The sequence below is a fragment of the Primulina huaijiensis genome, chromosome 1 (assembly GCF_012295235.1).
Source record: "Primulina huaijiensis isolate GDHJ02 chromosome 1, ASM1229523v2, whole genome shotgun sequence".
Classification (NCBI taxonomy): Eukaryota; Viridiplantae; Streptophyta; class Magnoliopsida; order Lamiales; family Gesneriaceae; genus Primulina; species Primulina huaijiensis.
Genome location: NC_133306.1, coordinates 24,046,850 through 24,188,778, shown reverse-complemented (window position 1 = coordinate 24,188,778; position 141,929 = coordinate 24,046,850). Strand labels below are relative to the sequence as shown.

The following is a 141,929-nucleotide window of genomic DNA, read 5'->3' as shown; positions in this document are numbered from 1 at the left end:
GTGCAAGGTAAATATTTCTTCTGATTACTGACCCAGCATCTTTCTTAGTCACCTCCCTGATTTTCTCATCCTCTTCCTTTGCTTTTGCTTTGTCAACCTGTGTTTTCCCACTAAAGCTCTTAAAGAACATCCCTTCATTCCTGTCTTCCACGATTTTCCCTTCAAAATCCGTGACCTTTTTCTCATTCTCTTCGATCTCTATCTTGTTCAACTCCATAGATTCCTCGAAGGCTTGCATCCTGCTCTCTATATTCCCCATTATCTGTTCAAGAAAATGAACAAAACCCGATTACTCAAGTAACCACATTTCGTATTAGTTTGACAGGAGTTATTAAAAACAAACACACCCGTGCACCGGCTTCATCCAATTCTCTGAGGGCATTCTCTCCAATTTGATCAATTTCAGCATTGGCTTCCTCAGCAAACTGCTTTAGATATGCGGATCTTTCGTCTAAGTAATCGGTGAGACGAACTTTTTGAGTTTGTAGCATGGCAATTCTGGCTAGAAGTTCCTGCTTGCTTTTATCTCCTTCAGGCGGTGTAGAATCTTGTTCTGTATCATTATCTGAATTGTTATTAGACTTACAAAAGGAGAGCATAATCTTCCTTTTCTTGAAGAATTCTCTGTCATGAAAAAGGCCATGGTTGGGGTTGAAGGAGGCTTGAATTGCTTTAAGAGAAATCATGTTTCTTTTTTAATTTGTTTGGGAACTTTTGAGATGGAAATGGAGAAAACTCTTACTGGAATATGCACAGCACGCGACTGTTTTGGGCCTCTCGTTATATATTTGCATTATCTGGTTCCAATACTTTTACCCAGATATCCATTCTTTTGGCCCCACACAGAACATTTACTTCAATCTTATCCTAGGCAATCTTTACCGGGAGAACTCCAGCCCAGCTCATTGTCGAGATCGAATGATGTTATACTTGAACTCAATCTTATCCTAGGCAACATTTACTTCAATTGATTTTGGCTTCGGGCTTATCGAAACAATCTTTTCTTACAGTTTCTGTTTTGCAAAATTTCCACCAGAATTTTTAAAATTTCTTGATTTTCAAGGATATCTCGAAATTTCTCAAAAATCATTGAATCTCTATCGAAATTTTACAAAATCTTATGTGCTATTGCTGCAAAGTTATTTTCATATATCAAATGTTTATATAAGTATGCAACTCAGTTTTCACCAAAATCTAATGCCCTTAAAGCATTATCGCGACAGACTCTTACGATTTTGTTTTTACTTATTTTGTCTTCTTTTTTTACAGATGTATAATTCCATTTCGTCGTAGTAATTTTGATGGAATAAATTGATTAATTGGAATTTGAAACGAACTAGTTCCTTTTTTTAGCAAACGAACTACTTTATTAATTCCCACGAGATATACACTCAAGTTTTTTTGACTAGGAACACTGAAATTCTTCAATATCCGTCAAGCATTCTTCAATAAATGAATAAAAGAATTATAATATTGTATGAGGCATTTTATATTTGCAATTAAAGACATGACATTTTTAAAACACAATAATGAAAAAATTGTAAATTGGTTATTTGTGTTTGTATTTGTGATTTTAATCTTATATGTAGTCAAATTTTAATCTTAGTCAAAATAACTTTTTTTCCCACACGGCGCTATGTCCATTGCCGTGGGAGTACTCCCATGGCGAAAGGATCACAATTGCAAACCAGTGAGTCAAAAAATGAAAGTAGGATTTTTAAGGTTCTTTTTCTTAGGAATTGTCCAAACAAATTCAAGAATAAAAGTTATCATTTGTTGCAACCACAGTGAAAAAACCAACACATGTCCACCAACCACAAGTTCCCTACTAATCTAAATAATAATAATATTTAAATCACTTAGTCAAAACTTAATGGTAAAACTGGAAAAAAAAAATTAAATAATAATAATAATAATAATAAACATTTAAGAATATAAAGTCGAAAGTTACAATCTCATGATGATAATAAAGACTGTTCCCCTATTCGTTAACTTCGTATGAGAAGTTAGTTAATAACAAAAGGTTGTTTAAATAGTATAATATCTTAGCTTTTAAACAATTTTTGTGTTGTCTTGTAGTTGTCACTTACATATGTTTGTCTGAAAGGGCTCTTGCAACTATCCCAATTGAATTCGAATTTCTCTAGAAGCTGGAACCATCAAAATATATATTGATAATAATATATTATTATTAATTACAACATATAATTTACCCAAAAAATGTAAAAGAAAAAAAAATGGAATGTGTATATTTATCTAGTAATAATAGGAGTGGTGGATTTATAATGTTTTGAAAAGCAATTACAAGCTTAAGCTATGAAAGAAGCTAGTTGGTATGCCAAAAAATACCAACATACATAAAGAATTAGAACGAGGGAAACAATTTATTTATTTATAAACCGAATAATTTATTACGATCATGAATCTTCCAAAAAATAATTTAAAATACTTTCGAGCATTTAATTTTAAAAATTGTAGGTGTAATTGATGCTGTATAATGGGCGTATCAGCACTCCTTAGCTTCCCGAATATAATATCATAGTGGAGCTAACTGAATAAACTAATGATCCAATTCAAGTCATTATAAAATCTTTGACGACTCGTAGATTACAACTACGTACGTATATGAATCAGACACAAATTCAGAGTATACATTTTAATGAATTTAATTCATCGAATTTCCCAATCTAATAAAATTCATGCAAAAACAGAAAATAATGCTTTATGTAACAGGTAAGAAAAAGAGACAAGAAACCTAGTTTTTGCCAAAGGAGTCTTATGTTTGAAGCATCCATGGCTTCACCTAACGTAGGAAAAACGACGTCATGACAGATACACACATGCAATTATATATCACTCGTCTGTATAATATTGTTCATTGAGTTTAGAACTCATAAGGTTGAAAGACAGAACAGAAAAATTAACCAAAATCTAAGTTTTTCTTTTCTTTTCTTTTCTTTTTTTTTTTTCGAAAACATAAAATCAGTACTGGCTGTGAATTATGGATTCTTGGATTCGAGCTGTGATACTCATATCGTGTTTTTTTCCTGTGTTTTTCGTCGAATGTCGGGTTCGTCATTACAAATTTAATGTAAGTGTTTAATGCCTTTAAATTTTCTTCTGTGTTATAAGTTTATAATTTACTCATTTACTCGTTTTATTTATTTGCATGGGCATAGTTTTTCCTTGGTTAATCTGCGTTTTGTTTGAGCATTTTAATTTTTAAATTTGATTGTGAAGTTAGGGGACTAGCAATGGAGTATTGCATTATTTAAATTTGCTATTTTTTAAGCTCATAGTGATTTATATATAGTTTAATTTTAGCATAAATGTATATATACAAATCCTAAAGAATATATAAGTAATTTTTATTTGCTAAAATATGAAATTTTTTTTAAAAAAATGAAACATATATATGCATCCAATTTGGCGTTTTATATTGAGTTGATTTAAGTGGTGAAAATATCTTCTTTTCAAAAATAATAAATTATACTAGTAAAGAATCTCTTGAAACCGATTCATTTGATCGATTAAACAAATTAATTTACTAATAATTCAATAATTTAACTACCAATTACTTTAAAAAAAAGTTTATTTTTCAACCATTTTCAATTAATAAATTTTAAATATAGTCCAATATACAAGATATTCTGTGAATTGGTTGGCAAATGCTAAGTCTGATGGTGTTTATGTATATTAATTTATAGAATTTGGTGAGTTTGCTGGCCTAAAAACAAGCAAATTAGCAAGTCAAAAAATCATAAAGACACGGAAAGTGTAATAATATATTTCAACGACAAATTATTTTCAAGATATGACTAATTAATTCCCTTAACTTGTAATAATTTAATATCAAGAAGACAATACTAGCTTTATACATTTTGGCAATGTAATATATCCATAAAAAAAACTGTGAAATTTTCGATAATTTTTGTTAATTGGTATGCAGGTGGTGATGAAGAACATTACGCGTCTGTGTTCGACGAAACCGATTGTCACCGTCAACGGAAAATTTCCAGGTCCGACAATTCGTGCTAGGGAAGATGATACATTGCTCATCAAGGTCGTCAACTATGTCAATTACAATGTCACCATTCATTGGTAATCAAGAATCTATATTATTTTTCAAATTTGGATCAGTGTAAATGATTTTTTTTCGTTTTGTTTTAAGCGAAATATTTTAAAATACGATCTTTTGAACCTCTATTAAATTTTCTTTCGATTCTCGAGGAAAATAACTTAATTTGATCAGTGTAAATGATTTTAGTTTACGAGATAATTTCCCAATATAATTTTTTTTAAAAAAATTGACCTCAAAAAATTATTGGAGCCCGGTAATAAAATGATTTCAGGCATGGAGTGAAGCAACTCCGCACAGGCTGGGCGGATGGGCCAGCATATATCACGCAATGCCCCATCCAGCCGGGCCAAAGCTATGTGTACAACTACACCATCACAGGCCAAAGGGGCACACTTCTATGGCACGCACACATCCTATGGCTCAGAGCCACCGTTCACGGCGCCTTGGTCATCTTGCCTAAGCGCGGCATCCCATATCCTTTCCCTAAACCGGACCACCAAGCAATCGTCGTCCTGGCCGAATGGTGGAAATCGGACACGGAGGACGTGATCAACGAGGCTCTGAACTCTGGATTGGCTCCAAATGTATCTGATGCTCACACCATCAATGGTCATCCCGGACCGGTCCCGAATTGTCCTTCCACGGGTAGAATTTGTACTATGATTGTCCCAATTGGAAAGCTCTCGTCATTTATTATTACACATTTAATTTGCTTGCATTTTTTAGGTGGCTTCACATTGCCCGTTGAGCATGGGAAAAGCTACCTATTGCGCCTGATCAATGCTGCGCTGAATGAAGAACTATTCTTCAAGATTGCAGGACACAAACTGACAGTGGTAGAAGTTGATGCAACATATGTGAAGCCCTTCAAAACAGACACGGTCTTGATTGCCCCCGGGCAAACCACCAACGTCATCGTGTCGGCTGACAAGGGCGTCGGAAAGTACATGATGGCAGCCTCCACCTTCATGGACACTCCCGTGGTGGCGGTTGACAATTTGACAGCCACCGCCACATTGCACTATTCCGGCACGCTTGATACCTCTCCCACAACTCTCACCATACCACCCGCCCGAAATGCCACCCAAGTGGCAAACAATTTCACCGACTCTCTCCGCAGTTTGAACTCGAAAAAATACCCGGCAACCGTGCCTGTTAAAGTCGATCGTTCCCTCCTGTTCACGGTTGGACTCGGGGTCAATCCATGCCCGACTTGCATACCCGGCAAGGGTAGCCGTGTCGTTGCCGATATAAACAATGTCACCTTTGTGATGCCGAGCATTGCTCTTTTACAGGCTCATGTTTTCAAGATCAAGGGAGTGTTCACCACTGATTTCCCTGGGAACCCGCCGTTTCCGTTCAATTATTCAGGGAGCGGACCGGCAAATATAGAGACTAGTAATGGGACAAAGGTGTATAGATTGCCACACAATGCAACAGTTCAAGCGGTTCTGCAAGATACTGGGATTATAGCCCCTGAGAATCACCCTATTCATCTTCATGGATTCAACTTTTTTGCAGTAGGCAGGGGATTAGGAAATTATAATCCAAAAACTGATCCCAAAAATTTTAATCTCGTTGATCCTGTGGAGAGGAACACTATTGAAGTGCCTTCTGGCGGATGGGTTGCCATTAGATTCAAAGCTGATAATCCAGGTAAAATAATATTTGGTACTCAGTTGGCTCCTCTGATTTCTTTTGTTACACTTTTTTCCCCTTTTTATGATAATAAAATAGAATTAGTTTAAATATTTGGAAATATAAGTTGAAAATTTGTTAAAAATTTTAAAGAGAAATTGAAATAGAATCCCCACGAACCATTTATTTTGGCTTTGTGATAATTTTTGGGATTTAAAGCACTTTTTTAAAAAAAGAACTTCATCCAAACATCACTGATTCTAAGAATTTAGTCCAAGATTCAGAGTTATTTTTGGAGGGTGGTTTTGATCAGATCTGAATATGCAGGAGTTTGGTTTATGCATTGTCATTTGGAAGTACACACAACATGGGGACTGAAAATGGCATTCTTGGTGGACAATGGAAAGGGCCCTAATGAATCAGTGCTGCCACCACCAAAAGATCTTCCAAAATGTTAAAAAGAGTGTCAAGAAAAACATCCTTAGTTTAATTATATAATGATTCAGAGTAAATTTCAGGCCAAGAAAAGGAGAGTCGAAGGCATAAAACAGAGCCCTGAAGAAACAAACAAGAACAAAAAATAAATAAAGGTGATAGGAAGAAATTGACGTTTGTGCAAGCCTTGGAGCCAAGCCCTGTTTGTTGGGAAACTAAATTTACTACAAATTTAGATTTATATAGAAGGGGAAGAAAGGAAAGATGTAGCTCTGTTTATTTCTTGAGTGAATAAAATTTTGCTCAAGTAGGAGACAAAAATTATACATTTTATGTGTGTATTTTGTATTTTTTGCGTGGGGGCAATAATTCTCGAAGATTTGATCAAGGGAGAATTTTTCCAGTGTTGAATTCTTGTTCTGGCTATGCTTGAATGTTTTCTTTCTTTCTTCCTTTTTTTTCTGGTTGTGTATTTTTTAAAAATTATTTCTCCCACCATAAATTGAATATGACTGAAAGTGATGTATGCTTTGTTTTCTCTCGTAAATATCATTCATGTCATATTTGAATATGCTGCCCTTTTTTTGCTCCAACAAAGACAGTAATGTGCAATAATCTCTAAGTATTTTAGAGAACATTTGCAACATCGATTCTTCGTTAATCGTTTTAAAAAATAATTTTGTGTGTTTTTTAACTTAGATTTTGTTTTAGTTTCTGCTTAATTTAATTAAACTCCGAAAGCTGGACACATTGTGATTTTGATTCTTCAAAAGTGACTAAGCAAAAATTTGTATGAGACGATCTCACGGGTCGTATTTTGTGAGCCGGATCTCTTATTTTGATCATCTATGAAAAATTATTACTTTTTATGCTAAGAGTATTACTTTTTATTGTGAATATCAGTAGGGTTGACTCGTCTCACAGATAGAGATTCGTGAAACCGTCTCACAAGAGACTTTATCTAATAGCTATTAGGGTCAACTAATATATGTGTAAAAGCAAGTGAGAGTAAGAGTGTATTGTTCTCATTTTTTCCTCTGCATTGTGCCGGAAACTCTTACTCTTTATAGTGAAAATAAAACTATGTTGTTGGCTGTCGTAGAAGGAGGTTTAATTGAGTCGAACCAAGTAAACTCTTTTGTCGATTACTTTTCTTGTTTTTCATATTTTTTGCAACACTTCAAACGATATTCATTGGTTGTGTGATTAAATTTTTTGCGATAATTCTTAAGTGGTCGTGTAAAAAGATGATCAGGTAATCACAGAATCGTATTATAAGTGATATCAAGAGACATGCTCCGATCATGAGATCAACGAAGTTCTTATCAATTTGATTTACACATCTTTCATTTATCTAATCTCCCGAACCAAATGATACATATATAAGTGTTAGCATATAGAATTTAGGAATGTCAAATGACCAGCAAGATGAGCTAGCTTACAAGCCACAATTTATTACACAAATTTTTGTGAGACGGTTTCACGAGTCACTTTTGTGAGACATATCTTCTATTTGGGTCATCCATGAAAAATTATTACTTTTATGCCAAAAGTATTACTTATTGTTATAAATATGAGCATAGTTGACTCGTCTCACGGATAAATATCGATGACACCACCTCACAAGAAACCTACTAAAGTTATTATTAGGCGGGCCGGAAATAATCAATCCAAATCACTTAGTTTAGGTGACGGGGTAAGTAGACCAAACATACTTAACTAATTTTATGTGTAATTTGACGAGTTGAAGCCTGTCGGTCTCGATGAGCTTAATCTTTTTTATAACTCTATATAAAATAAAAAAAATTAGCGTTATAATATGTCTTTTCATATGATTAAAACAGTAATTAAAAAAACATATATAGTAAATTCACTCATATAAAAACTGTATCATTCTTTTACAAATAAAGTTGCAAGATTTATTTCAATCTAATATAAGTATAAATAATCATATAACTCCCCAATACAGAAATTACCATAAAAATCTTAAATTATAAGTTAGCTAAAAAAAATAATCATATAACTCCCCAATACAGAAATTACCATAAAAATCTTAAATTATAATTTAACTAAAATTATTATATCAAAATATTTAAATATATGTGCAACGTACCAAGTGGTAATATTTATGAATCAAGGCCCATGCATGTTTATTAAGGATATATCATGCAGTAAATTAAAATTGAACAGGTTATTCTACTTTTAAAAAAAATTGAAGAATCTAGATGAACAACTATCACGTGCTAATTTAAATTCAAATTTATTGACGACCACATAGATATCTAGCACGAGATATTTTTTAAGAAAAAAATATTGTTTTTTTTAATTTATAAATATCTAAAATTGACGTTACGAAATTGCATCCTCCATAGGGATCCGTGAAATTGAAATATATTCATTAATATTAAAAATATCATCGCCATTGAAGAACCAGACAACTGTCTCCAAACGTAACAGCCCAAAAATAATAAAATATTCAATTATTGTATGTGTTTATATATATTTATTTATTATGTTGTCAATTAATCATATTCATCTTTATATTATGTATATCAACGAGTCGGTATAGAGATGACAATTTTTCTCATAGGTTCAGTGTCCCACGAGAAAACTTGAAACAGTACGAGGATCTCTGATTTTTTTGAGTTTAAGTTCGGATTCGGGTTCAGGGATTCTTTTAAATTCTTGAAATAGTTAAAGACGGGTATAAAGATATTATTATTATCTTTGAACATGTCCTGAAAATAATATTAATAATGAGATTATTATTATTATTAGAAAGTCGATATTTACATTAATCCATTTTTTGCTATCCACATTTCACTTCATGCATAATATATATGTCAAATTTATTCAGAAATAAAATACAAATAACAAAAATTAGATTATAAATATCAATTTCATTATTATTATTAAAATATCAATATAATAATATTATTAAATACTATTGATATTGATATTATCATTAATAATAATAATGATATAATAATAATAGGTTGGATTTGGGAATTCTCGAACTCACCTCTGCTCCACCCCGTCTTATTTATATTTTTGAAACGTGAACGTAGATTAGGATGAGGATTTGATTTTTTCTCAAACCCGAAAAAACAAAGATCGAGAAAAATATAAAAACAAAGATAAAATTTGAGGATGACAAACTCATCGTCAGTTGCCATATTATAAACAATCAATAATTGAAGCGAAATCTTCTCTCCATGCATTTTAGCTAATCGGAAAATAAAAATTTTATAATGTAACCAAGTACAATGTGTCCTACCATAATGTTCACTTATTATTTATTATTCATATTTCCTATTCCTCGATTTAATTTATTTTAAATATTTACGTGCTTTTCGCTTAGATGAGCTTATAAACTCCGACAAACTTTATAAACACCGACAAAAAGTTTGATATAAAATTTTAAGAATAGCTAATAAGATATCAAGATAAACTATTTAAAATTTTATAATTAACATATTTTATTATATTTTAGGTATATTCTCCCAAAAGTAAAACCTAACATATTAATACTTTTCCATTATATGATATTTAAAANAAATTTTTCTATATTTATAATATAAACTATACATAACCATGCATGGAATCACAATCAAGAGTTTAATGACACGCTGATTTTAATGCAACTTGTATTTCGGACCATGCTCGAATAATTTTTGAAAGCGAAATCTCATACAATAATTGAACCGTATGATATAATTACGTGGAACAAATATATTGGACAAAAAAATATATATTTTCTTACAATTAATATGATCAATTACTACAAAAGAAGACATTAAATGAATTAATTGATCTCGTTTTATATTAAACAACCTCTTTTGTCCTACTAAACTAAAGTTTTCTTTATTTTCCATATTAATTTGTATTCATTAAAAAAACATTTATGGATACGATTTTGTAGTCATGTATATAAATGATAGAAATCGAATGAAGTTATTCTTAATTACGAAATCACGCTTTAATGATGCAAAATGATAATTTTTGTTGTTTATGTTATTTATTTATTTATTATTATTTTTATTTTTATTTTTTTGGTTGTTATTGTTGTTTTATTATTTCATTATCATTAGTATTGTTTTTATTCCTATATTATAAATATCACAAGAATAATTTTGTCAAAACAAAGACATAAATTATATCAATAATATGTTTATAAAGAGTTGGAGAATGTACATCCTATTTTAGAGCATATGTTTTGTGAGATAGTCTCGCATGTATATATTTATGAGACGAGTCGACTTTATCTATAATTGCTGTGAAAACTAATATTTTTGACATAAAAAATAATATTTCTCCATAAGTCGATTCAATCCGATATCTGTCGCACAAATTTGAACTCATAAAACTGGTTCATAAGAGTTTTTTTCCTTATTTTATAGAATAATGTTACATGCACAACACTATTTGTACATAAAATTCTACATAACAAAAAATCAATAAAAAATTCAATTTGTCAAAATCTCATTATATAAATATAAAATATAACGATATAATTGATGTAAATATTGATATCCGATATATTGAATGAAACTTTAACATTATCTTATTTTATACGTACTAATTATGTCATTTTTTTTTTAAAAAAAAAATTGAGTGTTCTAACTTCTAACCTTTCATCAGTCAAATAGATCAACAAACTAATATTGAGATTAGAAGCATAACATTATTGAAGAACCATAATTTATAAATGTACATATCTATATATTTTTATAAAATGAAATTTGTAGGTTCATCGGAAAAAAGCATATCACGCACAATAATTGAAACTTCGACCCATATATGCAAACCACATCAATCGCATATTTTGTCTTCTTCTCCAGTTGATCGCCATCCTCTCTTTTCTCCATCACCCCCACCCAATCATTCAAATACACCTCTAATCTGTGTATCTGATCTCTATTTCTTCATCTTCCTTGGTTTTGATTCAATCCCTGCATATTCAACTCTGTCACCTTTCTTGATTTCCCATCGTTGATTCACTGTAACTTACCCGTATCTTTCGTTTGCCAGGAGAGATCTAATCTCTGCGGCTGTTTCGTTGAAACTAAAGAATCCCTTTTGGTTAGTGAAGTTAGGGAGTCTTTCCTGGACTCCTGACCGCTTTCTTGTTAAGAGGGTATTCGGATTGAAGCCCATGGACGGAGTGATGGGACCTCTGAATTCTGCGGCATCATATTTCGGGAACTCAAATTGGTTGTTGGAGGATAATATGGGGGCTAAGTGGACTCCAGCAGAGAACAAAATGTTCGAAAATGCGCTCGCATTGTTCGATAAGGATACCCCAGATCGGTGGCGCAATGTGGCGGCCATGATTCCGGGGAAAACAGTAGAAGATGTGATGAAACAGTACAGGGACTTGGTTGAAGATGTTTCTGATATAGAAGCAGGGCTGGTACCAGTTCCAGGTTACAGAAATGATTCATTGACGTCGGATTGGGAGAGTAAATATTGTCAGATTGGTAAACGGAGCTCTTCGATCCGGACCTCTGAGCAAGAGAGGAAGAGAGGGGTGCCCTGGACCGAGGAAGAACACAGGTAAATCTTTTTTCCGCGCACCCTTTGTTTTTGTGTATTCCTGAAAGAATGGACTTTTGAATTTTATCAATGTTGTGTTGTTGATTCTGAAATCCCAGGCTGTTTCTGTTGGGGCTCAAGAAATATGGCAAAGGAGATTGGAGAAGTATTTCACGAAATTTTGTGACTTCAAGAACTCCAACTCAGGTCGCGAGTCACGCGCAGAAGTATTTTATCAGGCAGCTTTCCGGTGGGAAAGATAAGAGAAGGTCAAGTATACACGATATTACCACTGCAAATGTTACAGAAAGTAAACCGGAGAAGAGTTCTTTTTCACCAGATGAATCCATCTTGATCAAGCAGGCGCAGCGGAATTCAGATGTGAAAAGTGTTTTCCGAGGAATATGTGATTCTGGCCTGACATATCCAGGAGAAATTATTGGATTTAGCGCACCAAATCTTGCTCTAAACCTGCAGCAATATTATCTGCAGAGCATTAATCCACTCGGGTTCGGATGCGGTTTCGGACATCTGATGCAACCTACGAGGAATTGTTAGATGGGGTTCGTGGAAATGATAATAATGGGTGATCTTGATTTGGTGTATTTGGATGGGAATGTTTTGTGCTAAAATCTTGGATAATTGGAATTTATTTGCTATACCAGTGATTCATTCAAGATTGATTGGGAAGAAGGTTCTTGGAAAATTTACTTAAAATCCATCTAACTTGGAAGATTCAGGCTAAGGCTTGTAGATTCTATTTTTCATGATAAATTTGAAATAATTATGCTCCCATTTGTCATCAAATATGTTGTAATCAAACCAGCTAAATTGCAAAATATGGCCATTTACCTTTTTTGTTTCTGAAGAAAAAAAAATAAAAATTATTTCTTCATCTCCCAACAAGATCGATAAAGACTCAAAGAAAAAATCACTCTTTTAAAATAAAAAAAATGCCGCTAGCCAAAGAAAATAAATTCAACAAGATCAGCAACACCATTTCCACAGGTTTTTTGTGGTAAACAACAAAGAATCCCAACTCTCATTATTTGCCCTTAACTTTGTTTGCAAGTTGCACCACTAAAAGAATGCTTCCTACTTTACTCTTATTTCCCTACATTTATTTAGTCCTTTTATTTCCATATCTTTTAACTTATTACTATATTTCTGTGTGTGGCCAACTTTAAATTAATACAATTTCTGCACCACATACAAAATTATCTTCCACCATTTACTTTAAACTAAACTCTAAAATAATATACTTGAATATTCAATCCTATTCTATCTACAACAATTAACTTATTTAACAAATTACTTAAATTTATTAAAATACACATATATTAAATAATCTATATAATTAATCTAAATAAAAATGTAAATAATTTTATATAAAAAAATATTTTAATAAAATATAACGATACCCAATAGTTTTAATTTAGGTGATATACTATATTACATATTAATAAGAGAACATAGGGAATTAATGGGATCCTATTCAAATTACAAGATAGCAGCAACTAAAATCTCACAGGTGGGGAGTGCAATTATTTTACGCAAATACAGGGAAATTTACCCCATCTTCTGTTGCATTGAAACCACATACGAGCACACCACATTCCTGAAACATCGCATAGATTCGAGAATGGAGGTCAACTGGCAGCATGGCTCTACATTCCAATGGCGGGGGTCTTAGACCAGTGCCCAAACAACCATTGGAACCGTCTCCAGAACTGTGCTCTCTTCTTCCTCCAGAACCAAATGGCTGCATTATACTGTTCGTTTCGTATCTTACGAGTGGCTGCCCTCCAATCATACTTTTCCATCTCCACACGTGCAGCTTTACCGATGGTTTTCCTTAGCTCTTGATCATCGAGAAGAGGCTTCAACTTGCTCAAGCAGTCCTCAAGATCTCCAGGATTGAAAAGATAACCGGTTTTACCCTCCTGTTCTTGAGGAACAATATCTGGGATTCCTCCAGCACGAGCAGCGATCACAGGAAGTCCAGATGACATAGCCTCCAGAACGACGAGCCCTAACGTCTCAGATTCTGAAGGCATGATGAAAACATCCCCACTGGCATATGCTTGTGAGAGCTCTTCGCCTTGTAGCATACCTGTAAATACTGCATGCGAGCCTGAGAATATCTGCTCCAGCTCCTCCCTGCAGAAGGAAACCACGGTAACGAAACAAGCTTGAAAAACTTTTGTGTTGGCAACATTAATCGGCACCACTATCCTTTGTGGATATTTCGTGGCACTAATGTGTAACTATTATGTGACATAATGATCGAATTGTAGTATTTGAAGTGCAAATGGTTGAAACTTTTTGAATTGCACCCTTACTATCGGTGATAAAATTTAATACAGGAACAAGCCAACACAATTATTTAAAAACTGTGGACATGTAAATGTCATTCCATCTCACCTATATGGTCCGTCCCCGATAAAAGCTATACAAGCTTCTGGAAGCCTGTCCATAACCCTGTTTCAAATACAACATCAAGTATTAATGCTTCCAAAAGACGTATAGAAGATAACAGATGAACAAGGAAAAGACCTTTTGATGAAATCCAAACTCTTTTCAACCCCAATCCGTCCCACATGAACTATTAGCGGTTTATCGGGCTCTCCATTGCTGAATTGGGAATAAATTTTTGTTAAAATCATGTCAAGGTAAACACAAAACACAGTGGAATTTGGAGTTACCTACGTTAAACGTACTCTCATAGCATGGGAGCGAAACCGGGGATGGAAACTTTCAGAATCGACACCCTTATTCCAGAGGCGTATCTTGTTGGCTGAAGGTTGGAAAAAAAAATTGACCATCAGTTTTAGCATTGTTCCACGCAACACAACTCTCAAGAAAAATGGACTAAGCTGAAATGATAAATTTCACCTGCTGTCACCCTAGCAGCTTCTAGATCCTTTGCAATGGCAACAGAAGGCACCAGCGTAAGATCTGCAGCTCTATGCAGAAATTCTGGCAAAAGATGGGTGAATATATCATACATTCCACAAAATGAAAAATAAAATCCGAATTACAATTGCAAATGTATCTCACACACTCAATATTAACCACATTGGTTTGACTAGCCAACTGAAGGTATATCTTGGAATATATCTGCAAAATAACAATTCATAATTAGCACTCTCAATTTGGTTCAGTTATAGGAAAAATGGATTGGATCAATAACTACTGGAAGCTCACTAGGACACTCACTAACCAAAAGATGAATATTAGTTTTTTTAATTGTTTTCTGAACAAAATGGGAAAAGACAGGAACATACACAGGAACATGAGTGTGATATGACATTACTATTGGTACCGATAGTAATTTGGCAATGATAAGAGCACCAAACACCTGCAAAGCATTGTCAAAACAACCAGTTTATAAGTAAAAACAATTATATGCTCCCTAAACTTTTGTATACCAAATAGAACTATTAGCATAAGGCCAAAACATACCATAATCCCGGGAGATGAAGCATGAATAATATCAGGCTTGAATTGAGCAACTGCTGAAATTATTCTTGGGCTGAGTGCAAGTGAAAGAGGTACCTTTTGGTACCAGGGACAAGGGAAGCTGCAACGAGAGTTTAAAACTATAATTGCACCCAATAAAAAATCGAGTAACCAAATAATTTAACATAATAGAGAATGCATGAACTTAAGTCGGCATTTATCAGGCAAGAAGTTGGTAACAACCTACGTGAGCCAATCAATTTAGCTCCGTAAAATTCCTGTGGAACTCCTTCATGTGTGGTCACAACCATGACCTGCAGCAAATACCAGTATAAATCGATCAATTGAATCATCTAGGGAAACTACACAAAATTAAGCCATTTGCAATCGATCCTAGCAGTCACTCCAGCAGAGTTAAACTTGTTTCATTCCACATAGGCATTGGCAGAACCAATTCTACGTGGACGACTCATGCAATGGATACTGTTTTCAACTTTTCAGAGTCTCACAAAAAAAGGACGACGACGGGCCATGACACTGTGGTTTTTCCCACAATGCTATTCAAAATATGTATGCATAATTATTGTATCAGAATTACATTACGAGTGAGTCTCATGTGAGACCGTCTCACGGATCCTAATATGTGAGACGGATCAACCCTACAAATATTCACAATAAAAAGTAATACTCTTAGTATAAAAAGTAATACTTTTTCATGGATAACCCAAATAAAGATCCGTCTCACAAAATACGACCCGTGAGACCGTCTCACACAAGTTTTTGTCATTACATAATTGTATCAGAATTGCATAATTGTATCAGAATTTTCAAAAGAATAAAATAAATTCCTCTATGCAGATGTTTTTCTCTCTTCAGTTTGTTGGAAAATCGCAGTTCTTCATTTATTTTTGTTTTATTTTCAATTTTCTCCTTTTTCACAAAGACATCTTGAATTTTCCAGTAGCAAGAACAGAAAGGAATGCAAACAATAATGGCATACCTCATCCCCCATCTCGCGTAGATATTTTATGAAATTCTGGAATCTATTTTTATATCCAGAGATATAGCTGGACATGATTCAGAAAAATGGACTGTCACGAAAAACTCAAACCAGAGTACCAGACTAACAAAAAGAAACACAGTATGATAACAAAAATAAAGTACTGATGACATCTATAAACACTATAATGCCAAGACACGAATTAAGAATAGCTAGGTATAATTCTCCTCCATTACAGACCAACATATTGAATGATAGTGAACACTGATTTCCAAAAAGCATGGAATTGGGAAAAAGAAGTTCTTAGTCATCAAAGCACAATATCTATCAAAGTCCACTAATATATAGTATATACACAGTTAAACAGCTAACACTGACAAATTCATACCATCAAGCAGAATGATCAAAAGAAACTAAAAATTGGATCAGGTAATGTTGCTCACAATCACGGCATTAAATTTTCCTCCGGCTTGCGGGCGTCACAAAATTTCTGCTGTCAAAGCATCCCACTTAATTTTTTTTCCCAGTTTCCAGCGAAAAGTCCGAAATATAGCAAAAAATATTAATTTGCATAATCTTACAATTGTCAAACAGATAACTTCAGTGATTGCATCAATCTTAAAGAAAATTAACATGTCAAATAATTATATTGTATGCTCAACTACGTCTTTGAATCCGGATTAATTCCCTTGATAATTAATGTCAAAACAGACATCTTCTAAATTCCCCTCAAGAACAAAATAAAATTGCATCAAACAAGAAATGGTATGCATAAAATTCAACACAAGGTCAAAATCAAAGACTCACGAAAAGGGAGATGGCTCAACGAAGAGAGCAATACGTCTAGGCTTAGAAATCATCTCAGACTCAACGGAGAGCGGAGGATCCTCCTTTTCATCGTCCCATTCACCGTACTCAGCATTATCCATACTGCTGCAACTGCTCGCTGCAAGAAAGAGCCTCTCCCTACGGGACCTAACTTTGAAGATTTGAAACTCTTCACTCCATTTTAACCTCCTACAGCTCAAAGATTTATTCCTTACACAAACCAGGCAAATGGGTTTTATAATTCTTGATTTACAACAGCAGGAAATCTTAGAACTGTCACCGCATGAAGAAGAAGTCGAGGCAGGGAACGAAGGAGGGGAGAGCGCAGCAGTTGTAGAAACAGAATAAGTGGCCATATCTTTTTGACGGTGTTAAATACTATTAATACTGTATTAAAAAATATTATTGAAGGATCGAAATAAATTTTTTTTTGGTGGGTTTGGATTCATTGCATGATTTTCTGTCTTTTTTTAATCACAAGGGATTCGGGGAAATGAAGATGAGAGGGGCCAAGGTACTCTCCAATGGATATTCCGTTTTCCGGAATCGACGATTGGGGATAATCGGCAGTGATACAGTATATGCTTCTCATCCAATCAGAGAAGAAGATTGATTTTTTTCCCCTTGTGGGGTCAAATCGTAATACAGGTAATTGGATTTTCTCGGACAAGCTGGCACTATCTTGCTCATTGATCCATAAAAAAAACACGTGCCGGAGCTCGAGTAGAATGACTCGACCTTGATTAGTAGGCCTGTGCATCACATCGCAAAAAGATTATTTTGCAAAAGTGACTTGATAACATAGAGGATAAATCATATCATAGAAAGATAAATATACGAGATTGATATTGTAATTTTTCTTAATTTATAAAGATCTTTAAATTTAAAAAATTGAAAATTAAAATAAACCATTTATGTTATACAAAAATAAATCCTAATTTTTAACTAATGATTAGAAAAATAGAAAAAGATAAATTCCTCAAACTCATAATCGATTAATAATAACTTTGGGTTATACAGAAACTGAGGTTAAGTCGAGCTTCAACCAATCTAAAACACGGTTTTAAGGTCTCACATAGTATACCTTGTTAAAAGTTATGTTGTCAATCCAAAGGTTCTTAGAATTACAAGTTTACAATCACTATTCCAACTAAAAATAAAAATTTACATCAAGGAGGAGTTCTCAACACAAGTAACTACAACTGGTGTTGTTTTGGTTTTATCCAAGCTGATTTGGAAAAAAAAAATAAACACAAAGAGCACAGTTCTGCCACTAGTTTGTGGGTTACTTGAAGTTTTGAAACTTGAAATTTCAAAGAAGAAATTGACTAAATTCTACTAATCAGGGAATAGTGAACTCGAGTAAATGGAACAGTTAATTCTTTAATATGGAACATTTTACTCCAAGAATGGCTAATTTTGTTAATTGAATGCTCTCTGAGATTTACGGCCCATTAATGAAAATTCAGACTAGAACATGGTCCAACTTCTGTTCTGCGTATGAGTAAATAAATTTTCCATTTCACACCATACATTAATCTTAAAGGCTCTACTTTCGTTTATTTTAAAGGTAAAAGAGTAATTAATATGCTAAGCATACGTCCCAGTCAAAGATTCAAAATACGAAGATTGACAGAAGCCTAAGCAGCAGCAAAAATGATGCCAAATTATGTGCATGGCTAGTAGCATAAAATTTAATTCGAGGGAAAATATATCAGTAATAGGTAATAAGAAACCTTTTCCGTAGTTGGAAATACATTTGAAGCTTTTACTTCTAAGTTTTCCATTTTTTTAATTTACTGTATATAGTTTTAAATTATAAATTTTTTGTTTGGTTTTCAGGAATATATTATTTCTATTTTATTTTTGCTTAGCTTATGCTATATCGAAAGATACAAGTTATGATATATATTTATAGAATAGATTTGCATATAACGTTAACATAGACCATATCCCATTTTACTTTATGTTTTCTCTTTAATTTTTTCCCCACACTAACATATATACATACCCTATGCAATATCACCTTTGCTTCTTACTTTTATTCATCTCCTTTTTCTCCCACTCGAAAACGCATACACAATTTGAAACATTAGAAGAAGAAAAAATGAGTAAAAGAGTGAACTCGAGTCTTGAACTTACAACCCTTTACACCAAACACTCTGCTACAACAATTGGAGGAAACAAGAAGAGATTGATCCTGAAAACATGGGCATTTAGACTCCCAAAAGTCTCAAGATTTCCACTATCCAGGTTCTTAAGGGACATTAAAGCAAATGTGGCAAAAGCTAAGCGTTTCGCATCATGTCGAACCCGGTGTTCTTGTAAAGTTTCCTCATCTTGTTTGACAAGGTTACGTTCATATGTTGAAACAGTGGATTTACATCGAGCTGAAGCGGTAGAGGATTGCATCGAGTTCATGAATTCTTCTTGTACTTCTCTGAAAAGATGAAATTTGTTTATGAGTTATTGCTGGAACACAAAACATGTATTGAGATTCAGAATATGTAAAATGAAAATATCGAGAGATATATTGATTATACTGTTTAGGCTGAGTGGAATGGGAGTTTTAATATCAATTGTTAGTCCAAGGGATTTCACTGATTGAAAATGTTTAGACTTGAAGGGATAAAATGAAGGGGAATTTTATTTTCGTCTTCTTGTTTTCTTGCAGATGTGTCATTTTGTGACTTCCAAGTTAATTAGCGATTAAGTTTTGTCTCAATGATTAAGATTGTCTTGTTGTTAATGTTTTTCGGTGATTGTCATTTTTTGTGGCTTAGAGTCGTCTATAAATCATAAACTAATGTTTCATGGGAACATCATAGAAATTCTTGAGCGGAGGCAGGTAGAATAAAACTTGTAACTCTCATTGGTTCAATACAACAAAGGTCAACGAAATGAATGCGTTCACAAAACACCAAAATGGGATTCCAAAAAAATGGTTTCACACATTCAAGTCTCGGACAAAGAAGTTTAACAAGTCTAACCACAGCAGTAGCAACATTCAGAACCAGCATTAGGGCCAGAATATTTAGCTAGGGCCGATGCTTAAGCATCAGTCCTTGCACCATTATTTGGTTCCAGATTCTTGTATCTATAAATAAAAGCTACCAAAATATACACAACAAGATTCACACCACTTAGGCCTGCCAAAACCCAATAGTACCGATCCAATCGGCTCCTGTTCAATGTATGTTGAAACCAGTTTGGTTTGCCACCCTTTTCACTTATGTTACCCACAACATGAACCGAAAGCACATTACAAATGAATCCCAAACCAGATACCCCCTTACTGAAAAATTCCAGGTAGTTTTTCATGGATCCGGGAGCCTGATCTTTGAAGAACTCAGAAACGCTCTTCTCAAAGAACGAATCCAGACCCGCAAGTAAAAAGAACTGGAAAAGTAGCCAATATACACTCATAGGAATGTTCTCATCAGGCTTGTCGAGTAAATTGTGTCTTGTAATTACATCAAGTCTTCGCATCTCTATTCTTGCTGCGGTTATGCAACACAGAATCGAAAATATCATAGCCATTACAATGCCTGCGGAGGGTGCATATTTCTTGGATCCTGGAAAAAACCTATCAGCCATTTTATTGTAGCAAGAGGCGAAAAATCTTTTAGCCCAGTCAAATAGCATTAGAATTATCTGAAGAGGGACTTTCCATTTTCCAATTTTTCGATTCATCTTCTTCGCTTGCTCGACAAAGTAGGTGTTTCCAAAGGAGGATACAATCCCACATACTATGAAGGTCATCCACATTGGGACCACTCGAACGGTGATTTTGGCTTCTTCTACTTCTGCAACTGAGCAAAGCCTCCATCGGTTCTTCTCTTGTTGTTCTTTGCTTTTGCCAGGAATTACGATGGCAGCCTTCTCCAGGAACCTGCGGAGAAGGATGACTAGTTCATTTTAAAGCTGTGATACAAGCAATTCAATGAATATCACAAGGATGGTTATCCACTGGTTTTAGAATCACCATGATATCGATTCAAATCTTCTGCCACACTTGTTGATGCTATATCATCTGTGGGCGGCGTTGATTCGATGTTTATCGTGTATCTTATTTCAAAATACATGGTGAATATTAAATTTTTTTACATGTAGCACATGTGTGTTATGCAGTAAGCACAGACCAAAAATATAAATCTATAACTTGGGAGAGGCTGTCAAATTAGTCCATCACTTGACATTCGACACTTGGTTATGGAGTCGATGGGCGACGTATATTAGTGTTGGACCACTGCCCCTTGAGAAGTTGATTTAAGTGTCTTTTACGATAATTTTTCTCGTAAATACTTAGCACATGCACCTTAATCCAGTTTACAGTGTGAAGACATGCCCATCTATCGACACCAGCATAATGGTGGCTGATCTTGTTATCACCTTAATCCATCCTACAATCCAGTTTAATATATCGCATAATTCCATTTGCGACCTCGATATGTTTTCAGACACAAACATTCACCCTCTCGCAAACTACAAGGAACTAAAACTAGGCTACAATTTACAAACCTGAGAACACGAGTGCTAGAAAATCTCTGAAGTTCTTGGCCATCTTTCTTATACAACTCGTTGGCGTCAAGTGGAAATGGTTCACATATCTTGAAAGCAGCGGCCACAAAAACTCTGCACACGTTGGTCAATGGACTCCCCTGAGGTTCAGCCTTCTTGTATGTACATGAACCGCTGAGAAAAAGAAGCGTGGCCACGACAGTACAAATTGCAGGGTTCCCAAACCTGATTGACCAAGGTTTTATATATGGAAGTGCAAAAGCTCCAATTAAAGGAACAAGAACCACAAACTGAAAGCCTGCAATTTGACATATAGATCCACTTCCCTGTTTTTCATCGGATTTATCCTCCTGTTCCTTGAGGAAAGGTCTAACTGAGACAAGGTGACCAGCAACGCCCACGGCAAGCAATGACAAACCTGTATAGAACAAAACCTTTTTTGTGTGACCGATGCATTGTGGCTCATATAATTTGCACGAATTAGCAAGAACCGGCGGTGTCGACATAGAAATGAAGCTAATTCCCTGCAAAAGGCCATAATTTGAGTACTTATAAGAACACAGGATTAACCAAGCTACTGAGAATACTGGCATATTTTCTCACAAAGCTATTTACACTCCTTTTACAATTCGATAGGTATAAAGTAATAACTCAATAAACACTTCAACTACTCTCAGACAGAGCTGGACTCACCAGGCTGTAGGCTACGCTAGAAAACACAAGCATCTGAAAATGGCCCACGAATGCATCGACGAGGAAGAGAAAGAAAACAGGCAATATGAAAGAAATTCCACCCCAAATGTTTAGAATTCCAGCAGCGTGAGTAAAGCTCAGTTTCCAAACATCCGTTAAATAATTTTGCAACACAAACACAGCATACACGACCAATATGTCTGCCCATAGCAGAGCTGAAATGGGTACAGAGAACTTAAACTATAATCGCTATATATATCTATTATTCAATTATATATATAAATATGTGACTTTATACGTGAATTTCCATTTATCTCCTTATTAATTATTTGTTTTATTAATTATTTGTTTTTAATGTTGTCTAACTTATTAATTGCATGCTTTTAATGTTGTCTACCCACATTATCAATTTAGATTTATTTGTTTATTTTTTATTATGTAAATTAGTATTTGATATCTTTTATGTCTACTCACATTATAATATTTTATTTTTAATCAAATGATTTAGATTTTTTTATTTATCTTTTTTTACTTCAATTAAATTAATTAAAATTTAAAAATAATTCATTGTTGAATTATGAATTTTCTTTGGTGTCTTATTAATTTTTTAATCATGTTTATTAATTTTTTTTATCATGTCCTCATTATTTATTTTGGTGACTTTGACTATAACTTATTAGTTTTAAAAAATATTTTTTGCAAAAGAAATTTTCTTTAATAAAATATGGTTAAAAACTTTATTGTGATATACCATTTTTATAAAAAAAAATTCTAATTTTTAAATCTCTTTAATTGTTACAGTTTGCTAGAATTTATGTGTTTAAATAAAAAAAATTTGAACCAACATTTTTTGTGGTTTATATTTATAAATTATTTGAATAAAACACGGTAAAAGATCGGTGTGATTAGACCCGTCAATTTGGGTTGAGTTCGTCTCTTTGGCCCACATCGCCAAATAATTTAAGTGTGTTGGGTTGAAATTTTGTCAACCTATTTAAAGGTGAGACTAAATGAGTTCGAGCGAGTTTGTATTAAATATCAATATATCTACTATTATCGCTTTTCAATCATGAATTCCTCATAATTAGGGGAGATTATCATCTTGATTTTAAAATTATGATTTTACTATTAATTGCTTGCTTTTATTGTTGTCTACCCACATTACAATATATTATTTTTATTGCAATGATTTAGTTTTTTTATTTATCTTTTCATTATGCCAATTCAATTAATTAAAGTTTAGAAATAGTTCATTGTTGAATTGTGAATTTTTTTGATGCCTTATTAAAATTTTTTTTTCATGTCTTCATTATTTTATTTTATTTTTTTGTGACGTTGGCTATAACTTATGAGTTAAAAAAATATTTTTTTACAAAGTTTTATATTTAAAATTACTTTAATAAAAAATGGTTAAAAAATTTATTATAATATACCATATTTATAAAAAAAAAATTCTAATTTTTAAATCTCTTTACTTATAACCATTAGCTAGAATTTATGTGTTTAAATTAAACAAATTCAACCAACATTTTTTGGCGGTTTATATTTATAAATTATTTGAATAAAACAAGGTAAATGATCGTTGTGATTAGGCCCATCAATTTGAGTTGGGTCCATCTATTGGCCCACACCACCAAACAATTTAAATGGGTTGGGTTGAAATTTTGTCAACCTATTTAAAGGTGGGCCTAAATGAACTCACATGGGTTTATATTAAATATCTATATATCTAATATTGTCGATTTTCAATTACGAATTCCTCATGTAAAAAAGAGAATATCATCTTGATTTTAAAATTAAGATGTTAGTATCTTGTCCATAAATTGTTGGTTGTTCAAATATTTTGGTAGTCACTGAAAATCAAGTGTCAAAGTTGACATTTGAAATGTGTTTTTGGATTCCTGACAATATGTTCATCAACATATTATTTTTAAGTTATTTTTATCAATATCGTGAATAACAAACACATTTATTAAAATAAATAAGTATTATCATATCTTTAAATTAATATCTACTTTCATGTTTGACAAGTTCTGAGTCTTAGCAAAATGTGGAACATTAGATTCAAGCAAACGAATACACAAACTCTGGGGCGAAACCAAAATTATGTGGTAACAAGAATTAAAATATAAACCAATAAATTTTTAATGAATTTATCGATGTTAAGATGCATAACAAATCTTATATCATAATATATAAAATTTCAACCTTATAAATGAAATAAATCATACATATATGAAATATACAAAATTTTATTACATATACAATCAAATAATTTATTTTAATTGTATTTTATTCTACAAGAATTCTTGTCAAACTCAGTGATTGTGGATTTAACATTTATTAAATCAGCAAACTAAAGAGCGTGTCAATTAAACTAATTGAGTAATAACATATTCTTGAATTTTTTATTTAATTTTTTATCTTGATAATTTGTTTCATTTAATATTTTAAATTATAAGCCACCGTTACTATAACTAAAGACACATTTTTTTTAAATGTTCATAAGGACTCAATCATTAACTCATATGGAAAAAAATTTATCGACATACTATATTGAAAACATTCTAATTAATTCGGCGCATTTGCTGAAATTTTTTAATTAATTAAGAAAAATTCATTTACAATAATCATATTTAATCTTTTTGGGCTAACACCATTTATTTTATAAGATATTCATCGCAATTCTTTATTTGTATGTTGATCTTTAAATCTGAATTATTATGTATATTATTTTTCTAAAAGTTCTTAAATAATTATTTAATACATTTATTCGACACTTCAATATTAACATTTTAAAATATATTAATTTTATATTGTTTACGTGCAATATTTCTAATCATGATTATAAAAATTCAATAAAAATTCTAAAAATGAATTAGGTAGAACATAAAAAATTACACAATTAATCAAAAGACAGAAAATAAAAACCAAATAATTGTCTATTGCCTAAAACTACTAATAACGACTTCTAAAGATTGAAGTCGGTGAGAGTGGAGGCCACAATGTACTAAAAAAATAAAAAAATTAATGCTTGAATGAGTTACACTGCAAAGTTAGTTAAATAAAAACGAAGGACAAAGTGGGTTAATAAAAATATTATAATGGGACTAAGTTGAATGAGACTCATATATATAAGTATCTCACTTGGTCTTACCTTATGCTTTGTCACTGTACAAGCGAAAATTTATGCACTGTAGTGTTCTATATTTTCTTATTTTTTATCTTGATTTCAAATTTAATTTCATCATCTATTAGTCTTTAAAGATATATTAGAATTTTTTCTAAACATCTAACCTTAAATGTGATCAATTAACCAAATAATTATTATACTTGGTATAAAATAATAAATAGATTAATATATTTGAAGATATAAAAATTAATATATTGAGAAGAATAAAAAAAGAATGTTAGAATTAATACTATAATTATCTAATGTCAATATTAAATTTAACATCCTACATTCAAAAATATGTTTATTGAGATAAAGACTATGATGATAAACTAAAAATAATAATTTATTTATCATTGTAACGTAATAATAATGTGATCGTTATTCGGAATCAGAAAATGATGTACTTTGACATATATTCTGATTTTTTTAATTTTAAAATATATCTTTCAAATAAATGAAAAATGATTTTTTTTCATACTACTTATGTAGAATATCAAGTATATATTCTACTCAAATGTCTTATAAATTCATATGATATAGTAAAAGGTTATTTTCATAAACTTATTTGTTGAGTGCAATAATTGATCGTGTTGGGTAGAGTAATTAAAATGTTGTGCTTGAACTGTTGTACTATTTAAAATATTTGATTTGCACTGTTACCATATATAATCTATAGGTTTTGATAAAACAGTAAACGCTTGAGTCTACAATTGGTATCAGAGCCAAGATTGCGACTTTGATTTTCATTCATTGCAATTGGTGCAATTATTAGGAGATAGATTGTTTGGTACAATAATTATCCACGATGGGTAGGCGTTTGAACTGTTGTATTATTTAATTAAAGATTTGACTTGCATACCATCAGTTATAGCTATTGGTAAAGCGACAAACGCTCGATCCTATATTATTCGTTTGTAAAGCTAGAAGAAACAGGTTGCATCAACTTTTAGTTTTGAATTAATCCCTTATATGTTACTCGATTTTTAAATTTAGAAGCATTCTACATTTTTCAAATATTATTATATATTGAATTATAATTTATCCCTTTTAAATTGGATAAATATACAATAAAACTCATGTAAATATTATTAACAAAAACATTTAAATGAAATATTGGATTTGTCGATAATCAAAATAAGAAATAAACAAATTTTGATCATTGAGTGAAATTTGATCCTTGAGTGAGAAATAATATATTTAAATAAAGTTATAATTGCCACAATGAAATAATGCACATACATGCATTTATCATTGTATTTTGTAACTAAAATGTCAAAAAAAGTCTCAACATATTATTTTTATATCATATTTAAAATAATTATGAATCCTAAATTTTATTATTTTGAGTTGGCTTTTGTTATGAAAAATCATTGTGAATAAATTGAATTTAAAAATTCTTATATCTATGTATATTACATATTAATATATCAACCTAAGTCCAGGTAATAAAAAACTACAAAATGAACTTATTCATCTTCAATGTACACAAATTATATAGTAAAGATATATGACAATTAAGACAATGAAGTAGAATATATGCTCACATATAACAAAATATATAGACAAGAAAAACAATAAATAAAAATATTTTTCTAGATATAAATATTTTTTTATAACTTTTTTACAGTGAGTTGGAGAAGATAAAAGAGAAAAAATATTAATTCTTTTGGGTTACACAAAAAAATAGAAATGAAAGAATTGTTTGTCATACAATGAATTCAGTTTTCAAATTAAATATATATTATAAAGTTATATTAACCGTTCAAACTTTATAAATGCAATGAATTTTTCTCAAAATAAGGGTACACAAATGTTCATGTTAAGATATTTAAACAATTAGAAAAATTAAATATATTATTTTTCTGGAGGTAAAATCAATATGACATTAGTAATTTGATTGTGCTAATTACACTTATGAGTTGATATGAAATATTAAAATAAGTGTCATAAGAGTCAGTAAAAAGATAATTTATTGTCAAAAATATTATTATTATAAATTGTAAATAAATGACAACATTTAATCAATATTTTTTTAAATCAATCCATCAGTACTTTTTATATGATAATAGATTATTATAATAATTAGGGGTGATCATTCGGTCAGTTTTGTTGCCGACCGAACCGAATTAGTCATAATCGGATCGAACCGAAATATTTAGCAATAATCGAACCGACCGAATTAATTTTCATAACCGATGAAAACCGAACCAAATTAAAATCGGTTAATCCAGTTGGTGACCAGATTAACCGATAAGTTTTTTAAAAAATTTGTGATTTAACTTAATTATATATGTAATTTTTTTAACATTACAGTCTACACAAATGCATAAAAACATAAAATCACATACATCACAAATTTTTCTTTAGAATTAGGGCTGATTTTAAAATTAAAAAGTAAAAATTAAAAAATATATTAAAATCGATAAATAATAAAAATGTATTAAATAATAGTATTTATTTTATCGGTTAATTCGATTAGCCGATTTCAAAATTTTGAAAATCTTAACCGAACCGATATAACCGAATTTTTTGAATTTGAAAATCAAATTTTCGAATTGACTCGGTTCGATCGGTTAATTCGGTTTAACCGAAATTTTGCTCACCCCTAATAATAATGTGTAGTTTATATATTATCAAGTATAAGTGTCTGATAAATTAAAGGTGACTAGGAAAGTAAAATCATCAAGTAGAAATTGTTGTCAATTTACATGAAAGAGAATAATAATCTAACAACATTGTAAATAAAAAATTGAATATCATTGATTGTCAAAAAAATTGTAATAATTGAATATTATAATAAAATATATGTATTATTGAGAGAATATGACAAATAACAAAAGAAAACAATATGATAAAAAAATATATGAGAAAAATTTTAGTAATCTAAATCTTTTTTTAAAATTAAAAAAATATGTTTTTTTTTTCAAATTAGTTACATATACTAATTAACAAGAATTGTCAAAATTTATAATACTATTAGAGTGGGTCTCACGGATCTTAATATATGAGACGGGTCAACCCTACCCATATTCACAATATAAAGTAATACTCTTAGCATAAAAAGTAATACTTTTTCCTGGATAACCCAAATAAGAGATCTGTCTCACAAATACGACCCGTGAGACCGTCTCATACAAGTTTTTGCCATACTATTATCATTATCTTTTGTTGAGTTAACTAATTTTATTTCAAATTTTTATTACTTCAACATATGTTTTCTACGTGCAACGCACGTACATTATTTCTAGTATATATATATATATATATATATATTGAAAACATATTAAAAAGGGCCAAATCTCTACCAGAAATTCGGACGAAGCTTTTCATTACAGCACCCACCAGCCAATCTCCTGTACTTGTATAGGTAAAAACGTTTGCAAGGGCGAGAGTTATACTTTTACGATGTTTCGTGTCTTCTGATTCTTGGTAACCGTACCGTACTATCAATGATTGATGAAACATGGTTGACGTAAAGTTTGAGTACGGTCAACGATTTATATTATTATATGCAATAATTTATGACGACTAGAATCCTAGATTGAGTTCCTTAATGTAATGTGTTGCCACTGACCTCTCACCTCTCCCAAATATGTGAAAAGTCATGGGTTTTATGTCCCAAACTCACAATCCTCCACCCTTTGTCAAAAAAATATATAATGTACAGTGTTTTGCAACGCCATGGCGTATACTATTAAAATTTAATTAAATATATTAAATTTTTATATAAAATATAATTATCTTAGTGGATTTTTTAAAATAATGTTTTTGAGCCTTGATCTTATTATATTACATTTTTTAGTGGATAAAAAAAAATAAATTTAGTCAATCAGTATCAGTGAATTTGATATATAAATAGCGGGTCATGAGACATGATCACGTGTGGTTTGTCGAAGAAATGGAAAAAAAATTGTTTTATTTATACCAAATCCAAAGGTTTATCAAATTTCAAAATTGAAATGGCAAAGAAGATTAGATGAAAAGATAAATATGAAATATAAAATTGAATGGTTCAAGGTTATTTTGAATTATAAAAAGTTTTACCAACACATTAAAAAGTAATTATTTTAAGAGGTTTGATTTTAATTAATAATATAGATATAGATATTTTGCATGTATATATTATTTGATGAATTCTTAGATTAGTTTTACCGATAACAAGTGAGATGAATATCCAATTCTACTCAATTCATAAAAAAATATCATTTTTATGTCAAAAGTATTATTTTTAATGTTAAATATGAGTCCGGTAGATCTGTCTCACGAATATAGACATGTGATTGTCTCAAAATTAGACCTACTTCTTGCGTATATCACTTGACTTCAACTCAACTTGCCTAGTATATATATACACGAAACATATTAAAGAAGACCAAACGTCTATCATAGATTTGGACACCTCATTCACCAGCCGATCGCCTGTACTTTGTAGGGTTCGAAACTTACACGAAGATGAAGAACCAATCCTTCGTGTCTTCCAGTTTGACGTTAACTTTGAGTAGGTACGTAGACGATTGAGGTTGTGTAATTTTGACAGGAGTAAAATACAAGATTTTTATAGCTATAATTGTTAACCATTTTGTTCGCTTTCATTATTCTTTGACATTTTTGAATTTAAGTTGTTTATGCATTTTAGCTGTAGTTTTATTCTTTTGTTTTTATCAGCTATATAAAATTGAAATTGAAGGAAATGTTGGGGAAGTAGACTAGTTTTATTCTTTTGTTTTTATCATCGGCAATAGAGTTGTCAAAATAAGTTAGGTACGCTGCATTGGTCCGTACGTTTGATGCATCCGTATTTTTTTTATTACAAACTAGAGAGGGAGGACTCAAGCTCTAATCTAGTGCCAAAGGCATAGGGTGAGACCGCTCTTGGAAATAAAATATATCCCAAGGGAAATGTAGGAATAAGTTTTAATCAATAATTAGAATTTAATTGTTTAAAAATTTAGGTAAAAAGAAAAAATGGAGACTAATCTTGTTCATTACACGAAAATACACAGAATCAATCAATAAATCTATACTAACTATAAATATATGAGTTGAATTGTGAATTTACTTGGTTACCCTTTCACTTACTTGGTTATCATTTCACTCACTATTACTTCATTAATGTTTTATTAATTTATTTAAGTTAAATATTAGTTTGAATTGTTAATTTACTTATTTAATCTTTAATTCACCATTACTTCATTAATATTTTATTTATTTATTTAGGTGACTTTTCAATTTTCTGATATAAAGATTGATATTGAAAATAAAAATAACTTTATTTCATTATTTTAGTTGAATCAACGACATTACTTGGTTACCCTTTCACTTACTTGGTTACCCTTTCACTTACTATTACTTCATTAATGTTTTATTTATTTATTTAAGTGAAATATGAGTGAGTTAAATTGTGAATTTACTTGGTTACCCTTTCACTTACTTGGTTATCCTTTCACTCACTATTACCTCATTAATGTTTTATTTATTTATTTAAGTGAAATATGAGTTTGAATTGTTAATTTACTTATTTAATCTTTAATTCACCATTACTTCATTAATGTTTTATTTATTTATTTAGGTGACTTTTCAATTTTCTGATATAAAGATTGATATTGAAAATAAAAATAACTTTATTTCATTATTTTAGTTGAATCAACGACATTACTTGGTTACCCTTTCACTTACTTGGTTACCCTTTCACTCACTATTACTTCATTAATGTTTTATTTATTTATTTAAGTGAAATATGAGTTTGAATTGTTAATTTACTTATTTAATCTTTAATTCACCATTACTTCATTAATGTTTTATTTATTTATTTAGGTGACTTTTCAATTTTCTGATATAAAGATTGATATTGAAAATAAAAATAACTTTATTTCATTATTTTAGTTGAATCAACGACAAATATTACAAACACATTAATATGATACTTTATTTTATTTTTAATTTCATAAATTGTGATATTTAATTAATGTCTTAATACACATATCAAACTTACACTTTTCTACAAGTGTCATTGAAAACATGTCAGAAAATGTCATTTTTATGGTACTTTTCCAATGAAAATAGGAATTGAGACCATGTAGATTCTATATGCTCTTTTGCAAATTTTTCTTATATTTTATTAGTCGTATAATTTGATTAGTTTGATTTATTTCAACTAGACAGAGAAATTAATGATAAATTATGTCATTCTTTATGGTATTTTTCCAATGAAAACGGACATTGAGACCATGTAGATTATATATGCTCTTTTGCAATTTTTTTTATATTTTATTTGTCGTATAATTTGATTAGTTTGATTTATTTCAACTAGACAGAGAAATTAATGATAAATTATGTCATTCTTTATGGTATTTTTCCAATGAAAACGGACATTGAGACCATGTAGATTATATATGCTCTTTTGCAATTTTTTTTATATTTTATTTGTCGTATAATTTGATTAGTTTGATTTATTTCAACTAGACAGAGAAATTAATGATAAATTATGTCATTCTTTATGGTACTTTTCCAATGAAAACGGACATTGAGACCATGTAGATTATATATGCTCTTTTGCAATTTTTTTTATATTTTATTTGTCGTATAATTTGATTAGTTTGATTTATTTCAACTAGACAGAGAAATTAATGATAAATTATGTCATTCTTTATGGTACTTTTCCAATGAAAACGGACATTGAGACCATGTAGATTATATATGCTCTTTTGCAATTTTTTTTATATTTTATTTGTCGTATAATTTGATTAGTTTGATTTATTTCAACTAGACAGAGAAATTAATGATAAATTATGTCATTCTTTATGGTACTTTTCCAATGAAAACGGACATTGAGACCATGTAGATTATATATGCTCTTTTGCAATTTTTTTTATATTTTATTTGTCGTATAATTTGATTAGTTTGATTTATTTCAACTAGACAGAGAAATTAATGATAAATTATGTCATTCTTTATGGTACTTTTCCAATGAAAATGGACATTGAGACCATGTAGATTCTATATGCTCTTTTGCAAATTTTTTTTATATTTTATTTGTCGTATAATTTGATTAGTTTGATTTATTTCAACTAGACAGAGAAATTAATGATAAATTATGTCATTCTTTATGGTACTTTTCCAATGAAAACGGACATTGAGACCATGTAGATTATATATGCTCTTTTGCAATTTTTTTTATATTTTATTTGTCGTATAATTTGATTAGTTTGATTTATTTCAACTAGACATAGAAATTAATGATAAATTATGTCATTCTTTATGGTACTTTTCCAATGAAAATGGACATTGAGACCATGTAGATTCTATATGTTCTTTTGCAAATTTTTTTTATATTTTGTTTGTCGTATAATTTGATTAGTTTGATTAATTTCAACTAGACAGAGAAATTAATGATAAATTATGTCATTTTTATGGTACTTTTCCAATAAAAATGGACATTGAGACCATGTAGATTCTATATGCTCTTTTGTAAATTTTTCTTATATTTTATTTGTCGTATAATTTGATTAGTTTGATTTATTTCAACTAGACAGAGAAATTAATGATAAATTAAAAAGAACGAAAATTACTTTCTACTTTTGTTTTAAATTTATTAGATAATCCTTATAATTTTTTAACATAATTCTTTTAATAATATGAATTATAGTGATAATTTATTTTCATTCATTATAAATTAATTTTTTAACTTTGAATTACTTATTAGTTTATTTATATATTTGTTTTACTACATATATTTATTTGATTGATATTATTTAAAAAATTTATTTACCATGAAATATTAATCATCAATATTAATTTACAAATGATTCATTCTGATATAAAATTAACTATCTATAATATGTATTCTAAAAAAACAGAGAAAGTTAAATAAAATCCGCAAGGGGTTAAAAGTTAGTAAATCTATATATCTATAAATATATGAGTTTGATTTGTGAATTTTCTTAGTTACACTTTTACACCCCATTACTTAATTAATGTTTCATTTATTTATTTAGGTGAATATTTAATTTTCTGATTTAAGGATTGATATGGAAAATGAGAATAACTTTATTTCATTATTTTAGTTAAATTGACGAAAAATATTACAAATACATTAGTATGATACTTTTTTATATTTTTAATTTAATAAATTGTGATATTTAATTAATGTCTCAATTTATATCTCAAGCTTATACATTTCTACAAGTGTTATAAAAACCATGCGAGAATTTGTCATTTTTCTTATGGTTTTTTCCCAATGAAAATGGACATTGAGAGCATGCAGATTCTATATGCTCTTTTGCAAATTTTTCTAATATTTTATTTACAATATAATTTGGTTATTTTGAATTATTTCAACTTTATTCATAGAAAAAGAAATTAATAATAAATTAAAAAGAATGAAAATTACTTGATACTTTTGTATTAAATTTATCAGATAATCTTCATAATTTTTTTAATTAAAATAATCCTTATAATAAATATGAATTACAGTGCTAATTTATTATCATTGGTTAGAAATTAAAATTTTAATATATGATATTTATAAACTGAATGTTACGTATATGTGTTTTACTACACATATTTATTTGATTGATATTATTTTAAAATTTTATTTAACATAAAATTATTAATCATCAATATTAATTTTCAGATTATCCATTCTGATATAAACTAACTATGTATAATATCTATTCTAAAAAAGCAGAAAGTTAACAAAATTCGCAAGAAGTCAAAAGTTAGCAAAAATAAAATTGATATTTAACTTAATAACAAGTTTAGAGGTTTTATTTTAACAGCATTATGATAATTTAGTTAATTAAGAGAATTTTATTTGACAATCGCTATATGCATTTCATTTAAATATATTGGGATTTTCGTTTTAGTAATATTCACTATTCTATTAATTATTTTTTTATTTTTTTCCATTGTGAATAATATTTGGATGAAAAATATCTTTGTTAATTTCATAGAGCTGTCATTATGTTATAATCACGCCAATTAAAAAATGTTATATAAATAAATTAATATATTTTATTTATCGTCATCATGTATTTTTATTATTGTGTTTTGATATATTTAGATTAATAAATACTCATAAACAATATGTTATTCAAACGATTTTAAAAATTATTTAAATCTCCTTATTATATTTTTCATTATTAGTCACCTACGTGCATCGCACGTAATCATTCCTAGTCACATTAAATACATAACAAATATAATATATCTTAATCAAACCAAACAAACTACAAACAAATGTGACGTTGTGGGCATCCATATTTTTAAAAAATAGATATCTTGTGTGAGTCAATCGCATGGATTGACCATATTTACAATAAACCCCGTCTGTGTTTTAAAAAATTTCATACCAATCAAACATTCTCCACCTCATAAGCTACCTCCTTCTGCTTCATCGTCCATCTGTTCCTTTGGCTGTGGTTCTTTATGCATATAAAAAAAACAAGCCACAAAAATGTATGCATCAAGGTTTACTGAGCTTATATAGCCAGGAGCCAATAATATTTATCCAAGCGACTCTTATTCAAGGTAGGCTGAAACCAGCTTTTGCTCCCACCTTTTTTGGATGATTCTATTCACAAAAATAACCCTGAACATGAACCCCAGACCGGACATTCCATCGGTCATATACCTGAGGTAGCCTTCCATCATGGCCAAACCAATGACTAACCTAGGAGCATGCATATTTAATATTTTTAAAAATTCGACGTGTAGATAAGTGTACTTCTGCTTCACCAGCTTATAGAACAATAAGAACATTGGAAGAGGGACGTCCCATTCTCCCATATGGGGATTCATGTAAATTGCTTGCTCCACGAAGTAAGTGTTTACAATGGAAGATACGAACCCGACAATTATGAAAGTTAGCCGCAATGGAAACATTCGAATTTTGAATCACAGTTTTAGATTCTTCTACTTCTGATACCTTGCTAACAGATTATACGAACCCGAGACAAGGAGTTTCGTTCAATTTCGTACTCTTTTGATCATCTCCATAATATGACATGAACAAAGGAATCACACTCAACCGAACATTTTTAAAAACAGAATCATATAGGATGAAGATCTCATACATGAATATACTTTTTAAAATATAAGTCCAGTTAAAGTATTCCGAATGAACCTGATCAAAACTTGCTTGTAGATTCAAATTTGAAAGGGGTGAAAAGCGTTCTACCCGTTCGATGGGTTTCATCGTGTGGATATAGCCAAAGCCCAATGAATCTGGCACATATATGGTGAACAAAATAAAGTGTATCTTGCACTAGTTCGATATATACATAACAATCCGCCAAAAAAATGCTCAAAAGAAAGAGAATGGATTGAATGTTTGGATTTGTGTAGGTCAGCAAATCAGTCAACTTTCAAAAGCATTTGCAACATATTGAAACTTCATATCAAGCAATAATTTGATCAACATGTTAATAAAAAAGAAAAGTAAATGGTGGACGGTGAAGATTGAGTTTTGAGGTCATTTATAACAGTTTCGGGATGACAAATAGAAAATGCTATTTTCTCACATAAAATCACATTCTTTTATGTGAAGGCTCTTATAGAATTCTAAGGGTATGTTTGGTGTGAGTGATAAGTTAAGGATAGATTATTAATCTCATGTTTGTCTCATTTTTTATGGACCCAATTAATCAAGAAGCTCATGATAAAAAAAACCTATTTGGTTGAAAAGATATCCCATTGTTTTGGAGGGATTGACAATCCAATTCCTAAAATATAACATAAATTACCATTTTGCCTACAAAAAATCAACATTAGAGATCTACAATTTTGGATTCTATTCTTTGATGGTTTATTTTTTTTATTTGCACACATCACATAAATAATTTCATGATGAAACTAAATAAATTTAAAAAAATAGAGAAAAAAATAATTAGAAATCAATATTAAAAATGAGATAAAATGCAAAATCATATTAATTTTTATTAAAAAAATAAATTATCAGATGAATACATAATTTATAATTTAAAATTTTATAAAATATTTATTTATTAACAAAACACATGATTTTGAAAACATTGCTACAAATATCATTTTATATACCAAATTGTCATCAATGCTAGTTAGGGTATTTTTGTCTCAACAACAAAAAATGTAAAATTTATCATACTCATTAAAATCTTACCAAACAAAACATACTTTATCACAATACATTATATATCCTTACCTTGAGTTTTGTCATCAATCCAATTAGTTATCCTATCCTACACACCAAACATAGCCTAACAGTTGAATAGAGTTGAAATTTAGACAAAATATTAATAACATCGGGAGTTGCATTTTGAACGGTGGAGATCATATTCAGATATTTGTATCGACAAAAATAGGTCATGGAAAATGGTCTTTTGCTTGCTGCCGAAACACTCGAAATTTCATATTTTATTCCTTGCTTGAAAATTCTTCATCTCACTTGAAAATTCAGATAGTTATAGAGAGTATGACTCAAAAATTTGAGTAGGTCTCTTGTGAGACGGTCTCACGAATCTTTATCTGTGAGACGTGTCAACCTTACCAATATTTACAATAAAAAGTAATATTTTTTCATGGATGACCCAAATAAGAGATATGTCTCACAAAATACGACCCGTAAGACCGTCTCACACAAGTTTTTGCCCAAAAATTTTGGTGTGAATATCTTCCAGCCTTGAAGGGTTATTTATAGAAGCTGAGAAGGATTATCATGTTATCTCGATAATATGTTATTCCAATGTTCAAATTTGAAGTTATCATGTTATCTCGATAATATGTTATCTCCAAAATTCAAATTTTAAAATTCGTTTGCTGGTGGTGATAAGTTATATATGTTTGTCTTGAAAGTCATGGAAATGTATTATCTTGAAAATAATGGAAATATGTTTATCTCGAAAATCGTGGAGATATGCTATCTTCAAATTTCTTTATCTTAATATACTTATATCAAGATTGTGTTGTCTTACCAAAGTTCGAAAGAAAACTGGAACTCCCAAATCAGGAATTTAGAAATTGAAGTGAGCCAATTTTCGAAAATTCTAGTCTAAATTTAAAGGTCTGCACATTCTCTCTCCTTACGATGTATTTGGAAGCCCTCGGCAAACTATTGGAATTTTCATCCTTGAAATTTGAATTTGAGTGCTCTCAAAGAGGTAACTATATTGTTTTGCATTTTCTCTTTCTCACGTGGCTTCTCTTTCAGTTTGATTGGACCGTTGAACCTTGACATATGTGATGACCTTTGTCTAAGTATATAGTCTTTATTAGGCATGATTCAAATATGGATTACTCATATTACAAATCTTTGTTCAGGATCCCTTCAAACATGAGTCGTTTGGAATGTGGCTCGAATCTTTTTTATCACCTAATATGCTTGTTAGGATTCCGTATAATCGCACAATATTGCCCATGTATAGAGTAGGCAATTTGTCTAGATTAAGTTCATGTGAACGAGGCATGAACTTTGTGAGTCCATCAACAACCACTTATATTTCATCGAGACTTAGTTTTTAATTGAAAAAACTTACTACAAGATTTATAGAAATATGTTCTCATTTTCATTCTGAGAGTTATAGTGGTTGAAATACTCCACGTTGTTGATATTTATAAGTATTTTATTATTTTTGTGTTAATTAAGATATATTTTTAAATTACTCAATAATGATGTCATTTGAAATTATTGTTATTTTATATAACTAATGTGTAAATAAATAATATATGAATTTAATATTTGTTCTATTATTTCATTGTTAACAATAAAACTATAATTAAAATCTATGTATTTCAAACTCATTTCCACAAATACAATCTAAGTTATTTATAGAATCATGATAGTAGATATCAAATCAATCTTACATAATTTTTTCAAATCTTTCTAAAAAAAACATTTCAATCAAATCTAAATCTTTCAATTCAAATACATGTTCATTTGGTGCGACATGATTAAAGTACATGTACCTAGCTAATGCCCATTTGTAATTTTTTATAGGTAAAAACATCATTACATAATAATTTAATATAAACTTTGTACGATTTCACCGATTGCATAATTAATGCAATATAATAAGTTTGACCAGTTAAATGAATGAAATCGCCTACTAAAAACCATAACGAGGATGTAACATCAGGAACTTTGGAAGTTATTTTCTTTTCTTATTTTTTTAAACCATATTTTTTTCATCTGGGAGTCATGAAGCTTTCATAATATTACTTTTCAAAAAATCGTTATTATTTGCAAAAGTCAAATATAATCTTTTTCAAATAATGAATACTCGAGTGCTTCAGTTCATATTAATTGACAAGAATAAATTACATTTATTGACCTCAAATATTGAAATGAAATGCAGCTTCCCATCTAAATTTGGATGGACTTCAAAAAAAAAAACACAAAATCTTGGATGTGAGTCATGTGACACAGCAAAATAAATGGCAAAAAGAAAATAACACAAGAAAACACGATAAAGAACATGGAAATCTAGCAACAACATGATAAGTAAGCAGATTCTCCTCCTCCGTCGCCCCCTCCTCCGTTAGCCGCCGCTGCAGCTTCATCATTCAACTGTTGCGGTGGTTTATATCTGTAACAGCAAGCCACTACAATGTATACAACAAAATTCACTGAACTTAATGCAGCCAGCACCCAATAATACCTATCCAAACGGCTCCTATTCAGAGTAGGCTGAAACCAGTTTTGTCTCCCTCCTTTCTCACTGATTTTACCCACAGCATAAACTGAAAAAACACTAAACATGAATCCCAGACCAGATACTCCCTGGCTGAAGTGGTTCAGGTAGCCTTTCATTGATTCGGGAGCTTGTTCGTCGTAGAACGAGGATATACCTTTTTCGGATAACGAATCTACACCAGCGAGTAGAAAATACTGGAAAAGTAGCCAATATATACTCATGGGAATATCATCATCGGGCTTGTCGAGTAAATCATGTTTTCTAATCACTTTTAATCTCCGTAGCTCTATTTTGGCAGATGTTATACAACAGAGCACAGATAGTATCATGGCCAAAGCAATGCCTGTGGGGGGTGCATATTTCTCTAATGCGGTTAAACTTTTGGTGTATAGATAGGAGAAAATACACTTCGCCTGCTGAAAGAACAATAGAAATATCGGGAGAGGCACGTTCCATTTTCCTATTTTGCGATTCAGGTGATTCGCTTGCTCCACGAAGTAAGTGTTTGCGATGGAGGATATGATCCCTATGACTATGAAGGTCAGCCACATCGGAATCATTCGAATCGCAATTTTTGCCTCTTCTACTGCTGCTACGGTGCAAACTCTCCATCTATAATTTGCTTGTTCTGCCGTACTCTTGTCTGACAATCTGATCGCAGCCTTCTCCAGGCACCTAAATTACAGCACAAGATGACAATTATAACCGAAGCACATTTCAAATATTACCGTTATAACAAGAAAGCAAACAGATAATGAACCTGAGGCACCGAGTATGGGTAAATCTCTTAGGCTCTTGGTCATTTTCATTGTATAACTCCCTTTCATCAAGGGGAAGTGGTACCGATACATTGGAAGCTGAGGCCACAAAGACTCTGCACACATTAGTTAACGGACTGCCCTTCGGACCGGGTTTCGTGTAAGTGCACCAACCGCTAAAAAACATAAACATCGCCACAGCAGTGAAAATTGCAGGAATCCCAAATCGGAGCGACCATGGTTTTATGTAAGGAAGTGCAATAGCTCCAACTACAGGAAAAATTGCTACTAAAATGTAACCAAGTATTCTGAAACAATCTATTCTTTCATTCCCTTGACCTGGTTTTTCAGCCTGTTCCTTGAGGAAACTTTTAACAGAGACAAGGTTACCAGAGATTCCCACAGCTACCAATGCCATACCAATGTAAAAGAGAACTTTCTGTGTGTGGCCAACACATTGGGGCTCATACTCTTTGCACATGCCCGTCGAATTGGCGAGGACTGGTGGCGTTGACATAGAGATGAAGCCAATACCCTACAAAAGGTAGTAATCCAAGAACTTAAGAAGATCTTCATACTTAGGCTCCATCATAGGCCAAACAATGGACTCACCACGCTGTAGGCTACGCTGGAAATCACAAGCATCTTGAAATTGCCAAGGAAAGCGTCGACGAGGAAGAGAAAGAAAAGGGGTAAAATCCTGTGAATTCCACCCCAAATGTTCAAAATCCCAGCAGCATGAGTGACGTTCAGTTTCCAAACATTAGTTAAAAAATTTTGCATTGCAAACAAAGCGTAACCCACTAGTATGTCAGCCCATAGCAGCGCTGCAACAAAGAAACATAGATAGGAAAAAATAAGAGTCAGACTATTTTGCACACATGAGATCAACAAAAAGATTGAATGAACACAAAAAGGTCCAATCTTTACAAGAAATGCGGACAAAGCTTTTCATTGCCGTCCACTCAACCCCCCCGGGTCAGCTTCTGTAATAATGATTGCTGAAAAACATCGACAAACAATGAAATAGAGAGCTAAGTCACAAACCAGATCTTCTTGAACCAGGAAACTGGACAAGATCAAAATCAAGCAGAGAAATAATACTAAATCAAGAAACCTCTTTATATTTGACAAGAGAAAATAACATACCCGCTACCACTACGATTGCAGATTTTTCCTTTAACTCGGCGGCCAAAAATCTTCTCCTTTTTATTGGTGAAAAGTTCCCGATATATAGCATCCACTCCCAATTCAGACACACTTGCCCCATACTTGTCCTATTTTATATTCAATGTTATTATATCATCTGTTCCCACTATGTATATCCTTAAATAAACACAGCTACCATTGACTTGACGTCGTCCAACCAATAAAACGAACGTGAAAAAGAATATGATAAAATATGAAAGATCTAACATTTATTTATTTTCAATCCAGCTCGAGCTTTAAGTCCACTATATATAGATATATATTGTTTTGAATGGACAACCATTTTTGTCCCCTTTCTTACTTATCTGTCACGGGCTTCCATCATCGTAAAGTATTTTATAGATTAAAATTTATTTTGGTATAAGAATTATTATTAATTGACAAATTAATATATGGATTATGATAAATTACTTGATTGATACATGGACTACTTATAAATTGGCAAATTAAAAAAATTAATTTTACTCTTAACCTAAATTGTTTTTCAGTCCAACTACATTAATAAATTCGATTATGTACACATTTTTATTTCAAGATTATTTTTATTTTATTGATTATTTTTTTTAAAAAAAATATATTTATATAAAAATCATATTATGATAAATGATCATCAACTCAAATATAAAACAAATTTTTTTTTTATCATATTATAACATATAATAAATAAATATATGTCAACAAAGGTCAAATGTACTGTTTTCGAACGAACAAACAAAATAAATCATTATTTTAGTTTTTCAAAATTTGATATTGATTTCTTAAAATTCAAGAAAGTGTTAAACATGAAACTTATAGATCAATAATGAGTGATAATTTTCATGCGTGGTATGTGGCCGTATCGGTGTTTCACCTGATTCGGCTGCCACACGACATCTCAAAGTCATGAAATTTAATTCAACAGAGAAAATGGCATACCCTCTATTGTTGCAGCTTCTTCTTTAGCCAAAATAGTTATTCCTCTTATTAGTTAATAATTAGCCAAATACAACATACACTCCCAACAATTCACACATACTTACCCCAGTTTTGTCCTGTTTCTGTTCTATGTTTTATATCGTGTTCTGGTCTAAGCAGACACAAAATACCCTGCTTTTAAAACTTTAAGAGTATCGATTAAATTATAAATAAACATAGTAATTTTTTTTTTTTTTTTAAAAAAACATTTTTAAAAAATAAAGATAGTTGCCATTTTTGACTTGGCGTTTTTCCACGATGAAAATGAGCGTGACAAAGGAAATATAATAAAATATGAAATATAAAATTCCAACATGTATTAATGCTTCGAATCAGTGTTTTTATAACCGGACCGTTAATCGAACCGGTCAAGTTTTAAAAAATGGTTTAACCGGTTCAACCGAACGGTCAAACCAGATCAATAAAATTAATATTTTATTTATTTTATATAATAAATAAAATAGTAAAATATTGATTATTTATGTTTTTATAGTTTTTACTTAATTTTTAAGATGAAAATTACAACAAATATCCAAATAAACATCACTTTTCAAATTCAAAAATCCAAATTACACCTAACATGTAACCAAATAGTGATGATCAAGTTTAAGTGCCCAAGAAAATATCAAGTTTAATTATACAAAAAAGTAGCAAACATCAAGTTTCTTATACAAAAAAGTATCAAACATCCAGTTTCAACTTTCAAGTTGCATCCTTTGATGCCCACACCGCGTCCAATTCTTGAAGTGTTCTTTCGTAGTCATTATCATCTTCATCCCCACCATCCAAAAGTTCTTCCAAGTCCAAAAAAGGTGTTTCTTGCATTTCACCAACACCTTTATCTAAATATTTTTAAAAAAATTAAAATAATACATGTTTAGCAAACAGAAAGCAAAAATTTGTTAAAAATTTTTTCCGATTTTTCCGGTTTAACCGGTTTTTCCGGTTTTTCCGGGTTTTAACCGGTTTTCGAGATAAATAAGTTGGTGAACTATATAAATTGACCTGGATTATTTTTTTTTTAAAAAAAAGTATAAAAGATTATCAAAAGTTACCAAAAATTATCAGTTTTATCCCCTCTCTCTAACGATGTGCTAATTAATGGCAAAACACAATTTTATTCCCCATATCGCCCTTCATGATTGTTCAAAGATAAACATCACATCTCAGTGGTTTCACAGTCCTATAAACAAATTGAGGGCATTAATGGTATATATTTTAAAATGCAAAAACTTTCCCCTCCTCCATTCATCTTTTTACAGTAGAAATAGATATATTGTTATTAATTCCAATCTCAAGATCATCTCTACATTTATGTACGATGCTCTAGAGGAACTTGAAATGTAAGGAGTCATGTAACTGTTGATCTTTTTGACCCACTCGACATAGTATTATTTGCTTCTTCTACTAGGTAGAACATATTCGACGATGAATCTATGTACGTTACGTCAGAAGTGTTACTCTCTATATATTTTAATACAAATAATAAATTCAAAATAAAAATATGTGACGTCCAATCATCTGGTCTAGCATATATAGGCTGAATGTTGGTTGATTCTAAGATATCATCCATTTCTCCTCAATGACCACCAGGATACCCCAGATATCGTCTTCTCTCTGCAATTCTATAATACAAAGAGCCTAGAGTTGCTCCGGATCGAACCCATGCAGTTTTCCGTTCAGCATCAATTGCAATTTCACCGAGCTTTATCATATCAAGAATCACAGGCATGGCCGCCACTTCTAACTCGAATCTGCAAGCCATTTTCTTCGGCACAACGAATAACCAGTGGGATTTGAATTTTTTATTCTGGGGTGTTTTGGAGTAGATTCCGACTTGAGTCTTAGGTTCTGGACAGAAGATTCCAGGATAGATCTGTTTCGGGGTGTGAACAGTGTTTTTGAATAAGCTAAGGTAGAGTTTTTGAATTCAAAATCGAGACATTTCTAGAAAATGTTCATGTCCATTGGCAGAAGCTGCCCAGGAGCACGAAAAGATGGCGAAAAGAGTAAGAACGAGTGAAGAGATCATATTGCTTGTAGTAGTCATCATGATCAGTTCATTTGGAGAGTTTCTCGGATCTTGCTTCATTTACAAAAATAAAATTAACGTCTAAATACATAAAAAATAATCTCTAAATAATCTTGTATAAGCTAAGGTATATTTTATGGATATAAGAAATAATCCAATTAAAAAAATGTACAAAAAATTTAAAAAAATTGAACCTATCGGACAATTAAAAATAATACCAAAAAATTGATACAATATAAAAAGAAAATTATCTTGTATAATTTTTCTTGTTCAAACGCTTAATCTTTTTTTAAATTTTTTTACTTTTTTTTTAAAATTGGATTATTTCTTAAATCTCTAAGAAAGGAAAAAATATTTTTTGTATTTAAAACTTTAAAAAAGAATGAGAAAAATTAAAAATGCAAAAAATAGAAAATAATTTTTCAAAAGAATTAGAATATAAAAAAGCCAACAAGATCATTATTTTTGTTACAAATATGTGATTAATAAAAATTTAACTTCTAAATAAAAAATTAACAAGATAAAAAAAGAGAAAATAGTTTTATAAAAAGAACTATAATATAAAAAAATTTGAATGTACCGTCGTTTTTTCTTGTACGTTCGGAATCACATATTTGTAACAAAAAAATTAAATTTTTATTAACATTTTTTAAAATAAGAGTTGAAAAATTATAAAAGAAAAAGTAACAAGAAAGACGTCATTTTACCTCCACAATATATATTTGTAACCAAAAATAAAATTGTAACTTTAAATTAGATTATTAATCACATATTTTAATATAAAAAATATAATTTTGATTTTGAAATAATTAAAATATAAAAATACCAATTTTTAAAAAAATAAGTTTTTTTTTTAATAATGCACAGCACCCTCTGCTGTGGGAAACCCACGACAGAGCATCTTGATTCTAAGCAATTTTACAAGCATGCCAAATAGAACTTAACATGCAAGGAAAAGCTCAATGTCTAACCATATTATTTGGGGAGGAGTGACAGTAATCACGATGGAACAAATTCAGATTGACATTGATGAAATAGTGAAGATGAAATCACTCACGCATTATGAACCAATAAGGAAAAACAAAAGACATCCAAATAGTAAAATGATCTAGCATATCCTCAACTCGGTTGATTTCATCTTACATGTAAGGACACTACCTCCATGATAGAATCAACGACCCAAATTTAGCCACACATACATGGGGTCCACTAATTTTTTTTAAAATCACATATGTGTGTGAATCTTGTCCATCCAAACCAGTGCTCCCACATGTAGCATTGAAGCTACCCCTCAACTCCCACAGAGAACACAACTCATATCCTCTAGAAATGGAAGTAGATATCAGACTGACATTCAAGTTGATTGTTAAGAGTGATAAATTAAATATAATTTTTTTAATCGTTGTTTATTAAATTTCTCGATTTTGTAACCTTATATGTATTATTCTTTCCAAATCACATTTTAGAACAACTTTATTCAAATCTGTTCAGGAAAAAGTTTTAAAAAAAAAATCACATTTCCAAATTTTGGCTAAAAAATTGTAATTGTAAATGCTTTAAAAAGGCTAAAAAGAAAAATAAGAAGCCCAAAGGAGTGGAAGAAGTAAAACAGGCAGAGAGACAAACGACGCCGTTATAAAAAGGTTCCACGGAGTGGAAGGGCAAATATAAAACGACATCGTTCTCCTCCGCTACGTTTTTATTTTCTCGTTTCGGGCGCACTAACGTCTCTCCTCTCGCCCCCTCCCCCTTTTTTCTGCAATTCCTACTTACACAGTTCTTGCAATTCCTAAAAGCAAAATTCTAAGCATTTGGTCGATAAAATTTCAGATCTTGAGTATCACTACAGCAGATGGCATCAGTTTCTTCAAGTGCCCGAACTGTAGAGGAGATTTTCAAGGATTACAGCGCTCGTCGTGCTGGAATTCTTCGTGCGTTAATTTATGGTATTTAAGCTAAACGATATGTCTAAATTCAGGCCAAAATCTGGCGCGTTTCAATTTGTTGATATTGAAATTATTTTTGTTTGTTTTTGGTTTGTCAGATGTGGATGAATTTTACGGGATTTGCGATCCAGGTAAATTACTTTCAGTTCAGATTTAGTTTATTTAGCTGATGAATTTAAATTAGGTCTTTGTGTCATTTGTGTGTAAGTTTTGCTTCTTTTTTTTTTGGACTTGGCTTCGGATTGTTTCATCGATAAATATATTTACATTGTTGCTGTTTTTTTGTTGGGTGGGGGTTGTTGAAGGCAGCGTATTTTTAGTAATTTTCTATCACTATTAGCCTCATTTTTTTTGTTTTAGATAATAGTAATTTGGAATTTGAAAAGAAAGAAGTGTGTATCTTTGGCCTTTGGTTGTTCTCTAACTGTTAGCGGGAAATACCCCTGTTTTTATTTTTGGTGATTATGTAGATTTTGATGTTTGTTAAGTTCTTTGCTGTTCTAGATTCTTTCGGGAAACTTAGTTTCCTATCCAAAAAAAAAAAAAAAAGATTCTTTCGGGAAACCTAATTCAATAACTATTGATTATATACTCTACTGAGTTGTGTACTGTTGTAACAATCTTTGGAGTCGCGGGGTTTTTTGATGTAATATTTTGTGACGCCCACTGTTGGGTAATAGCTAAGATAACGACTGTAACGAACAGAATTAAGTGGGCATCGCATCTGTAATAGGCATATGCTATCTCTTACAGCGATCCATTTTATCTACGTACTTTTTTATATGTAATATTTAACTTCTAATTTAATTTCTGTAGTTTTACATGCTGTGTTTCGTATTTCACTTTGATGTAGAGAAGGAAAATTTGTGTCTATATGGGCACCCTAATGAAGCATGGGAAGTAAATCTTCCAGCTGAGGAAGTTCCACCGGAGCTTCCAGAACCAGCCCTTGGAATCAATTTCGCTAGGGATGGAATGAATCGAAGAGATTGGCTTTCATTAATTGCTGTGCACAGTGATTGTTGGTTGCTCTCTGTGGCTTTCTATCTTGGAGCCAGGCTGAACCGCAATGAAAGGTACATATCATCTTTCTATTGATAAATATTGTTGTTAAAACTTGTAGTTAGTTTTTCTAGAAGATATGTGTCTTTTTGCAGAGGGAGCCTTAGTTGGGTATGTATAACATAGACCAAGAGGTGTGTTTAGTTGTACCTAATATGTTCATGGTGCTTGCAGGAAACGACTGTTCAGCTTGATCAATGATCTACCAACAGTCTTCGAAGTTGTAACTGAAAGGAAGCCTGTGAAAGACAAGCCCAATGCAGATACTGGAAGCAGATCTCGTGGCAGCACGAAGGTTGAAATAGGACCGACCACTCATTTAATTTTATTACTGTTGAATCTTTTGTTCTTCAACTTTCTTCCTTTATAATCCTAGCTTATTAAAAGCCACGAGGCATGAACCTAGGCTCAAGGCTCCATGAGGCTCAGCCAACATCTCAACCCAAGTCAATAGTGCAGCCGTTTGATGAATTGCACATTGGCATTGAATGCCCAATCTCAACTGTGTTTTAAAGGCTCAAGGCATCTTTGAAATATTCCTTTAATGTAGGGATAATAATTCCAAGATAAAATATAAGATAATTATCTTCATTTTTGCTTGTAGACTGATTATTTTTTATTTTTTTATTGCCTATTAGTTTATAAAGTGCATATTTTTTTATACATGATGAAATTTTCTTTAGGTATTTTAATTATAGTAGATTATTCCTTGAGGCATTTCATTAAAGTAAAGTGCGTTCCTCACTTTATTTGTTCGCCTTTTGCTTCTAGTGACTGTTACCCTTATATTTAGTGTGGCTTGAAGTCATTTCGATGTAAACATGTTAAAGGATGTCTGTAAATTGAAGTAAAATGTAAAACGGAATTTTCGAGCCTTATTTCTCAGGTTAAATTATTCTTTGTTTGAGCTAAGGCAATTTTATTTCGTTTTCAGAGATCCATCGACGGACAAGCTAAAAGCAATCCTAAACTGGCTGAAGAAAGCTACGAGGAAGAGGAGGAAAACAATGACCACAGTGAAACTCTCTGTGGAAGCTGTGGTGGAAATTACAATGCTGATGAGTTCTGGATTGGCTGTGACATCTGTGAGCGGTGGTTCCATGGGAAGTGCGTGAAAATAACTCCTGCTAAAGCTGAAAGCATAAAGCAATATAAATGCCCATCCTGCATGAAACGGGGGAGGCAGTAGCAATCGCTGCATCTACTGAAAATCAACAGTGTGTGTTTGTGATGTTAAGAACAGTTGATTGTGAAGTGGATAAAGTCTTTCATATTCCTTTACCTCAATGTTATACCTATAGTTTAGGAATCTTTGATTTATTGAGATACGATGGTATTATTGGTTTAAATGACATATTTTCTTATGTTAGTGGGTTGATTTTTATATCTTATATTCTCTTCAATTCGAGGTATTTCATTTCTATTATAAATCAAGTAATATTTCAGCTAAATGGAAATAATATTTTGGATGATATGGTATGACCAGGATGAAAAATTTTCCTTTATCTTTCAGTTACAGGATCCTTTCTTTGTCTTGTTATTGTTGATGTTTAGGAAAGTTTCAAGTGGGAAAAGCAGCAAATAGCCACACTGAGCTGTTGCTGATTGGAACTTGTTCCTGTTGTATTTTTAGGTTTCTTCACCAGGTGATATAAACAAGAGAAAAATGATGCTGAATTTGAGAATCTTCAGACTTCTCTGCCTTGCTTGGTTTGCTCCGACAACTACTAAACATTTTTTGGTATCTTAACATCCAACCATTCTCCTTTGTTCCTATCGACTGAACTTTCCTGTCAACTGGTTTTATATTTATTTTTCTCTTTCAGCAACCTTTATAATCGAATATCTAAATTCAATGCCATTTGCCAGGTAGGGTCACCAGGCCATCCCACTGCGACATGGGATCCAGTCGGTCTAATAATTCATCAAAGGAGAGGTTGAAATGGACCAACGAATTACATGATATGTTTGAAAAGGCGGTCAATCAGATTGGAGGTCCAGATAGTAAGTAAAATTTATGTGTATGATCAAAAGTTATATTAAACTTCGAAGTATATGTGTCTTTATCTTTCATTCTCTCTATTTTAACACGGCTCAAATTATGGTTGTATTTTTTTGGGTCCCAGGGGCTACACCAAAAGGTATTTTGAGGGCTATGGCAGTTCCTGGATTGACCATCTTTCATGTCAAGAGTCANATAGACTATTAACTTTTTTACAATTTTTAAATACTCTCTACTGTGGCTTACTTCCTTTTTCAAACTGGTAATTTTGTGGGTATTTGCGAATTTAACGTAGGGGGTTCCGTGTTCGATCTTAAATTTTTGTTTGCGTGGACATAAGTGCAATTTTATAAAAAGGATATCGATCAAAATCATGAAACCATAAAAATATCTGCTAGTTCTATGTTCTTTTTTAATATTTTCTCCCTCAATGGTTCTTTTAATTTGAACAGAAGTACAGGATGTCAGTTTTCACTCGAGAAGAAGATCACACCAGTAAAATTCTAATTGACCATCTAAAATCTTTTAATTTTTTGCTGCTTTCTTTTTAAAATCTTGTTTTTCCTCTATTACACAACCACCAGGAGGTAAATCTGAAAGGAGAAGTATATCCGAGATGCTGCCGAACTTCGGTGTAACATCGTGAGTTTTTCCCGATTTAGGAGATTTTGAATCTGTTATCTGTTACAGTCAATGACAAGTTGTATATGCATATTCTATTAGGGGCGTTCAGCTAGCTGAGGCATTACAAATTCAAAAGGAAGCACAGAGGCGATTGAGCGATCAGAACGAGGTAAGCCTTGTGTCGAACTCATGAAAATATTAAGGAAATATATAAATATATAATTATTTAATGTTTTTATTTATGAATAATGATATTATATGTGTAAAGGATATGCATATTATATATGTATTTGTACTTTATAATAACCACATATAGATATAAATATATATTTCCAATAAAATAACATAGTATTAGGCTTAAGCTTAAAAATGGATCAATCGAAAAAACTTATATATTGCCCGTAAATAGTGCTAAATAAATTTAATAACAATTCTAGTGAGAAGCAATAAAAAGTAAAAAGAAAACGATTCACTATACAGGTCCAGAAAAGTTTGAAGCTGAAAATTGAAGCACAAGGAAGATTTTTGGACAGGATAAAGGAAGAATTGAAGAACAGGAGTCCTACCACTAAACCAATAAAGCCCTATTCTCCCATGTTTTCTCTCCCTTCTCTCAGTGAAGAGTCTGATCAGTCAAGTCCCAAGGAATTCGAGTCCAATTCCGATGAAGTCGACACCGCGGAAATAAGTTCCACAGATGAATTCCGGGCTTGTAAAAGGATAAAAATCCAGGACCAGGTCATGCCAAAAATGCACACCACCTCAACTTTCAGTCCAGAATTGCAAAATTTGAATATATTTTCACTCAATGGATTCGATGACAATGTGTTCACGGATCAAGAAATCGGGTTTCCATGGAGCGTTGGAGCAGTACAATCACCCCTCCCACATGCATTCTATTATCCCATGAATTTGTGAAAACTATCTGCTGTAAAGAAATAAAACTATGTTGAATAATACGCTAAAAATGAAACAATATGTATTGTATTACTCTAAATAACGAATTCTTATGTGATATATCACAGCATTTTATGTGATTTTGAATAAATATATTGTCATCATCTTGATGAATGAGCCTGTTGTATTAAATGACATCCCTTTTCGTTTGTGATTTTTGTGTATTTGAGTTATGAGAAGATGAAATCGCAGTACCGATGGAATAATTTAAATTGAAAATAAGTTTAAAAAATACAAAATACAAAATAAATAAACAAAATCTTTAGCCAGGAATCTAAGCCCAACCATGACGGTCAGCAATCTCCTTGCCCAGGCCCAGGTGATAAGCTCAAACCTCCTGGGAATTTGTTTCGTTTAGCCAGAAGTAACCTTAAAATTTCGGACTTTTTTTGAAATAATCAAAATAATATTGGTATTTTATCTTTTCGTCCCAAAACATTGTTTTAATTATTTTTGCCTCCCGTGCATCCATCTAAATTATTTGTGACATTGCGTTAATGTAATTGAAATAATACGACAGCTGTTTTTTTATATTGTAAATAGTTAATTTGAGCCTCTTTTAGAATTAAATTAAATATGGGCCATTTTGAATATATAAATTGTAATTTTATAAATAAAAAAAACTTTATTAATCTCGATTCAGTTATATACTATTTGTTTTTAAAGTCATATATAAGTTCGCATTTAGAGTACGGTTTTAGTTTCAATTATCACACATGAGTTAAATCTTTTTTTTTTTTAAACGAGTTCAAATAGACTCATACAACAACTTGAATTAACTATTTTTGTAAAAAAGAGACGGATATGAAGTAGTTGCTTTAAGAATCCATAGTCTAATTACGTTTGCGTGGGCCTTGGCTCATGTGTGACAAATTGGAATCAAACCACGACGATATATGACGTCAAGTTTTGAAGAAGTGGTGATTGTAGCACTTTTTTCCAACATGAGTTAGAAAAAAAACTTTAAATCAGTATATAAGGATTTACAATTGTCTCATATTTTCTATGAAAACGAGAACGAATATGAAATAGTTGCTCCAATATTACATTGTGTAGTCGCTCTTCCATGCGCTTGGGCCGAGGCATGACTACCGCGGTAGAAAAAAATATAGATTATCATCAAGAAAAGTAGAAATAAGAATATGAAAAGGATACAGTTTTCATATCTGAAATTTTTTTTTAAAAGTATTATTTAAAGCAGCTTCCTCATCCAAAATTATTATTCTAACAATTATTATTTTAAATATTATTTTTAGATAGCATTTGTATTCAAATCAAAATAGAATTTATATAATCGTATGCAGAGTCATGTATCAACTATTCAATCGGAATTTGTTAACAAGTTTGGCATGGTTGCAACAATAGCCATTAACCATCCATTAGTTATTATAATATTAAATATAAAAATAATAATTCATTTCAGCCCATCAATGTAGGAAAAAAGGACCGGACAACCTTTCTAGTCATGCGACGTCGACGTTTTATGGGCATCCATTATAAAAACGTGCCATTCCAATTGGTGCCCCACGCAAAAAGGGGAATCAAAAATAGCAAAGCAAAAGTTCGGCCAAACGTATTTCAAACTGAAAACCTAAGGTTCACATGCTTCTAAGAAACATATTCCAATAACATCATAGTTAGTGGTGATATATCATATCATATCGAAAATTATATACAATAAATCATATCAAACAATTACTGTATAAAAAAATTTATACCGAATATGTAACCATCATTCTACATATAGCATGACCCATGATGTATTGCATTAATTCAAGATAAGCGCTGGATTTCTAGCTGTGGGAATGCCTATAAATGGTCACAAGGCGTTTTTTTTGTCAAATGACAGTGATTTTAATTAATCTTTTTTTATTCTTTTTTTCCCCCATTTTGATGTACCTATAATATAATGTAAATAAATATAGTAGCGGTCGGATGTGACCAGTGTTCCGTTGTTGGACCCGGACAACTGTTCCGGCTAGCTTGCCAAGCAAATAGACAGAGACACTGGGATAATTAATCATGTGTTCATTAAGTATTTTACTCGTAGTATGGTGTGTAAGAAACACAGATCGCGAGTAGTGGGAGTGGTGGTGTATATATTAGGGATGGTGTAAAGTGTGGACGAAGAAACAAATATACAGAAGAAGATAAGAGATGCATGGATAGATACGGAAACATGCATGCATGCATGCATATGAGGAATGGTCGGAGCAAAATTTATCCGGCCACGTATAATAGTATATACAATTTGATATCAACGAACATGATATCATATCAGCACTCTGACGAAAAATAACTAAAATAAAGAGAAAAAGAATCAAAGTTATTGTATCAAGAGCACATATGACTACTTATAAGACCAAAACTGATATCTCATGCATGCTTTGGTGAAGGCAAAACTATCATTAGTTTGTTCTTTTAACAAAGAAAGATCAGCAAGGAATCATGTGACTGGATCGTTTCCTTCGGAGGATGGTATAAATGTGTGTGACGAAGATATTTATCAATAATTAATTTTGAAATTCATTATATCGGCAAAACCCAAAACACGCATCATATATATTAATGAAAATACATCATTAATAATACTACTTAAAGTGCATTTAATCCATGCATTTACACAACTAATTAACAACAAAAACGAAAGCATAAAAGGAAGTGCAATATTAATCAGTATGTGAAAATTACTAATTAAGGCGGCACAAGGAGTCAGAATTGACAAGTGATTCCACTTGGGACTTTCCATGGAGACCCTTTGTCCTAATATAGAGTCTATATTCGTTAAATGTCATGGCTGGATATAAGGCCGGATGCTCCTCCGAAACAAGAGGTTCGGCCGGCTTGATCACTATGTCTCCCCTTGGGTTGTAGAAGTAGGCAAGGGAGACCCTTTCTTTCTTCGCGTTTACGATCACCCGATGTTCCACGCTTTTGTAGTTTCCATTGCTCATTATCTGTAATATTGGTTTTTATCAACAAACTATAAATATTGATGATTCTGGGATTAGAGGTGCATAGGGGTCGGACTTGAGAAGTGAAGTGTGCGAAATATAACCAAATTCATGTTTTGGAGGGTTACGAAAGAACTCAAAAGGTTTATAGAATTTTGTTGGGATCAAAGTTGACATATCTTCATGCAGTCATGCTGAACTCAAATCGAGACAGCCACGTTTCCTAAATTTTAAATATCTTGTAATAAATCATATGTTTATATCCATATTATATTTGAAAAATCTTTTATATTTTTATTTTATACACTATATATCATGTTGTTTTACGGGTGCGATGGACAAGCTCCGTCATGGTCTGAAGATGTTAGAAAACATCGACTGATATTTCACCCCACCTACGTAACATATTATCGCTATTCGCGTGTGCCTTCGCATCGCGACAAGGCAGAAAAAAATGTGGGGAGCACCTGAAGTTGATCCGCCAAGTTGACTATGAAGGCATTAGGAAGGGGCTGGACTGTGACCCATTTGCCGTCATGGCGAACTTGGAGACCCGGCACGTTTTCATCGGGGAACAATAGGGTCATCACACCCGGATCGGAATGGGGAGAAAGACCCAATGTAAGATCCGGTTGAGGGCATTTTGGGTAATAGTTAGTCCTCAAGCATGCACCTATTTCATCATCTCCACCGAAGGCATCTTGAAGATACCCTTCTCTTAGTCCAAGATTCGTTGAGAAAACCTTCATCAATTTTCCACCAAGTTTAACGACTTCTCTACTGTACTCGCCCACCAATTCCCTGCAATTATTTCAACAATAATATTCTTTTAATACATGAAATATTTGTCATGCAACTTACAGAAACATTGTAATAGTTAGTCTTCAAATTATAGTTTAACCACAAATATGTATTTTTTACAAAAGAATTTCACACTATATTATCTATTTTTCATCCATAATTTAAAGCTTGAGGATTAATAAGTACATGAAAACATTACCGGCAATCTTCTATTTCATCTTCAATTACAACCATTAATAATTGATCAATGAAACGAACACTCGATGATTAAGATCAAGGGTACTATAATATTTCAACTAATTACTTTATAAAATTATAAATTTTACCCCGGGTAAGATGATGACAAAAGAGAATGGAACAACNTATTTGACTTTGATTTTAATTACGAGCTGAAAAGAAGACACTCAATTTACCTTCGAAAATGACACTTATAACACGTTTTTTTGTCAAAAAAATTGATGTACCTGCAAGAAACTGGTAGGCTCGGCCACTTATTCTGATCCCTCAGCCCCACCGGCAGATAGTGAAGAAAGAAGTAATCGCTCCAGTCCAGGGACATCCCTTTCTCCACCCCCAGCCGACTTCCATATCCCTCGTAAGTACTCGGCAAATTCGCATACTTCTGCTTCTCCTCAAGCGGGAGATGGAAGAATTGGTACCAGACCTCATGGGTCCGCGCCATCAGCTCGTGGCTGATTCCGTGATTGACCACCTGGAAGAATCCCCACTCACGGCACGCGCTGTCAATGAGAAGGGCTGTCCTTCTCCGGAGTGACGCGTCCTCTGAGTACAGATCCTTCATGTCGATGGCCGGAATGTTGTCTTCACTCGGGGCAGGCTCTACAGAACCCGGCCTTTCCAGTGGCTTCTTCACGTAGCGGTCGGGTATGACCTGTATCCCACTGTCGAATAAATGTTGAACACGGACAACGGGTTCCGGCCAGCTCTCCAAGCAGTTCATGATGACAAAAATAGGCAGAGAAAACGGGATAATATCAATCGATCGCCCTATTTACAAATTATTTGAACATATTTTTGATCATGAAAAATTCACGGGGCTTTTTTAGCTACGTTACAAACAGAGAAAAACGGGAATATGATCCATAATATTTAATATTTTACTCTGATATATGATGTATATATCATCTTAGGCTCCATATATGAAGAGGCAGTGTGTGTAATATGTGAGAAATGCAGAAGAGTAGTGGGAGTGTGGGAGTGGGAGTTCTAAGGTTGAGGAGGTGTAATGGAAGAAGAGACATGTATATATAGAAGCAGATAAAGGGAAACACACACATATAGATACAGAAAACCGTATGCGTATATGTATGTGTGCGCATAACTTATCCGGCGCCGTGAAGAAGTTGAATTCATACTGATCATGGTGTCTCTGTGTCACACAGAGGGGTGTGGAGCCGCATACATCCCATATTTTATTTATTATTTTAAAATAAATGTTGTTCTTCCATGTGCGCATTAAAATAACATTTTTGAGAAGATTCAATTTTATCATTTTTTTTTATTTTTTATTTGCTGTAAAAGTATATGTAGAAGTTCAAATCAGATTTGATTTGGCCAACGATAATATAGAAAATTCGGTTCCAATCACAATACAGCACATGTAGTTTAGAAATTCGTCACCCTTAGGTTTTGACCCAAAATAATTTGGCAAAAACTTGTTTTGTGAAATGGATATCTGTTTTGGGTTATTCATGAAAAAATATTACTTTTTATGCTCAGAGTATTACTTTTTATTGTGAATATCGGTAGGGTTGATCCGTCTCACAGATAAAGATTCGTGAGACCGTCTCACAAGAGACCTACTCAAATAATTTTTGTGTTCATTAACTTGTTGTTTTTTTTGTCTGCTAAATACTCAAAAATTTGTTTTAATATGGTAAGCAAAATAGTCGATAATTTCTGAAGCTACATTAGCAATTTTTAATGGATCAAAAAAATTACTTTCTCTGTTTTATCGATACAAAGAATTTTTAGTTTTAAATAATTTATTTCTTAATTTTATCATTCTCAAGATTTTAACTTTTTCGATTTTTCTACTAGATTATATATTTTATACATGTTATTTTAAAGTCTAATTATCTTAAACAAAACTTTTATGAACATATAATAACAAACAATGACCCAAAATGTTCCTATACGACACCATATAAATAGTAAATAATATCTGATTCAGATATAACATTAAATATATATATGTTACATGTTTCACAATAGAGTTAAAAAAAAACAGATAATTCCAAAATATTTTCCGAAAAACATAAAGTCCTAAATATCATACTTTTTTTTACTATAAAATAATTAATCAAAGCAATTAAGTTTTCGTGCATTAAATGTTCTGATGTTAGTACGCCACGTGATAATTAATACATACAAGACTAAGATAATAAGGATATCTTAGCCCAATGTTTTCACCCACCAGCTTAAGCTGGCTCCCTTCTCGGGTTCGATCTCCCTCCCCAGCGTGCGTTGTAATAAAAAAAAAAAAAAGATAATAAAGATATGATCAATGCCTTGTCAATTAATTACCTTTACTCTTCCATGATATTGCTTTAACCCTAGATTTTAAAATTTTCTTAGAAGTTATCATAAATCCGTTCATTTAGGAAATGATCCTTTGTTTTGTATGATTGGTGTTGACGCGTCTAGGTCTCGGAGCGTGACATGTTCAAAAAATTTATACGATTTATAATTTTCTTGGATATGTATATTTTCTGTCTGTGACCTTCACTTTTGCTAAACATATGCACATACGACATCTTTGACACTGATTAAATATGATAAATACATTAATGGGGAATATTTAAATGGAAAAAAAATACAATTTTCGTCTTGAATTGAAGCGATTGGGGAGTTGTTCGATCCATGTGTGGGACGATTAAAAAATTAGATTTGGATCATCTACTGTGTTAAAATATAACATCAAGTGCTATGCACTTTTTACACGAGATGATCATGTGATCGTCTCGCTTAATCTGACTACTTTTTAAATTTATCTCATGTGGTGTGATGTTTACAAGATGATCATGTGATTATCTCATGTAGAAAGTGCACAGTACCAAATACTGTATTTTCAACATAGTAGAGGATCCAAATGTTGGGATTAATATTTGCGCAAATATTACATCATATAACACGTGTCACATCTCTAGTATATATATAATTTAATTTGGATAAGAACTAAAATACTATTTCTATTTTAAAATAAAATTTATGATTGAACACTAGAATATAAAATCACGTTTTCTTCATACGTCTCTCGTTAATTTAATTTATTAAAAACCTTCGTTTTTTGTTGAAATGTAACGTCGCTTAATTAATAATTCAGAAACGACAGCTCCAAAAATAGTCATTATCCCAATTCTATAGTTCTCAGATAAAATCAAGTTAATATTTAATTTTAAATACTTATCAAAGTAATTTATATTGATAAAAATATGTGCGTAAACGATATATTATTTATACTCATTTGTTCCCTTTTTTTTTTGGCAAATGATTTAAATAATTTGTTCTAATAGTGGAAATTATCATGAAATATAGATAAATGAGAGAAGATAACAATGTCAAAAAAATTCGGTTCGCCATTTAAAAATAAAATGTTTTTGGCTTTATCAGGGGTTATCAATCGAGATTGGTGCTGATTCTTGACTAAATGAAACTTTTCTATGGTTTGAATAAAATATTTTGTATTGATATACATTAAAAATATATATGATTATAATTAAAATATTAAAATTTAAATTACGCTCTCTAATCAAATTTTCAATTCTACATCTGATATTGAGAAGACAATCGGGCAAGATTCACTTTATTAAAAATAATAAACGGCGGTATACGAGAGGAAGATTAGGTTTAAACTTTCTTACAAAAGCTAATACGAAGATACTATTTCTTTCTCTTTTTTTTAGGGAAACTAAAATAATTTTCTTACCACCAAAACAAAAGGAGATATTGTTTTTCAATTAATTAAAATATTGAAAAAGTATCAATAAAGTATAAACCAATATATTAATGTGTTAGAGATATAAATAAATCAAACATTTATTTTCAATGAACAAAATATATCACGCTCACGCCTGAATGCACATGTTGGACTATATAATGACCCATATACCAATTACTTTGCATCTGACGCTGCTTTACGAAAATAGTTAATTTAAGTTGTTATAAAAGTTCGTTGTACCTCTTATAACATTTCAAACATCTTTTTCTAACTCATTCGGGTTAGGGTCATCACAATCACTTCTACTTCATAACACGTTGTCATCGTCGCGGTCTGACCCCTCGATCTATAAGCACCGAGAATTTAGAGCTGATTTTAATATTATTTATTTTTTGATGTTCATGTTGATGACCGTATCTAATATCATTATGTCATACCCCAGGCCCAGGCCCAGACCCACATGACTACACAAAGAGCCTCTAAGCAATTACTTCGTTTCTATAATTATTTTACAAAAATAGTTAACTCGAGTTATCATAAGAGCTAATTATAAATAATTTCAAACAATATCTTTTCTATCCCATTTGGGATAGGAGCATCACAAAACTAATTATTAATATTTGCTAGATATGGTCATCATGTAATATATAATCATACATACGGGGGAAATTACCAGACTGGTATATATGCAAGTTAGCCTTTTCTTTTTATTTTTTAAATAGTCAAAATTTGGTTCTCATCCTGTCAGTTATTTTCGACGGAGTATTGACATGATGACATACACATCAATAAGATCACGTACCACAATTTCGGTGCCTAATCAATAATATTCAACGTGAAATCAGCATCATAGTAAAAACGATGACTAAATCTGAAAGAAACTTTGGTGGAGGATGAAAATAAGATTTGGAATAATTAAAAAACCTAAGCCTAATATATATATTTATATTTATTTAGAAATTTTCTCTATGATAAGAGTTGGCCTGGCCGACATCAAACTCTGATACTGAGTCACATATCAAACAATCCACCAGTAGTATACAGCACGTGGATAATTAAAATGGATTTGGTCGAAATATCCCACTAGTCAATGTAATTATTATTTTAAAGTTTTAGCACATATTTTTTCTAAATAATGAATTATTTCAATTTTATAATGAACTAATGTAACAATTATTTAAAGTTGATAATGACCCACACATTCGAAAGGTGAATGGAGTGGACTACACACAGTCCTGCAAAAGTGAGGCTGTCTAACCGCGCGAGACAATTACAACTTAGAGTTTCTAACCGCGCGAGGCCACCATCACTATGTTGTTTCCACGTGCGAAATTTGAGATAATAAATCCAAAAATAAAGAATAAACTGGACACCGAGATTTACGTGGAAAACCCCTAAAAATTATTAGGGTAAAAACCACGGGCAAGATGAAAAGAATTTCCACTATAATATTTTGTTGTGTACAACTCACTCACTGTGATTCCAAAGAGAACACACACTCTCTTAATACAGGATAACAAACACCTCACAAATATTATAGAATGTTATAAGATTAGAGAAAACTCGAAGAATGGATGATTTGAAATGAGGGAGGGGAGCTCTATTTATAGAGCTTCCTGTCAGTGTGAAGACGCGTAGAAAAACGCGTTAACTCCTCTGAAAATTTCCGTGAAATTTCCTGCAGCCAACTTTATTTGACTATTATGCCGACATTTCTCCCACTTGGAGATTTGATTGAGAATCAAACACATCTCCACACATCCTTTCAATCTTGTCATTCCATGCTGCTTACTTTTCTGCTAGCCCCCTTGGGGATCTACACCACTCAAACTTATCAGTGTTCACTGGCTTGGTCAGAAAATCAGTTATGTTATCCTTTGTATTGATCTTCTGTATATCCATGCTTCCTTCTTCTACTACTTCCCGCACAAAGTGAAATTGTACTCCAATATGTTTCGTCCTGGAATAAAAGGCTGGATTTCTTGCGATGTGCAAAGCACTCTGATTGTCACCAAACAAGGGAACATTATCTTGTTTGTGTCCGATCTCCTCCAATAACCCTTTAATCCATATTGCCTCCTTGCAAACTTGAGTAGCTGCCATATATTCTGCCTCCGTTGTAGATAACGCCACAACTGTCTGCAGTTTTGAAACCCTGCTTACTGCTCCTCCTGCAAGTGTAAACACATAACCAGTAGTAGATTTTCTTTTATCAGGATCACCTGCATAATCTGAATCGACATAGCCTCTGAGTGTAAAATCCGATCCTCCATAACATAATGCAGAATTCGAGGTACCCTTAATGTATCTAAGGATCCTCTTCACAGTGCTCCAATGCTCTCGTCCAGGATTCACCATATAACGACTAACTGCTCCCACTGCTTGAGCAATGTTCGGTCTTGTACAGATCATAGCGAACATCAAACTTCCCACTGCTGATGCATATGGTACTCGAGACATCTCCATCATCTCTGATTCACTGCTAGGACACATCTCGGAGGATAACTTGAAGTTAACAGGAAGAGGGGTCAATATTGGCTTACTATCTTGCATGTTGAAGCGTTGCAAGATTTTCTTCAAATAATTTTTCTGGGAAAACCAAATCTTTCTGTTACTTCTATCTCGATGAACTTGCATCCCTAGAATCTTGTTTGCTGGTCCCAAGTCTTTCATATTAAATTCCCTAGCCAACTGTGCCTTCAATCCTTGGACCTGATCTTTGTTGGGGTCTGCTACCAACATGTCGTCCACATACAACAGCAAAATGATATATAATCATCACCAGACCTCTTGAAATACGTACAAGGGTCTGCACTCAGTCTGTTGTATCCAAGGCTCATAATATAGGAATGAAATCTCTTGTACCAACACCTCGGCGCCAGTTTGAGACCGTACAGAGATTTGTTCAACCTGCAAACCAAGTTCTCTTTGTCTTTTTCCGCAAAACCTTCTGGCTGGAGCATATAAATTTCTTCTTCAAGATTTCCATGAAGAAACGCTGTTTTCACATCTAGCTGTTCTAGATGTAGGTCAAACACCGCATACAATGCCAACACTATTCTGACTGTTGTAAGCCGAACCACAGGAGAAAATATCTCATTGAAGTCAATGCCTTCTTTCTGAGCATACCCTTTTACCACCAATTTAGCACGATATCGCTCCACTTGGTTATTGCCATCACGCTTGATCTTATATACCCATCTATTTCCAATGGTTTTTCTTCCTCGTGGTAGTGTAACAAGATCACAAGTTTGATTCCTGTCTAATGCTTCCAATTCTTCTTGCATTGCTATCATCCACAATGATACATCCGAGCTTTGAGTAGCTTCGTGGAAACTCGATGGTTCACCATCCTATGATAATAGACAATATGCAATATTGCTTTCAGTGACATAATCTGAAAGCCAACCAGGTGGTCTTCAGTCTCGAGTTGACTGCCTCACATTGGAAACTTCAGACTCAATATGTTCTTGTTCTTCGTGCTCTGGTACTGCTTCACAAGAAACTTTACCTTCGTCCGTCTTATTTTTCACCTGAAATATTGTAGTTTCTGAATTCAGTGTATAGTAGGATCCCACAAGCGAAACCCCTTTACTCCATCAGCATAACCCAAGAAGATACATTTTCTGGATTTCGAATCCAACTTCGATCTTTCTTGCTCATTGTACAGAACGTACACCGGACTTCCAAATGTATGCAAATGAGAATAATCTGTCGGCTTCCCAGTCCACATCTCCATCGGAGTCTTCAGATCAATCGCCACTGAAGGAGCACGATTGATAATATAACAAGCGGTTTTGACTGCCTCCGCCCAAAATGACTTGTCTAGACCCGCAGTCCTCAACATAGCTCTTGTTCTGTCTAACAAGGTTCTGTTCATCCGCTCCGCCACTCCATTTTGTTGAGGCGTGTAAGTCGTCGTGAATTGTCTTTTGATGCCCTCATGTTGACAATATGCATTAAATTCGTCACTGGTATATTCTCCTCTATTGTCAGTCCTCAGACACTTGATTTTCTTCTCAGAATCAAGTTCAACCCGTGCTTTGAAATCTTTGAAGATCTAGAAAACATTTGATTTCTTCTTGATTAGATACACTCAACATTTCCTAGAAAAATCATTAATGAACGAGACAAAGTATCTCGCTCCTCCTAGGGATACAACCGGTGCTTGCCAAACATCCGAATGAATCAGCTCCAATTTGCTTTTGATCCTGGCAGTAGAAGTGCCAAACTTTAATCTGTGTTGTTTACTGGTAATACAATGCTCACAAAAGGGTAGTGACATTTTTGTAAGTCCCGGCAACAGCTTCCGTTCTGAGAGAATTTTCAACCCCTGTTCTGACATATGTCCGAGCTTTCTATGCCATAACACTGTTAATTCTTCTCCTGAACCAATTGATGCAACAGCTAGTTCTGCCTCTTTGTGTGTTTCTCCCAAAAGTACATACAAATTTGTAGCAGTCTTTTCCGCCTTCATAACCACAAGCGCATCCTTCACAATTTTCATGATCCCATTCTCAATACGAGTTTTGCACCCGATGTCATCCAATTGCCCCAAGGACAAAAGATTTTTCGTCAGTGCTTTCACATGTCGTACCTCCTGTATGGTGCGAATGGTGCCATCAAACATTTTAATTTTGATAGTACCGACCCCAGCGATTTCCAAGGCATGATCATTTCCTATAAATACATATCCGTCTGAGATTGGTTCATAATGGTCAAACCATTCTCTCCGAAACGTCATGTGCCACGTCGCTCCTGAATCCATAATCCATGTGTCACAAAATTTGTGTCTGCCTTCTGCAACAGTTGCTGCTTCGCTGAATAAAATTTCACCACTGCCTGAAGTACTGGTCACATTTCTTTGAGAACTCTTATCGATACTCGTACACTCTTTCTTGAAGTGCCCTTTACCGCCACATTTAAAGCAATAAATATTTTTCTTCTTACTTCTCGATTTTGATCTACCTCGTCTTTGGCTCCCACTGGAGTCACGGTCCATGAATCTTCCTCTTATCATCGGTAAAGTCTATGCCTGCTTCGAGGTTACCAACCTATCTTCCTTATTCTTGCGTCGACTTTCTTATCCAAGAACCGCAGTTAAGACATCGTCGAATTTTAGAAAGCCCATAAGATTATTATTGGTAATGTTGATGATAAGTTGATCATATGAATCTGGTAGACTTTGAAGTAGAAGCTCCGCACGTTCATTTTCCCCTATTTTATGCCTCATGGAAGTGAGTTGGACAAATAGAGTATTTAGTGTGTTGATATGGTCGGTATTCGATGATGATTCCGCCATCCGAAGAGTATAAAGTCTTCTCTTTAGGAAAATCATGTTGTGTAGCGACTTGACCTCGTACATCTTTGTCAGAGTATCCCAGATAACTTTTGCTGTTTTAATCTCAGAGATACTTGACAATACTTCGTCTGCTATAGCCAATTGTAAATTGGCAACACCGTTGTCGTTCATCTCATTCCAATTTCCATCATCCGTAATCTCCACCGGTCTATCTCCAATAGCCGCCAAGCAATTCTCCTTTCTTAAAACTGCTTGTATCTTTATTTTCCACAGCATAAAATTGCTTCCGTTGAACTTTGCTATCTCGTACCTTCCCGCCATTATGTCTACAACAATTTTAGTAGACTGGACAAAATAATCATGCCTTAAAAAAAAAATCTCAAAAAATCTTTTCTGATGTAGAAGATCAGTCTAGGCTGCAACCACAGAGCATACTCAGAATTTTTAAGAAATTTCAAACCAAGGCTCTGATACCACTTGTTGGTCCTACGTGCGAAATTTGAGATAATAAATCCAAAAATAAAGAATAAACTGGACACCGAGATTTACGTGGAAAACCCCTAAAAATTATTAGGGTAAAAATCACGGGCAAGATGAAAAGAATTTCCACTATAATATTTTGTTGTGTACAACTCACTCACTGTGTTTCCAAAGAGAACAAACACTCTCTTAATACAGGAGAACAAACACTTCACAAATATTATAGAATGTTATAAGATGAGAGAAAACTCGAAGAATGGATGATTTGAAATGAGGGAGGGGAGCTCTATTTATAGAGCTTCCTGTCAGTGTGAAACCGCGTAGAAAAACGCGTTTTCTCCTCTGAAAATTTCCGTGACATTTCCTGCAACCAACTTTATTTGACTATTATGCCGACACACTACACTTACTTTTCATGTTGTATTAAAATGTGACTTAGAGTCGAAATTTATGCTAGCTCGTACTGGTTGGGTTGCTTCTCTATTCAAATATTTGGTTCGGTAATATTCGAAATCCCATGAAATTAATGACGCGTGCAAAAGACTAGAGAGAATGGTTTAAAAATCTGGTCGTGCACTGCTAGAATTATACAAACAATTAAAATACTAGCTAGTAGCTACTGCACCGTGTATTTGTTTTTGGGTTCGATTTGATTAAAAAAAATAAATGTAATAGATTTTTCTTTTGGGATCAAACAAGGTATTCATGTAAAATTCAGACATCGGATTCAATTAAGGTTCCCTAGGCACCTTGGCTTTGGAAACCTTTCATTCCAAATCACTCGTTCATTTTCTTTTTCATTCCTGCTTATAAGTTGTAATTTCAACTTTTCATAATTAATATACGTGATAAATTTTTATTGACGATACACAAAAATATTACAAAACATTTTCTCTCTAGGAGTTCACGGTAAACTTGTGAAACCCCTATTTTTTTCAGGAGATAAGAATTTTGATGATAAGCCTAATTTTGGGATAAATAAACCAAGATCTAAGATTTGACATGATATTGATACCAGATAAAGATCTAATATTTGACATGATATTGATACATCTGGTCTAAGATTTGATATGATATTGATATCAGATAAAGATCTAAGATTTGATATGATATTTGTACCTGGATAAAGATCAAGTAAGAGGATAATATGATCCCTAAATTTAGAAATCTTGGAATATTTAATTAGCATTTTCGAAATTATGGAGATATGAAAAATTCTGCATGATAAAAAAATACAGGCATGGGAAAAATTTAAGAGTTTGCCAACCAGACTTTTAGGGAAAATCAAGAGTATTATTTTTGGGATAATTTACCATAAATTCGAAATTACTAAAGGAGATTTTTGGGATTTAAGAGCAATGATTTAATTGTACTGAAAAATAAAATATCTACCGAATATTGGGAATTAGACACAAAATTCGAAATTTTTCATGCTTGGATAAGAGAATATTTCGAAAATATATCCAAGGAATGGATATATAGATTTCGAAATTATCCAGTATCATGGATAAGATATGATAATTATCCTAGATTTATTTTGATTCAAAGTTCAAATACGAGGATAATACATGATCAGGATAGTAGCCAACCCCTATAAATAAGAGAGTCATGCCATTAGAAATTCACACCTCCACATTTTCGAAATTTCCTCTCTAGTTCTCCCTAGGAATTTTAGAGACTTTGCTCTCTTAGTGTGTCGAGTATCGAAGCTCTACAGTAGTCCAGATCCAGGCTCAGTTTCGAAATCCTATCATCACCAGTTCTTTTTTTCGAATTATTCAAGGTAAGTGGGTTTTCGCTATATTATAATTTGCACACTTGTCCTTCGTAAGTGGGCTTTTGTTATGTATACATTCTTTCGTAAGTGAATTTTTGTTCGCCACACTTGTTCTTTGAGGTGTGCTGGCGTTTAAAGAAATTATAATTTGTGTACGAATCTCCCTTCAGTTTTTGAAAGTTCGTTCGAGCATAATTCCTTGTCCATTATATATTTTCTTCAAGATTTGTCAAGTTATTATGTTCAAAGCACTGTTAGGATTCAATTGGATATGGGAAAAGATTTTCGAACTATGACCCTTATACGGTGAGATGGTAACCGTTGTACGGCCTCACTCCATATATGATTAACATATTGGACATGACCTCACTCCTTAGAGGATTAACATATAGGAGACTGATATCAGGAAACCATGGAAATGAGAAGACATTCATTGCTAAACAAGTATGTTATACGAGTATGATATGTGATAACATGTTATGATTATGAAGTATGAATATTCGTTATTATTCAAGTTATAATACACTATATAAAATTTGAATTCAACTATATGTATATTTTGCTTCATGTCTCGAACGGCCCCCACTTACTGAGTATTTCCCAAAATACTCTCCTCTTACTTCCTCCACACCCAGATAAGAACGAAGAGCAAATGGATTAAGATGAGCAAGAGCAATTTTTTGGGATGGTAGAAGATCTCAAGTCATTTCAGAAGTTTTAAAGCTTAGTTTATGTTTATCGCTTTCGTACTATTAAAACATTTTTTAATCAGTTTATTTTGGTATTTAAGTTGTAAAGACGATTCTTTTGTTGATTATGAGAAATAAACTGGTTTTGGAATATACTGTACTGCAAGGATTGTTGTTTGACGATTATGCGATTGTTGAGCAACGACGGTGTCGACTAACCCCGGTCTCGGGGCGTGACAAAACTTGTTACTATGAATAAGTTTTTTTTTTTTTTTTTTAATTGAGGATATATAGGATGTGTCTGTGCATATGATATCACTGGCGAGGATTTTGAGAATAATTTCACCACATGTTTGCAAGATGGGTGAATATATATTATATGATATTATTGCTGGGGATTCTGAGAATAATCATTTATATTTTCGATATTGATACACCACATGTTTGCAGGATAAGGTTAGGCAGTGGCTTTACATTTACATTACAAGCACGCTAAAATGGTTCAAGAAAACGTTCGCACATCAGCAGGCCATGGCTATTGGCTATGTTTTGCACCATTGATTAAATCTATGGACAACTTCATCTTTGCCGACTTAGATAGAGCCTGATGCAGTGTTGACAACGAAAATAAAAACATGTAAATTACATGAATAAAAATACAAATTCATAAAAAAATAAAAGGGAAATGTTCCCATTGTGACTAAAATTATGTGGACGGCTTGAACCATTTTTAGGCTTTAACTAATCACCCCCTAGATAACCTAAAAATGTCTAGCTAGGACCACAATAACCTAAGCAACTATTGCGCACGAGTCAACTTTAAAAAATAAATGGACAAAGTACTTTTTACTCTATTTGAGGAAGAAATTTGTAATGCAAACATGTTCACATGCGATGGCTCTGCTGCTGGCTTTTGTCGATTGTCATGTGAGTTAATTAGTAGCTATGTGGCAAGTGTACTAGCTAAACCATGACTCGACCAACAGTACTTGTTCATTACGGCCTTGCCTAGTTAGGAAAGTGTTTCATCATGTGCCACGAGACGCGAACATCGGTGATGAATGATACCAAGTTGTTCTTTTTCCTCTAATACACTCTTATCTGTAAGGGGTGAGCGAATGGAGGTCATTCGATGGCAGATTCTTCCAGTTTAAAATTACTTGTGCTTTCGAATTCGCTACTACATTTGTATTAGTACCAATAGGACGTGCATTAGATACTAGTAAAACACACTGCAAATTTTAAATATACATATGTTGATTGTCGTGTTGATATATGATAATTAAATGATAAGGTATAATTGTATTGAGATAATATATATCACTTGCATTTTTATTAAGTCTCGTTATACATAGTGAATGTTGGGTCATTTTTGTTGGCATGTAAAATACTAAAAATCGGGGCTGGTTCGTGTTGTCCGACGAAAAATACACATCTCCGCAATGATATGATATTTTCACTTTGGACACAAACCCTTTGGACTTGGTTTTGTATTAACTTTATCTAAAAGACCTTATAATATCAAGGAAGATACATTTATATCTTATTGACCCATTACTTTTTTTTTTTTTTTTTTTTTTTATGTATTTCAATGTGGGACTTTAATTGAATTTTCAACAATATTCTTATCAAACGAAGGACCAACATTATTCTCATGGTCCGGGTATCTCCTAAAACGAATTTGCCCATCTTCTCCACTTGAAGGATCATACATTCCAATCGAGACCGGTACTCATGTCTACTACGTTGGGAGCGCACACCTTATGTAAAATACTTGGAACATCACTTACTTCGATCTCATCACGAATTTACTGGGAGCCTTCACCTCATTCGTTTAATTATCCGACGATTTCACCCATATGTCTTCATCTAGACCATGATTAGCTCTGATATCACTATTTATTGTACGATGAAACACACACATCTCCACAAATGTATGATATTATCCACTTTCGACATAAATTTTCCTGGATTTTTTTTAGAATTTACCCAAAATCTCTCATACCAATAGATATATATATTTCAATCTTATTAACCTACGATTTTTCTAATATATTTTCAATGTGAGACTTTGGTTGAATTTTAAACTGTTCGGATATTATGAAATACTATTCGAAAAATCGGGTATCCGGCCCAAATTACCAAAATACTCAAAATCCTCAACTCATGATCTTCTTAAACTGTCGTATGATTTAAAAATATGGTTTAAAAGATTTGATTTATATCAATGTGACTATCTATTATAATTTATAGTAAAACCAAAAAGGACCCGTTCTTCATTGTATATGTATCAAGTTATCAAACACTGCTCATTGCCTAGAGCATAGCTGCAACCTCGACCCTTCCGAGGCAAAACCTCGTATAAAACGTTTCGAAATAAAGACTATTCTCTAAAGTTTTTTAGGTACATCGAAGTAATAAATGATTTATAATTTGCATACATTTTCAAAATTCTGATGTTGACTTTAAAATGGCTCTGCCACCACCCACTACTCCACACGTGTCAGGGTGTGTGAGGAGACAATGAATTACGAGGAATCTTGGATATTTAGTGGGAATAGATTCTGTTTCCTTTGTGGTCGGAAAGTGAGTCCTAGGATTAAAGAAAATGCTCCAATTTCGCAAGTTAAATCGAAAAAAGAATGGCATTCTACTTTATTCAATCTACAAGACAATATACTTTGTACTAAATCGCCAAAAATAAAATAAATCTCTCATTTTTTCAAATTTTATTGCAAAAAATGAACGAGCTAAAAAATAAAAACCCGACGTATTTTCAAGATTTGAAATTAGTTTGTATATACATTTGTCCTTCAAATAATGCAATGTTAACAAAAGAATTTTAATTTTGTGGATGTGATTTGGATTCATAAATACTAGTTGGGGTGTTAAAATTTCGGTTAAAACCGAAAAAATCGACCGAACCATAAAATTTGGTTTTTTCGGTTATTTGACCGGCTACGGTTTCTATATTACGCATTTTCGGTTTTTCGGTTTTTTTTAAAAAAAAAACTTATGAGAATAAAACATTTTTTAAATTCATAATTAAAAAAATATAAATTTTTTAAAATAGAAATCCAAAAGTGAGGTGATAATTGCCTTATTAGTTTGGCAATAATGCCATCTTCCAAACCTCGCAATATTATATAATAAAAGAAATAATTAATTATATATTTTATTTCCTCGACACGTGATAATGATGACTGTGAATTGTGTACTGCCTAACAAAGAATTAATTATTTCAACCAAATCAAAATGATTAAAATTAATTAATATTCCCATGTTAATCCGGCCCCTTATCAACTAATTGATGTGCCATTCAATTAATTATATACAGACACGTTTATACATAAATATATAAACAATTCGTAACTGAAAGTAGAAAAAATCTTCTTTTACCTCTCAAACTCCTTCTTTATCATCATTTTCATTTCTTATAAAAGAAATGAATTTCATATTCTCTGCCAAACATTTCAAATATAATTCTAATATGCAATCATTGAGAATGTGCAATTGCGAATTTTAAACAAGAAAATTAAGAATCACATTGAAATAAATAAGGTTTTATAGTCACTCCAAGATTAAGATCTATCCATATATGATCATCTTTATGATTTTATTTGAATTTCATAATAATAATTCAATTTATTATGAAATATCCGATTAAATCTGTCCAAGTCCTAGATAATATCATTATACATAAATGCCTTCCATCTAGATATCTCCATATCGATGATCTACATAAGACGATCATATTTATAATGTCCATGGCCACATTAAAACATTCCACTCTTAATCTCATATCTTTTTAAATTTTGGCAATTTTAATACTTTTTCATCGACAACGAGAATCACCACGTTGTAAAAAAGACCACAAATACAAAATCAAAAAACAAAAAAAAAACTAAAACTGAAATTCGATAATACGGAGAATCAAAATTTCAAAGAGCTAAATATATAGACCAAAAATGTACTTTTCTTGATATATTATCTCGAACATAGTTGCTGCATGTGTATACCATATAATATTTTTATTTTTATTTTTATGTCAGACATCTTTATTATTTTTGTCATGAATTTTATTGAATAGATACATTCCGAAGATACCGCGATATGAAATTTTATTAATTTGTATTTGTTGATAAATAAAATAATATTTGTTTTGAAAAATCAAATAAAAAACGAACGGCGAATAAAATGGTAGTCCAAGGTCACGTTTCAAATATTCAAAATTTACAAAATAAAACAGGGATTTCTAGATTTTTTTTTTTACAAAAAATTCGTTATCGACGCGAGAGTTATTTCTTGCATTTGACATTGTACTAAATACAACGAATTATTTGAAAAATATCCTGTCCATGGAACTTAAATAAGATGCCAATAATACTGCGGGTTTCGAATAAATCAAAGTCAAAGGCAAAAGTTGCACTGCAACCGGAAGACTACCAACTATTCTTTGCTAGCCACTTTATACCAAGCAACATTAACTTTAATAAGAAGGGATGTCAAAATCAGATATAATTCACACGATTTACCAACTCAAAACATTTCAATCTGAAAAAATCAGGTTTGGATTTGGGGTTTTTGGGTTCGAGTCAAACTAGGTTGGACCCGATAGCTGATTCGAAAAAAATGATTGGATAGGGTTGGATTCGGGTTGACCAGAAAATTTTAATTGTTTTTTTTAAAAAAATATAATTAATAAATATTGCCTACATTTTTATATATTGTATTTCTGAAAAAATATTTATTGTATATTTATATATCATAAATTTTCATAATTTAATATTTATTTTGAACATTTTTTATTTTTTAAACAATTGTTTATTTGATTTAGTAAATATATTTTATTTTTTTATAATTAGACTTTCAAATTTAAATCATATATATGAGAGATATTTTGTTATTATATGTTTAAATTAAAATATTATTATTATTTTTTGAATTTTGTTGAGTAATTTTTGAATATTATTATTGTTCAATGTGATCCAATTAACCCAATTCATCGGAATTGACAAGACTATTTACAATTACTTGGTGGATCATGTGCATCTGACACGTACACGAACGCTGGAATCCACATTATAAGCAAGGGATATTTTGACGTTTCGTCGTAGCTTTGACAAATCAATGCCATGTCACATATAGCGACAGCCACGACAAAACTTTAAAAATAATTTTTTTCGAATTTTAGATTATTCAAGGGCCATTTTATTGTATACATTCTATATAAGTGTAAGAAAACAAACACATATTTAATCTAAGATTACTTACTATACAATTAAAAATAACGACTATGAGTTCTATCGTATTAAAAAAAAACAATTGTCCGAAGCTATAATTAACCGAGCGACGATTTACCCTTTTGTCAACTATCCTCTCCCTTCTACACAAGTTGACTAACATGATTCTATTCGCTAGAAATGGTTGTTAAAATTAAAGCGATCTGGATATAAAGACGAAGGGATGGCAAAGAACTAAAGAATAAGGCACCAAGCAAAAAGAAACGTAAAATCAAGATAAGAGGATAAGGAAACGGCACGTTTTTTCTTATTATGAAACAAATTGATTTAGGCCAAAGGACGAGTGGTGCTCAAATAAAGGAAGCTCGAGCTTGAGTTTCTAGAGCCGATTGCGAGCTCACATTATGTTTAGAAAATTTGTTTATGAATGAATATATTCAAGAACTCAAATCATAAATTTGTCTCACGAGCTTTGCTTTCATGAATGCATCAATTAACCCTACATATACAAACATTTTTATACAACAGTGGTATTATATATGGGAAAACGACAATTTCAATCACATGTATAGTGTTACACTAACATTTTTGATAAAAAATGAGTAAAATTATCAAAAATTGAAATATATATGACTAAGACCTAATAAAAACAATGATGATCAAAACTGCAAATAGACAAAAATACAAGATGAAAATTGCAATTTTTCATGTTATATATAATATTAGAAATATTAATTTCGTTTCATAGTATTCAAACATGAAAATTTTAAATTTTAAATTTGAGCTCGAGCTCGACAAAACTTTGGAGCTCTTGGGTTCAAGCTCAAACCGGATCGGCTCGTTGAGCAGCTCACGATCTTAAAATTCCAAGTCATTGTGAACATTTATGTCAGTTACCAGCCCAGAATGGACGAACACTACACAACGAGATACACAGAATTGCCCCCTTAGGCCCATAGTTTCAATTGTATAAGAAGGGCTTACCAAAATTTCAATTTTGTTCATATAAGCGTAAGCTGTATTGAATGCTTGAGTATTCACCAATTTTTTCGAGGGTCCTCATGCATGCTAAGTAATTACGTCTTCTTTCCTCTTTGATAATTGTGTCTAATTAATGATCACCGGGGCTGATCAATTTTGCGATCCGCTGAACGGAATTACTTTTTTTTTTTTTTCATTTTCTAAAAAAACTACGATTAGAAATAATAATTTTAAACCACACTATACATATGATGATGTTATTTTTTTGTCAGGAACTACACCAAACCGGCCTACTTAAACCGCCTGCCATGATATATGACCTGAGGTTGTAATAATTTGTAAATTATACACTTAATTAAAAAAAACATCAATTCACTCTCTCTGAACTCTAATTTTAAATTTTTCTCACCTAAAAAAAAATACTCATCTTAAAAATTCTTCAAATTAGTGTGAAAAAGGAGAAATTATGAGCAACGATGCAACACCCAGCGTAAAAAAAAACTATGTTAAATTTGGCAAATATATCATTTTGTTGTGCAGAACATATTAGAATTTATTACATTGATTTTCAATCATGTTTATTATTTTTTTTATTTTTGTATGATTTGAGCTAAATTTTACATTTAAAAACAATATATTGTTTTTCCTTTCGAATCAATTTGAATATATGTTATAATATTTTGCATTATGCTTGATCATTTGGCCAAAAAACACAAACCGTAATTCTAGATCCAAATGTAAAACTGAGATTATTTTTTAAAAATACTAACCGACCACATATGGTAATTTTGTTGGAGGTTTTTTGAAAAAAACAATCATAAAATCGCACCGTGATCACTTCTACTAAAGACTTAATTTGACTGATAAAAATCCGTAGTTATCATCAAATGTTATTTCAGCCTCATTTCCTCGAGTACATTAAATGATCAGCAATTTTGGTTTCTGTAGTATTTATTCAATTGGATCCAACTGGACTGTTTGTAAAATATTATGTTTTTATAAAAGTGATTAAATTTATAGATTGTAAAAAAGTAATAAAGCTAAAAAATGATCAATGTTTAAAATAAAAGTGAAAAGTTGAAAATTTTAATTAAAAGTGCTCGCTAAATAAGTGATTCTAATAATAGTTTTATAATTAAAAAATTCCCTTATCGAATAACACACCTCTCTCTTTTCAAAATTATTAGTTGTTAGAGTATCCAAAGATATTTCAATTTATTTACTAAAATACCGCTGGAAATAAATAGTGATAATTATATAAAGTAAGTCTTACATTGTAAATGAATAAGAGAGTAGAATGCTTATAAGTGGAAATGTATTAAATAAGTTGTATTTCATCCTACCCATGTGGACATTGTTCCCATGGTAGGATGGATGGCCAAGATTTGTCCATGCATATATAGGACCCACTTTTTTTTTTTAAAATTGTATGTGTGACAAGATCTTACCCGTTGAAATGAAGTGAAGGTAGTAACCACATAGGATCTCACGAGGAAAATCACTCATTGTTATATTTAATAGTCAAAGATAAGCACTTGGACACTTATTTGGAAATGCATAAAAAAAGTTATATTTAAATGTTGAGTAGTTTGGAGGAAAATCTCAATTGCTGACTAGTGTGGAAGAAAATCTCCATTATTATTTTGAATATTAGTTTTTTAGTAATTAATTAATAAATTGTGTCATATTAAATTGTAACTAACCAGTGCAATTTTTCGAATTGAACTTGTCTACGGTCAAATTACCACGGTTATTAAAGCAGTCGCTATCTTAGTGTTTGCTCGATGAAACTGCAATAGCCATACACTTAAATTTATCCCCACAATTCAGTCGAAATCGTGCATAGTGTTATTATTTCTAAAAACGTATACGCTTTTAATTAAAACAATGTAAATTCAAAGAAAAAGGGCAGGGGGGGACAACATCACACTCCTGACATGAAAAATAAATCATATTTCCCAAATGGAAACCTCTGCATTCCTTAAATCAAGCTCGCATGCAATTCTCATTGACATAACAAAGCGTACAAACTTAATTCAAAACCATACTATAAAAAAGAAACAACTTTGTTTGGGCTAAAAATAATTAATTATTAAGCCCAATTAAATTATAGGCCCGTCAAATATAGCGGACTAATTCCTATCGAGTCCAACCGGTCACAAAGCGCTGAAGATGGAAAAGATCATGGGAGAAGAGGGAGATCGTGGAAAGAGGGAAAAGATCGTGGAGTGTATAGGAGGAGATCATGGGGGAGTGGAAGAAACCACATCTCACAGTGAAGAAAAAGAAGGGATCGGCATAAGGAAAAACACAACTCAACTCTACACAGACAAAATCTGCAAATACTCTCTGCAAAATTTTCAATCTTCAAGCACTAGTTTTCAGGCATTCCAGTACATTTCTAGCATTTTACGTCTTCTCGTTTTAGATTTCAGAAACAAGTTATTATATTTTTTCAAGTTTTGATGAATTCCTACAGTTTTTTGTAAATTCAAAATCATGTCAGGGGTTTATTTGCATCTATTTCCAATAGTTTTCTTTATTTTGGCATTGCATTTGTTTTAGGAGACTAGAACTGACGATCGAATTTAGAATTCACGTCGCTTGAATATTTAGAAGTTAGATTTTATGATTTTCACACAAATCGGTGCATCTTCGCACCTGGCACGCCCGCAAAAGTCAAATATTGTGCAAACAATACTATTAAACAAAAATAAACACTGATCAGTAAATTAACTAAAACTCGATACTATTCCGGGCTCGAAATTAAGCTCATCAATGACTAAAAGTCTGGTAGTTATCACACTTGTTGTTATCGTTTTCGTTTCGGGTTGGACACATCAGGCCGTCGATGGGCAGATCGAAGAAGTAGGACAATGCTTGATAAAGTGTGGGGAGGTATCAGTTATGTGTTCTAAAGATTGCGGAAGCTCTAAGAACCAGGCTCTCGCGTGTTACGAAAATTGTGGTGCTACTGATATTACTTGTGTCAGTTCTTGCTTCGCCCATGGCAAACAAGACGTGCTTTCTGAACCAAAAGTGTGATTCATTTTTAATTAACAATAGTTGAGTAACGTAACGTACCAAAGTAAAAGTTAAATGTATTAATGTAATCGATATGCACTACTTTATTACTATATTTAATAAAGGAAGAAGGCACTGTAATAACTCTTTATATTACCGCTGATGCAATTACAAATATCATGTTATCTTCAATTCACTTATAATTTATTTAATATATTTCTTACAGATCAGATGGAAGAAACCGCCTAGAGAGAGTGGACATTTTTGGTACGTACGTAAATGCGTATTATGTTGCACATCCACGATGCATGTGCTTATCGCTAATTACTATTATATCATTAAGAGTCATGTCAAAATATTTAGTATCGACAATTTCATTTTAACTTGTTAAATTCTCAGTTACGATCACCTCGTGAATTAGTTATTTGTCCAGTTTGAATTAAGAAATAATAACTTGCAAAACATCAAGTTCTTTTAATCTTTTTGAAAACGCTTTCGATGGAAAACTAATTAGAGACTTTAGAGGGCATGGAAGTAAATTAATATGTATGATTGATAATTATAGGGACAGAGCGAGGACTTAAAATGGACAGTACATACAGTATTTGCTTGTGTAATTTAAGGAAATTTCATGGAAGTGGGATGATTCATTAATAAACAAAAAATTTATTCTTAACAAGTATTTCAGCATAGTAATTATGAAAAAAATTAAGGTTAAACTCGCGCGCAGAAGGTGCCTGTCAGCTTCTTCCTCGAGTGCTTTACAGGGATGATTAGCAATTAATTGAATAGATAAACTTGTCATTAATTCATAACAGTATTATATTGTGACGTCTTTGCTTTCGCATTTCAAATTATTAATATTGATGCATGCATGTGCCACATTTGAAATATGAAAACATAATATATATGTTTTATGTTTACAAAAAATAGTTTAACTTTAAATGAACATCTACAAGATAGATATATACAATATTTAAAATTTAAAACAATATATTATTTAATCGACAATCATAAAAGTTGACGTAAATTGAAAAAGTTTATAAAAAAGAAAATACCATATTTGTTAAGGTATATATGATAATTTGATAATAATGTTTAATATAATTATCCCATAGTTTCTTCTCTGAAAAAAATATTTAAATATTACTGTTAGAATCAAACGCTTGCCATTAGGCGAAAATATATAGTTGTTAGCCAAAACAAAACTTTATTTTCTTATATTCGTGACAGCGCAAAGTGCACCTACTTGGAACTTAATGGGCCGGGCTGTTAGGCGCATGAGTATGGAGCTGCATGTCTATCTGTCTGTGTTATCTCATATATCTTAGAGATCAGTCTTACCCTTTTCCTACGTTCGACCATGTCCCAATCCGAGATAATATTACCCGTTTAAAAAATGACATCACTCTTTTATGACCTAAATAGCCGACCAAATCAAGCAACACAATGTCAGCATAAGTAAAACATTGATAAGCTTGAATAGCATAGTTTTCAATATGGAACACATTATTCTATAATATATACAAAGAAATTGGATGAGATTATTGTGAATTGTGATGGAGGCGACCACAATAAATCTATTGCAAAAAATATTTAGATTTTAATTGATTTTCGAGAAAAAGAATACGTGCTAACGAAAGAAAGTGATCCACATTTTTAAAAGATTTCAAGTGAAGAAGATTTGAAAGCGAATGAATTCATTGAACAAACATCAATTGTTTTAAATTTAAGTATCAAGGATCGAGAGGTAACCCCGATCATGGTTCTCAATATCTGTGGAACAAAAATCAAAACTAATAAAATTGAAAGTGTTTACCATGAACAAAGTTTTCAATTGTGAATTTTCAAATTTGTCCTCACTTTGTATATATTTCAAAAGAACTCTACAAAATTGGTGGGGATGCTTTTGTAAAATAAATTAATATGATAAGGGCATAATAGAAAAAGCATAATATATTTCTTATGTTTATCAAAAAGAGCTCAACTCTAAATGATTACCTACTAGATAGATTATGGAATAGTTAAAAATATAAATAAAAATCTATTATGTAATTTAAAATAATAAATTTTATATGTAAGTTTTCAATTTTCAATTTTAATTATATTATGAATCAATTTAGAATTTTCAAAGTTAAAAATTAAATTATCGTAATTTTGAGTTGAATTATAAATTTATTAAAATTTTATTAATATTATATTAAATAAAAATAATACTCCATGCACTAAATATATTTCATGTCAATTCATCTTTTAGATAGAGTTTATACAATAACTAAAATATAATTATATTTATTATAATTATATTTTATAAATAATATGGCTCGGAACTCAACACAACAAGAGAACAGTATACAAACAAATTGACTATTTACTAATAAAAGTAGCTAGATGAATGCAACTTCTTGCAATTTTGTTTGGTTGAAAAACACCAAAAAGATAACAACCAATATTATGTCATATTTGTGATATGCATTTTCATTTTCATTATTTTGTCAATCGTTTTTGGTTGAAAACAATATAATATATTAGAAACTCTTTTTTAAGAATCGATAGTTCAAAGACGTACATCAAAAAACTATTCAGTTTAAACATTAGGTGACTCCAATTACACAACCAACTATGTATATATAAAAACATCTCTCACATGTAAAGCGAGTCGTTTTCTTAGTGTCTATTATAAAAAGGTCTTTACTAAAAGATCAAAAGTTAGTGAAGCTCAGAAGTCACATATCAATTCATTGAATGATTTTTTAAGAAGAACTAATGAATATCTAAGATGGAACATTGATATATTAAAAAAGCTTATAGAAGAGAAGAAATTCAGTCATGTGCCTAAAATTACTATAAAAGTTTTATTATCGAATAATGAATTTAACGAATTATACACAAATTTATTTAATTTATGCTAGCTAGTTTATAGATAATATCTATGTTAAAAATATATATTTGTATAGACAATGAAGGATTTTATATTTTATAAACAATTAATTAATTCTTATATATATATTACAACTCTAAGGTACCTCGATCTTTTGTACCGTACAAGAACCTGTTTGATTGATAAGTTGAACCTGTGATGACAGTTAGTTGATACCCATACAATATTATTGTCTCATTTCGATAATGGAGGTGCGTAAGATTGTTTCAAGCTCGTGTATAAATGAGTTTATACCTTAAAGTTATTCAGAATAACCATAATAATCTCAATAATCATCATTATATTACAAATTATCCTCAACTACTTTTTTTAATAAATTTTTTGCAATAACTTATTGTTGGGATATCAGATAAATAAACACGGTAACATCACAACGGAACATTACAAGTAATATTAACAATTGAATAAGATAAACATAAATATTTATAGTGATTCACCCCAAAATTAAACTATATATACTATAAACATCTCAATGAGATCATTTCTTTATTAATAAAAAGAAACAAGAAAACTGATAATACAAAGTATTTTAACACTCTATTTTAACATTCACTTTGTCTCTAATAATTCTATTCATTCCAAGGATAAAACATTTCTTAAGAACTCATACTAAATCATCTATTTAACTTATACACTTATGATTGAAGATGAACATATTTTGTGTTTTGACTTGATTTTGAAATGAAGAATGAATGAGTAATATAAGTTAACCTCTGAGAAAAAACTAAAAAAACAAAACATCGTTATTTATATAATCAAACCAACTATTTTTTACTAACTCAAACCAAGAGTGTTGTTGAATTCCACAATGTTGACTTGAATATTAGAACTTATTTTATTCAAATGTTATAATATTTTAGTTTCAAAACAAAAATTAAGACCTTAGATGCCAATAGAACGTCCCATAAAGTGTGTAAGATTTAAAATTTGGCCAAACAATTTTTTCTATACAAGTTATTTACATATAGAAACTTACATTTTTCGACCACCCTTATCAAGTAGGTTATATGATCGATCATGTGTGTGGGAGATCCGAGAACTTGTGAAAAGTTCCTCAATGTACTGAAAATGAAAGAAAATCTAAGAAAATAAACATCGAGTTTACGCGCAGTTGCACCTAATTATTAAATCAACATGATCCTCTCAAAAATTATATGGTAAGCTTGCAACTTGCTGCCTAATTGTCTTTAATTTGTTCATTTAAAAAGTGGAATGTATTGCTGAATCAGACATGACTTTAACTTCACTTCTACTCAAAAACCCAATAAATTAATCCTCAAACTGTTTCTGAAGTTTAATCAATTTCCTCATCAACCTGCTGCACTTGCATTCGATCACCCCCTCAGGCCCTCCCTATATCTCTCTGCTTTTTTGATTCTCCAGAGTGCCCATCTTCAGCATTTTTCATCATGGGAACGCCAAGACCCCCGCGGGGGAAGCTTCCTTTATCGGTGATTCTCGTTGTGGTTTGTGGGCTCGCTTTTTTTGCGCTTTTGTACACAGAAATCAGCTCCTTTTCATCCAAGTTCAGGTTTAAGCCTTGTGCTAAGAGAAAGGCTGCTAAGAAGCCTGTGTCAGGTGTATATGTATTCATATGCCCAGTTTCTTGATTTCGTTTTATTTAGTTTCCATGTCTGGAAATCTTAAAATCTTGTCCTCTGGTTGTATTGTACAGGTGGGACGAATGTGCAAGCTAGTGCATTGAATTATGCAGCTGATGATCGGTTCGAGTTCGATCCTGAAGAGTGTAGTCTTGTGGATGGAAAATGGATCTTCAACAGTTCCATCAAGCCTTTGTATTCCGACAGGACATGCCCATATCTGGATAGGCAGGTTTCATGTGTTAAGAATGGACGGCTGGATTCTGAGTACATGCACTGGGAATGGCAGCCTGATGATTGTTTTTTGCCTAGGTCAGTTCTTTTCTACTAACAGCACTAAAACTGTCAACCACAGAGCTAAGTATCTTTAGCCTTACACAGTATTTCACAAGGGGTCAAGAACAGTTGCCTTGATGCTATGACCATTTTTCCCAAAAACTTGAGCTACCATGGTCCAACAATAGTTATTACATGTTGATACTTTTTTTCACAGGTTCAATCCAGAAATAGCGCTACGTAAACTTCAAGGGAAGAGGTTAATGTTCATAGGGGATTCTTTGCAAAGAGGGCAGTGGCAATCCTTCGTTTGCCTCGTGGAGTCTGTGATACCGGAAGGGAAGAAATCGATCAAACGAGGTCGTGTCCACACAGTTTTCACAGCCAAGGTGCATCAGATGGATATGGACTGAAATTTTTCCATTGTATATAGGCTTAAAACTGAATTGATTGTTGTTTTTTCAGGAGTATAATGCCACTATTGAATTCTATTGGGCTCCATTTTTAGTGGAATCAAACACTGATTTGCACATCATAACAGATCCAAAGAAGAGAATTCTGAGAGTTGATTCAGTGGAGAAACATGCCAAAAATTGGATTGGAGTCGATATACTCGTGTTCAACACTTATGTTTGGTGGATGAGTGGCCTCAGGATCAACTCATTGTAAATTCTCTCCCTGTAAACTATTTCCATTGAATAATGCAGTAATGCACAAAACACAACACCTAGCATTAATCACCTGATGAAGCGCAGATGGGGTTCGTTTGCAAACGGCGAAGAAGGATGTGAAGAACTAGATGCATCTGTTTCTTACCGAATAGGACTCAAGACATGGGCAAATTGGGTGGATTCAAACATCGATCCCAACAAAACTCGAGTTTTTTTCACTACAATGTCCCCAACGCACCAAAGGTCAGTTCATTTTCAGCACCTAATACTTCAACCAATCCATTCAACAAATTGCACAACGATCCACCCAATTGACTAGTCTTTTCTTAAGTTTGTTATTCAATTATATTGGTCATCCCATCGAAAACCATGGTACGACGCGCAAAGGACTATCATTTAATGACAATTGACACCTATATTCACATTATAGGTTAGTATAAGATGCATCATACTGATAGATTTTGCAAGTAAATAAACTAGTGGTTAGTTTATCAGTTCATTCCCTCATAGTGAACTATGAACACATGCTAAAGCAAATGATGTCATTCAGCAACTTTGTCAACCCTTCTCATATTTCAGGAGCGCGGACTGGGGGCACGAAGAAGGGATCAAATGCTTCAATGAAACGAAGCCGGTGATGAAGAAACGACACTGGGGGACCGGTTCAGATAAGCAGATCATGGGCGTCGTGAAAGGCGTAATGCACCGGATGAAAACCCCTGTGATCTTGTTGAACATCACTCAATTATCGGAATACAGAATTGATGCACACTCATCAATTTACACTGAGTCTGGGGGAAGATTGTTGACAGATGACGAAAAGGCCGATCCTCTGCATCATGCAGATTGCATACATTGGTGCTTGCCGGGAGTTCCTGATACATGGAATCAAATATTTTACGCTCATTTGTAGTAGCATCTGAATTCAAGGAAAAACAAATTGAATGATTGATTTTTATTTTTTAGTTTTTTTGAGTCATTTTGGCAACAAGATGCCAATGATGTAATCACATATCTGTCATATGAATGGATATACTTATTTTGATAACTTTTATATATAGATAAAAAATAATTATAAACTATTTACTTTTGTATTTTGGATTTTTACATAAAAAAAATTTAATATTGGCATTTTAAAATAGGTTTTCCAATAATTTCCTGAATTTAAAAAAATTATATATTTAATATCTTTGATAATAAGTAACTAGATTCGATAAGAAATATATTTAATTATATTTAAAATTAATTTACCAAAATAGATACAATTTTATTTTGGTTAAGATATCGAATATATAATATGTATAATTATGTGTATAAATACAAAATGTTGATAAAAAATTTCAAATTATAAATAACGCTTACGGTTAAAAAAAAAATTAACCCTAAAACTTTCGCTTTTTTTTTTAAATCAAAAAATTCAGAACATAAATAATAACTAATATTTTATTTGAAAAAATAAGTTTATCTCTTGGATACTGTACTACCCAAGCTTACATTTATGGGTTTAAAGATCTACCTTGACAATAAAACTATAAGATCTGATAAGAGATCCGGTCATGGAGGTCTCCTGCAAGACTTTTATACCCTGCACCACCAAGACGGCATAAGAGAAGGGCTTTAGCGAAGAAAGAGATGCGACAGGATAGAGATGGTAGGGAAACCAAAATCCATAAGTTAAAGGAAGGTGCGCATGCGAGCTTGTCTTGTCTATTTCTAACCAGTAGTCTATATTGATAAGCTGTGGGTGGCTGCCCAAGGCGATTACTTGATTTAAAAATAATAAAATTCTAACATCATTTCTTAATTTTAATAAATTTGAAAATTTTAATACTCTTAAATTAATATTTAAACAAAATTAAATTTATATTTACAAAAGACTCGATAAAATTTAGTATGTCAACTAACAAATTTATATTTATGAAATTTTTTTGATAAAAAATAATCCATAATTTATAATTATAAAATGATATATTATATAAGTTTCTAACTACAAATTTATATCAATTTTGATCTTTTTATCTGATTTTTGTTCGAGTTAATAATTTATTAAAACAATTATTATAAAATTCTGTTTACATATAATAAAATTAAAACAACGTGGGCCCAGTGTGGTCCAATTAATCTTTACGTTAAAGCCCAACAATTTACTGAAAACTCGGCCTGCTTAGCCAATGAATCCATTCATAGCGGGAGAAATGTTCGTCAAGCCAATTGACCCAGGCCGCCTTTGAGAAGGATTCAGGAGGAGCCAGGGGTTTTAAAAAAAAATACACCGACAGGAGTTGGGAGTCATTTCCGGATCGCTTTCGGGTATTGGAATTTTGATCTCGTCCTGATTTTAAATGTTGTGTATTCCGATTTTATATATATATATATATAATATGGTTCGTGGAATTGATTGAAAGCCGAATTGTATCTTGTTTCTTGCTTTCGTTTGAAGAATGGCTGGTGGTGGAAATTTCGTTCACAGGGTCATATCTTATGAGGCCAATGAGCTTATTGTCAACGGTCTTGCAAACATGTGATTCGATTTTAACGTCAACCTTGATCTTTTTTTTTTTGGACATATCAAGATCGTTTTTTTGGCGATCTTTTTGTTTGATTTTGAGTCGAGGGTCTTTGCCAATGACGATTTCCGTAGGCTTGTACTGATTTCGGATATGACCGCTATGTTTTTGTTAAATTTTATCGGTCTGAGGCTCTTGTTTTTTTTTTTTTTTTTTTTTTTTTTTTTTTTTTTTTTTTTTTTTTTTTTTTTTTTGTTTTTTTGTTTTTTTTTTTTTTTTTTTTTTTTTTTTATTGATTTCAGCATTTCGTGTTTGGCTCCTACGGATTTCATGAGTTTTTACGCCTAAATGTGCTGTTCTAGTGGCCAAATTTGTTTATGTTGGGGAACTCTCCTATTCAACTGCCCCTGAATCAGATTCGAAAAAATTGTTAAGGCAGATTTATTTGGTATTTTGTATGGTTGGTGATTCTTAGGGAAAATGTCTTAGGGCTATGGCCATGTGTTTGTGCTATATTCTTTCTGCAAAAATATTGAAGAAATGTGGTTCTTTTCTAAGTTTTTTTCTCCTATATGTTCTGTTTTCCGATAACAAGTTGAATTTAGTTTGTAACTGAGTGGAAGCTGTTTTCTTTACTCTTTCTCCTGATATTTTATATCCTTCCATGCCCTATCCTAGATTCCAGAGGTTTGCTGTAAGGACGTTGAAGAGGATCAAGGAACTATCTGATATCGGTATCCAGATATTTCTTGTGCAGTTTGTGCTGGTTTCTTATTTTAGATGGCCTTGTACTAAAATCTATTTCTTGATTCAGCTGCTCAAATGAAGAAAGAACTAACTAAGCAAATCAAGGATGCGTCCAAAAACTTTGAGGTTTGTGTAAGCAATTTTTGGTCTGGAACCTGTGAATTATTTCCTACGATCCTTCAATAACTTTCGTTCTAATATTAAATCTTTAACTAAACAGTTATTCAAGAATCAGCGACCACGCCCATTGACATATGGGCACAAGATTCCCGTTTGACATAGAAGAAAATGAAGCTTTGTTGAATCCAGTCAGGGGCTGAGGTTTTAATTTGAATTTAACAAACGTTTACGGGGCGTCCAATACAAGTCGATCTTTGAATGTTACTTGGCTGAGCTGTCTAGGATAATGTAAGCAACGGATGTGTCAGTAATGTTACATACCCCAGTGGAAATCTTTTGTTTTCGGTTCTTTTTTCATGTTGTACTATCCATTTGCTGTGCTAGCTCACAACCATTCTCTTTCGTGCTAGACTTTTGAATTGTTTTTGCCACCCTAAGTTGTCGATTCCATGTTAGGGTCAGGCATCTCAAGTTTTGAAATCTCAGCTACGTATAGATCTTGATGTATATGATTGGGTATGGTATTGAGATTGGGAAGAAATTATATGGTTAATCAACTTTCGTTCTTCTCTCTTGTCCTAGAATTCTAACGGAGTTCAGCAAGTCTTGTTCAGTAACATATTTTCTCTTAGACTCTTGTTTTTAAAAAAATTTCCAGCTTTATTCCTGTAATGATTAATTTTTTATTGGATTAAAAGCAAATTAAAAATTTGTGTATATTCATTCAAAATTTGTATGTGTGAATGGAATTTGTCTAATCCTTGCCATCTATAAAACATTAATTGAAATTTAAATTGTAACCGTATCAATTTTTTTTTTAAAAGTGATATTTTTATTCAATAAAAATATTAAAAAAAACTATATAATAATTTATTCAGAACTAATAAAAATATTTAAAAAAACTATATAATAATTTATTCAGAACTAATAAATCTCATTCATTTTCTAAACTTAAAAAAATTTCACATAAAAATTACAAGTATAAAAATAAGACGTTATCCGAATAATAATTAGAAAATTTAAAAAATAATTCCCAAAAAAATTTGTGAAGTAGCGCTGGTATAAATAGGTATTCGCCGCTGGATAAAAATAAACCCTTTACTTGCTGCCCTAGGGTTTGAGAAAGTCCACAGAATCTGACGCCAAGAATTTCTCCGACTTTACCGATGGCTTCGGTGTTATCGAGAAACGGAAGCCTTCGACTCATCTACAGATCCTTCGATTCTCATTGGCGTTCCTTGAAAGTTCCATTTCATAGTCTACCGGAACTGTCTATCCAGAACTCCCACCGTTCCTTGCTCTCGCCGGGATTTCTTGTTGGTGGATATAAATCGCTAGGTATTTTTGCGTTGAATCATCGAGTTTTGTGCACCACTGCTACTAAATCTTCTGTTAATCAATCTTCAAGTTCGATCACTGCCGCGACGCCCTCGAGTGGGTTGGCGGAGGGGAATTCCGAAAGTGGAAATAGTGGGGAGCAGGGTTCGGCTGGGTCACAGGATAGTTCTCAGCAAGGGAAGCCTGTCCGAGGCGGGGTAAGTTTGTTTCATTTTCTCATTCATTTCGTGGGGAAATGAGTAGAAAGGGAGCGTTGTACGTGTTTATTCAATAAAAGTGAGTGGAGAGGAATTTATTTTTTTATCTTCTACTTAAAATCTAATTTTTTTAATTAGTAGTGGGGGTAGACTTGATATTTTGGGTTTAGTCTCGATCCAATTTTTTATTATAACACAAAACAAATTTTTTTTAAAGACTTATTCCTCTCTTCTTCACGACTCACTCTTTCTCACCTCAACCCAAGATTACCCAAGATTTTGTTTTCCTCATCTGCTGCTGCTGCACACTCAAACCATCTTCCAACTTGCATCATTGTTCTGGTTTTTTGCTAAGAATTAACGATGAGTCTAGAAAATATTCATCTGCAAGAAATCCAACGAGAAATTTTAGGCATTATTGTTGTTGTTGTATTTGGGATAAATTATGGTCGTTGGATTAAAACATTTATATGATAGTTGGATTAAAACATTTATATGATACTTTATTTTGTTTTTTAGTTAATTTATGTGATATTTTATTACTACATTCGATCTAATAACGATCTCATACAAAAAATATATTTAGAGAATGATTCATCAATTGATCAATTATATAACACCATAAAAAATGAAAGCAAGTTGTGATTTGAATTGTATTAGGATATTGTTTCTAGTCACACAAATTGTAGCTCTTTGGCTCGACCCACTCAACCCAAAATTGGGTTGAGTCTTGCCACACAATATACTCAATTTTTTGGTAGAGTAGTTTAATTTGAGTCGAGTCTTACATGTTATGAGTTTTTTAGGTTCTATTATTATGAAATTTGTTAAATATTTTATTGGAATTAAAAAATTTGTTAAGAATTTTAGTCGAGCATAAATTCAACCCGATAAGAGATACATTCGTCTAATATTGTTATGATTTTTTTAACCAACACACTTAAATCATAATACATAACTCATATTAAAATGTTTACACAATTAAATTTTTTTTATATATTTACGTTCTAATCATGTATAGAATGACTTATGTATTATGAAATGATCAAAATTCAAAATCTCTCTACCACTCGACCCAAACTCGTCCCAAACTCGACCCAAACCCTAAACCCTAAACAAAACCCTAAATCAAACTCCAAACACCACCACTCGACCCACTCGACCCAACAATTTACCACCCACTCGACCCAAACTTAAAATTTAAAGCACAATTTTGTCCACTCCACCCACTCACCACCCCCCGACCCAAAATTAAAAATTCAACTCAAACACATTACATATTAATAAAATCACACTCCACTATCCAGACCTAGCACATACGATCATACTCGACTCACACTCCATCCACCTTCTCGACCCACACAATAAAAAATATGTTCCTTGACTGTAAATACTCACACTAACTCCACTCACAAAAAAAAAAAAAAAAAAAATCAGAACTAAACTGAAACAAATATAGCAATACAGAGCATTCGAGTATTTATTAACTTGTCTACAAATCTTCAAATTTTCAAATGATTTTTGATTATTTTGTCGTGAAGAACACAGAAATAACGGGAATAAATGAAAACTCAAATCGGAGAGGGATATATCAATTAAAAAAAATATTTTTAAAAAAAGTAAAATCTAACTAACTAATTAATGACCTAATAAATTAACTCACCTAACTAACAGCAGTCAACTCCCTTTTTTCGATTTAAAAAAGTCAAAATCCCTTTTATTTAATTAAATTTAAAATGAGTCGTATATTTTTTATTGTCCCTTCATTTCGTTGTCTCCATTCTCACGTATTATAGTCTTTTTTTTCCGTTCCTTTCTTTTATACTCTGTAATTGTTTTGGATTATATTATAGTGCAGCTGGCAAGTATTACATTTTTGTAATGGTAAATAACTAAGTTCCAATTTTGATGGTAGCCTGTTTCGTGGATGAGCTTGTTTTTACTTCTTTGCACTGGAGTGGGATTGATCTTCTACTATGACAGAGAAAAGAGGCGGCATATTGAAGGTTAGATTGCTATGGTGAGTTGGATGAGGTGTTTCTGTTTATGGATTTGGTGAATGAGGCCAAACAAGATGAAAGCTTGTGCAGATTATTGTTGATAATTCATTTGCTAACTTCTAGTGGTACTTTTGGAAAAAATCCTAGTTTAATTGTTTAGTATTGGTTACTTGTTATTCTTTAGTGATTGTTATATGATGTTCCTCTTTCTTTGTGCTGTTTGCTGCATGAATATACGATGGGTCTCAAAATGTACTATTATCGGATCTGGGTACGTAAATTATGATAATCATCGGATTTTTTCCTTTGGTGGCAAGAATTTGAAGTTGTTTCATATTTGTTAATTTTTCAGAAACTGGTTCAAACATATGTGAACTGTTGCCAATTTCAACTAGAATAGTTTGATTTGTAATAAAAAATTTGAAGCCCAATTTAAGTCGACTCACGGTTAACTGAATGTGTTTCTGCTGACATGAGGCATACAACGTACTAACTTTAGAAGTTGCACTGGTATTGGCATGAATAATGTGTATTCGTAGATCAGTTTGGCTATATATTGTGTGTTGATTCAGAATTGTTTATTGCATTTCCATTGGCATGTATAAAGTTTTATGGTCACTGTCTTTCAGGAATAACCAGTGCTTCGAATGAAGTAAGACAGGGACCTTCTGTTGGGAATGCTGCTATTGGAGGTCCATTTAACCTCATCGACCATACTGGAACATCAGTATCTGAAAAGAACTTTATGGGAAAATGGAACTTAATTTATTTTGGATTCACTCATTGCCCTGACATATGCCCAGATGAGCTACAAAAACTGGTATCGGCTGTTGATAAAATAAGTAAGTTCACTGAGTATCATTGCTTTGGCTGGGATGTGACATTTCTTGTGATGGAAAATGATTTTGATATAGTTAGTCTTGACCATTCGGTCATGATGTGTGCTTTTTTCAATTCTTGGGCGGTACTAATTTTATACATCTCCAGAAGAAAAATCTGGAATAGAAGTAGTCCCCATCTTCATTTCAGTTGATCCGGAGAGGGATACTGTTGAACAAGTTTGTGAGTATATCAAAGGTAAATTTTTTTATGGTTTCTTCATCAAACAAACCAAAATGTTTTTGTTTTCTTTTTCCCTGAAAATTTGCCATTACATGTCACTTTCAGAATTCCACCCAAATTTAATTGGCCTGACTGGTACCCCGGATGAAATTAGGAAAACTGCACGTGCTTATCGCGTGTACTATATGAAGACGGAAACTGAAGGTTCAGACTATCTTGTCGATCACTCTATAGTCATGTACGGTTATCCACCACCACTTCACCTAGGCTAAGTTTGATACTGATTAGTCCAACACTCTGAATTCATCTTTTTCTTATTTTTCAAGAGAAAACGGAATTATGAATTTTTGGGTCATGTTTGGCGAGATTGTGATATATATCATTATCAAGACTAAGGGGAATGTTTTTCTTCTTATATATTACTCGGCATTTGCATATTCTAAACCAAAATATGCAGGTACCTGATGGATCCAAGCATGCAATTTGTGAAGTTCTTTGGAAAGAACGAAGATGCTACTTCACTTGCCGATGGAGTCATTCTGGAAATAAGAAAAGCAAAACAAAAGGTCAAGGCATAGATTTTACATTTTCTGCCGGAAGGACTCGAGTTTTGAGATTTAAATCACATGTTTATGACGGTATTTCTGAAAGAGGTTTACTTCTATAATACTTTTGACTCATTTTCAGCTACAATTTTTCCTAGTTGATCCATGATAATACGGAAGAATAAAGTGACCTATTTGAATATTGATTATTTCACCTGTGGCCTATATTGAATATTATCATACTATATTCATTTGCATTCATTGTAAAAAAAACTCTTTCTAAAGAAAGTGTAATCCAACCATTTATTATATTTCTCAATTTAATTGTGGAAAATATGTTTATAGGAAATGTTTTTTAGAAATTGTGAAAGTAAATCAAACATATTCATAAATATCTCTCTATTCGATATACATTTTTATTACAAAAGTAAGTGCCATCACATTGAAAATATATATTAATTAACCATTTAAATGTATATGTATATATAATAATAAAGTGAAAAGTAAATTGAATTTAACTCAAGTACATTTGTACCATGTCCTATCACCATTGTACTTATTTTCATTTGTGTGTGATCCTATTTTAATAAGAAATTGATGCTCATCTCGATTCCATCTCCATGTATTATATTGTACAACATGAAACAGAGTGCGTGGAACTATTTTCATCAACATGTTGAAATATTTTCAAGGCTTGAATGATTACTTGACAAGTCAGTTTTTTTTTTTCTATGTTTCCAAAGAGGGTTAACCAATATGTTCCCTAAATCAAATACATTTTGAGAACATTTTATTCTTTAAGGTAGCATTTGAATGCATCAATTTAAATTAAATGAATTTTGATTATATTTTTGTTGTTAATAATAAAATAAAAGATGAAATATTAAATCCATGACTTACTTATTTTCATATTAGTTACACAATGTATGATAAATTTCAAATGTTATCATTATTTGATGAACTTGTAATCCATAACAATTATGAACTTTATATAAACATGTAATAAGTCGATTTGAAGTTTATAATATTAGTTCTCTAAAACTACAAAAATTTGCGTTGATAGCTTTCTCTACGAGCATGATGAAGCAAGCCAAGTACAACACTAGAAGGTAGAGTGAGAATGTATTTAAAATTCATATATTTGAAATATATCAATCCAAACGTTTTTAGAAAAAAACAACTATCTCAACCAAAAAAATACATCTAAAAATTGATATTTATTGATACACTTGAAATTCATTGATTTTGCGACGAGTCTTGCTCGTGTTATTAAATATTTATCCAGCGTTTCGGGAAAGCCTAAATGCCTAATCAATTATGATACAGTATACAAACCCAATTTCTTCCCAAATTGGTGAAACTCAACGCTCTGACGAATGAAGAAATGCCACGTGGACAGAGTGTGTACAAAAAACCATAAATATGATATAGACATGCTTGCATTTAAACCGGTAAAGTTATCGCAAGACTACACAGTCTACACTACACAATACCTGGAAACTGAGCTGTACAAGGTATCAGCTATGGCTTCCTTACTCAACACTGTCTACTCTACCAAGTTCTCTTCTCGTTCAAACACATTCAGAACTCCACATCTCACTTCGTATTTCAGAAGTAAGCTTATAACTTCCAAGCTTTTCAAGAATCTTTTTTTTTAAAAAAAATTTTTAAATTCCTGGGCCAGTTTAATTCTGCGTGTTAGTTGTATTTTTTACTGTTTGGGTGTGTAATTGTATGGAGTGCATAGTCTCAGGACGGAGGCTTGTAGTGAGAGCTACAGAAACGGATACAAATGAAGGTTTGGTGTATGTTCTTTTTCTGGTTATTTTTTTAATCTATTTAATTTATTGGGTTTTGGAGCTTATTTTAGATTTATGAGTAACTTTCTCAAATGGTAAAATATATTCGGAAAAATGTTTAAGGGGGGGTGTGTTGTATTGAAAAATTTGAATTGTTTTTGAGATGCTTGAGTAATGCGTGGCAGTTGGAGCCAAGGCGCCAGATACGGCACCGGCGGAGAGTGGCTCAAGCATGAATCAGATTCTTGGCATCAAAGGAGCCAAGCAAGAGACTGTGAGTCGTTAATCATCTCTGTTTATGTCAAAATTTGTTTGAGTAGAAGTTATGATTAATTTTCATTTTGCAATTTTGTATGATAGTGTAGATTGAATTAAGAGCTTGATGCTCGAGTGTATGCATATGTAAACTCCATTAAGTATGTATTATTGAAAGATCCGAATAGCACCACTTTCCTTGAATTTAGTAATTGAGACGATTTTATTTTACGAACATGCATGATGGACTGTGTAATCAAGATTATAACAAAAAATTGGTGTTCAAGGTGAGACTTTGAGCCTTTCGATCTCTTCCATGTAATTGATCATATCATAGTTTGAAAACTAAGTGTATGCACTTTTTCAGGATAAGTAGAAAATTCGAGTTCAGCTCACTAAAGCTGTTACATGGCCACCTCTGGTTTGGGGTGTAGTGTGTGGAGCTGCTGCGTCAGGTAAGTTGTTATTCTTTCATGCTTATTACACATCGGTTTTTGGCTCTTATCTCCACAATGTGGTATTAGTTATATCTGTACTTTTTGCAGGAAACTTCCACTGGACTTTGGAAGATGTAACTAAATCAATTGTGTGTATGATTATGTCCCCCTTGTCTTACTGGCTACACTCAGGTACTTCTCACAGTTTACTTAGTATTGAAATTCAGGATTGTGTTTCAGCATCTCATTCATATGACTATTCGCTCTCCAATTTTTAAACAATGCTTGACCAGCCCACCTAAGGCTTGAATGATTACTTGTCTCGTTTAATTTTTTAGCTGGGAATTGCAATTGTAAACAACTTCGCGCATTGAAGGAGATAGAAAAATGGGATTACATGTGATTTAGCTTTCATTTGATATATTGTGTTTCAATAGATTTCATCAAAAGCGAACATATTTTCAAAGATGTTTTGTTTTAGAAAACTGATACTTGGATACAGAAGAAGCTCTTCGAAAAATTCTCAATGAATCTTCTTTTATGCTGCATTCAACCATAAAAATTCACTATGATCTGTACAAGACCAGACATTGCTCAAGCAGTGGGAGCAGTTAGTCGGTATATGACGAATCCTGGACGAGAGCATTGGAGCACTGTCAAAAAGATCCTTAGATACATTAAGGGTACCTCAGATAGTGCATTATGTTATGGAGGATCAGATTTTACACTCAGGGGCTATGTTGATTCAGATTATGCGGGTGATCTTGATAAGAAGAAATCTACTACTGGTTATGTGTTTACACTTGCGGGGGAGCAGTAAGCTGGGTTTCAAAACTGCAAACAGTTGTAGCATTATCTACAACAGAGACAGAATATATGACAGCAACTCAAGCTTGCAAGGAGTCAATATGGATTAAAAGGTTATTGGAGGAGATCGGACACAAACAAGAGAATGTTTCTTTGTTTTGTGATAGTCAGAGTGCCTTGCATGTCGCAAGGAATCCAGCCTTTCATTACAGAACAAAACACATTGGAGTCCAATTTCATTTTGTTCGGAAAATAGTAGATGAAGGAAGTGTGAATATGCTGAAGATCCATACAAAGGATAATATAGCTGATGTTCTGACCAAGCCAGTGAACACTGATAAGTTTGAGTGGTGTAGATCCTCCAGTGTAGGGATGGCAATTTCCTCCGAACCCGTTAGAGGATCCGATACCCGACCCGAAGAGAAGANTTCAATACATATACTCATAAATTTGAAAATTAAAGAAAACGATGTTTTGTATATTAAAAGAGAAGAAAATATATAAAACTTCATTTTATATATATATATATATAATGAATGCATTTCCTGTGGTGATTAATTTTGAGGAAATGACGGGTTGTATTTTAAAGGCTGTGTTGAAAAATTGCAGAAAGAAGGAAATTTCATATGCAATTCAATAAATGCACGTGGTTTCACATCTCAAAATTCGATTATAAATAGAGACACAATTCGATCATTTCATTCATCTCTTCTTCGAGTTTTCTCTCATCTTATAGCATTTAAGTACTTAGTTCTATAATATTTGTGAGGTGTTTTTTCTCCTATATTAAGAGAGTGTGTGTTCTCTTTGGAAACACAGTAAGTGGGTTGTATACCATAAAAATATTATAGTGGAATTCTTTTCATCTTATCAGTGGTTTGTACCCTAATAAGTTTTAGGGGTTTTCCACGTAAATCTCGGTGTCCAATTTATTCTTTATTTTCATATTTATTATCTCAAATTGTCGCACGTGGGACCAACAACCCACTAACTCGAATATCTCTTGAAAGCTTACTTGATTTGTTTTCAAGCTAACGTACAATTGCTTTAGAGCAGTAGTATATGTTCTATAATTGTTAAAAATTGTAAAAACCATAGATTTTAAGATTAGATTTTAATTTTCGCCAATATGTCATACATTATAATAAGATTGTCAAATTATGATTTCACTTTTGTTGATCTGAAATTAGAAGTGGTAATATATCTAAACGCTTTTTTTTGGAAATGAACAACGAATTGAACGTATTCGAAGTTGATATCATTTTACCTCATTTTAAGGAATGATGTTCATGCAGTTCATGCAGAACTGTTGTAACTCACAAATCTATGTCCAAAAATATTGATTTTTATTTCATAATTAATGACCTAAATTTGATATAACGGAAAAATTGTTTTCATCATTTATGTTTGATTTTTGTAATTTTGGTTTTCTATGAAATCAAAATTGAGTTTTAATCTTGTAACTTTAATTTTTAGTAATTTTGGTAATTTTAATTTTAGTATTTTTTCATGGAATTTCTCACGTTGCACTTGACACATCATCGTTATATCAGTGTCATGTCAGCGCTACATTGGCGACACATGGAAAATGACTAAAATTGCCGGAAAAAACAAACAAAATAACGAATTAAAACTGAAATTTGAAAACATATATGACCAATATTTCAAATAGACATGCATAAAAAACCGTATAAATGTGTATGGTAAGTTTATTGTTTTTGGTTTGTTACTGGATTCATATTAATTTATATCGTGTGAGGCCCGGGGCCGAAGAGGGTGGGAGGTGATCGCGGGTACCATGAGGTTACATAGACAATGAGCGGCTCCTGGTAAGTTTCTAGGCGGAGGGAATATGAATGAACCGATCTTACACCGGAAAAGAGAGAGATTCCGAAACTGTTCAGGTATGAGACTGTGCAGTTGAGGAGAACTTAAAAAAAGATTTGATATGTACTATTCATATCAAGAAAGTGCATCTTCTTTTCGATAGTTCATCATATAAGAACTCCAAAGTTAAGCGTGCTTGACTTGAGGTAATTCTTGGATGGGTGACCCCCTGGGAAGTTTTCTAGGGTGTGTGTGAGTGAGGACATAAGCACGTTGGAAAGACTCGCCTTGGTACAGTGGGGACAGTCGTTGAATCTGAGGCGTTACGATGTTTGATTTCAACTCAGCTATTCTTGAGTAAAGAGGAAACAGGACATTTTAAATAAGATTAGTTTTACCATAGTTATTAAATATCACCTTAATCCACATTTTATTTCAAGCTGCAGAAAGTAATTAGTGCGTTTAGGGTTTTGAATTTGCTGCATTAATTGTCCTTCATGCAGTAAAATGATGAGTTTCATACAAGACATGCAAGAGACTAATGAACTTATCACCTGGGATAAGTGACAGGATTCAGCAAAGGAGAAGACCCTGTATTAGGAAGCCCTGAGTACTCCCCAGTGCTAAGACCAGGATTAAATGATACTGCATATAAATCTGATTCTTGCTCACTCATCAATCCCACGGTTTCTTCTTCAACTTCTTGCTGAATCCAGGGATGATTACCCAACCTCCTCAAATTCTCGAGTTCATTCGCCACTTCTTTCATTGTCGGCCTCTCCTCGCCGTGCATCCTAAGGCACCGTTTCACGAGCTCTGCAACACGCTGGATTTGCTCCATACTCCCCTCCCGTCGAACCCGAGGATCCAGAATTTGGAACAAGCGGTTTTCTTTCAACGACGTGACTAATGCTTTGGCCAAACTCTTCTCTTCTTCGACATTCGTGTTCATAAGAGGCTTCTTACCTGTCATTAGTTCGGCCAAAACGACCCCAAAGCTGTAAACATCGCTCTTTTCTGTGAACTGGCCTGTGTGGAAGTACTCGGGGTCCAAGTAGCCTAATGTACCCTGGACTAGAGTAGAGACTTGTGTTTGATCAGTAGGGACTAATCTTGAAGCCCCAAAATCTGCTATTTTCGCTGTGTAATATTCATCTAGCAATATGTTTGGGGACTTGACATCTCTATGTATAATGGGCATTTCTGCAGCAGAATGGAGATAGGATAATGCCCCCGCTGATTCTGCAGCGATCCTTAAACGATTATTCCAGGAAAACCAAGCCACTCCTCCATTGTTTTGGATGTGTTGATAGAGTGTACCATTTGAAATGTATTCATAGACTAATAGAGGTACTTCTGTCTCTAGACAACATCCTAAAAGCTTAACCACATTTCGATGATTAATTTGAGTCAGAATGATCACCTCGTTTATGAACTGTTCCATCTGATTCTGATCCATTACCCGTGATTTTTTTATGGCGACCACTTGTTGGTCTTTGAGGATTCCTTTGTACACTGTACCATAGCCACCTCGGCCTAGTATTCGGTCTTCTGCATACTTGTTGGTGGCCTTTTCGAGCTCTTCTGCTGTGAAGATTGTTGTTGATTTCACACTGTTTTCATTTAAAGATAGCTGCTGCTTTAACAGCAACCCTCCATTTTGCTGGAAGAATTTTTCTCTTAGTCTCATAATCCTCCGTTTTGCTATACTAAAATATAGAAACGTGACAACAAAAATCAAGCCCAAGAAACCAAAAGTCATACCTGAAAAATCAGATGCAAACAAAGATCAATCAGTGGTAAATCCATTAACTAATAATACTTATTCAGGTCAATGAAAATTATAAAAGCATAAATTTTTTTGTGCACCATCTGCTTTAGCTCAAACTTCGCCATTACATATACAGGTAGCCAAAAGTTCGAAATCCCTGTGGAATTAAACCTCAAACATTACTGTAACTTGGTCTCGATTGTTTTCTTTATGTCTTTATCGTCTAATACACAACCAATATACTGTATACATCTTAAATGATTACTAAATTCAAGCATGTACAATCCGGTTTTTGGTTTTTATACGAGAGAACATACTGAAATATTAAATTAGTCAACTCCTATGAGCTTGATCAGTTCCCAAAAAAAATTATTTTTAACAGGATCATATTATAATCACGACCACGTTTTGAGATTTAATGGTGCAAGAATCTGATCAAAAGTCGTGTTTTCCAAAAGATTGAGAGGTGGACAAGACAAGTTACAGGAGAAAAATAGTACCTAATGAAAACCTCATAACTGGAAATTCGGGGTCATCGGCCACGCATCCACGACCATTTTTTGTCCCATTTCCCGAGTATCCTTTCTTGCAAGAACATGTAAAACTTCCTGGTCTGTTTGTACAAATCCCATGTTCATCACATGGATTACTCTCGCATTCATTAATATCTGAAAAGAAAAACATAAAACCAATTAATTAACATAACATAATCAATATATTTCCATAACCAGTAAAATGGATCCTGTAGAAATTAAGTACCTGTGCAACCTGGACTTAGATATGGATTGCCCTGATACCCTTCTGCGCATGCACACCGATACCCTCCAATTCCAGCATCAGAATCAATACAGATACTATTTTCAAGACAGGCAAAATTACCAGGTTTCCGAACTTCACTACAATTCTGACTCCCAATTGCCCACTCAAGAATCATAGGAACATTATCTATAGTCCAGTTTCGGAAATTTGGGTCTTTAAGGTCGAACGAACTGAATTCGTACCTATCAGGATCTCCCACAAATGCGTAGCCACAAGGGTTAAACGACGTGATATTTGAGCTTCTCTCAAGTGAAACGAGTCTTAAAAGAAATGTCTGTAGACCCTTTGGGATCACAGTTTGACAGCATCCAATCCCAGTACATTCATTCTCAATCAAATCGTTGCTGCTGGAACAGAACGAGGCGCATCCATACATGAAGTTACGCCTCCTGGTAGCAGTGATCACCGCAAGTTGATTGCAACCCAATACCGTAAACCTGTTATCAATAGAAAAGGCAAAGGAGGTGTTGGTTAGATTGACGGGGGCAAAAAAAAAACTCGTTTGATTGCCTAATTCGTTGAAACAATTGGCTGCAACCCGATTCTTGATCCGTATCTTGTCGTCTTTGATGTCAAGAATCTCAAGATCGAGGTTAGGAAAATAGGGTCTCGGGGGATTGAATAAAGTGTTGCAGATTATATCGAATGAAGAATCAAAGGAACATCCCGTCCCTTGGCCAAGTCCGAATGGATATGGAACCGTTAAGTTGCCGCAGCTGCTGGGGCAATTCTCTTTGCTGATGATGTCGCTGTAAGCAAATGGAAGAAGACTAAAGAAGATTAAGTTGCAGAAAAGAGAACATGGAGACATGCTTGTAAGAATGTCTGCTGAAAACGGAGAACCAAAATTTGCGCTTTAATATTTAAGTACCAACATCTTCTTATTAGTTGGAGTTGCATCAGCCTGTATAAGTACTCCCTGCAAGAAAAATGGTAAATGTGGCAGCCAGAGGCACGTCCGAGCATGTGGGTAGATAAGCGCTTGATCAATGAGTCCGATTTGATTCTATCTACTAATATTTTTTCGAGCGAGTCTGTCGCACATGATTTGTCTAATACAGTTTACTTGGCTAGCGTGGTTTACATACTACTGTATTAGACTGAAGTTTAACTAACACGGACCAAAGATTAGGGTCTGCGAGTTCCATCGTCATCGGGAAAAAAAAGGCAAATGTGCAAAAAAATTCCAAGACAATATAGCAACCTGACATAAATCTTTTGTGATTATTGAAATGTGGCCACAAATAAGTGTAAGAGAGACCTCAAAATTTCCATGTCAATCTATGACTACAACTTTGATAACCTAAATCGGCTTGAAATCATCTATTCCGGTTAACAGTCGCTGTTAAACCCTCAATGGCGCCACGGTCTAGATCACAGTTTGCTAAAATGCGGACCAACTGGCCGGCTGGTGGATGGACGGTCCGTCGATAAGTGATAAGATTAACAATAACTAATTACTTATATTTGAATATGTTATAAATCTAATGATGAATCGTTGAATAAATAATAAAATCAACTTACATGAACTTTACGACATGTCCACTTCGGCAGCAGCAACTTGCAAAATTAGATGAGCCACCAACTTCAAACAAAAAAAAAAAAAAACTCTATTTTTGAGACAAATATATCTTTTCCATCTGTAGAGTTTACCATAGGAATGTATACACACTGTTATCCTACCAAAAAGTTTAAAATAATTATAAATCATCACAAATTGTTTAAAATAATTATAAATCATCACAAATTGTTTAAGAGAAATTTTTACTTTTTATGCAAAAAAAATATATATATTAATTTTTATTGTAACTATGGACATGGTTGATCAGTCACACAAATAAAAATTAGTGAGATCGTATCACAAAAACCCGCTCTATATTTATTAAGTGTAATAATTTTTTTGAAAACATTTGTGTAAAGTAATGTAATTGATCAACTACCATCTAGTATATAACTTATAATAGACAATTGTTCGACAAGGTCCACGCTAAGGTACTTTTAGCCAACCCGATTTCAGATTTTTTAAATTTTTTTGAAGAAATAAAAGGGTAAAAATTTGTGTGATACGGTCTCACGGGTTGTATTTTGTGAGACGGATCTCTTATTTGGGTCATCTGTGAAAAGTATTATTTTTAATGCTAAGAGTATTACTTTTTATTGAGAATATCGGTAAAATTGACCCGTCTCACATATAATGATTCGTGATACTGTCTCACAACAGACATACTCAAATAAGAGTACAAGTTTTTTATTACAGTAGTTCTGTTTCTTTTTTAGCAGTTGCATTTTTTTTTCTTTGTAGTGTGAATATTTATATTGTAACTTGTAATAAAATTGAGAATTTAATGAGTCATAAGTCATAGATTTTAATTTTTTTTGTCATTGTAGAGAAAACAAATGCAAATGTAAAATGATTTGCTTGTAGAAATTATTGTAATGGTCGTCTTTAAAATATTTGTTTAGTCATTTTCCCTTCATTAAATCTACTAACAATCACCCTCATATATGATAATAAAAATTAATATTTTATAATGAAGGAATAGATCAAACTCATTAGTAATTTAGAATGACTTTTAAGAAGTTGACTCTTGCAACTAAACCGAAAAAATATATCAAATTAAACTCTTGGTCAAGTAAGGGATTAGAATTTTAAACAGTATGGAACGATTTATTTTCTTCAGTAAAATATTTTGAAATTTCGATTTATGGCGAATTTGAAATCCATCAGAGTTGTTCTTAAATTACAATACTGATATTGGATTATTGAACATCCATCACGATTGTCACTTAAATTAAGATAAATATGAATTTAAAATTCCCTAATATTAAAAATAATTATATAACCATAATGAATTTGGAATACAACCAAAAACTAATTTAAATGATTGTATTAAAAAGTACTTAATCCAAACATATCTTATATGCTCTTTTGATTTTTGTGAAACCATACTATTATGTAAACTTATGTGAGCTCTTAGATAAATTATATTAAGTATGTCTCTTGTAAGATGATCTCACACACACACACACACACACATATATATATATATCAGTAGGACGAGTCGATCTGATACATACTTTCAATGATCTCACAAGAATTTTTGTGAATTATATTAGCATGCTAATATATTGTCTTAAAAATATCATGTTATTTAAAAATAAAGAAAGAAAGATGGAAGTGAACATTTCTAGCTTTGAAATTTTTAAACTTCCTTCAATTTAAAAAATATTGGTTATAAAATAAGATTTTTCTTATAAAAAAAACACATCTATTATTATAATAAGTATAAATGGAATCTGATAGCCTATTCGGCCATGTTTAATTTATTTAATCATCAATATAAATAAACTCTTCATTATTATCGTATAAGCGTTGACAATGATTTAGTTTCTTATGAATGTTAACCTCTATCTATATATAAAAGAAATATAATTTTAATGGTGTATTGAAGTATTATTAATATTTAAATAATATAGCTTATTGAAATATGGTAAAAAAAAAATATATACATATAATACAATATAATATTTTTATAGTGGTATAAAATTTTAAGTATGATCGGACCAATAGAATAAAAAAAAAATTGGAGAAAAATAACCAACTAATGCACCAAATTCTTAACAATGTGGATGATATCCTTATTTAACTAGGGATGTTTATCAGTTGTTTTCTACGCCGAAAAATTTTATAAAATAGAAACTCATTGTGAAATTTTTTATTTTATTCACATTTTCGTTTATTTTGAGTCTAAAACCAAACCTCATTTAGAGGGAAAAAATTGACATTTTTGAAAGCTTAATATAATATAATAACAAAACTATGTAAAAAAATATAGTAATTCTTTTTTTAATTCGGATTTGAATCGGTTTAAAGCAGAAAAGAGATGGTCCATTATCGATTCAACCTACACAGCCATTTTGGGGCTTTAGTATGGCCCACGTTTCGTCAATGAGCCCTTTATCTCTATATTGGCCCAAATAAACCAAACCTTTCAATTCAGATGCAATTAGGGCTCATATATTTGTGAAACCCTATTTCCAGATTTCGATTCGTAACGCCAAGACGGCATTATTATTATTATTATTATTATATAAAGCCTGCGGCGAACGCTGCATACTTCACCACCCTTTCTGGCGAGCAAACATTGAGCATTGTAGCTTTGAGATCTTTAATTTTTCGATAAAGCGATCGCATTTTGCGTCTTGTATTTCGAAATTTTCTGTTAACGTATTTAGAAATTTTTTGTTTTTACATGATTCTCTACATGATGATGCTATTACTCATGGGCTATGGATCTTGCATCCGATGCTGCTTTTTCTAGTCATAGTTACTCTGATAGAGATTTTTTTAAAAAAAGTTTCTGAATTGGAATTTTTTTCCCTTGAATTAAAACTCCTTGGCCTGTTAATCATTAGCAATTTCATATTCCGCCAATTTACTGTAAAGTTTCTTTTTCATTAATGATATATCTTTGCTCGTGCTGTCATATTATTGTGGATAACTGTGAATTTTGCTAGTTGGATCTGTTTGTTTGTCTTGGTTCATTCATTTTCCTAATTTGTATTTGGAAGGGCAACTTTGCCGAGGTGATCAGTTCTGCTATTGGTTTCCTCTTTTCCCTGTTGCCAACAATGCTTTAGGTTGCATGTCTGGTTTATGGAGCTGATTTACTTCGAGTCAGTTCGACGACCATTAAGCCTTAAATTACAATTAATATTTCATCCTTCTTCTCATGCTCTAAAACTAAACTGATGTGCTTGTCTGGTTGGGAATTGTTGGATTGGGAAAGAGATCTAATACTTCCGACTTTGATAGGTCCTACTCCCATTACAGCAGGCTTGACATGATTGTGTCTCGTGATTGTGATATCTAGTGTAGTTTCTTTGCTCATGCTTTATATCAAAGCAAATATAGTAGATGATCTTGAGATCTAGGTCTGGCTATCGTTAGCCCCGGCGGTGGAAAGAAAAGGAAATGTAAATTCTGTATTCAAACAGTTCCAGCAGGTAAGAAAGAAGACAGCTTAGGATGCTGTGGAGTCGGAGTTGGATTTGGTGCTAAGTAGCTTCTTAAAAATGAAAAAGTTCCTGTTTTTTTCCCTGTATTTTCTCATGAAATTTTGGCTGCTCATGTTTTATTTTAGGTTCTTTGAGTCCTAGAATGTGATTCTCAACCCGAATATCTCAATGTGCCTTGTGTAAAACAGTTTTGTAGACCGCCTCTGTGTCCACTCTGCTCGGACGGTAGAAATAAATATTTCCAATTGAAATCTGGAGTTCGTTTATGGAAAAAACTATTGCACCGGCCATCCAAACAATTTTTGAGCTTAAATTGAAATATACAAAAGATAATTCAAATGCAAGAAATGTACAGAAAGAGCACTGTGCGAAAATATATAAAAACGCATTTTCCTTCATTTGAAATTTCCTCTTGTTTACGACATTTCTTTTTAAACTCCTAATGACGTAAAATGGTAACACCAGTTGCACTACAATCAACAAAACCAACCTTTGAAAGATTAAAAGGAGGGAAAAAAAAAGATTTTGGTACTTCCCAAGGTGACGTTCATGTGATACAACACTCATTCCTTCGTGTGCAGTAATTTCATACGAACCCACAATGCTCAAAACTCACCCTTATGCCTAAAAACTATGACATGAAGGGATCGAACTATATACCATGCACAAAGCGTGCGCTTTGAACAAATGCCTACCAAGATTTCATTTAATGGAAACGAACCAGACAAAGAAACCAATAGTGTGCGATGAAGTATCCATCTCAAAATTGAAGAAGCGTCAATCTCACCTGTTGAACAGAGTAAAAAATACGTAAAAAACTAATAGTATGTGGATATTGCTGCGCATGCATGTGTCTGACAAATAAGGTTTTTTTAATAGTACTAGAGCAAAATCGTTTGATTGGTGTTTCTTCTCAAAAGATCAAACGCTGACAGCACTCATGCATAAACAGATGGCATTCTCTTTTCACAGGCCCAAGCAGAATTTAGGGAAACAAGCTGCTTACCCATATTCCTTCCATTTTCACAAGCTCTCACGAAATTATGCAACCCTGATTTTTCTGCAAAAGCTTCGAAATGAAATTTATGTCATGTTCAAAGCCTGTTTCAGTTGTGCAAATGCGGCAGGATGAATCTTAGACATGGCGGTGTTAAATAATTCTCCATGAAGAGCAGCACAAGTCTGGAGATTGTCCCTCACTGAGTTCTCCAACGACATTTGGCTTATTGGGTCAGAGAATTTGATCTGACATGAAACATGATTCAGTTAAAAATTATTAATTAAAAAAACGCTGCGCATCTTCAGGAAAAACAGCATACCTGTCTCTTCCTAACCTCTTTACTGGGGAGCTGCAGCTTGCTAGATTGCATATTATCGCTACTATAATACCACAAGTAAATTTGATTACGAAACTAGAGAAGGTAAATCAAGGCTATTCAAGAAACAAGACATCAAAAAGTATACTGAGAAGAAAACCATAATATCAGATCAAACCTTGATTCTTCTTCAGTTAAATCCTCACTTCCACCCAGTATGACACTGGCACATACACTACATCAAGAACCAAAAAAACCCATAATATTAACAAATTCTTCTGCAGAATTTTTCGTCATTAACGATGAAGAGGATGAATACCTTAGGATATGATCAAGTTTTTCAAGAACTTGAGGCATTCTCAAAGTTAAAATTATAGAAAGTGCTAAGCCAAAGGTCTTTCTTTGAGTGGAAATAACATTGTCAACCTGCAAACCCAAAATAAAGAGCAATCATATATGGCCAGTAAACAGCAGCGTAACTGTGGGCCATGAACCCAGGGCGCAGTCAAGGGACGACATTTTTTATGGTAATATGGTATACCATAAACTTTTTCCACAACTACTTTTCTGATCTTGAGAAATTATCAGAACACCATTTGTATCAGAACAAAACTTTGTTCAAAAGAAAGTCTTTCTTAAGAGTAAATAGATAATGTGGTCGCGAGTTCACTTTAGAAGAATGTCAAAAGTTCCACAATCACAAATGACTAGAAACAAGCACAAAACGAGCAACAACACTAAGCAAGAAGCTTAAGTTTTGAAATAGGAGCCCAGTGAAAGCAAACATGAGTAGCTGATTTAGTAGTATTGCGCAAGCAACAGAAAAAATATAGCCAACGCAATGAGTACAAATTCTTAAAAAAAAGGAAAAAATTTGAAATATAGCACGTAATCATGTAAATTATATTTATCACCATGTTTACCAATTACGTAGCATGGATACTCCTAAAAAAATTTTGAAGCATCGGAACCAACTATGTAGCACTGATACTCTTGATTTTTTTGGGGTATCGGGCACGGATACGACAAGCCGATACACGTGTCGGATACGGCAAAATCTCTATTGTTGACGGATAAGCCGAGACACGAGTCGGATACGGCAAAATTTCTATTGTTGACGGATACGTCTTGAACACGGTCGGGATACATTTTGGCAAAATTGAAAATAATTAAAAGGTTTTAGGGGTTAAATTGAAACAAATTGATTTTTTTAGGACTGGTTAAAAATATTTAAAAGGAATTGGGCATATAAGCCCAAAGGCCTACTCAAATCGCTCTCTTACCCATTGAAGTTTGCTATGCCGCCTGCTCACCGCCGCCCTGCAGTTCCTAGCCAGTTTTTTTTATTTTTTTAGCTTTTTCTTGAATCCCCACTGTTTTTTTTAAACTTAATGACAGCTTTACTTCCATCGGCTATGGTTGTTTTTTACTTTTTTGTTTGCCATGGATATTATGATTGATGAAATATGGTTTTCTATCTCTACAGTTTTTTATTTTAATACTAAATTTATAAATATATATAATATCTATATATTCTTTAATAATTGTAGTAACATAACGGTATCGTGTTTTATATTTTCAAAATTTGACATATTGCGGTATCTATATCGTATTCGATACGATACCTGTACCCGTATCCACGCAACAAAGTTTATCGACATATGAAAAACAAAGACAATTCAGAGGTGAGTTCAAAATCATCAAATTAAAAATGCTAGAATCTACACTCACCTTGTCTAGCCAAACATCAGCCAGGCAAATCAATATGTTTTCGTCATTTGAAAATCCAGCATCCTGGAGATGTGCTAACAGTGATTGTTCTGATATTAATTGTGCTAGATAATTAGTGTTCATGACCAAAATCCTTGCAAGTATGGCTGCTGAAGATGCTTTCACAGCTGTCTTCAAAGGATCATGATCATCTCCTCCAGTCAGGCATATGACAATTAATTTCTAAACAAAAATAGCAAAATCTGAATTCCAGTTATGAAAAATAAGCAATAATATAAATTCAAGGATACAGAATCGAAGAAAGATAGAAACTCAATTTACCATTATAGTGGTACTGATTAATTGGGGCACATCAGCAGGAAAACACTGCAGTGCCAGAATAAGATGAAAGTCATTTACTCTAACGACTGAAGATCAATGAAAATGCACTGAGCGACAGTAATCGTGGTATTTGTTTGACCGAGTGTAGCACATTATGAATCCAGTTTCAGTTATTATAATATTCACAGGCAAAGGATGACACAATTGATGATACCGAAGCATTGCTAACACTCCAAAAAGATTCATATATACCATTCACTTTCAAATAAAGAGAAAATCACTTGTGAAGATTAAAAGATTCTATTTTAGCATATAAGGACATGCTTTCATCAATATTATAATGATTTGTCAAGAGAACAGCAATTTTGCAGCATTGTGTCAGGAATCAACTACCTGAACTAAAATATCCACAAGTGGAAGGATTGAAAGCAACCCTCTGTCATTGACGTTACCGACGATTAAATCAAGAAGTTTAGCAAGAGTTGGTGCGTGCATATTGAGGAATTCTATTCCACCAAGAAGTATGTAGGCTTCAACGATGCTGGCAGCCACCTGTTAATTGAGTTAAGACTTCAGGACATCATTCTTTTAAAAAAGAAGATGAAAGAGCAAAAGGAATATATATATATACACACACCTTTAAGTGATCAAAACTTCGATCCAAGATCTCCACCAGACATGGGAAATACCCCAACAGCTGAGGAACCATTGAGGTGGCATGAGAAAGAGTGGCTTCCCATAACTGCATGATATTGACACACAACAAAAAAGAGACATCTGAAATTTTTCCTGTTAAGGAATTCTCTCAAAATTCAATAACAAAAGCTTGCTCTAAACCAAACCTGCATGCTATCTTCCAAAAGTTCATCACGGCTACTTGCATTGATTACAGTTTGTAAAATGGGCAGTAGCATGTTGTAGCATATAGACGACTGGTAACCAAGTGCAACGACAAAGTTTTTCAGAGCTGTGAGAAGCTGAATTTGCAATAGGCTTTCACCAGAAGATTCTTCCCAGACCTATGGAAAACTAAGTCAGTACAAAGCAATATGTAAAGATGGGAATAATGAACCAAAAAGGAAGAAAACTTTTATGCTCAAGTGGGTTTGATATGTCAAGAAGAGACCACTCAACAGAACAGGGAAATAATATCTGCACAAGCTAATGTAGTCTTGTACAGAGTGTAGGCCAAATGAATGTGATTAAGATGCAGTCATATATTCCCTGTGATAATATTCAACTCAAATAATACAAACCAGAAATTTATTACAACAGTAGGACAGTTCCTCGATGAAACTTACTCAAGCATTACTGAAAAAACAAGGATGCTGAAAATCTGAAGGCAATGTAAGTAAAGAACAATAATTTTCAGATATGTCCACGTAGCACAAATTTTCTTCTGATTTTTACTGCTTCAGAGAGGATATAGCACAATTTATGCAGAAAAAATAGCCCATTCAACTATACAAGAAGAATGTGTCATTAAGAAAAATATGCACATACAAGTGCAAACACGGTACCTTCTGGAAAAACTGCATCAACTTGTTTGAGTGAGGAATAACTTCAGTCACTCGTGCAATAAGACAAGAAATCGTATTTAACACTTGAACCTGACACATAATTTGATTTCATTAGTAAATTTGATCCACTATGGCGGAAGGCTGAATGACCCACAAGAAGTTGGGAAGAAACCTAAAATCCCGAGTTAAAATAAAATTGAGGGGCTGCAGAAGAAAATTAGTGCATGGTATCTTAGTCATCATAAACCAAGTTGCATAAGCTGCAGAAAATGTTGAAATAATGAGACACAGTAACTAACTTTTGAATCGAACTCTTGTACTTCATCCACCAGTTTGAAACATGAGTCCCAGCATATTGGAAGAAGATCAGAGAATTCCTGCTCTGAGAAATTGGCATCTTCAATATGAAAATACAGGGATCGTGATGCTGCCAGCTGAAACAAAAGCCAAAAAAATGAATCAAATCAACACTGACAATCGAAACAAATTTTTGTGACAAGAAACTGCAGAGGATTTGTCAAAATGTATCATACCCTAACACACAGATCTTTCTCCTGAAGCAATTTTATTAAAGCGCAATATACTGGTCTTCTAGTTTCGTCTTTAATCTGTACAGAGAGAAAAACTCAGGAGCCAAATTCTCAGTTGCAGTAAAAGTGATGACAAACTGCAATAAAATCATCCAAAAGGATGATACAACTCACTCAAACCATGTCATATTTCATGCAACATTGAACATCAGAAAGTCAAGCTGATTATTCATTTGAAAATTTATTTACCTTTTAGATAACACTTTCAGATGGCCAACCTTATTGTGCAGTCCAATACTTTTACATTTCTTACCATATATTTAACTGGATTCATGGAGACTATCAACAAAAAACTAAGTTTGAATTGTCAGAAACTTCTGAAAATGGGATCAGAATTGGCAATCATTTTTTTCGCTAGATGTGTGCCTGATATCATCAAGTAGTTTAATGTCAATCTAGTAACATCTCGAACTTAGTCATGACATCAGGAATCTGAACCACACGGGCACGGCATCAATTTGATATAGCTGACAGCGCAAAGGGACCTGCATTATCCAGTACTATACAAACAAAATTTATTTCAAGTAAAGGTTTCACAACAGGAACCCCCATTTAATAATTTGATTCCAGTCCATAAAATCCTATAAAATTCTAGCGTCAAGCCAAATTTCTAGTTTATACAGGTTGCTTATTTCCTTCTACCAAAACTCCACAGCAAAGCGGAACCAAGTTTTTCTATTTTGGGTGGGCTAAACTAAATATAAATCATACATTTCTCCCTCTTTTTAACTATCCAGCGAAATAAAACTAGACGGAGTTAACAAAATAAAAACCAAGAGCACGAAACAATAAGAGGCAATAAGGTCAAACGATGTAAAGATTAGGGCTAAGAAAAACTAAACGTGACTTCTTAACTATAAGAATTTCATAATTGGTATCTATTGGGCTGGACCCCAAGGTAGAAGGGTCAGACTGGTCTAGCCCCTTCTTTGGGTCCACCCCTGCTCCAGAGCTTCAGAGTCAAAACAAAACTAATTTAAATTTAAGAAAGTTAAAGAAAACCTAATCCTATTATAAAAAAAAATACCTAATCCTCTGGGAATTGGCAGCCAGAATACCAATATACTATCACTAAACTAAAGACTGAGATTTCGAAGTCACCATAAGAAGGCACCAACTGCTATCTCAGACACATTAATGCACAGATTTTCTGACAAAAAGTGCTGAATTGACTTTTTTTCCATACACGAATACTCGAAATATCTGAGAGTTCATCTAAACGGATAACTGAATCAACAAGCATTTAACTTTTGTACAAATCTCGTTTAAATAAACTAAAATAAGAAATTATCTTTTCAATCAGAGGCAACCATCAAAAGGAAAAGTGCAAGAAATAAGAAATAGTGATGATAAATACAAATATATCAACAATTCTTATTACCTCCGAAACCCAATGCCCCAAAATTAATGCAACTTTTCTATGTATAATTCGCATGTTTGGATGGTCGTTCGTGAGATCAACAGATAATGCACTATTGAACCTGCATAAGAGGGTGATGGAATTCTCATTAAGTCATGCCACAAATAAATAAATAAAAAAATTGATATGGAGTAGAGAGTAATAAGCATTGCTTTCGCAAATAATCTAGCCAGAGACAATAGAGAATGTCGTAAAAAGATCTTTGGTAATTGCACAGCTTAACAAAAGAACAGAAATACAGGGGTTGAAAAAAACAGATAAGAACAGAGATATAATGGTTGAAATGAATAATAGCAGTAGGTAGGAGTATGAATCAGTCAAGCTAGGGTACATCAATAACCTAAATGTCCATAAATCGATAAAGGAAGATACGGACTGAAACTTGTTTGGTCTAAATTTCGCTAGCATAATGTGACAGTTATCTATATAAATTCCAGCAAGTAACTGGACTGGGAATTCCTGACAACTGGATTGGAGCAACCCCAATATGGTTTCAACCGTGCTGGCTCTACTACTGGCTTTTGCCTTTTCTCGTAGATTCCAAACCAGGTTGAGAGCACTGAAGCCTATCCACCTGAAGCACTCACATCTACTCCTGTCTCGCTGTGGTAGCAGTGGGCAGAAGCTACTGAGTTATATGTATATTTTACAGTGAGATTTCCATGGAAAAAAATAATGTCCATTAACTGCTTGTCCCAAAATAAACCCAACCTCAAAAGCATGCAATGAAGGAACATTACCTTTGTACAAAAATACGCATCGAGTAACCGTTGGCAAAAATCAGAGTTCTCCATAGTAAAAAGAGTCCAAAACACAAAGTTGACCAATTTTTGTAACTGGAATCAAACTACTACTTGACACCAATAATTCAAAGACTTACCAGTCTTTGAAGCTCAGATAATTCGAAAGCTCGTAGTAGACATACGCAGCAGCACCATAAGCAGCATCCTTGAGAAGCAAGGGTGGAGTTATTTCATTACCAGAAGAAGGGTATCCACTCATTGCCTCTTGAAGAATGGACACCACAAGAGGACCCAGGAGCTGAAACGGTGAAAAATGACCATGAGCATACACAATACTTATAGACATGTCAACGCATAAGAAAATAAACTTTTAAGTCTCACAAAGACCTACTTGGCTGTGATTCTCAAACAAAACAATGTATAACGCTTCTGCACATGGTCTTAATCTCTCTGACCACAAGACAGAGTCCTGCTCGTGGTGAAAAGACTCGGGACTCTGGTACCATTCTTCCATATCACTGGCTGTTAAAACAAAATACCTGCTTAAGAAATAACAGAAGACTGAGAGAAATGAAGCAAAGAAAAAAAAATTAAAGATGATATGACACATGTGATCTAATCATGATTCCATGACAAACATAGCAGGCTAGAATCACAGTAAAGGATATATCTTATTAGCGAAAAGGTATCACCGGGGTTGCTGAACGAATTTTATTTTCATGCCAGTATTTAAAACTTAACCAAGTCAATTGATATCATAACCCTCTCTTTGGGGAGCAATCTCAGTTCAAGATCCTTAGCTAGCAAAGCATGTCTCCCATTTGTACTCCAAAAAAAGCCTAACCAATTCAAGAAAATCACTAATATGATCTTCAGGCAAAAATTTCAGCATCCTTGAAATTGTTTCCGGTCGTCATATCAGTAAATGGAGGAAACCTAAAAAACTTGTAATCATAATAGGGAAACTTCCACCTTAAAATTAAGTAATCGATTCAAAATTCATAACACTAAGAAGAAAGACAAGAAAACATGAATTGCTAAGAAATTTAAGGAGAAAAACTTATCAGAAGGCACGTCTACAGACTAGGAGAAAAGAACATGCATCTAGTGCAACGATGCAGTCCAAAGTCTAAGTCATCAAGCCATCAGATCAAATGGAATGGATATGTTGACATGGTGTAAATATCTTCTCTTACTCAGGCAACTCAAAGCATTTTAAAGTCAGTTGCTGCAGTTTAAGCTTCAACAAGTCTTTACTGATAGAGATGCTAAACGCCTAAAGAATGCAGAGGCCACAAATGAACATAGAGAGGAGTGAAGGCAGTGCAAGACAGAGCAAACATTTGATTTATCCATTAGCACCTATAGTTGCTTTTTGTTTCCTGATAATATAAATTACCAGGCTCCGGATGAATAATTTGATTGAAAAAGACCAGAAAAAATAAAGCATATTTACATGACTTCGTTTTTACCTCCTTATCAGTATGTTACACAATAGAACCACACGCTCACTGGGCAGAAGAGAAGCCAAGACACCAGCAACTGTACTAGATACATTTTTCTTCATCTCTTGAAAGGTCATTCGATTGTCATCCATCACACGACCAGTCATGATTGGCTTGTAATCTTTACATTCAAGAATAGATTTCATCATTGACATACACTGAATCAAAAAATCTTGAAACGAGACAATATCTGGCTCAGGGTTTGTGATCTTATTCAAGCAAAAGTCAACAACAGGCCAAAGGACACTTTTGTCACCAAATGAGTAAGGATGCCTGTGCTGAATTGCAATTAAAACCTTCATCAACTTAGTACATGCCTTCTTCAGGAACTCCCAGAATTTGGGATGTTTCTCTTGAAAAGATGAATCTGCATTGAATTGTAAATCGGAAGAATTTTAACTTTTACAGCCCTTGAATTTATTTAGAAGAGGATTTGATACCTAAGAAGGAACAATCATTGATAAGACTTAATTCAAGAGCTGAGATCATACAGTATCGCAGAAATGATTGGACAGCATTTAACACAACAGGACCGACCTTCTTGACAGGTTGCACTTCCTATAAGGCAACAATATCACAAGCGAAGAAAACTTGTATAGTTCATCAGACACAAAAAAAACAGAAAGCGGCCAAGAACAAAGCTGGAAGGATGGGACCTCACCTGTATCGACTTCGCATCACTTGGGAACCCAGAAATTATAAGCTGCCGTATAATCTTTGAACACAGGAACCATCTTTCACAGGTTAAGTAAAGATCATCCTGATTCAACTCAGAAGCATTTTGAGCAAGCAATGAAAAACCATGCAATATATTCTGCACATCAGTCTGCCAAAGGTGCCAACTGTAATCAAAGAATAGGGATGCTATCTGACAAATGAAAAAAGGTGAAATATTCAGTGACACTCACACCATCCTTTATGAAAAAAATATTTGGTTTGAGAAGGATAGCACTTAATCAGTCCACTCAATTTTACATACAGTGAGACAGATTATAGAAAACAAAGTGCAAAAATTTACATTCAAATCTTTAAGATCAATCGACCCCACATCAACTTTAGGCTAACATGAATATCTATAGATTATAAAAACTCTTCTACATCAAGGAACATAATTTCACTAGGATATTATCAACATAATAACTCCATGACAAATCATAAATCAGGAATCCAGTAAACACTCAAATGACAAAAACAAATGAAAATATCCTCTAGAGAGGAAACTTTTATAGGATAAATGGAGCTTCATTGATGATCTTTAATCATCATATGGACTCTGTTTTTTGAAACAATTATAGCACACATGGTATTAATGCCCCGACATCCAAATTTTAAATCAATGCTACTTTATCAAAATGTACATTGTGAAATGCACTCATCCATTTCCCAAAATAATAAATAAAATTAAAAATGTGCACCTCAGCGAAGGTCCTCTGATCAGAAGTCAGTCGTTTCGTCGACAACTCCTTCAATGTCCGGAAAAGAATCATAAATATTCTGTGAGAAGTTAATAAATCCGCTGATTGAAGCTGTTGAGCTAAGGTAGAAAACAAGTCTGACCTGTATCCAAACTTGAATCAGTAGGCATAATACACAGGATTAATTCACAGAGAACAGTTTTGCCGAAAATCAACAATATTACACATGGCACCATACAAATGTTATATAAGCTTCATTAAGACATGACTGCAGATCGGAAATACAAAACAAGATATTATATTATTACATTATAAAAAAGGAAAAAATAATATCAGTTCCTTAATCTAAGGCTGCGGCCAGTTTCACCAATATCATACCATATTTTCAAGAATGAAATGATGGAATACATAAATATCATAAGAAATCTGCTCCCGCACTATTAAACTTTATCATTCCAAATCCACCAAAAAACCCTTTTGATTCCTCTTATATAGTGTCTTTGATTTTCTATCACAATTCCAAGATGCTGATCATGGACAATTAAATATATCTGAGAGTGAACCAACTGATTCGAGTATTGAGCAAGTCAACCCTGCCTAGATCATAATGTTGGATTCAGCTAGGCACCATATTATAGTTTGTTTGTTTGTTTAAGGAAAGAAAAAATATCCGACTATTTCTTAGCTCCAAGAACTGAGAAGTTTGGAACCAGCGATACTGGTATTGCAAAAATTTCTCCAAATGGTTACTAGCAGGCAAAGCAGGTGAGAAATCATACCATTCTCTTGGGTAGTCAATGCGTGCAATTTTCGAGATCAAAACAGACAATGTCGCAGCAATCTGTAACGCAACAAAAATGAGGAAAACATATGAAGCATGACTACCGTTTGAGAAGAAAGATTAGAAAAACTTCCAATTTTGTGCAGGTAGTATCGACCACATTATCAACAACAATAAATATGATGTCGTATCCAATAGCCAGTAAATTAATTTAAACTTTGGCACAGACAACTACACAACTAGTTTTAGGGAACTGTGAGCAAACCGACAAAATTCAAAATGGTTTACCAGCAATCATTATATGCATCACCTGATAATTCTCTTCTCTTAAGTGTGACAGCAACTTTTGTCTCAAATATATTTTTTCTTCATTGCTGATTCCCCTGTGAAGGCATTTTATAATTAGATGTAGCACCAAACTTATACATCTATTTACTCCAATAAAATTAACGAAACAAAATATATCATTATTAAAGTGAATAACAGAAGAGGTAGAGGTTTAACCAAAGACAATTTTAGACCATTTCCAATCCAACTCTCCTTCCGTAGCATTCAGATAAAACAACACAAGTAGATAAGAAAATAAAGAACACAATGCACCAAGATAAACACGGATGCTCAAAAAATACGAATGACATTCGTAACACTAGTAGATAAAGAAACTTAAGAACATAATGCATCAAGATAAACACGGATGCTCAAAAATATGAATAACATACGTTGAATCACGCCTATGTCTCCAATACCGATTGATGCTGTTCTTGAAATACACAGACGCCAATAATCTCACATCAGTCTGTGACACTAAATCTTTAGCTGCTATAACTTCCTGCACGATACAAAATAACTCATAAAAAATGTTCGACGTCTTCACAACAAAACACTGCTCACATGCATTAGCACAAATATTAACAACGCGTACAAATACAAACACTCATATACCATTAGACAAGAACAGAAACCAGGTCTGCTCTCGAATTGCGCCAGAGCATCTTCGGCAGGCTTGCGTATGTTTATGTCACCGCTCAACGAATTGGTGACCAGTGTATATATAGCAGGCAAGTCGGAGACAGAGAGAGCCATTTCTTTTCCTCAAAGAAAAAATTAACCAATATATCAAGCGTATCGCAAAATTCACACTGTCTGCATAAACGGAGAAAATGAGGAGATGTTCTTGATCGATGTGTTGACTAAAAGATTCGAATTGTGATATTTCCCGAAGGGTGACCGGAAGATATATGATTTGCGATATTGGAGCGGAGAATTTAAACAGTTGGGATTGGAGTCGGCAGTAGGATTCCAAGGAAGGGTTTAGATGCAGCGGCGGCAGTGGGAGGCGGAGAAAAGGTAAAGCCTCCGGCGCAGAGTTTCTGAGCTGGAACTGGGCCTCGTGTCACCTTGATTTATAATGGCAGTTAGTGTCATTTTGTTTTATTATTATTTATTATTATTATTTTTAAGGAAACAAATATTACATTAGCAATACCAAACAATTCGAGTTTTACAGTATCAATCAACCATAGGGGACAATCTTCATTAATCCATTCAAGATTCGATTATGATGTATTAGTTTTATAAGCTAACTCATGAACAACATCATTGGTCGATTTTTCATAAATATTAAGGAGATAAAAGTCGGTTTTTTCATAACTGATCGAATCTTCAACATAATCGAACCCGATTCTCAGCTTTACTCATCACTTCTCGAATAGTTAGAAGTGAGTTCGAGTAAATGCAATTATTGATAAGACCTTGACGAAGACAGAAATCCATACTTATACGAATAACAACCAATATTGTAGATATTCTTATCCCTAATATAGCTTGTATTAACACCTATCGTCAGCTGGTTCAGTAACCGTGGTGTCCAAAGCCTTCATAAATCAGAAGCCATCGAAATATTTGGAGTCTCACATAACAAATTAGACTCCTTGAACATATCCAACACTGACAAAGCCCATTCAAATTCAATAACGTTGTGTTTCCGATATTGTGGTACTGCATGCAATATTTTGAAATTCTCGAACCATGCAGCCCACGTTAACATAATAAACACTTCAAATTCCTCAAATATTCAACGATTTCAATAGAAAAATAGCACAATCGATAATGGAAGTCATACTAACCTTGCTCAAATGTCTCCATAATAATGTCTTTTTCCAAGCAATGCGAACACAAGGGCAGAACGAGCTGTATTAGCCAAATGCAACTTACAAATTAAATATGGAAGAAACCATTCGATGGAACAAGATGAGAACGAAGATTCACTGCGGTAAGTAGCAGATCCCGAGATGCTCGCCATAAAAAATCCTAACTTTTTGGTGGAAGATGAAGACTCCAAATTTTTTTCCACCATTATTGTAAAGGATGAGGGGACAGGTTTCCATAAGGTAACCCAACTTAACTGAGTACATGTCATTCGGGCTCTCAACCCAAACCCGAGTGCCAGTACCCCTAACCGATATAGCGGAATATCAAACATAGCTCCTACTACTCGAATAGGGAAAAGTTAAACAATACCTTCATTACAGGTTCCCGTGTAAAAAATAAGGCTTGCCACTTTCATATTCCGATCCAACACAGTAATCGGATTACATTTGAAAATATAAATATACCAGGAACCCAAGAATCTGAGCTAACTTGGATATTTTACCATCACCCACTCTCCAGCGCAAGCTCTTTGGATTCAATCCTCCCCCAATAAAGATCTCCACGCAAAAGATGGATTGGCTAGTCCAGCCACCATAACGTGGGTATGTTTAAAGTATCTTGCTTTGAGCACCCTAGCCATTAAAGAATCTGGATATTGGATGACTCGCCACACTTGTTTCGCCAAAAGAGCTTTGTTAAAAGCAGCTAAGTTCCTCACCCCACCAATACTCTTTGGTTTACAAATCTTCTTCCAACTCACCCAATGTATGCCTTTTTTATCATGTCACCAAAATTTTGCACACGCTTGCTCTATTTCATGGTATTTTTGAAACAAGACACGGCATAGGATGCTAGTGCTTGCAAAACGGCTTTAATAAGCACTTCGTGACCTCCCAAGGGGAAGAATCTTGCTAACCAGTCATGGATATATTTTTTTTCATATTCTCTCTCGTAAATAAGCGAATTGTAGTCGTTTATTGAGTAGGAAGAAAGTTGGCAGCCCCAAACAAAGGTCATGTCCCTTAACCACCTCGAAATATAACACATTTATGACATCTTCAATTACCGAAACATGAGTGCTCGGACAGAAAGTTAGGGGAGATTTGTTGTAGATTACCAACTGCCCCGACACTCATTCATAAAGTTGTAAACAATTTCGAACTTGTATGCAGTCCTCCATCTTCACCCTAACAACACAAGGATGTCATCGACAAAAAAATAAATGTGAAATAACCAGAGTAGAATGCGCAATCTTCACCCCCTTAAACAATCGACGATCCACTGTTTTTGAAAAAAATTGAGGACATGCCTTGTGAACAAAGCACAAATAGATAATTAAGGTGAAAGAGGATCTCATTGTCTAAGACCTCTCTCTGATTTGAGAATCCCAAAAATATTTCCGTTAAGCCAAAAAGAATATGAGACGGATGTGACACATATATATTGTCTAACATTTAATGCTTCGATGGGTTGAGAACTTATCTAATAAAAACATGACGAAAATCTTTATTTTCTTGATAATAGCTTCAACATCCGATTTCCCATTATCAAACATTGTTCGATATAGTTGCTCCTCCCCTTGATGGAAAGATAAAACTAATAATTTGGAATGAAAAGCGAAACCCAAACCGAAAATCCCTTAAACTTATTTAACTAATCTCTGTTTGAAGAGAAGTGGCCCATTTACCAAAATAGATGGGCCTAAATATTAAAAAGCCCATCCAACAAAAATTTAAGACCTCTTACATATAGTTTAGCAAAACCCTAATTCGATTTTCTGCAGCCTTCCATCTTTAGTAATCACCTGTGACCAAGGGAGGCGTTCCGAGCTCTTGATTGCATCTTCTCGTTCAATATGAGAGCCAAGGTATAATGAAGCACTGTTTCTTTTCAAGAATCAATGGATTTTCTCCATCAATCAACAGTTTATCTTAAATCTTGATTGTTAAACAGTGGAAGAAGAAGCGCATGAGGAGGTTGAAGAGGAAGCGCCGAAAGATGAGGCAGAGATCCAAGTAATCCCCCGTTTTGCTGGCGTTTATAGGGTTCCGTTTTTAAGCTTCCAGTTTTATGATTTTGAATCTGTAACAGTGCACTGTTGTGTTTATGCACGAGACTTAGTAGATCATTCAACTAATCAATCGCATGAGATTTCAACAATTTCGATTTTTATCTGAATCCTATGTTTTTGGTATGCAATCCCTGCGAAGTAAGGCCATCTGGGAGAGCTATTAACTGCATGATGATACTAATTAATATTACAAAAACTGCATCTTGTTCTTGATATTTTTTAACACTTTCTTTATTATGTGTATTATTGCTATACCTCTCAATCAAGAAACATAAATTTAATCCATTGCTACAGAACTAATAATTGTCGTAAATTATTTTTGTGTCGTACCCAAATACCAGCCCTTCGTGTTTGGTTCCATGTCAAAATGACATCAATCCAAACCTTTGTGGCTTGGAAGTTGGAACTATATAACAAGGTACCAGTTCTAGTTCTGCCTTTCCCGTCTGCTTCCTGAGCGTTACATCAAACCATAGGGCATTAAGCTAGCGAATCCTGGTGTAATCTCATAACCTTTTACTTGAGAAGCCATCCTTTTATACTACTGAGTGACGTGAATAGTTTCATTGCACCGTCGTGATGATTTGAATGATGCCTCGACCTTCAATTGTTTCCTATATATGGGACTGGGCATACGTATAATGAGACCCTTAAACTCCTGTACTCGTCCTTCGCTACAAAGAAAGCAACTTTTCATTGGTTAAAGTTCGTTAATGTCCATTGATTTAGACACCTTTAACCTTCTAAACAACGCCAAGAAGGGCATTTTGCTTTTGCACCATTATTGTTATGAGGTCTTCAGGACTGATTTTGGTCATTGCATACGAAACTGATATATGATGGTTCTTAAATCCAGAAGAGAATTCTCACGATCCAGCCTGGTCATTAAGGACCAGGTTATTTACACAATCCTTGCATAGTGCTGGTGGTTCTTGATATGTGATGGCATCTTAGGATATATATGTGTATACATATATAATCGTCTTATTTTGGATAGCTCGGACAAGAGAAAAAGGTATTTATTTATTGCGAGAAAAAGTATTTTTTGAAAGGAAAATGATAATTAAAAATGCGCCTCTTGGATTATGCCTTAATTTTTCCTCCCAAGCCATGCTGAAATAAGCGGCACATCACAATTCTTTACTGGCGCGTGCGTTTCACTATATGGGAACAACCACAAGCCCTTCAGAGGGGTCGATCGTATCCCCTCCATTTGTGAGCTGAACACAGAATGGGGTTGTCGCTTTCTCAGCTTCTGGGTGCCCGTGTATATGCAAAGGATTTTCATGAGCCTAGGAAGTGAGTATGGTTCTTTGTATTATTATGGTCAACTGAAGGTTAAAATAGTAATGAAGGGGGAAAAATTGTTTTTTATATATAGAAATAAAGGATGAAAATATCTTTATATTAAATGAAGATGTCTTAGCATCGCAACCTATTCCACTTTGTGGTGGATTGAATATTCTGTACTGAATGCCAAATTGTTACAACCCATCTATACTGTTTATCTTAAATGATTGAGATAATTATTTTAAATTTTCAAAATACGTATTATGTAATAAAATACGAAAATCTAGTATCGAAAATTTAACATTTGCTGTTTTAATGACTAATGAGTAGATACCAATTGCAGTATAAAAAGATATTATTTTTTTAATAATAGTAATAAAAAGCTAATATCCAAACAAGTAAAATAATAAAAGAGGACGAAAGTATATAATTTGTCGTATTTGTAAATTTCTGCTTCTCCCCAGTCTACAGAGTTGAGATACACAAACTGCAGAACAAATCTCATAACCAATTTGAGACATCCAAATTGACTGTGCTACCCGAGTTTCTTCACCATCGCAAAAAACCATAGGGGATTTAAACATCATCACATAGAACTAGCACTAGCTACATTTAAAATAGTACTTGAACTAATATATAATTATCATATAAAATTTCCACGACACATTTAATTAACACATCAAAATATTTACGGAACAAATGACTTAGAAGCTACAACTGAATGCGTATATTACGCATTAAAAGCAACATTTTCTTCATACTGAAACCAAGAATCCTCGTTCACTGTCTGAACTTGATCCTCCGTGTAACCCTTGAACAAATCAAACTCCTGATGTTGATGAACAGGAAGAACTAATTCTGAAACCATGGCCTGCTGGTGGAGCCATGAAATCTGGTCCTTGAGGAACTTCACGTACTGTATGGCTTCCTCAAGCATGGAAACCGTGTCCATTTTCGAGCCTCCGGGTACCAGGCTCTGCAGAATCTTGAACCTGTTGCTGATGCGGTGGCGGCGCCGTCTTGCCGCCACGCTTTGTGGGTCTGTGGACAACTTCATGGTGGCACCGCCGTTGGGCTTCGTCTTATTCTTTTTTCTGATATTCTCTTCCTTGCCAATGTTGTTAAGGGAAGTGGTTTCTGTTGGAGTGCTTGGGTTTTGAAATGAAGGGTGATCCATTGGCTTCGAATTAGGGGTTCTGAAGTTTGGAGACGATGTAGTCTAGCTATATGCCCGATATATATAGTGAGAGATTGATGGTACTCCGTTAGGTGCGATGAAATTAATTAATAACAAAATTCTCATTTTTTTGAATAAATTTTTCTCTCAATTTTTTAATGATATTCCATAAAATTGTGTTTTACATATAAAGGTTACAATGATTTTTGTTAATCACCTGTGTTATTTTATTTTTCTTAAAATCAAGTTAAAGATTCACCTTTGCATTATATTCCGGTTCCAAGTCGTTTAGTTGTAGCAAAGTGGTATTAAATATGATCGTCATGAGCTGGAACGTTAAGAGAAAAATGCTACTTGAGACAATGTACTAATTACTATGTATATGAGAGCAACTCTTGAACCTACGAGACAATGGATCATGTCGTGAGTCAATTCTTGAACATATAGGAACCACATCTAGATGTCTGGGAGTTGGTTGATCCATAAGTGACTAGAATAATGAAAACACAAAAGTATTTGAATTGAACAAAAAAGTTGTAATTTACTTTTATAGTAATTTGAGTTAATAATTTGTATAGAATATAAATGAATATGAAATAATTGTTATAAAAATTTGCTGCACGTATAGTCACGCTCGCACAAATCTAAATCCTGTCATGACAATATGCTCTTTTATTATGGAGAAAGAAACTTACATACATCGAAGAGAATCGGAAGAGGCTATTCATACAAAAAAAACAATCATAATAAAGTAAGAAAAAAATACCGATATCTTATGAAAAAATTCCACTGATTAGAACAAGTAAATAAACCAATATACCATTGAGAAATTTAATGTAAAATCACCCAATTAAATAATCTATCCAAAAAGTGGCAAACTTTCCTAGTCTATTACATTAACAAATGTATAAGAAAAGATATTTCACATTTACTATATATATATTTCACGTATTAGAAAATAAGACCATCACGTACAACTATTCACTCACCAAATTATTACAAATCCATTTCCAAATGCGTACGTTGTTGACTTAATTTGGCCGTCTAATCTTTTATGATTTTCACATCCACTGTCATGGATTGACCCAAAAAAATGGTGAATTCTGACAGTCGATTATGTTAAATAAACATTAAAATTTCAATTCAACTTTAATATATTATATTAAATTTTAGTTCCAAAATCACCAAATCTTACACGCACCAACATTTTTTTTTATTTGGCACATTACATCACCTAGTCCTATATTAGCCAAAGGGCCAAATCCCAATAAAATTTAGAAAATCCCAATATGGAAAGTGAGAGGCGACTGGGGCCTCCCATGAAATTCATATACGTAAACTCTCTTTTTTACATAAGAAATTAAAGAAAGTAAAATTTTTTAATATATTTTTGTTGGTTGCTTTCTCGTAGGAGAGTAAAGTATTACACCAATTTGCACTTCTTTCTAAGGGCTTTTCCCCGACCATAATTACAACGTTTGAAGGAAAGTAAAATTAAAGAGATATTTTGGGGAGCCCTCAAGATTTCCTATATAGAATATTGCACTATAATTCGAATCATTTCTGCCATGGACAAACAAGCATGAAATTCAGTGATGTGGTGAGAAAAATGAAAAGAATATGGGTAGAAAAATTTATATATGGATAGAATCGTAATTCCGTTCATATATAATTGATTTATATCACTACAATAAATATGGGTTTTCGCGGCGCGCATATATATTATTCGCAGCGTGTAATGCGCCCTGCACATGAATAATAAGCTGTCGAAAGTTTGAAGATATCAATGGCGTATAACGCGCGCTGCAATTTATATTTTCTCAATGGTTATCAAAACATGTTCCAAATAATTCTTCAGATCAGATTCAATGGCTAGCACATGGTCCAAGAAAACATGTTATATCTTATACAGGTTATATTATAAATGGACATCAGTTCCACACAACTAATGTTGGAAAGTCGACACAAGATAGTGTTGTTTTAGTTGAAACCGATACTATTTTTCAATCTAGTTATACTTATTCACATACAGCAGGAAGACTAACATACTATGGGGTGATACGAGATATTGTGTTACTAGACTACTATTTGTTTAAAGTGGCTGTTTTTATATGTGATTGGGCCAATCCTAGAAATGGTATCAAAATGGAGAGGATGTGTCTAGACTTAAGATTAACATTACCGATAAAGAACTGTATTAAAAAAATGAGTGTGAGGGAATTGTTGTGAATGATGTCATGAGTGAAATTTTCAGCTACAGATTTTATAGTTATTTATTTCAAATAATAAATTTTATGTCATGATTGAAATTTTCAGCTGTAGATTTTATAGTTATTTATTTGAACAAATAAATTTTTTTCTCAAGTTTCATTACTTTTTATTTAAAGTTTCAATGTATTTTTCTTGTTTATTTTCAGTACTACATCATATCATATTACATGTTTTTGAAGTCATTGTATAGCATTCAAATGATGAGAAAAATGGACAAAAAACGCAGCTGAGAATTTGTAGCTGAAATTTAGGTGATATCTTGTATTCTTTTTTAATTATTGGTTTATTTTAATAAGTACACTTGTGCATGTCAACATCTCTTTATGCTATTTTGTAGGAAAAAAATGTTAATCGGCTAACGAGAATGGACTCTAACAATTTACCTGATTTTTCACAACATTTACACGATAAAGAGTCAGTTGATGACAAAAAAATTGCTGGGAAAAAGGGACGAGGTACATCAAAGTCGATTTTGCTTAGTGGCCAACAAAAGCCCAAAGTGTTGGAGCGTAATGAGTTCGAACAACCAATTGGAGATAATTCGATGAAGTACGCATCTTTTCTAGGTTGTATGGTAAAAGAATTTGTTACGTATACATTTGATGGATGGAATGATGTAGATGAAGATGTGAAAAGTAAGATGTGGAGTTGTCTTCAGGTAATGTTGTCTGTCACTGAGTTATTATTTTCAGATTCTATAACAAAATTTAGACATATTTCACACTTCATATTTTACTGCTGCATTTTAATGTCGAGGAGTGGGAAAAGAAATCAATATTTCAAAAGTTGGATAAGTTATGGCGCGATAGAAAGTCCAAGCTGCAGATACTGATACGAGAAGTTAATACCGGCCGAGCTGCTTCACGACATCTTAGTCTTTTGAAGCCCGAATTTATGGACCAAAATCAGTGGGACATTTTTGTAAAGAAGACACTATCATCTTCTTTCCAAGTAAGTATTAAATCACTGTTATTGACCAAAATCAATAAGTAGTATCATGATTTAAAATTTTTGTTTTTAGAGATTGTGTTTGTGCTATTTAACTAATAATTTCTTATTCTTTTCTCCAATGTTATGCTATTTTAGAAGTATTTTTTAAAAATTGTCATAATATTCTCGTCATGGTAGGTTATAATTTCTATAGATGTAGAGTTTTCTGTAACATATATTGTCAGTTGATGGATATGGAGATTTTGGTTTCCTCTTATATGTTTGTGTGACTGTTGGCTAGAATAAGAAATTTGCTAACTAGGGAAAGGATGAGAAAAGTGGAAACTAGAGTTGATGTATGAGAAAATCATAATCCAATTGGTTTGATGTATGAGAAAAACAGAATCCAACCGGTTTGATGTATGAGAAAAACAGAAGCCACAGTCGTATCAAGTTTCCGTGATGTTGGTAGTAAATTATCTTGATTGCTTAGATTAAAGAAATGAGGGTAAAACAAGACATCAATCACACAATGAGCCGGAGAGGTTATGCACGTTTGGCCCACGTGATGGTAAATATTATTATTTATAAAAAATTTCAGCTAGTTTTTTAAAAAAGTTTTCTTATTTAAGTAATGATGCATCTTTTAAATTTCTTTTTGATTTTTTTATACAATCTATATGTTTATTTGTTAAGGGAGAAAAATTTAATGCAGATGCACCAATTACAAGATCAAAAGTTTGGATTGAGGATCATATGAAAAAAAATAAGCAACCTAGTAGTCAAGCTGTTGGAGAGAAAATGGTAATAAAATTATGATATCTTTGTTATTTGCAGAAGGTTACAAAAATTTGTTATTTCCTCAAAAATTATATCTTTGTTATATTTTGTAGAGAGAAATAGAAGAATGTTCACTTGAATCTGTAAATACAACTAACATTGTCGATGATACAATTAGCCTTGTATTTGGCAAGGAAGCTCGAGGTAGAGTGCGTGGGATGGGCTATGGAGTTACACCATCGAAAGTTGGTGCTTGTATCAACAAAATGGAACTATTAAACAATTTCAAAGTATGATGAACAACTTTCAACAAGAAATGCAAGATATGAGGTCCATTTTTCTCCAAAGTATGAGGCAACGAAATGATCACGAACAGGTTAGTAATTAACCAACATTAGATAAAATAAGTTAAATATGTACAGTTAAATTTTTGGATTTACATTGTGACATTACTTGTCATAATTTTTGTGTCAAATTAAGTTGCTAGTTGTGGCATTAGTAGCGGTATTGGGAATGATATTTGCAGTAGTAATGATATCAATGGTACAAAAAAAATTAGTAATGTTGATAATGGTATGCAACATGTAGCAATCGCTCATGTAACTCTCTTCAAATTGTATGACTTCTAAACCAAATTTATTGTTTAACTAAAAATGATAGAATTAATAAATTTTTATTGTTTAATTATATGCAGACAAAATTGAAGAATGAGAATAATGAAGGTATCCATGGACCATGATAATATTAAATGTAATTTACTTCATTGGTGTGGTAATGAAGTTGTTGCAGAAAGTCGAGTTGCATCAATAGGTCCAAAATCAAAAGTGCATCACATTCTTCTTGGAAGATCTTGTTGGAAAGTTTGGGTTGATAAAGTTTTGGTGGAGAAGGTAGACTAATAGCATAAAAATATTTAGAGAGGAATGTTTGAAATATGGTTTTCCATCAAAACGAAAAGACATGAAAAACGTTTCCTCTTATTCACATGACTAAATAGGAAACCAAGAAGCAAGTATATATAGGCTGATGTAGTCGCGGTTCAAAATCAACAAATTATTGAAGATAATTCCTTTGTAAATTATCTCCACTTCCACGTGTTCTTATTATTCTACTCTCACATTACATCTCTATTTGTCCTCTTGTTTATCATTTTTCCACACGTGTCTGATTCTAAATGGTGCATCTTACATCCCGACGTATCCAGCGATGACACACTGAAAATAATCAACCAAATTTTCCATAATGGTACTGAACCCCTATGCAGAGACACTGAAGAGGGGGGACGATGCTTCTTCCCCGAAACTGACTACATTCAGGCATCATATCTGCTGAACAACATTTATCAGAGGAATACCTCTAATAACTGCACTCTTTACGAAAATACTGTTGTGGTGGACGCAGATCCAAGTAAGTCAAATTTATTTTTTTTAAATAAGATCCAAGTAAGTTTTGGATTACAGGTACGTTGGTAACTTGGCTCAAATTATTTTTTTATTTATGAAAATAAAAAATAATGTTATTTATTTAAAATATATGTCTAATAATTTGGTTTAAACTATAGGTGTTGGAAGCTGCAATTTTGAGATCTCGCCCCCAACACCTCCTCCTACCGCTACGGAATTTCTTATTCCGCCACCGCGGCCCTCCAGCACTGCCCATGCCATTAAGATATAGGGCATTTTACTTGCTGCAGTTGCAGCAACAATATCTTTAAGAGTAGGTTTTAAGATATGGAAAATACACCAAGTCAATATCACAAATAATGTAAATGTTAATATCCAAGTAGCATGTTTTCAGATATGTTTGAATTAATAGTCATATTTATTTATTTGTTTTAAATATATTCTCGGCGTATGTCATGGTCACACCATCTATCCTTGTAGATTAGTAAACCACCTATAAAAAATAACTACATATGTAAACCTTATTATATAAAATTCATTGATAATAGATAAATACCACCTTACACTGTGGTTTTCGTGCTGATAAATTCTATTTTAAATATAAATATTTATTATAAAACTATTAACAGCGTGTGACACACGTCGTAAATATTAAATTTTAACAGCATACAATAGGCTCGTCGTGGAAATAACTATTTACGACGTGTACTTTTTGCACGCCATTGTTTGTTTGAGATATAATAATATTAAAAGCACATATGGATGGGTGTGTCATATTAAATAAAATAATTTATTATAAGACTATTAACAGCGTGTGTCGCACGCCGTAAATAGTAAATTTTAACAGCATGAATATGTCTCGCCGTCGAAACAACTATTTATGGCGTGTATTTTTGCACGTCGTTGTTTGTATGAGATATAATAATAATAATAATAATAACGCACATGGATGGGTGTGCCATAAATACTACTATTGACGGCGTCCTTTTAATGTGCGTTTGTAAAACCCAAGATTTTGTGATCGTGATAATATTTTTTTGTAATTTAAGTGTGCTAGGATTATTCAAGATTTGGGTATCTATCTCATTATTTTATTTGAGATGTAAGATTTGCAGTTTATCTAAAGTTGAGTGGATAATTATATCGTGTACAATATTTTTGGAGCTCAAGATTTAAGATAATATTGTGCATATATTTTGAACTTGGGATAAATAAATAGACCATGATCTAAGAAATTAAATAAGAAATTTTTGGATATAAGTAGGTAAATTTTTTAGATATAAATTCAAAGTTGGAGAGGTTATACCAGATAGAGATATAAGATTTGAGATTATATAGATTTTTACCAGATAAAGATCTAAGATTTGATATACCTGGATAAATATTGTAACAGATAGAGTTATAAGATTTAAGAGATATAGATATTTGAATAATGATAATGAGATAGATAAGAGATAATAATATATCTCATATTCAAGATTTAATTCAGAGTTTAAACGAGGAGATAATATGCGATCTCGATAGCAGTCACCTCCTATAAATAGGAGAAGCTTTCATTCAGAATTTACACCACAAATTTTCGAGTTTTGCTCTCTAATTTTCGAAATTTCCTCTCCGAAAATTCTGCACGAGTCAACAAAATTATGTTCAAGTTCAGAAATTCGTTTCTCTCTCTCGGATACACGGAATCCGATCTCCACCGTTCAGAACGTGCTTCCATATGTTTCGAACAACATATCCAAATTTCGGCCAAATCCAACGGTTAGTTTTTCGTTTGTAGCCTTTGCAAGAAAACTGCTCAAATTCTACGCGGAAAACAGCAGACCTACGGTTTTTCATCCAAAAACAGATTAAAACGACTTCCAAACCCGATCTCCACCGTTCATAATTTATTTGATATAAATTTGGACGTACTGTAAAAGTTTGAGCCCGATCCAACGGTTCAATAAGGCGCAAAGAATTTTTCAAGACGGCTGATTTTTTCCAGGCGATGTGCTGCTGCGTTCTCGAAGTGTCAGTTGCATGATTCTTCTATGATTTTGCGAATTTTTCACGTTTTCTCTAGAATCTAAGGTAAGTGGGCTTGTTTTAAATCCATAATTTCGGTTATGTGTTTTCTTGTTTTCGAAAATTTCGGTCGAGCACCGTCATTCTGTTTCTACGTTTTTTTTTTGTGCGATTTTGGTACGTTTACGTGTTGGCACTGTGAGGATTCACTGAAAATGGGTGGGAATCCCAACATATGGCCCTTCACGGTGGGATAGAACCGTATTATGGCCTCGCCCCCTTAGAGGATTAAAACTTAGGGACTGATATCAGTAAACCATAGAAGGTGGAAAAATCGCAGTGCTGTTATGATATGAATATGATGATATGTTATGAAAAGCATGATATGCTTATGTGTTGTTTTCTAAAATTGTGTAAATATTTTTATGTTGTGCTCGAACGGCCCCCGCTTACTGAGTGACGACCATATCATTCACCCCTTACTCTACCCTCCCCANGCGCGCGCCGCGTTTCCTCCGATTCCGGCCTCCTCCGGTAACCTTTTTTCGATCGGCGACCAGTTCCCGAACCGCCTCGATGAGACGAAGAAAAGCCCTCAAACAATTTTAGATTTTGTGTTCGTGTGAAACCAGAATTTCAGATCTACGAAATTGTAATATGAACCCTAACCCGAAAAGTATTTCGTCCAATTACCCTACCAATCCTACTCCGATTTTCAATTAATTTTACGCAACCAATATACGATCCATGGGTAACATTTCCCAACCATCAATTTTGAGTTCGGATGAGCCAATCGGAAACGCCCAATTTCAAGTGAGTTGGGCGAGTTGAGCGAGTTTCCGGCCAAATTAGGTAGTTTTCCAACCGATTTTGGCCGTGCCACCACCGGTTCCGTGATCCTTACCCCTTCGCCGTCATACGACTTTGCTCCGACCATACTCCGGCGAGTCAACCCGGCGAGTCAACTCGGCCAAGTCAGCGAGTCAACCCGCCAGCATATGTCCTTCGATTTTTTCGTAGGAAACTCCGAATTCGGTTCCGTCAACTGATCTGAAATCCTCTCGACATACTCTTCGAATCCATATGTCCATCTCAAAACTTTTCATTTTTGGAAAATTTCTCGAAAAATCTTGTTCAACGCGTTTCTTGTAGTGCTTATCGGATTTTTATAAAATTGGATTAAGGAAACAATTAGTATTGGCCTATATCGTTGAGATTATATCTATCTGAGATGAGTTGACTTAAGCTTCTGACTTAAGATGAAATATTCGATTTGGGGACAATAAATTATTTATGGAAAAAAAAAAATAGTATGTGAAAATCTAAGATAAGAGTTATAATAAGTTTTGAATATTCCAATATAGAAGTTGATTTTGGGCAATAGTTAAATGTGTGAACATTAATTTGGGTTATTAAGAATGCTAAGCATTAACTTTAAATATGTATGATTTTGGGTTATCCTGTATAAATGAGTTGGGAGACAATATCTTCAGGTTTAGTAATTTATATTATTTTTGGGACAACTAGTAGGATACGACCTTATGTGAATAAAATAAGTTATGAGATATTGCTGGATATTCAGGAAAATATAGCATAATAAGTTTTGACTTTTGTTACGATGCTAAGAATGATTCAAGGAGAAATACATTCAATAAAAAATAGTTTGTGTTGGAGCTCTCTAAGATCATTGTTTCGTTGAAAGTAAGATGTAGAACAAGAATTAATTGAGGATTAATTTCATTTTTACAAGGTTAAATAAGATTTTATTTTATGAAGGCTGAGTTATAATTTTTGGGATTTAAATCAATAGGCTATAGATTGATATTGAGTTAAGTTCCAAGATTTTATATGGGTTTTAAGTTTTGAGATAGTAATCGTGATAATTTCAAGATAGAATAAAATCAGTATCAGTTCGCATATATTCAGTGCCGACTTGATTCAAAGCACTTCGGTAGATTTCGATGTCATCATGTAGATGGATTGATTATCTAATAGCAGTGCAATAGCAGATTGCCAGAGTAAAAATTTCAAACTCCGAACCGCGAACCAAGAAGAAATAAGGTATCATGGCAATGCCAAGAGACAGAAATACATTCTTTCTGCTTCCAAGACTTGGAAAGCCATAAAACCAGGCAAAAAAAAAAATTTCTCTAGCAATGGTGAACGAAGTGCAGGAAGAAATTGAGCCCAAGCTGGAAGACATCCTAATAATGCGGGAATTCCCGAACGTTTTTTTTGGAAGAATTCTCGGGATATTCTCGGACCGCGAGGTTGAGTTCAAAATCAATGTGGTTCTCGGTGCTGCACCAATTTCAATAGCACCATACCGAATGACGCCAACTGAACTCCAGGAGCTAAAAGAACAACTCCAAGAATTTCCAGACAGGAATCAATTCAACCGAGTATGTCTCCATAAGGAACTCCAGTACTGGTTGTGAATAAGGAGGACAGAAGTAGGAGATTGTGTATAGATTATAGAGAACTCAATAAGATCACAATCGAGAATAAATATCTTTTTCTAATGATAGACGATCTTTTCGATCAACCTAAATAAGCTACAATATTTTCCAAGCTCGACCTGAGAATATGCTACTACCCATTGAAGGTCAGGGCTGAAGATATTCTCAAAACAGCCTTCCGAAAAAGATACGTGCATTATGACTTCTCAGTAATGCATTTTGGCTTGACGAACATGTCGACAGCCTTCATGGATCTAATGAACAGGGCGTTTAAGTCATTCATTAGCAAACTTTTTAGCGGTGATCATCGAGGAGATCCTCATTCACTCACCAAGTGAAGAAGACCACAAGGAACATCTCCGTCTCACTCTTCATAGGCTAATGGAGAAAGAATTGTATTCCAGTTCAATAAAGATGAGTTTCGGTTACAGAACGTCACTTTCTTAGGTCACATAATATGTGAGGCATGAGTATTTACGAATCTTAAGAAAGTAGAAGCAATCACAGGATGACCAAGACCAAGGACAATGACAGAAATTCAGAGCTTCTTAGGAGTGGCGAGCTAGTATCGGGAATTTGTCCAAGATCTTCCCTCAATATCAATACAACTTACAAAACTCACAAAAGGACTCTAAATTAAATTGGAGCAAAGAATGTGAGAAAATTTTTGAAACCTTAAGGATGAAACTTGCAACCACAATGGTGGTAGTGCTGTCTGATGAGAGCAAGGATTTTTTTCCAATTATAGAGATGCATCAAATAAAGGTAGAAGATATATGCTCATGTAAGAAGGAAGATTAATTTCCTTCGCATCAAGGCAATTGAAACTGTATAAGAAAAACTATCCAACCCGCAACCTTGAGTTAGCCGCAATAGTTTTTTGCATTAAGGAATATGAGGCATTACCTTTACGACGCAAAGTGTGAGATCTTCACTGACCATCAGAGCCTCGAGTATTTGTTCATGTGGAAAGAATTGAACATGAGGCAGAGATGATGGATTGAATTATTTGGACGTAACGATAAGCTACCTTCTAGGTAATGCGAATGAGGTAACTGACGCTTTAAGTTGGAAAAACATAGGTAAGACGATTCTAGCCTCACTATCGGCACACCGTATTTTGAGAAACCGTTAAGAAAAACCAGTTTCATGGTCTTAATAGAAAATTAAGATTTAGTATGAGAAAAAGAAAAGAAAATTTGAGATTAAAATTTATGTGAAATGATCGATTGGAATTTTAATTTTTATCTTTTAAGATAATATTTTGAGGTTTACTTTAGGTTTGTTATATTGGGTTTTAGTTTGACTTTTGGGAATTTTACATTGCTACAAGCATTGGGATAGGAAACAATAATAATTGGGATCCAGCTTATGCATTACATGGTTGACATTAAATATAAGACATGATTTTTGGGATTTATAGTGGATTGAATAAAAGACTAGTCTTGATCTTAAAATGTTCAATGGAAAAGTTGATATTGATTTTTTTTCGGATTTCAGTTAGAGTTACATTATTGGGCTACATTTGGATTCAAAAGGTTTTATTAGGGTTTTCTTCTCTCATAAGACAGATAGTTTATCAAATTATGATTATGAGATATGCGACTATTGGGTTACAGTAAGTTTTTGTAGAATCAATGATTCTAATAATTATGGTTCAATAGAAGTCATATCATTGGATGCAGTAATAGAAGTAATAGTAAGAAATTATGATGTTACAAGTATAATTAAAAGTATGAGTAAGTCAACACTTTAGTTATTAAGATGTCGGACAAGAATCACTGGGATATGATTTAGGAATTTTAGACTATTTTCTAATCATACTGGAAGAGAAGTCGCTTGGGAACTAGAATAGGAAACTGCGCGAGCAATACCCGTACCTCTTCTTAGACCAAACCAACCCAAGTTTCGAGGACGAAACTTCCCATAAGGAGGGAGGGATGTAAAACCCAAGATTTTGTGATCGTGATAATATTTTTTTGTAATTTAAGTGTGCTAGGATTATTCAAGATTTGGGTATCTATCTCATTATTTTATTTGAGATGTAAGATTTGCAGTTTATCTAAAGTTGAGTGGATAATTATATCGTGTACAATATTTTTGGAGCTCAAGATTTAAGATAATATTGTGCATATATTTTGAACTTGGGATAAATAAATAGACCATGATCTAAGAAATTAAATAAGAAATTTTTGGATATAAGTAGGTAAATTTTTTAGATATAAATTCAAAGTTGGAGAGGTTATACCAGATAGAGATATAAGATTTGAGATTATATAGATTTTTACCAGATAAAGATCTAAGATTTGATATACCTGGATAAATATTGTAACAGATAGAGTTATAAGATTTAAGAGATATAGATATTTGAATAATGATAATGAGATAGATAAGAGATAATAATATATCTCATATTCAAGATTTAATTCAGAGTTTAAACGAGGAGATAATATGCGATCTCGATAGCAGTCACCTCCTATAAATAGGAGAAGCTTTCATTCAGAATTTACACCACAAATTTTCGAGTTTTGCTCTCTAATTTTCGAAATTTCCTCTCCGAAAATTCTGCACGAGTCAACAAAATTATGTTCAAGTTCAGAAATTCGTTTCTCTCTCTCGGATACACGGAATCCGATCTCCACCGTTCAGAACGTGCTTCCATATGTTTCGAACAACATATCCAAATTTCGGCCAAATCCAACGGTTAGTTTTTCGTTTGTAGCCTTTGCAAGAAAACTGCTCAAATTCTACGCGGAAAACAGCAGACCTACGGTTTTTCATCCAAAAACAGATTAAAACGACTTCCAAACCCGATCTCCACCGTTCATAATTTATTTGATATAAATTTGGACGTACTGTAAAAGTTTGAGCCCGATCCAACGGTTCAATAAGGCGCAAAGAATTTTTCAAGACGGCTGATTTTTTCCAGGCGATGTGCTGCTGCGTTCTCGAAGTGTCAGTTGCATGATTCTTCTATGATTTTGCGAATTTTTCACGTTTTCTCTAGAATCTAAGGTAAGTGGGCTTGTTTTAAATCCATAATTTCGGTTATGTGTTTTCTTGTTTTCGAAAATTTCGGTCGAGCACCGTCATTCTGTTTCTACGTTTTTTTTTTGTGCGATTTTGGTACGTTTACGTGTTGGCACTGTGAGGATTCACTGAAAATGGGTGGGAATCCCAACATATGGCCCTTCACGGTGGGATAGAACCGTATTATGGCCTCGCCCCCTTAGAGGATTAAAACTTAGGGACTGATATCAGTAAACCATAGAAGGTGGAAAAATCGCAGTGCTGTTATGATATGAATATGATGATATGTTATGAAAAGCATGATATGCTTATGTGTTGTTTTCTAAAATTGTGTAAATATTTTTATGTTGTGCTCGAACGGCCCCCGCTTACTGAGTGACGACCATATCATTCACCCCTTACTCTACCCTCCCCAGATAAATCAAAAGGAGAAAAAGAGAAAGAAGAATCGGACACCAGTTTTTGGACTGATAGTGGACGCATGAAGAATTTTAATTAAGAATATGTTCTTGTGAGTTTTAATTCAAGTTGTGAACGCTTCCGCAGATTTTTATCGTTTTCAGAGTTACTATTGTAAAGACGATTCCATTTTTATGGTATATTTATGATATAAACTGGTTTTGGTTTATACTGTACTACGAGGCTTGTTGTTTAGCAATTATGTGATTGTTGAATAACGCCGATGTCGACTAACCCCGGTCTCGGGGCGTGACAGCGTTATCAATGCTCCGTAGTGAAAAGTCTTTTTTCTTGTAGTAATTAGCTTGGTTTGAAAGGAAGAATTTCATTTAGAAATGGATTCAAAATATCTTCATTAATCGAGAATTTGAATTACCACGTTAGAAAACACCCTAAATTTGAGATAGATTTAAAATAAAATAATGGATTAGAAATCAGCCAAAAAAATAATTTGAACGGATCTGAGTCAAGATTTAAAATCTACCAATTCCGTCTCACTTCAGCATTCCTACGAAGAAGAATTAAAATTGAAAAGAAATATTAAAATACAAACAATTGAAAGTGTCGCGCCTCGAGATCGAAACATGTAATCGACGTTGTTTAATAATTTAAAATCGTAAAACAACAAACCACGTAGTAAATAAAATAATCAAAAATATGTCTATTAAACAAGGAGAATGTAAACTTAAAAATGATGACCGTTAATGAAACGATTTCATACAAAATTAAATAGTTGAAAAAAGATCCAATATAGAGAATGTGAATATTTCAAAACGACGGGGGAGCAGGCAAAAATCACATGAATTTCCGGGTTTCTCGTGCAGCAGAGGGGTGGGTAGAATCCTAATAATTATAACTTGTTCAACTGAAAATTTCACCTGTCTTCTCAATCCCAAGCAACACCGTATGTGATGACATGTTGTAAGTACATGTACCACTCAGACAGATCCATTTTATATATGCCCGAGAGGAGATGGGTAAAAATTTTTTTTATTTTTTTTAAATTTAATTATTTTCTATAAAAGTTTGAATTACATCTTCTTTTTAACTAAAACGATAATAATAATTAAAATTGATCTTATAAATTGGCCTAAATTATATAATAATAATAATAATAATATATTTGAGCAATTATTTGAAATGTTTTGATTAGACAGTTTAACTAAACCCATGTTAAAAGAAGATAAATGGGCTTATGCATGCATGACGGGTTCAACAGTTAATCTTGTCAAAGACTAGGTAGGGTTTACTTTTTAGTCAGGTAAATTTCTGTTTCTTGGAAGTGTAACAATTATTTTTACTTTATTTTTTTAATGATTAAAATTTCCCTGAGAAAACATCATTTTTTGTCTACAATATGTTGGATCGATGTTAAGTGACACTGCAAAGTTTTCATAATTCTTTGAATGAAAGTACACAAAATCTTTCAACCTTTTTAACATTCCAGAGTATAAATGAAATACTCGATCGGTTAATGTATCCTTGTGCATGGTGGTTGGGGTTCTTGTAAAAGACCAGTCGAGTACGTAGCTTGTAAATAGTTTGTCATGAAATCGATTATTACTAGAAAAGTTTTTTCAGTTGTTTCGAAAAAATTTTTGTTGTCGTTGTTATTAAATCTATTAAACGTCAATTACACTAGGGTAAATGAAATATATCTGTCGATTTTTATCATTCATATTATACATACGTATCGTTTGCCTATATCAAGCTGTACATCAAAAAATACACACAGCCCGAACGCGTCATTCGTCCTGTTAGATGATGTGTAGAGTTTGTAGGATAAATCGCACGAGATTCTAGTTAGAATTTTCTACTGGAAAACAAGTTTGATACGAGAGTTCTAGATCCACATGCATAAATTGAGAGACAAGTAAACTAGCTCACGAGTAGTGCGAACAGAAAGAATTAATTTGCAGATGCACACTTGCAATTATTCCCTGTAGCCACTTTTTTAATACTTTTTATGAATGGTTGCGAAATAGAAGTTCCGAAAATAAATTGTTTGCATTAGAAACCATGAAGTCCTATATATAATATAGATAATTATATATTTCATATCGGTTGGATTAAGTTTTTTGGAATTGTATATATAAACTTGTACAAGTTTCTCTTATTAAGCTAGCTTTTGGGACGGAGTTAGACTAAAGTTTTAATCTTAGCATGATATCAAAGATCAGTCGTTATGTGTTGGACTGTCTTATGAGTTATACGCTAATTATCTTGTAAACATCACGCTTCAATTGTAATTTTTTGATGTGAGGCAGTAAAATTCGTAGTCTTGGTGTCAGTTTCTCCAACCCCAGATATAAACAAAGACAAATGTGTTAGATATCGCATATCGGCTGAATTAAGTTTTTTAAAATTGTAGGCTTTGATAATCATCTCCCTTGATTTAGTTTTTGAGGTAAAGTTATTACTTGTTTTTGGAGTGAAGTTGCGATCAATCCACATCCTTATTTGAGGCAATATTCATAAATGTTTTGAGCAAATTTCAAGTATTGTTATGTTATAAATTTGGACAAGAGTTATATGAAATCCGATGACTTATATCTCATTTAGCATTATGGCCCTAAATTTGAGACAAAATATAAGATTCGAGACTCGATTATAATATCAATCTCCCATCCTAAAAAAAATTATGTAGACAATGAAACTATGAAAGCGGGGTTGATTTCATTCATCTGACTTGTGGTGGTGAAATAAAATAATTGCATATGATCAATGATTGATAAATAATATTGTCTATTCCATTTCATGTTTCGATGTATATCCCAACTGAGAGAATTTAGTCTTCTGCAGAAGGATATTGGGTTAGACTGGACTTCGATATCTTATTCTAGCCCGATTCTGGCCCACTACAAAAGTTATGCTCTTTTGATTTGGGTGGAGTCCTTAAATATTCATTCATCAATAATATTAATAAGTGAAAACCAATCTAAACTACCATATAAACTAGTTACTATGCGCACACGATGCGTGTGTGTACAATCTTTTTTATTATTATTGATGGACTAAAGTGAATTTGACAAATTATGGAGAGACTAAATTGATATTTGAATTGTTGAAATAAAAATAGAAGTGTGTGTTGAAATTAAAAAAACAAAAAAACAAAAAACAAAAGTGTAATATTAATATCATATAAGGGTAAAATTGAAAAAAAGTTGGTGTCCTCTTTAGATAGTTATTATCATGTCCTCACACTCAATATAATAGTATAGATAATATAGATATATATTTAATAATAAAATTATTTTATTATTAGTAAGAGCATGAGTAAATGTGCAAGCATCTTGCTTATTTAAGTTATTAATTATTAATTATTATACGAACGACACGTCACTAATCAGATAAAAATAAATAAAACTATTTTATTAATTAATAAACTAAAAATTAACTAATTAGAGAATGAGAATCAAAATATAAGATTTAAAAGATGTTATTAAATATGTCTATATGTATGTATGTATGCCTTCATAGCTCACCACGTGTTTCATATCAGTTGCACCCCTCTCGCATTTTCGGACACGAACCTTCTCGTAAACACACAGATGTCACCTACCTAGTTAATCAATATCCACTCACATCAACAAAACTATAAAATTTAACATCTATATGTACTTTTCTTGAATTGAGATTGTTGACAAAGTTTGGTTTAATCCCATATAGATCAACAAGATTCCAACGAAATCATCGTCAGAGAATGGAAAATCCAAGTGATGAATTCAGGCTGGCGTCGTCCAACATAGAGGCCGAGGGGAGGCTGCCGAGGCAGTACACCGAAGAGGGCCAAGGCGCCAAGAAAAACTTATCTCCGCCGCTGGAATGGTACAATGTGCCCGAGGGGACAAAAAGCCTGGCCCTGATTGTGCTGGACGTCGATGCGCCGGACCCGGCGGGGCCGATCGTGCCATGGACTGTCTGGGTGGTGGTGAACATTCCTCCGTCGCTGAAGGGGCTGCCGGAGGGCTTCTCCGGGAAGAAAGAGGAGTCGGGAGATTATGCTCATGTAATAGAAGGGTATAGTGATTTGAAGAAGCCGGGTTGGAATGGGCCTAAGCTGCCTGATCATGGCCACCGATTCGAGTTCAAGATCTATGCTTTAGATGATGAATTGCATCTTGGAAACAAGGTAAGAAAATGTTTTGAGAAAGAAATTATTAGCATTATAAATTTAGTTTATAAAATCATCAAAACATCATGAAATATATGTTCACCCTGCCACGCTTATCACCGTGGCTGCTGCTATGGGTTTTTTGTTGCAAAAAAAATGCGATTTGGTTACTTAGTATTTTGGCTCTTTGGTTTCAATTTGCAGGTAACAAAGGATAAGGTGGTGGAGGCGATTGAAGGGCATGTCCTTGGGGAGGCTGTGTTGAACGCCGTGTTCTAATTTTTCCCTTTCTTTGAATGTCTTAATAGTTATTTGGTCGTACTCGTCAGTTTTTCTCATTGTATTTAAGAATAATAATATGAGACTCGAAAGTATGGAAAGATTAAATCGGCTCACGCTTTTAAACTATTTTAACCTATTTCTTTGTTTAAAATGCTTATGTAGCGCAATCAAGGAGTGCGCTTTATATCCGGTTTTCAAAAGCGTGTCACGTGCCTCCAATTTTATGTTAAACTTTTTTTAAATTAAAGTGTGTCTTTTATTAGTCGTGGTAAATGTGTGAAATTTAATTAGGGTACACGGTGTCATTCGTAAATTAATAAATGTGTATATTAATTATTATAATTTTTTAATTGTTACATAAATTATTTATAAATTGATAAATTTGTGTATATGATCAAATTGAAAAGGTATTTTTACATTTAATTTAAATTTTTCTAATTATTATTGATAAATTTAATTGGTGAACACTTTTGTTTTAAGGTTAATTTTTATTTTAAGATTTTTTAATTTCTTTTATTGATTAATAAAATAAATTAAATAATTTTGAAAATTAAAGTGTGTATTAGATTGAATTTATTAATTTTAATTAGTATTAAAAATAATTTATATTAAAAATAAAATTGCTTTTTTTTTTATTTTTTCATGTATCAATTAAATATTTATGATAAATAAAATTAATTAAATAATTTATTATCAATAAAATAAATTAAATAATTTTAAAAATAAAAGTGTGTATTTGATTGAATTTATTAATTTTAATTAGTATTAAAAATAAAATTGATTTTTTTATTTGTTCATATATCCAATTAAATATTTATAAAAATTTATTTATCAATTTATCTTAATTCAATAAAATAAATTAAATAATTTTGAAAATAAAAGTGTATATTTGATTGAATTTATTAATTTTAATTAGTATTTAAAATAATTTAAATTAAAAATAACACTGATTTTTTTTGTTTGTTCATATATAAATTAAATATTTATAAAATTTTATTTATGATCAATTTGATAATAATTCGTGTATTAATTGATAAATATGTGGCAAACATAGTTTCAATTTTTTTATTCAAGGTGGATGTACAGTCATAAGAAAATATGGTCGCATGACCAATTTGACGAACCTTCTATTCCACACAGGAATCGAGGTTTTATTTTTTAGCGATTCAAGTTCTTTTTAACTGGGAGTGTTGATGTATGTACGTGAATGTCAAAAGAAAATTTGTAAACAACGATCGCAATTAATACATGAAGAACACAAAAGAAAAAACAAACTAGATAACCATTTTGGTCTTCCATCCCCAACCAAAATGGTTGAACGTGTCGAGGAAGAGGACGCGACGAGCACAGTACAAAGGAGGCTCTGCAGAAGAAAAGGGCTTTGAATTTGAGAAAACTTTAGGCCGTTGGGATGATCACTCACAAAAATTCAGATAATTTAATCGAATCAAATTCTAGCTTAGATCCGGCTGTGTGTCACTACAAATATTCTCAAACTTAATAAACAAATGATATACACTATTTTCTTGTGATCACAAAACGTAGATTCACACGTTGTACTTCCCTTTTTCTTTTATTATACTTAATCCAAGTTTTATACATTTATAGTCACTCCTCTAGCACCATTGAAATGGCCGCCTGCGGCCATTTCCACCGCATGAGTTGGGTTATGCCACCCGTGTTTAGCCGGTTCGTATTTCTCCCCATCACCCCACAGGGCGTACGCTTCCTCGCCATGCACTGCATCGTCCCCGATCAAGAGTTCCTCATCCGGCATTCTCAGAGGTATAAATATTTTGATCAATAGAAGGATAATTGTTGTGGCAGTGAAATTCCAGCCAATAATAAACAGCGCTGCAACTAGTTGTTTGAGGAACAGTGTCCCGCCTCCGCCACCGTAAAATGCACCCTTGGTGTTTTTGACCGGCAGAAGCATGCTGCAGAGGGTGGGTTCTGCCAGGAGTCCGGTTAAAGCGCCGCCTAAAATTCCGGCCACCGCGTGTGTGTAGAACACCGCTAATGTATCATCCACCTACAATATTGTCGGATCTTAACTTAAAGAAAGGGATATAAACAGGAAAAAGTTTTAATGTATCATATCATTTTGCAAACCTAGAAATTATAATATTTAATCAGAGAAAATTATCACAAATAAACCACTGTTTTTTTTTTAAAAAAAATAATCATCCTCTGTGTCAAGAAAAAGAAATATAAAAAGGAAACGCCACACAGATATCACGGTTATTCGATTTTCTTTTCAGATGATCAGATATCTGTTAATTTTTTTTTATCTTCAAATTATTGAAATTTAGTAAAATATAAAATTTAAAAACCAAATTCCTAAGTTTACAAGCTCATGAGTCATGGCAGTGCTCATAATTCTAACAATGACAAATTATCTAAAAATAAATCTAAAGTACTGGATCGAATTGATTGGAAATTTAATTAAAATAGTCATTGGCATTAAACATAAAAGAAAAAAGGAATAAAATGTTTTGTTTATTTAATTTCCCGAAACAGATACCTTCAAATAAATTTTCTATGTTTTTATAACATTTTTTTTAAAATCTTCCTATCAATAAAGAAAAGGGAACCGATCAAAAAATTAATAAAAATAAATAACAAGGAAAATCAAACTGATGGGAAATCCACCCTAATAAATAAATAAAAGATATAGTAATAAATAAATTTAAGGAAAATAATTAATATTTTGTAATAAAAATTAAGACTTTATGGAAAAGTGCAGAAATCGGACCTTTTGTAGCAAAGTTGACTTCTTGTGAAGAATTATCATTGAGAACCATGGGATGCTTCCAGAAAGAACACCATAAACTATAGCCGCCCACGATTGCACCACACCTGTTCTTCCAACAACTTTCAGACTCAGTAACAACAAATTACGACTCTTCAATAATTCCTAGAAGTAACAAATTACCACAATTATTTTATTTTGATAGTTGAGCCAGAAAAAGGCTTGATATTTTTTTGCATATTTGAGACATAATATCGATAAATCTAAATTTAAATATGCACGTATAATTAATTGCTGATGATGTATAATATACCTGCACCGGGAGTAATGCAAGCTAGACCAGTAATCATCCCCTGAACAGCGCCTATAACTGAAGGCTTCCCAAAGTAGTATACATCCAGTGATGTCCAAACAAGAAGGCTAGTAGCTGCTGAAATATTTGTATTCAGCACAGCCACTGAAGAAACTAAATTTGCGGCGTACGGCGCCCCGCCGTTGAACCCTGACCACCCCATCCACAGCAAACCCGCTCCGGCAAGCATCAACAACACATTGTTTGGTACATACCGATCCCTATCTACTTTTAGCCGCGGCCCTACCTATTTCAAGAAGAAGACCAGTGGAAACTCATTCATCTTGTTGATCAGAATAGAAATTGTATTATTTGGTTTTAGATTCGACATCCAACAAGTCAACTATTACCTAACGATAAATTTCTGTGAAACATTATTTTATTCGATTCATGATGTTTTATTTTATGGTAAAATGTATGCGTACGGTTGAAAACCTTAATTTCTTGCAAATACTTTTTAAAAATGAGTTTTTCTATTTAAGTATGAAAGAGGAACAATATTATGGAACATATACATGTTTTTTGGGGT

General features: G+C 32.8%; 16 protein-coding genes and 1 long non-coding RNA gene across 20 annotated transcripts in view; 9 read left to right on the top strand and 8 right to left on the bottom strand.

Moving 5' to 3' along the window:
• The window catches only part of LOC140986917 (uncharacterized), a 1,075-nt gene extending 287 nt beyond the window's left edge, over positions 1-788 (bottom strand). The window contains exons 1-2 of the mRNA XM_073455336.1: positions 348-788; positions 1-262 (exon numbers count right to left, since the gene is read on the bottom strand). The exon at positions 1-262 is cut by the window's left edge and continues 287 nt beyond it. Coding sequence (XP_073311437.1) covers positions 1-262; positions 348-686 — 601 coding nt within the window. The 5' untranslated portion in view covers positions 687-788. The remainder of the gene's footprint in view (positions 263-347) is intronic.
• Positions 789-2,896: 2,108 nt separating this feature from the next.
• LOC140986892 (laccase-4-like) lies at positions 2,897-6,562 on the top strand. The gene is made up of 5 exons (XM_073455287.1): positions 2,897-3,091; positions 3,950-4,101; positions 4,353-4,726; positions 4,808-5,737; positions 6,047-6,562. The coding sequence occupies exons 1-5, from the start codon at positions 3,002-3,004 to the stop codon at positions 6,175-6,177; spliced, it is 1,677 nt and encodes a 558-aa protein (XP_073311388.1). The 5' UTR covers positions 2,897-3,001; the 3' UTR covers positions 6,178-6,562.
• Positions 6,563-10,942: 4,380 nt separating this feature from the next.
• LOC140986882 (transcription factor DIVARICATA-like) lies at positions 10,943-12,410 on the top strand. Its single transcript, XM_073455276.1, has 2 exons — positions 10,943-11,710; positions 11,809-12,410. Exons 1-2 carry the CDS (start codon positions 11,310-11,312, stop codon positions 12,245-12,247), a joined length of 840 nt encoding a protein of 279 aa, XP_073311377.1. The 5' UTR covers positions 10,943-11,309; the 3' UTR covers positions 12,248-12,410.
• A 704-nt stretch (positions 12,411-13,114) lies between these two features.
• On the bottom strand, positions 13,115-17,624 carry LOC140987106 (sulfoquinovosyl transferase SQD2-like). Its single transcript, XM_073455508.1, has 11 exons — positions 16,959-17,624; positions 16,152-16,218; positions 15,395-15,465; positions 15,155-15,272; positions 14,977-15,050; positions 14,754-14,809; positions 14,585-14,668; positions 14,399-14,486; positions 14,246-14,323; positions 14,114-14,170; positions 13,115-13,849 (listed from the first exon to the last, which is right to left on the bottom strand). Exons 1-11 carry the CDS (start codon positions 17,333-17,335, stop codon positions 13,357-13,359), a joined length of 1,563 nt encoding a protein of 520 aa, XP_073311609.1. The 5' UTR covers positions 17,336-17,624; the 3' UTR covers positions 13,115-13,356.
• Positions 17,625-19,829: 2,205 nt separating this feature from the next.
• LOC140986868 (protein NRT1/ PTR FAMILY 5.5-like) lies at positions 19,830-28,865 on the bottom strand. Of its 2 annotated transcripts, none has more exons than XM_073455255.1 (4): positions 28,674-28,865; positions 22,194-22,408; positions 21,501-22,024; positions 19,830-20,871 (listed from the first exon to the last, which is right to left on the bottom strand). In XM_073455255.1, exons 1-4 carry the CDS (start codon positions 28,831-28,833, stop codon positions 20,031-20,033), a joined length of 1,740 nt encoding a protein of 579 aa, XP_073311356.1. In that variant the 5' UTR covers positions 28,834-28,865; the 3' UTR covers positions 19,830-20,030. The 2 variants fall into 2 exon arrangements, with proteins under 2 accessions (XP_073311356.1, XP_073311365.1); XM_073455264.1 differs by having other exon boundaries at positions 22,194-22,393.
• Positions 28,866-38,697: 9,832 nt separating this feature from the next.
• Positions 38,698-41,219, bottom strand: LOC140986857 (protein NRT1/ PTR FAMILY 5.5-like). 2 transcript variants are annotated; one of them, XM_073455241.1, is made up of 5 exons: positions 40,943-41,219; positions 40,724-40,862; positions 40,406-40,620; positions 39,796-40,328; positions 38,698-39,710 (listed from the first exon to the last, which is right to left on the bottom strand). In XM_073455241.1, exons 2-5 carry the CDS (start codon positions 40,746-40,748, stop codon positions 38,825-38,827), a joined length of 1,659 nt encoding a protein of 552 aa, XP_073311342.1. In that variant the 5' UTR covers positions 40,749-40,862; positions 40,943-41,219; the 3' UTR covers positions 38,698-38,824. The 2 variants fall into 2 exon arrangements, with proteins under 2 accessions (XP_073311342.1, XP_073311333.1); XM_073455232.1 differs by having other exon boundaries at positions 40,724-40,794.
• Positions 41,220-45,666: 4,447 nt separating this feature from the next.
• LOC140986840 (PHD finger protein ALFIN-LIKE 2-like) lies at positions 45,667-48,385 on the top strand. The gene is made up of 5 exons (XM_073455210.1): positions 45,667-45,934; positions 46,033-46,065; positions 46,788-47,010; positions 47,171-47,291; positions 47,931-48,385. The coding sequence occupies exons 1-5, from the start codon at positions 45,841-45,843 to the stop codon at positions 48,183-48,185; spliced, it is 726 nt and encodes a 241-aa protein (XP_073311311.1). The 5' UTR covers positions 45,667-45,840; the 3' UTR covers positions 48,186-48,385.
• Positions 48,386-48,525: 140 nt separating this feature from the next.
• LOC140986850 (myb family transcription factor PHL5-like) lies at positions 48,526-50,692 on the top strand. The gene is made up of 7 exons (XM_073455221.1): positions 48,526-48,737; positions 48,866-49,000; positions 49,123-49,192; positions 49,444-49,493; positions 49,583-49,640; positions 49,722-49,791; positions 50,103-50,692. Exons 2-7 carry the CDS (start codon positions 48,895-48,897, stop codon positions 50,538-50,540), a joined length of 792 nt encoding a protein of 263 aa, XP_073311322.1. The 5' UTR covers positions 48,526-48,737; positions 48,866-48,894; the 3' UTR covers positions 50,541-50,692.
• Positions 50,693-53,141: 2,449 nt separating this feature from the next.
• LOC140986832 (jasmonate-induced oxygenase 2-like) lies at positions 53,142-55,346 on the bottom strand. Its single transcript, XM_073455200.1, has 3 exons — positions 54,799-55,346; positions 54,001-54,334; positions 53,142-53,536 (listed from the first exon to the last, which is right to left on the bottom strand). Exons 1-3 carry the CDS (start codon positions 55,293-55,295, stop codon positions 53,270-53,272), a joined length of 1,098 nt encoding a protein of 365 aa, XP_073311301.1. The 5' UTR covers positions 55,296-55,346; the 3' UTR covers positions 53,142-53,269.
• Positions 55,347-79,744: 24,398 nt separating this feature from the next.
• On the top strand, positions 79,745-82,325 carry LOC140965764 (protein trichome birefringence-like 3). 2 transcript variants are annotated; one of them, XM_073426038.1, is made up of 7 exons: positions 79,745-79,889; positions 80,116-80,310; positions 80,408-80,645; positions 80,827-80,998; positions 81,075-81,274; positions 81,365-81,523; positions 81,860-82,325. In XM_073426038.1, the coding sequence occupies exons 2-7, from the start codon at positions 80,142-80,144 to the stop codon at positions 82,191-82,193; spliced, it is 1,272 nt and encodes a 423-aa protein (XP_073282139.1). In that variant the 5' UTR covers positions 79,745-79,889; positions 80,116-80,141; the 3' UTR covers positions 82,194-82,325. The 2 variants fall into 2 exon arrangements, with proteins under 2 accessions (XP_073282139.1, XP_073282069.1); XM_073425968.1 differs by lacking the exon at positions 79,745-79,889 and having other exon boundaries at positions 79,979-80,310.
• A 3,412-nt stretch (positions 82,326-85,737) lies between these two features.
• Positions 85,738-90,010, top strand: LOC140986821 (protein SCO1 homolog 1, mitochondrial). The gene is made up of 6 exons (XM_073455189.1): positions 85,738-86,189; positions 88,105-88,195; positions 88,819-89,031; positions 89,177-89,266; positions 89,357-89,489; positions 89,709-90,010. The coding sequence occupies exons 1-6, from the start codon at positions 85,821-85,823 to the stop codon at positions 89,827-89,829; spliced, it is 1,017 nt and encodes a 338-aa protein (XP_073311290.1). The 5' UTR covers positions 85,738-85,820; the 3' UTR covers positions 89,830-90,010.
• A 1,113-nt stretch (positions 90,011-91,123) lies between these two features.
• On the top strand, positions 91,124-92,575 carry LOC140965584 (chlorophyll synthase, chloroplastic-like). Its single transcript, XM_073425721.1, has 6 exons — positions 91,124-91,200; positions 91,254-91,410; positions 91,544-91,594; positions 91,781-91,869; positions 92,218-92,305; positions 92,396-92,575. The coding sequence occupies exons 2-5, from the start codon at positions 91,320-91,322 to the stop codon at positions 92,224-92,226; spliced, it is 240 nt and encodes a 79-aa protein (XP_073281822.1). The 5' UTR covers positions 91,124-91,200; positions 91,254-91,319; the 3' UTR covers positions 92,227-92,305; positions 92,396-92,575.
• Positions 92,576-95,343: 2,768 nt separating this feature from the next.
• On the bottom strand, positions 95,344-98,491 carry LOC140986813 (wall-associated receptor kinase 2-like). The gene is made up of 4 exons (XM_073455182.1): positions 98,383-98,491; positions 97,452-98,260; positions 97,193-97,360; positions 95,344-96,685 (listed from the first exon to the last, which is right to left on the bottom strand). Exons 1-4 carry the CDS (start codon positions 98,475-98,477, stop codon positions 95,472-95,474), a joined length of 2,286 nt encoding a protein of 761 aa, XP_073311283.1. The 5' UTR covers positions 98,478-98,491; the 3' UTR covers positions 95,344-95,471.
• Positions 98,492-101,864: 3,373 nt separating this feature from the next.
• On the bottom strand, positions 101,865-115,277 carry LOC140986807 (uncharacterized). The gene is made up of 24 exons (XM_073455173.1): positions 114,815-115,277; positions 114,592-114,701; positions 114,183-114,255; positions 113,871-113,932; positions 113,092-113,233; positions 112,338-112,544; positions 112,168-112,234; positions 111,644-112,043; positions 110,563-110,710; positions 110,309-110,469; positions 109,390-109,489; positions 107,952-108,026; positions 107,718-107,852; positions 107,419-107,508; positions 106,741-106,917; positions 106,536-106,640; positions 106,292-106,450; positions 105,899-105,943; positions 105,578-105,799; positions 104,166-104,272; positions 104,025-104,081; positions 103,850-103,910; positions 103,537-103,775; positions 101,865-103,317 (listed from the first exon to the last, which is right to left on the bottom strand). The coding sequence occupies exons 1-23, from the start codon at positions 114,953-114,955 to the stop codon at positions 103,614-103,616; spliced, it is 3,006 nt and encodes a 1,001-aa protein (XP_073311274.1). The 5' UTR covers positions 114,956-115,277; the 3' UTR covers positions 101,865-103,317; positions 103,537-103,613.
• Positions 115,278-117,751: 2,474 nt separating this feature from the next.
• On the top strand, positions 117,752-118,201 carry LOC140965537 (uncharacterized). The gene is made up of 2 exons (XR_012173106.1): positions 117,752-117,890; positions 117,977-118,201. It is a non-coding gene; the product is annotated as an uncharacterized lncRNA (long non-coding RNA).
• A 19,322-nt stretch (positions 118,202-137,523) lies between these two features.
• On the top strand, positions 137,524-138,428 carry LOC140965440 (uncharacterized). Its single transcript, XM_073425545.1, has 2 exons — positions 137,524-138,032; positions 138,219-138,428. Exons 1-2 carry the CDS (start codon positions 137,604-137,606, stop codon positions 138,291-138,293), a joined length of 504 nt encoding a protein of 167 aa, XP_073281646.1. The 5' UTR covers positions 137,524-137,603; the 3' UTR covers positions 138,294-138,428.
• Positions 138,429-139,733: 1,305 nt separating this feature from the next.
• Positions 139,734-141,929, bottom strand: part of LOC140986800 (ammonium transporter 2-like) — a 3,585-nt gene continuing 1,389 nt past the window's right edge. The window contains exons 3-5 of the mRNA XM_073455162.1: positions 141,362-141,647; positions 141,052-141,155; positions 139,734-140,328 (exon numbers count right to left, since the gene is read on the bottom strand). Coding sequence (XP_073311263.1) covers positions 139,891-140,328; positions 141,052-141,155; positions 141,362-141,647 — 828 coding nt within the window. The 3' untranslated portion in view covers positions 139,734-139,890. The remainder of the gene's footprint in view (positions 140,329-141,051; positions 141,156-141,361; positions 141,648-141,929) is intronic.

What these genes read in the sequence shown, in the direction of transcription:
- LOC140987106 (XM_073455508.1), bottom strand. Translation starts at nt 17,335, where the DNA reads ATGGCCACTTATTCTGTTTCTACAACTGCTGCGCTCTCCCCTCCTTCG. An exon ending in CTTCATCTCCCGGGATTATG is followed by an intron (nt 15,051 to 15,154) that starts GTATGTTTTGGC and finishes AATGCTTTGCAG; the next exon opens with GTGTTTGGTGCTCTTATCAT. An exon ending in GCTATGAGAGTACGTTTAAC is followed by an intron (nt 14,324 to 14,398) that starts GTAGGTAACTCC and finishes TTCCCAATTCAG; the next exon opens with CAATGGAGAGCCCGATAAAC.
- LOC140986813 (XM_073455182.1), bottom strand. Translation starts at nt 98,477, where the DNA reads ATGCTCGGACGTGCCTCTGGCTGCCACATTTACCATTTTTCTTGCAGG. An exon ending in CAACTAATAAGAAGATGTTG is followed by an intron (nt 98,261 to 98,382) that starts GTACTTAAATAT and finishes ATTTGCTTACAG; the next exon opens with CGACATCATCAGCAAAGAGA. An exon ending in AGTTATGAGGTTTTCATTAG is followed by an intron (nt 96,686 to 97,192) that starts GTACTATTTTTC and finishes CTGATTTTTCAG; the next exon opens with GTATGACTTTTGGTTTCTTG.
- LOC140986850 (XM_073455221.1), top strand. Translation starts at nt 48,895, where the DNA reads ATGGGATCCAGTCGGTCTAATAATTCATCAAAGGAGAGGTTGAAATGG. An exon ending in TCAGATTGGAGGTCCAGATA is followed by an intron (nt 49,001 to 49,122) that starts GTAAGTAAAATT and finishes TTTGGGTCCCAG; the next exon opens with GGGCTACACCAAAAGGTATT. An exon ending in CCGAACTTCGGTGTAACATC is followed by an intron (nt 49,641 to 49,721) that starts GTGAGTTTTTCC and finishes ATATTCTATTAG; the next exon opens with GGGCGTTCAGCTAGCTGAGG.
- LOC140986821 (XM_073455189.1), top strand. Translation starts at nt 85,821, where the DNA reads ATGGCTTCGGTGTTATCGAGAAACGGAAGCCTTCGACTCATCTACAGA. An exon ending in GGAAGCCTGTCCGAGGCGGG is followed by an intron (nt 86,190 to 88,104) that starts GTAAGTTTGTTT and finishes TTTTGATGGTAG; the next exon opens with CCTGTTTCGTGGATGAGCTT. An exon ending in ATCGGCTGTTGATAAAATAA is followed by an intron (nt 89,032 to 89,176) that starts GTAAGTTCACTG and finishes ATACATCTCCAG; the next exon opens with AAGAAAAATCTGGAATAGAA.
- LOC140965764 (XM_073426038.1), top strand. Translation starts at nt 80,142, where the DNA reads ATGGGAACGCCAAGACCCCCGCGGGGGAAGCTTCCTTTATCGGTGATT. An exon ending in TGCTAAGAAGCCTGTGTCAG is followed by an intron (nt 80,311 to 80,407) that starts GTGTATATGTAT and finishes TGTATTGTACAG; the next exon opens with GTGGGACGAATGTGCAAGCT. An exon ending in GGCCTCAGGATCAACTCATT is followed by an intron (nt 81,275 to 81,364) that starts GTAAATTCTCTC and finishes GATGAAGCGCAG; the next exon opens with ATGGGGTTCGTTTGCAAACG.
- LOC140986892 (XM_073455287.1), top strand. Translation starts at nt 3,002, where the DNA reads ATGGATTCTTGGATTCGAGCTGTGATACTCATATCGTGTTTTTTTCCT. An exon ending in TACAATGTCACCATTCATTG is followed by an intron (nt 4,102 to 4,352) that starts GTAATCAAGAAT and finishes AAATGATTTCAG; the next exon opens with GCATGGAGTGAAGCAACTCC. An exon ending in CCCGAATTGTCCTTCCACGG is followed by an intron (nt 4,727 to 4,807) that starts GTAGAATTTGTA and finishes TGCATTTTTTAG; the next exon opens with GTGGCTTCACATTGCCCGTT.
- LOC140986868 (XM_073455255.1), bottom strand. Translation starts at nt 28,833, where the DNA reads ATGTTTCATCAATCATTGATAGTACGGTACGGTTACCAAGAATCAGAA. An exon ending in AAGCTTCGTCCGAATTTCTG is followed by an intron (nt 22,409 to 28,673) that starts GTAGAGATTTGG and finishes TACCCATTTCAG; the next exon opens with CTCTGCTATGGGCAGACATA. An exon ending in CTAGCGTAGCCTACAGCCTG is followed by an intron (nt 22,025 to 22,193) that starts GTGAGTCCAGCT and finishes GGCCTTTTGCAG; the next exon opens with GGAATTAGCTTCATTTCTAT.
- LOC140986857 (XM_073455241.1), bottom strand. Translation starts at nt 40,748, where the DNA reads ATGAAAAGCTTTGTCCGCATTTCTT. An exon ending in AAGCTTTGTCCGCATTTCTT is followed by an intron (nt 40,621 to 40,723) that starts GTAAAGATTGGA and finishes TCTTTGTTGCAG; the next exon opens with CGCTGCTATGGGCTGACATA. An exon ending in CCAGCGTAGCCTACAGCGTG is followed by an intron (nt 40,329 to 40,405) that starts GTGAGTCCATTG and finishes TACCTTTTGTAG; the next exon opens with GGTATTGGCTTCATCTCTAT.
- LOC140986832 (XM_073455200.1), bottom strand. Translation starts at nt 55,295, where the DNA reads ATGAACTGCTTGGAGAGCTGGCCGGAACCCGTTGTCCGTGTTCAACAT. An exon ending in AGCCTACCAGTTTCTTGCAG is followed by an intron (nt 54,335 to 54,798) that starts GTACATCAATTT and finishes AAATAATTGCAG; the next exon opens with GGAATTGGTGGGCGAGTACA. An exon ending in ACTTGGCGGATCAACTTCAG is followed by an intron (nt 53,537 to 54,000) that starts GTGCTCCCCACA and finishes CCAATATTACAG; the next exon opens with ATAATGAGCAATGGAAACTA.
- LOC140965440 (XM_073425545.1), top strand. Translation starts at nt 137,604, where the DNA reads ATGGAAAATCCAAGTGATGAATTCAGGCTGGCGTCGTCCAACATAGAG. An exon ending in AATTGCATCTTGGAAACAAG is followed by an intron (nt 138,033 to 138,218) that starts GTAAGAAAATGT and finishes TTCAATTTGCAG; the next exon opens with GTAACAAAGGATAAGGTGGT.
- LOC140986882 (XM_073455276.1), top strand. Translation starts at nt 11,310, where the DNA reads ATGGACGGAGTGATGGGACCTCTGAATTCTGCGGCATCATATTTCGGG. An exon ending in TGGACCGAGGAAGAACACAG is followed by an intron (nt 11,711 to 11,808) that starts GTAAATCTTTTT and finishes CTGAAATCCCAG; the next exon opens with GCTGTTTCTGTTGGGGCTCA.
- LOC140986807 (XM_073455173.1), bottom strand. Translation starts at nt 114,955, where the DNA reads ATGGCTCTCTCTGTCTCCGACTTGCCTGCTATATATACACTGGTCACC. An exon ending in CCAATCATTTCTGCGATACT is followed by an intron (nt 112,044 to 112,167) that starts GTATGATCTCAG and finishes AATTCAATGCAG; the next exon opens with ATTCATCTTTTCAAGAGAAA. An exon ending in TACAAGAGTTCGATTCAAAA is followed by an intron (nt 107,509 to 107,717) that starts GTTAGTTACTGT and finishes ATTATGTGTCAG; the next exon opens with GTTCAAGTGTTAAATACGAT.
- LOC140986840 (XM_073455210.1), top strand. Translation starts at nt 45,841, where the DNA reads ATGGCATCAGTTTCTTCAAGTGCCCGAACTGTAGAGGAGATTTTCAAG. An exon ending in TCTTCGTGCGTTAATTTATG is followed by an intron (nt 45,935 to 46,032) that starts GTATTTAAGCTA and finishes TTGGTTTGTCAG; the next exon opens with ATGTGGATGAATTTTACGGG. An exon ending in TTACGGGATTTGCGATCCAG is followed by an intron (nt 46,066 to 46,787) that starts GTAAATTACTTT and finishes ACTTTGATGTAG; the next exon opens with AGAAGGAAAATTTGTGTCTA.
- LOC140965584 (XM_073425721.1), top strand. Translation starts at nt 91,320, where the DNA reads ATGGCTTCCTTACTCAACACTGTCTACTCTACCAAGTTCTCTTCTCGT. An exon ending in TCTCACTTCGTATTTCAGAA is followed by an intron (nt 91,411 to 91,543) that starts GTAAGCTTATAA and finishes TGGAGTGCATAG; the next exon opens with TCTCAGGACGGAGGCTTGTA. An exon ending in AGAAACGGATACAAATGAAG is followed by an intron (nt 91,595 to 91,780) that starts GTTTGGTGTATG and finishes AATGCGTGGCAG; the next exon opens with TTGGAGCCAAGGCGCCAGAT.